The sequence below is a fragment of the Nannobrachium achirus genome (assembly GCF_963921795.1).
Source record: "Nannobrachium achirus genome assembly, chromosome: 19".
Classification (NCBI taxonomy): domain Eukaryota; kingdom Metazoa; phylum Chordata; class Actinopteri; order Myctophiformes; family Myctophidae; genus Nannobrachium; species Nannobrachium achirus.
The window spans coordinates 34,150,652-34,283,151 of NC_137826.1; the positions used below are offsets into that span (position 1 = coordinate 34,150,652).

A 132,500-nucleotide genomic window follows, 5' to 3' on the forward strand; every position below is an offset into this window, starting at 1 on the left:
CACCAAAATACACAATCCCATGCCATGTAGATGCAACAAATATGTATCGTCAATTACCCGGCTTCTTTGGCCTCTGGGCTCCCCCTTGTCTATTCTGGTCTGTGGTGCTTGGCACGCGGGGTCTAGATGGCTTGGCTGCAGGCTTGACTTTTTTGGTGGGCGCGGGTGTGGTGGTGGGAGGCTGAGTAGTGGTGGTGGTGGTGGGAGGACGTTTAGGTTTTATTACCACAGGTTTTGAAGGGCTTGAGCCCACACGGGGTCCTGCCGCGGAGTCAGTGGAAGTGGACCGAGAACCACGTGGGATGCTGTTGTAGCTGACCATGAAGCCATCGGACGTCACACTGAGGTCGGACACGAACTGGACAAGCATCACATTGCCGTTGCTGATAACGGTTCTATGGGTGTCATTGGGAAGAGAGAAAGAGAGAGAGAAAGGGAACAGATGAGGAGGCAAATGTTCAAATGTATTTCTTGAGCACTTAATCACTGTTTGCCAAAAGTAACTAAGGAAACGAGACAACACCCCCTGTCATTAGACCTCAATCAGGTGAGGGGAAAAAACTGTTGATGGGAAAAGAAAAAGAAGAAACCTCTTCCTTCCAGGACGGACAGGTGTGCAATAGGTGACGATGACAGACAATTAAAAAAGCAATCACGATAATACTAGCCATAAAAACAAGAGAGAGAGAAAAAAAAGAAAACAATGATAATAACCTTACAGTACTACTCAGAGGTTCTGAAATTGTGGTCCTTGAGGGGGTCCACAGCTAAATTATTGATAATTAGGAACCAAATGAACCCTCTCAAAGAGGCTACAAAATAATTCTGTACACTCTTGTTATGGGAGTCTGTGGCCCACCTAATGCATAATGCCTGCTGGTCTACTGATCCAGGCGCATACCACTTAGGCATTGCCACATAGGCATGGATGCCTGGTGGCGTCGCCGGTTCAATTCCCGATCCAGACAACCTTGCCGCATGTCACTCCCCGTCTTTCCCCCCATTTCCTGTCAGTCTACTGTCCTATCAATAAATGCATAAAAGCCCAATAACAAATCTTTAAAAAAGAAGAGAACCACTGCTCTATATGGCTACTTACTCCGGGCTCTTATCGCCACAGTATTTTCCAATCAGACGAGAGTCGTCTCTCTCTCCTCCGTTGAAGAACGCCACGTAGTCAAAGCGGCAGTAGGTGTCAGACTCTAAGCCAAACTTGTCAAACTTCACTTCAACGACCTGGTAACGAAACACAGAAAGAAACAGGACTGTGATGTACAGTAGGTGGTTCTCAACCTGTGGGTCAGGACCCCCAGGGGGGTCCCCAAATGATTAACTTAATGTGCAACATTGTTTTCTCGCTCAACACTAAACAAACCAACATAAAGTTAAAGTGTATCTGGGTATCTGCACATTTCTAAAGTGACATTTTAAGGACTTTTTAATACCTCTAAAATGACAAATTAAACATTGGCTAAATTGTCAAATATTAGAGGCGTTGTGAGCATGTACATCTGCTATTTTCACAACAGAACCGGGTTATACAAAATGTAATGCCTCAACTCTTTGTACTCGTCAGGGTGGGGGGGTCCCCAGTTGAGATATGATTATTTTGGGGGTCGTGGCCTGAAAAGGTTGAGAACCACTGATGTACTGTATGGTGACTACACAAAGGAATGTGTAAATGGAACATCAGAAACGTGTGAAAGTGACCATATCGGGTTCCACGGTGACAAGCCAGGAGCATGTGATGCCTGCTGGATATTTCTTGTCTGGCCAGTTGGGTGTAGTGATTTCTCCCTGGGCTTTTGTCATCTTCCCCCCACAGAACGTGTCATCTGAAAAGAAGTTGTATTAGGTAGAGAAATGAATACACCGACCATATTGTGTTAGAAGACTGCTGTTTTTCAACTCAGGACAAATAAATCAGCAGTGCAGGGACAGGGAACAATGGTCAATTATACAGGTCATGCGTAGTGTACCATTTGCATGGGGTGTTCCTCCGCTGAAATAAGCCACAAAGCCTCTGCCTTGGTTCTCAGTGTCAGACACCATTTCCAGCATCATTGTGTTGGTGGTGGACATGAGAGCGCCGGGCCGGAAAGTCCCGCAAAACCGCCCGAGCTTTTGGACCATGTTGGAGTGGCCGTTGTACACGTCCAGGTAGTCATAGCGACAGAGTGCGTCAGCCTCCAGGTCAAAGATGCGGAAGGAGAGCATGACCACGTTGCCCTCGGGGACCTGGATGGAGTCAGACAGAAAGGTCTCATGAAGGCTGTGGGTGAAAATATCAACGGCAGAGTGTGTGGGTGTGAATAGTTGGGGTGCGGTGACTCACGGTGATCCGCCATGTGCATTTGCTGTTGGGTTTGTAGAAGCTTGGAAAGCCCTCGCTGCCAACAAATCCGGAATCTGCAACCAGGTCTCCTCCACAGTGGAAAACGGGCCTGGAACAGTGGAAAGAATAGCACTATAATGACGTAGGGATACAGAATATTATCAATATGATGTGTTATATCAGTGGTTTTCAATCTTTTTCATATCAAGGTCCACTATATTTCAGCATTTGAGCCATGGACCACCATTTGATGAGATTAGCCTCTCAGACCCCAAACTGAAAAGAATATTTTGTTATCGTTGGATAACATTTTGTCCATTTGTCCATGATGCTGTATTGATGTTGGTACCATAGGAGAGATAATAGGAGGCAAACGTTGATCAAAATAACAATTCTTTTACATTCTCTAATTGTGTAGACTTCTTAAAAATTAAGTAATGCAAAATGCATTACTTAATTTATAAGAAGTCTACACAATTATTAAAACAACATTTAATGTTTATATTGTTAAACATTAAATGTTGTTTTAATAATTGTTTAACCCTAACCCTAACCCTTTCATTTTAACTCTTGAGGCCGTAAAATGAAACCAAAGGGACCCATATTTTACACTATAATAAGGGTCTAAAAGGGTCCATTTAGTTACCAACTCTCCCTCATTTAGCTGGAGGAGTGGGGACCACCTGCAACTCACTCAAGGACCACAGGTGGTCCCCAGACCACTGGTTGAAAACCACTGTGTTATATGATACTATCATATTCTATATTAAAACAACCCACTAATACCTCACACATACAGTGAATCATGTCCTGTTGAGCTCTGTAAATCCCTTAAGCCGCGCCAACAAGAATGCCTCCCTCTTGGCTGATGTCCTTGAAAAACCTCCGTAGAGGGTTTTGTTACTCAACAACTATGTTGCGTTTCAATGGATCGTTGCAAGAATTCAACTGTGACTCAACTTGGCTTTCAATATCTCTAACCCTGTACATGGCTATGATCATGGCTTTCCCAAAGATCTTAACAGATGATTGTTTCATCTCATGAATTTGCTTTTGGCTAAAATAGAAAATAAAGAACAAAGAACAAAATGACTATTAATTAAAGTTCTACAGCTGGATGCTTCAATAACACATCTTTGTTTACGTATACAGCACACAGGTTACTATTACCCCAAACTGCAAGTAAATACAGCAAAACCGGCTGACGATAAATAATGAGAGTCGGGTACTAGGGTAGTATTTTGGGTAGTACCCTGTCAGAATAACAAAACAACATACGTAAAATGGCTGTTCTTCTGATATTGTTGAAAACAACTCGAAATGAAAGCTGGAGGTTTTAAAGTTGTGATATAAACTCATGGTCATTTTGTGTAGCCTGCATCAAATCAAGTGTGTTGTTATTCAATTGACTCTGACTCAGTCAGTCCGAATGATTGTTTTCTGCAAAGGAAAATGCCCTTGTCAAAACTATAGCTGACAGAGATACACACAAACCATAATTCAATTTATTTGTTTTAGCCTGCTAGTTGATAGTCTGCTAGTCAGTCTGTTGACTGAGAAGATAATTTGTTTTAAATAGCTAAAATGACAGGCCAGAATATACAGAATAGATATCTAAAACAGATTCCTTGTCAATATAATAACATTTTGATTGGAATCAAGTCCAGGTCTGTGTATACTTTCATTGCAGATACGCCAATCTTCATTTGAGGACAACGAAAGCAAGAGATGTTCACAGCATAGAGCTTTTTCTGAAGTCCTTGACCAATGTATAATGGGAAAGAACTGTGATCAATTTACTTGCATAATAATTTGATTAATACTTTGATGGAGACGGAAAGAAAAGTTAAAAATGCAACAGGAATTAATATATTTGCATTATGAAAATATGATACAAAAACCTACAGACACTTGGGCAGACACAAATATTTCATTTTCTTATCATCTCTCCATGACAGTTTTTCTCTGTAAGACTTCGTCATCGCTGATTAATGCTGAAGAACGACAACAATAACAACAAAAATAGGTCCTCTATAGGACCCATCCCTTCAAAACGTCTCGCCTCAGACACAATGGAAACAGCAGCTACAGTATTTAAGGAACGCAGACAGACTGCAGAACCCCAGTACAGTGAGACAGTCTCAGACAGACTGCAGAACCCCAGTACAGTGAGACAGTCTCAGACAGACTGCAGAACCCCAGTACAGTGAGACAGTCTCAGACAGACTGCAGAACCCCAGTACAGTGAGACACAGACAGACTGCAGAACCCCAGTACAGTGAGACACAGACAGACTGCAGAACCCCAGTACAGTGAGACACAGACAGACTGCAGAACCCCAGTACAGTGAGACACAGACAGACTGCAGAACCCCAGTACAGTGAGACACAGACAGACTGCAGAACCCCAGTACAGTGAGACAGTCTCAGACAGACGCCTGTTGATCAGAGCCAAGCAGTTCTGGAGCCAAAGCATCCTGAACCGACCCCACAGACAGATGCAAAAGTAATAACATCTGGAGCCGCTCAGCCACCGCAGGCGCAGACTCTCAGTTTTGCCTCACATCACGGCTAAGAAAACCAACAGGACACTGAATGAGAGTTAAATGCACTCAGTTATTTAGGCAAAAACCGTCATTGGCACAGAATGAGTTAAGGGCACGGTCACACTGCACTTATATTTTACCTATGAGGGCGGATTCTGTCAATGAACTTCAATGGGAATGGAGTGGTTTGCTGCCATTTGCGTATTTCTGCAAAAAACTACTCCACTCTCATTGAAATGCATTGGCAGAATCCATCCTCATGGGCAGAGACGGGCACAAAATACAAACAAGGATTTGAAATACTATGTGAAATACTTACCAGGATGGTCAGTATTAGACCAAGTACTGACCAAGTATTTGTAATCTTTTTCAAAATCCTTTTTTGTATTTTGTGCCCATCTCTGCTCATAGGTAGAATACAAGTGTGGTGTGACTGTGTCTTAATTTAACACAATGCTCTTTTTTTTTACGAGGAACAGTTACCACTACCAAACCAAATGCAACATAATTTCAATTCGATTCAATTTGATTAAAGTGTCAAATCACAACAAGTTGTCTCAATACACTTTCCATGTAGAGTAGAGACCCGACAGTCCCACCCTCAGCAAGCAGTTTTGCGACAGTGGCTCTTTAAAGAACTACGCCATCCCCTCTTAAGTTGAGAAGGTACTTTCCATTACAAGTAGCCAAAACTTGCACATAAGGAAAACACCAACTCACCTGGTATAGTTGCTCTGTTGTTGTTGTTCTTGTTCTTGTTGTGCTAAACAGAGGGTCAGGAGCAGAGGGAGAGCCCAGATGCAGTCCTCAGGCTTCATGATGCCGTGGTACTGTGCACAAACTTCACAAAGCAACAAACTTCAGCAAAAGAGGGGAGGCGGCGGCGGGAGACAAGAGGTGAAGCACGGGGGAGGGAGACCCTTTGGAGGAGAGGCGGAGAGAATGAATGAGTGGGTTTAAGAATGGTAGGGGGTATTAGAAACAGGAGAAGACAGACAGAGACAAGAGATGCTGAGAGGACAGAAGCGAGAGAGTCACAAGGAGGGATGACGAGAAAGGGTGGGGAGAGAAAGAGAGAGGAGGGCTTTAATTATATCCAGATGTGCTCACTATAATGACATTAAATGTAATGTAGGGGGGGGGGCATCGAGAAAATAGGACACTGAGGAATGAAGACTACATAGCAATGCACAAACGTACTTATTGGCATGGGTCTTTCTCTACACAGACCCATATCCACATGAGGTCAATTTTTACTCTTTCATAGTTAAATTATCACTGTGCATGTGGATTTTATGCCATAGTATCTGGTTTGGTTCAAACCTTTTTTCTTTTTTTTGAGCAAGGCCATTCTTTCATCATGGCACGTTGCACTGTTAGCAGACAGTTTTCTGGGAAACTCTGCAACACTAAAATAGAGTGGATAGTCATTATAGCTTGAACTGTCTGTGGCCGGTCCTTGAGAGACTGGGTGATGATTATGCAGAGTGCACAGGTGGAGGTTGAGCCTCGGGCTGCAGGAGATAAAACACTTTACAAGTAAGCCCATGTCTAAATTCCAGTGCAAGCTGGGGATGAATAATTTGGATAGAGTAGGGATTATCTCTATTATAACCAAATGAATAAATTAAGAAAAATAGGTTGCAAATCAACAATGGTATCATTTTGTAGTCAGACCTCCAAGCAGATTTATTATCAATATCTGTCCCTCGCTATTTCAACAGATCCGAGACAAAAATAACGACTAAAGTATAATTCTACCACTTTCCTTTCAACAACAAAGAGAAGAAAAATTAGTAAATAGTAAAAAGATTCACGGGCGCTGGGGCATTTTGGCCCCAAAAGTTCTCCTCTGCCTACAAAATGATGTCAGACTTAACAGCCCCATACATATCAAAAGTAGGAATTGACACAAAGTCTCCAAGTGTAGCCCCCTGATAGGGACACACAGAAAGTATCTACGGTAGCAGCATAAAATCTGCCAACCTCTTTCCTTCAAACCGAATCTCCCTAGGTCCCCTTGGGGTCCTTTGGCTCCTATATTAGTCAGAAAGTATCTGTCTGCCCTCCACAATCCACAGGAACAACACTCTTGAGGAGGAAGTGGTCTCTCTGTGTCTCATTGTGGAGAATTTCTAGATGAGCCAACCCTTTGGCCTACATTGGTGGGGCCTGTAGAGGGGATGTCGTTTCAATAACCCCATAAAAACCAGCCACATATTATTGGGGAGCAACCAAGCTGCAACACCGTGATCAAAGCCCAACAGGAGGAGGCGACAGGCCCATAGATTCACATACTAAAGCCATGTGGCTTTCAGTCTCCAATTACCAGCTCCACTGGTGTTTTTAACTTACTCAAGTCACCATTAGGTGTCGTACTGTGAAGTAGTATTACACTTCAACAGGTAAAGGGTAGAAAAATGCACTGAAATGCACTAAAACAGCTGCTTCTGCTCGCACAGTGCAAGAGAAGTAAGTGAGCCTCCCCCCCCACCGTCCTGCTGTTTGTGTTAAGTAAGCCAAACCCCTGATAACAGGCAGCGCGACCAGGAATGTGGTGACGTGCTAGATCTGCTGGGGGCGGATGGCGTCTGCGTAAGCACAACTGTATGTATGTGGAGTATGAAGAGGAGGAAGAGGGGGCCTCTGCAGCTATCACTGTAACTCAATTGACCTCTACGCTATGCAGGGATCCATACCAAACATATAGGTTTCTAGGATTCTGCTGCCAGAAACCTCAGAGCTGCTGAGAAAGTTGGAGAAGCATTCCTTTCAGAGAGGAGTGGGTTGAAATGACAGGGGGGAGTATGAGAGTGGGAAGAAGACAGATTAGTGATGAAGGGAGGGCATGGGGGAGTTGTGGAAAGAACAGGAAAATGGGGAGAAAAGTGAAACTAATCTGCTAGTTGGAACATGAAAAACATGGTGTTAAATTCTTTATGGACACTGGCTGATACAGCTTTCCCTGTCAGATTGGCATAAATTATATATTTCGGGCGGAAAAAAAGAAAAAGAAAAGAAAACTAGAAGCAGTGCTCTTCCGAGCACAGGTCTCCACCAGGTCAGGCATGTAATGTGTTTTACATAAGTCGGCCTCCTGATGGCGCTATAAAAGGCTGATGTAAAAAATGCAGGGAAAAGGTTTTACCTTGGCCTCTAAGGAGTGCGCATACAAAGTTTGACACTAATCGGTGGAGTTATAGGTGAAAACATGAATCGGCCTGTTATAGCGCCACCATGAGGCTGATTTGATTTTTCTTAAGTGGCATTTATTCCTCTGCCTATTGGGAATGTGCATGCACAATTTCACCAAAATCGCACACTGCGTTCAGGATTTCAGGCATTTTATTCAAAACTGACCAATCCTGCAAACTTTGAAAGCCAGTTTTAGCCAATCAGGATGGAATATGGAAAATCTGACACATCCATGTCGATCACATGACTGTAGAGATACTGTCTACTGATTTACGTGATTTTTGGACAAAATCTGTAGGAGTACTGGCAAAAGTTAGTTTTGCAAAAGTCGGCCTCCTGGTGGCGCTAGAACAGGCCCATGTGAAATATTTGGGGCAGAGGTTCTGAATTGGTGTCGAGGGAGTGTGTGTGCACAGTTTGGCAGCGACCGGGCCAACGGCGCCGGAGATTAGCTGGTAACGGACAAACGGACGGACGGACGGAGGGGAATGAATGAATGAATGAATGAATATTTTATTTTCGTGTCTGGACAATATTTGACCCATCCCACATGGGATTATCAGACACATCAAATACATACTGTACGTATAACCAACAAAACAACATTCCAGTGTGCATTCCACCAACAGCTTAATACAAATACAGTATCTCACAGGAGTGAGTACCTTACTGAAGTGCCTTACAGGAGTGAGTACACCCCTCCCATCCCTGCAAACACTCGAACGCCTGCAGAGATGAGAGGGGTGCACCCACCCCTGCGATACACTACATCTCCATATGGCCTGCACATAACACAAAAGTCAACATTTAACTTCAACTATAAGTCACCCTTCTCCTCCTACCCCACGCTTTAAATAGAAATTCTGCAAAAGCAAATACATGATCAAAAAGAAATGTAATTAAGGAACCATACTCGTACTCTATTAAATTAATGTCGGGGTTATGAACTTTTTTAAATAAACATACTCTCAAATCATGATATAAAGGACAGAATAAAATAAAATGTATTTCGTTCTTTCTTCCTCTGCTAGGCCCCTGTACCTTCCTGTTTCAATGTGTAGGGGCAGAATGCCACATCTTAATTGCGCACAGAGTGACCTTTGACTCTTGGGTAAATTATACAAGATATATTTTTCACATTTATAATCTTGTTTAAGTAGACAATATGTTCTTAATTTGGGCTTCTGCCAAATTTCTTCTGCCCAAGACTGAATGCATTTCGCACGGATTCTAGTAACAAATTCCACCATATTAACTGATGTTCTCTGGAAATAATGTTCCTCGAGACCACATTCTACCAAGAGATCCGAGACTTCTGAAACCCATTCCCCATTCACAGATAGATCCCAGTAAAATATTTGGCTAGCCATCCTATTGGGTGGCAGACCCATCAACCTGTTCCAAAGATTTACCATGTTGGCCTGCCATCTAATTTTACAGGGGTCCCAGCCCATATCACCATTGAATGCTGGAATTGGTGCGTATTTATGTAAGGGGAAAACATACTCTCCCTCAGCCTTCGGCTGGTGGAGACAATGAAAGACAAAACAAGCATAAGAAGATATCTAGTCTGCCTTCTCAAAGCATGCAACAGCTGTGAGTGCATAATGTGAAGGAGACAAGCCGAAAGTGATGATTTCAGAACAATTAACCTGTCTGTGCTCTGTCATTGTGGTTTCTTCCGGCGGTCACTCTCCAATTCAGGATAAAAAAACAAACATTACTAAAATACACTTCATCGCTCGTTCATGATCCCAGAAGAAGTTAAAAATAAAGGCTTGGCCGTTATGCTGGCCTATATTTTTGAGGGAATTCCCCAAGACAACATCAGAGGTGGAACAAGGCACTACACAATCAAATCCTCAGTGTTAATTTATCCATTTGTATAACTCTCAAGATACAAGAGGGTTTTATATGTCACTCACTCACTCACTCATACAGGTACAAGTAGCGCAATGTTGGTGTGGCATGTTCCGCAAGGCTGTGTAATAACATCAATACGACAATAAGATAGTAACAATGATAATACTGGATGTAATAAATAATTATTTTATGGAAGTTATTTAGGCAATAGTACAGTATAAAACACTTTAGCAGCTGCTGTGTAGAAGGTCTCAAACATGGAAGGGAATGTTGAGTAAATTAGCTGACTATTCTGTCCATTCGTCAGAAAAGGCAGGCCACCACAAGCCTTTTGTGATCCACTGGACTTGCACGGTGGCACTGTTTGAAGTCTACAGACCTCGTAAAGGAATTTTAACATTATTGTCGGATATTATTTACTTTTAATATAACTTAATCACTAATATTGCCACCATGCCTTGATTTATAATTTAGGACGAATTTAGCAAGCACTTTTAATCCAGAGCAATAGCTGAACGGTTAGTGAGACCGCCTAGAACTCTAGAGGTCCCCGGTACGACTGCAGCTTTCAGCAATGTGTCCAAGTGTCCCTGAGCAAGACACTTAACTCCTAATGGCTCCCCCTCTGCATTCCTCTGTGTGTATATATACGTGTATATGTAATATAAAACAATCTGTATTGAAACTATACACACTATATCATACATGGGCAACTGGCGGCCCGGGGGCCACATGCAGCCCCCACCTTCGCTTAATGCGGCCCCCACCTTCGCTTAATGCGGCCCGCATGAGTATATAACTAAATGCGTTTGAAATTAAATCAAAATGTTACATTTCAGGATTCCAATTAAAAAATAACAAAAACTAATTCAAAAGAAGAAAAAATAGCCGATCTACAAGCTCAATTTTTGCTTCTTTTGTATGAGATACTGTAGTACAATGACAAAGTAGGACGTAGCAATATGCATTGTGGCCCTCTGGAGTGAAGGTGGAAATATAGTGGCCCTCACCATCATCAAAGTTGCCCACCCCTGCACTATATGATGCCAGGTCTACAAATGAAGACTAGGGCAAGGGCTAAGGTGGAGTCTGAAGAGGTGAGTCTTCAGATTGGGAGTGACTCTGAAGTTCTAACTGCAACGGGAAGTACCTTCCACAGTTTTCGGGAGCCATACATGTAAGAGTCTGGGACGTGTGGAGCGTTGTCCCGGATGTTTTAGGGAAGGCTCTGACAGCTTGCTGGCAGGCAGGCAAAACTAAAAAGGGCTCTTCTGTGTGGAGTTTGCATGTTCTCAAAAGGCATGTTTAAAAACCATACAATAATCAATGGCTTTGTTTGCCCCCACAGGCAAGGCAACACCTGACCTGCTGAGTGCTCACTGGGTACAAGGATTTGTATGGGACTCATTTTAAACTTTGTCACCAAACAAACGTCTTCACTGCCCCCTGGTGGCCAGGAAATACAAGTGAGACATAGGACAATGTTGGTGGTTGCAGGTTATTAGTTCATAACAGCAGTGAAATCTACCTTATTTTTTTTCCATTTTGACAAATAAGTGATTTAAAAAACAAGTCCCTGGAATCTCCATGGTAATTTAGATCCAGATTTCACAAGACTTTTTTTAAATTTTTATCTCGCTTTGTGTGGTCTGGATGAGGCTGTTGAAATCTACTTCCCTTGCATTTAAATAGTTGTCAAATTTTATAGCCTACTGTAGTGGTAATGATGGCTGTCCAGTTTCTTTTTTTTTGCTTATTCGTCTTTATTTGAAACTGCATGTTCTGCACTCAGTGGTGACAGTATTGTGGATCAATAAAGTAGATCATATTTCATTGCATTGTCAGAGCTTCACATAAAGGGGGACAAAAACCCAGTTGTGTAGTTCTGTTGATACATTTCAGTCTAGTATCATTCATTATCTCTATTACATTGTCAGTAATAGTGAATATATCAGATGTATAAGCTCACAACACACAGCGGTGCAAAGTGTTGTGAGCTTGTAGATCGTTTGTTTCCACTAGCTGTATGTAACACTAGTTCTGATCTAACAAGAAACAAAACAAAATAATATTATGGTTAGTTCATTTCACCTTTAATAAAAAAAGAAAATTCAAATAAAAATCTTAGAAATAAAAAATAAATGGCAAAACAATACACTTTCTTCAATGATTATGAGAATAATCATGGTCACAATGATGATACAATAAAAGTAATAATAGTCATAATAGTAATCATAACTGTTATAATAATTGTTTTTTTTTTCTGTCATACGTTTCCACCAACAGAAACAATTTCCTGTATTATAGACATTATGGCAATCATCGCACAGCTCAGGGGGTGGCACTTTTTAAAATATTTTCACACTTAGCAGAGCTGCTTTACAAAGTACCCCACAAATGCACAAAGAAAAAATTAAACAGAATCACAGCTCGTACAATTCACAGCACCGCTTCAAGGAGGAGGAGAAAAGAGAAAACAAAAACATGCTCCATATTGGATCCGTTGTTCCCTTAAGGGTCGAGTGAAAAAGTGTAAATGAACGTCTGCTGTCGCAGAATAACCATGCAAGTCACGGCAAAATGTGTCGTTTCTCTTACACAAATTTAAAAGTATACGTTTTCATTGATGGAGCGGAATGAGTTCCATGACCTGTTGGGTCTCCGACTGAAACCTATTACAAAATTACGTATTATTTCGAAAATACATGGCTGGTAAATGGAAAAAATAAGCATTCATAGCCTAACTCCAGGAAGTTTATTTTTGCTGCAGATTTTGCAAGCTTTTCTCCCGTCAACAGCAGAATATAGTTTAATAGGCCATGTCATTTTGTCAGTGCAGTTGGGGACGACAACATACACACCTCATGTCAAAGAGGGTAGCAATTACCTTGTTGAAAAATAGCACAAAATCTGTATGGTCCCAAACTATTCTCACATAATGCTGAAAATTATATAGATACATTTTTTTTAAGCAAGCAAAACAAGACCCATGCTCTAACAATGACTTATTACTAAAGTCCTTGACAAAGAGCTGAGCGAACGGAATTAATGTGAGTGAGTGAATGGTGACGAATAAAGAATCCTTTCTTAGAATCAGAATAGCTAAGGTCCAAAGAGATGTTAAGACCTGCATGGGTCAAAACAAGTGGCGCAGTAAATGGCAAATATCAATGTTGTTCACTTTTATGGTTCACTCTCTTCCCTGCATCGTTTATTACGTTCATACGTCTATAAATTGGTTGCCGTAATATTGATGCAACTTCCCATGAAAGGGCGCAAGTCGCTTTCATGCATACCTTAAAAATGGCATTACCAAACCTGCTTTAATGTGTAATTAAAAGCATTATTGATGGTCATGGTCTACTCTACTGTATGCATGGATGAACTATACAGATGGATGTGAGGCAACGTATAACAGATGAAACCCAAAAGAAAAATCGGTATCACTGTTATTTTCCTAATACAAGCTGCTTGGTTAGACTGTAATTTAAACCTGAGGTGGGACCAAGTCAACCTTGCTCGAGTCAAGTTATTTGCCAATAGCAGGGTCCAAGTCAAAAGTCACTAGAATTCAAGTCAAAGTCAAGTCTCAAGTAATTTCTCTATGTGTCAAGCAAGTCTCAAAGTTTCCTGACCCGGAAATCAGAGTCATGTGACTTGACTTGCCATCTCTAGTTTAAAAAGACAATGAGGATTCTAGTTCTGTAAGAGTCAAACAAGATGAGGAATGAACAAAAACGTGGAAATCCTACCCTATTCTCCATCATTGTTACTTGTGTGAAGCTGTATGTCCATCAAGTGTTTTTTTACCCCCACTGAAAACGCAAGGCGCTCTACTAAGGGCTCCCCAACGCCCAGAGTTGAGAATATTTCAACTGTGGGCAGCCTACTGAAAACAATTCAAAACATACTCAGGAAGAAAATGCCTCGATGGACGAAGCTCCTGAGGAGAGAAGGTAGGAACTGGAAGGAGAAACAATGACATGGAGCGAGGACTGATAAATTGTGAATCTCAACTTGTTTTAAAAAAACACACAAGATTTGATTCTTATGAGGTGAAATGTACCCAATATTCACAAATGTATACAGGCGTGAGCCTGCAATCTGCAGTCCTAAAAACACACATCGTAGGGATTTACCGCAGATCACAGGAGCAGGAAACTACAAAACACTTGTGAAGTAAGGACATTTCAAATAGGAGGTGATCAAAGCTTCTTCCTGTAATTTATGTCAGCCCAAATTAATAAAAAAAAAAAATCATTAGAAATATGTACTCTGATCACAAGGTCTGGGTATATTTAAATGTTTTGATAACCTTTCTATGATGAACAATGAACATAACTATATTTTACAAGAGAGCAAGTCATTTCATGTAACAAATATAACATGAAAGGGTGTATTCAGTGTCCAATATTTTTGAAGTATTTTAAGAAAAACCAACCAAAAAAAAAGAAAATCAGCAATGTACAGTATGTGTTATTTTTGCTAATACCCAGTCCTTCTGATCACAAAACATGACATAATATGTACAGAATGGATGACGGGGTACAAGTTCAGAGCATGGTGATGCTGGTGAAAGCCCATAAAATGTCATTAGCAAAAGACTACCGTTTTGTGAGTGTGTATGTGTGTGTTCCTTCTTCATTGCAGGCGTGATGTTATGCATTTCTTGGAGATAGTAATCGATACTTATACAACTTTATATTTTTATATAGCATTGTGACATTTCAAATATATACTTTAACAAGACAGTGATAAATAAATGAAAGAAATGTTTGAATTTCAAAAATACAGCCTGATTGGAAGGAACTCAAAAGATCCAGTGATCTTGACGAATGGCGCCTTTACTTCAGCTTTCAAATCAAGACATTGTTTTCCCTACACATTTCCCATTTCCATAAAAATAAAAATTTCTAGTACTTTCCAGACTTCCACAGGAACCCTGGCCATACCTGAATGTTCTACCCGCAAACAAATTGAAGAAAAGCAGCAGGGATGCACTGAAATTTTGATGGCCTATCTATATCAGTCGAAACTGGCACTTTCAGCCAATGTCCAAAAGCGCAAGAAAGTAAAAGATTCTCACTGATAGTGCAGGCGTTAAAAACAAAAGAAAAATCCCACAGCCTCTCACCTGAATTCCCTGCCACTGCCAACATTAGAAACATTTTGTTCTACCCGCAAACAAATTGAAGAAAAGCAGCAGGGATGCACTGAAATTTTGATGGCCTATCTATATCAGCCGAAACTGGCACTTTCAGCCAATGTCCAAAAGCGCAAGAAAGTAAAAGATTCTCACCGATAGTGCAGGCATTAAAACAAAAAGAAAAATCCCACAGCCTCTCACCTGAATTCCCTGCCACTGCCAACATTAGATACATTTATATTTGTATTAAATAAATCAAAAGGCGCACCAAATAACATACATGAAGGCTGTAGTTAAAGCTGCATTGTGTAATATGGTAGTCTCAAGGCCTGAAATGTTCTGTAGACAAAGTCAGTGAGACAAAGTTAGCAAGTGGCATCAAATATCCAAAATAATATACATTCTGCTTGGTCTATGGTGGCCCATGAAATTTCCACACACACAAAAAAAAGGTGGCATGGCTTAATACAAAGTTCCAATTCAACAGCAACTTTTTACCAGTATGCGATACATCGCTCTGCTTCCTATGATTAAAACCATTTAACACATTAGCCAACAATATCCTGTTATTTAAACTGCTCAGTATGAATGACTGGCAATTTGTTGATAGATTAAGACTACGGTATATTTTTTGGTGGAGCCAAATAAAACAAACAAACTGTTGCCTCCCATTACCTGATAAGTAGTTTATAGCAGAACTGTTGCATAACAGCAATATAACACTCATGGTCATATTATATTATGTTGCATATTATGTTATGTTGCATATGAGCAAGTCAGTCGTTATCTTCAAATTACAGTCTTGCTGATACATAGTAGAGTACTACATTGAATGTGATATTCCTTAATTATTTGCAGGTCTTGTGACTATCACAATATTGCACAATGCAGTGTTGACTAGCAAATGTTATACTCTTACAAACTATTAGGTCAAGTTAACTATTCACAAAATGTTGCGATTGGCTGTACAACTTTTATCTAAATTAGGCTTATAGTAATCGCTCTGGACTCAATTAAATGCTACTGTGGGTAAAGAAGAAAAAAAGTGCTCCTTTTTTTTCTTTTTTCAAAATAGTAATAATATTGGTGTCATAGAAGTTTCATTTTGGTGCTGAACAGAAGTGACACCAAATTCTGTGCTCAGGCAAGGACAGGGCCCCACTTCTGGAAAACCTTTAACAAATACAATCCCACTAACGTTTTCTCTTGTGTTGCCCTACTCCGTCTCCCTGACAGCCTTCCTAAGATCTCAGTAAAGATAAAAATACAAATAGGAGTGGACTGCCCATAAAAAGAAAGAAAATCCTCCAGCATTGCTGCAGCTTAAGCAATAACCGACAGACAGACAAAGATGAGCTTACACACACGCACACAGTGAGAGTAATAGAGAGAGTGCAAGAGAAAGAAAAAGAGAGAGAGGGAGAGAGAGAGAGAGAGAGAGGATGAGACAAGTTAAGAGAAGACGACGAATGGCTGAAGCAAGAGAAGAACACTTCACTATCAGAAATTACTCCAGCAAACCACCAACGCCTTCACAGGCCACTGTATGCATGCCTTTCTCCCCTCCACTGGGGAATGTGTGTGTGTCTGTACGAGTACATTTTCCATCATGTGAGTGTCTGTGCATGAGCGCGATTGTGTGTGTGTGTGTGTGTGTGTGTGTGTGTGTGTGTGTGTGTGTGTGTGTGTGTGTGTGTGTGAGAGAGTGTAATAGCTTGCAAACGTGTTAATAGTTTGAGAGCTCCTAGCAGTCCTCGTCTTTGTCATCCACTGCTCCTTTGAGTCGCAGGCGGGCGAAGTCCTCGAAAACAAAGTCGTCATCCTGGGAGATGCTGCTGTAGGGTGGGCAAGAGGACGGGGAGGGTAGTTGGTGATGGCAACACGGAGAGGAGGGGAGGGGGTTGAAATTGTAAATATATGACATGTACCAAAAACGAAGTAGTCTACCGATCCAATGCGGCGATGTTACATCCAGCTGCTTCTTGATAGTTTGACCACCAAATAGGGGTGGGCGATATGGTGATAAATATCATTGAGACGATACATTGTCTCCACGATATGCCTTTTCAGAGAGATCGTATATATCCTGATACAATGAGGGAGCCTTTTATAAAAAATATCCTGTTGAATTGTTAATAGAGAGATTCATTGCAGAATCCATTTAAACTTGCATTTTGGTCTAAATCTGTATTTCTCAAACTTTAAAATGCCAAGGTCTCCCCTTAACTCTGACAGTATACAAATGAAACCAAATGGACCCGTAATGTCAGAGTTACAGACTTGTAAGGGCCAAAATTAGACCTCCCAAAAGGTATTTTGATGTGATAAGATCATATATCGTGATACAGCTTGGAAGAATATCGTAATATAGTATTTTTCCATATCGCCCACCCCTACCACCAAACAGCTATAGAATGTGTGTTTGAAACGGAAGGCTGAATACTTACTTTGTGTCAAATTCTATCAGGTTGGTGTCAATTGGCGGGTCCAACTCTGGCACGGCTGTAACACACACACACACACACACAAAATGGCACGTCAGATCGTCGTTTCCATGGAAACTGCTCCCTGTGTCTCCATGGCAACTCCTTGCATGATAAGGAAGGGGAAGGGATAGCTATGGCCACAGACTGAAAAAGAGGCCTATAGATCAGGGGGTTTTGCTGGTTGATGTATATGTGTTACAATCATCAGGACCAGTTTGATATGCGGTCAGAACAAAAATATGACATTTGAGAGTGAGGATACTTTGATCATTCCTCACTTTGATAGTAGTCATTTATGTTTAGAGCACTTAAAGATGGGGTGCCATGATTTTTTCTCCCCTCTAAAACATGATTAACTACTATTATAATTATACTAGGAGGAAGATTTTTTCCAAGTGTACATAAAGAGTTAAAATGATGTTTTTATGTGGCCACACCCACCAGTTCATTGGTATGCGTGGTTGTCATGGTGGGTGGTGACCCAGCTGAACTTAGCCACACCCACGTATGTTGGGTGAATGGTAATTAGGGGAGGGGTTGATTCTGTGATGTAATAAGTATCTGTGTTTTTGGACCGGCACGTTTGACCTCACAAGGTGGCAACCTACAGCTAAAACCCAAATAGAAAGGCAATACATAATTGCTCATAACCACACCAGGGGGTCTAATGAAGTACTGTCAACCTCCTAGACACATGAAAACCAGAAAAAGTACAACACTATGGCACCGCCTCTTAAAATAAAAAAAAAGGACCATACCAGCATCAATACATGCCATTGTCTGTTCCCAGTTTCAGCCATATATTGTTGTCAAAGTTATTAAAATATTACCAAACTAATCTGAATAATGGAGTCAATGTTGGACAAACGTAACCATGTGGTTAATAAGTAATGGATATGCTAATTTGATTGAACAATTTAAAAAAAAATTCTTTTCTCCAGAGGCCATTTCTGACAAGAATTATTAAATCAAACCACGTTTTGGATTATCTCTCACAAATCAACAATGGGCTAAACATGCCAGACCACCGGAGCAGTCCTAACTGATCTAGAGGTATGCCATAATCAGAGCAAATTAAGGGTTATGTTTAGCTCGTACGTGTTAAACTCAAGATATGGAAATGTGGTGAAAAGACAAAGCCCAGAGCGAGGTTCCTCAAGGTGTGTACCTGACTGTGGACGAGATACAGGTGGTTCCACCGGTTTGGGATGCATTAAGACGAAGGGAAGCTCCACCGACACATCTCTGAGGGAAAGAGGGAGACGCACACAATGTCAATGGATTGAGACAAAGAATATATAATAAAAAATAAATAGTGCCCCCTTGCCCGTTATGGAAAGTCCTGTGTTTATTTTCCATGCCTACAGTGGTGTTGTTATGACACCTGAATTCCCCACAGGATTAATATGGTCTCTCTCTCTTTATCTTTCTTATCTTAGTCAGCTGGTTGGGTTACTAAGGCTAAAGTTCAGCTATGCAATACCCCACTGATGAAAAGTATGAACGACTTTAAGGTAAGTCCACTTGAACCCAAATTAACCCAACTTAAAACGTAACTCACCTTACCGAGGCTCATAGGCTCGTAATTTATGTTTGTTAAAAAAAACAATACGGTAGAACCTAAAAGCTACACAAATGCTGCATGTAACTCGCCCTCTACAGCTCGTTCAGTTTGTTGGGTTGACCACCTTTAACCCTGGAATCCCTATTTTGGTCATGTCATTGTAAGAGAGAAGAAATAATAATAATTGAAAGAAATTGCTAAATTCTCACAAGAACTTGTAGATCGTGTATTTTCACTATTATTTTTAAAAATAGGGCTTAAGTGGTTAAGAAACAACACTTTTGCTAAAGCATTTTCACTTGTGTACACCCACTCACACGCCACTGAAAGGAGTCCAGTAGCAGTCAGCCAGCCATAGGGGTCCACAGTCACCACTATACTAGGTGACCATCTCAAGGTTAAGATACAGCCATTAAAGGACAACTCCACCCTAAATCACTTCTAGGCTCATTTTCCTACTTATATTGATCCAAAAATACTGTCCATGGGGTCTATTAGGCACAAATGCTCCTGTTGTCCAGTTTCCCCAGCAGAACCCAGCAGCTCTCATAGCATAGAGTGGAGCCTATAAGCCTATCACTTTTACGCTATGTGTTGTGTTCAAAAGTTCTTTTTCATGAATGTTTTACTAGTTGTCATTACAAACACATCCATGCCTTGGTTTTCCCACACAAGCCATCACACTCTCATAAATAATGTTTTGGGGGGAGCATTTGGCACAGGTGCCAATCAACGTGACTGTACTGGCCAATCACAGTGCATCTTTTCCGGGACTTGGCAAAACACATAAGAGAATAACATCTGTTTAGCAGAGTATGATGGCTTATGTGGGACAACGATGACATGGATGTGTTTGTAATGACAACTAGTACCACATTCATGAAAAATAAAATCACTTTTGACCACAACAAATAGTGTAAAAGCGATAGGCTTATAAGCTCCACTCTATGCTATGAGAGCTGCTGCGTTCTGCTGGGGAAACTGGACAACAGGGGCATTTGTGCCTAATAGACCCCATGGACAGTCTTTTGGGATCAATATAAGTAGGAAAATGAGCCTAGAAGTGATTTAGGGCGGAGTTGTCCTTTAATCATTTTAACCCTCTAAGGCCCACGGTTGTAATATTACAACGTTTGTATTTTATCCAAAAAAAGGTTTAAATCATTTTATTTTAGCTCCCCCTACCACCTAAACACCACCATTGGATTCTATTGTTTAGTATTACAATGCCATTGGCCACAATATTTGCATATAAATACCCCCCACAGGGGCTGACATTCACACCCGCCACACCCGCTGAAATTCCAGAGTTTTGACGAACAACATCTCACTTTTTCATGGAAGCTATACCTCACAAAAACATAAGTAAAATGCCTGTACTATTTTTTTTGGTGATCATTAGAATGTCTAGAACATGTACATATGTCATTATTGTGAAAAATATCCCCCATATGTAAATTAGAGCATGATTTATGATTTTTGATTTATGGCTATAAAATCTTACAAAAACATTTTTTTGAAAAAAACATTACATTTTCCTCTTAATATGACTCCTACAACACCATCTGATTTTTTTCAATTTTTTATTTCAAGTATTTCTTAATGCGGGCCTTAGAGGGTTAAAGGTCCGACCAGGGATGCTGAAATAAATATAACACTAATTTACTTGAGTTACAAGTCTATGTCTTAGGAAAAGTACTGTACAAAAAAAAAGATTCCTATTTCTCCCAGTGGGAGATCATAAAACAAGATGGGAAGTCTTTGATGTTTAAAACCTCTGATCATGCTCCATAATAAACATCACATGAACCACTAGCATTCCTATACTGGGGCGAAGATTTTATGAAAATGGCAGATCTGGAAGCCATCACGTTATGAGCTTGAAGATCGTCTTTTTTCGGCAAAGATATTTAGTGTAAAGGGGATATAGGAGGGAGTCTAGTATAGACCAGTGGGGACTCCGGTCATCCAAGGTAATTTTAATGGTTAAAATGTTGTCTTTTTCCTTATTGAAGTCATGTCACACAACAAGCAGTTATGCTTCCCCTTTGGTTCCTCAGTGTTAATTTAACTGTTAGAAAATAGCAGATATACAAGTAAGACACCCTAATCGGGAGATAAGCCACAAACAAACTTTAGAAGGCAGTCGTAGCCAATCAGGAGGGAATATGGGTTTGATTGGATGTTGACACACACACACACACACACACACACACACACACACACACACACACACACACACACACACACACACACACACACACACACACACACACACACACACACACACACACACACACACACACACACACACACACACACAATCTCCGCCTCCTGTGCGTTCTGGCCTGGTGGAGATAAATGATCTTTGTGAAATTCGCTCTCCTGATTAGATTACTTTGTTTTATTTTTATTCACGAAGTAGAATCAGTAGAAGAAGCATATCCTTCTTCATAATTCATTTTAAAATCAAGGGAGCATAATTTTCAAAAATGCATGTTATGCAGTGTGAGAAGACTTTATGAAAAGGTTTTCTAAAGTAATAAAACTAAGTGTAATGTCGAGTCATATTTCATTGGCTTTGACTTGATAAGATATTTTCTGCAAACGCAGGAGACTTGTGCATTAATGAGGGGGGGCACGGTGGCGCAGTCGTTAACACTGTCGCCTCACAGCTAAAAGGGTTCGATTCCCACTGGGGGACGCTGAGGGCGCATTCTTTCTGTGTGGAGTTTGCATGTTCTGCCCGGACTTTTACATTTGATTTTCTTACCTTAATAAACATCGTCATAAAGACTTTATGGTTCCTGTCGCTAGTTTAATGCCCTGTTTCAATCTCCATGATACGCGTTTTGTGAAAATATGGTCCCATTTATGTTATAATTGATGTTAAAGCAGGTTATGCTGTAGGATGGGCTTGTGATCATAGGCTTGTGATGATTCTTCTTCATTTCCAACGATGGAACCTTGTGGGCCGATATAGGCTTGGACCCCCATTCTGCTGGTCTGCTTTGGACTACCGTCTTTTGATCATCCATGAGGAGAAAACTTGCAAGTGGATCCGACAAACCATACCCAACCATTAGCAATATTTCAACAGCATGAATTTGCACAACATGGACACGCTCGTGGTTTCTGTTGGTCTTCAAAATAAGGTACAATCAATGGAAAAAGCCTGGCGCAAGCCATCTAAATAATGATATACCTGGCACTGAATGTGTCAACACCATAAAAAGGCAACCGGAAATAACCAACGTGGAAAAAACATATCTGCAACTTGCTTGCCAAGTGCAGAGTCGCACGACTCGCACCACCATGACAACTTGTACATCGGTTCTGTCTGGAAGCGAGTCACTCTATCTCGCAATGGATCAACTAAGCAATGCTCTCATACTAAGAAATTTACAAAGTTTAACCCCACCAGCATATAATAGGCTAATAAACGTGTAAAGGATTATTGTAGAAGCCTTTACTATTAAACATTGCTAACAATTGACTAAGGTAACATTATGGCGGTGGAATCCTGATCCGATAGATCAGGAGTTCCCAAACCTTTTATACCACAACCCCCTTTTATAAAAGTTCTTATTTTTTTTTGCGACCACACACTATATTTATAGTGCAATTTCAAAGTGGAAATAAAGAACATCCTAAAATAAAAGCATTAGAAAATGAAGTTAAAGCACTGATTCCTGCTGATGGCAGGAATCAGTGGTATATCTTATCAATGAAATGAATGAATATAGTAGGGCCACGAGACTGTATTCTAATAACATCACATGTACACAATGTTTGAGGTATACAAGTCTGTGTTGGAGCCAAAATTCACAGACAAATTTGTTTTGATGAATCATACTCTGAACGCGGAAAGTTGCGGAAATGTGCAGACCCGTGCTTAGTGAATGAGGCCGCCCAATTTCTCATATTGATACTGACTTTAAGGTAAAAAGACAAATGAGTATAGTCCGATATCGGTTCATTCAAATCAATTATGCTCTCTTAGTGCACAATATAAAGTCATTCAACACAGTGTTTTCAAAACGATATCATTTTTTAACTGTCATTGAATTTGAAGCGTCAGACCAGGTATTGAAAGATTTCCACCAATACCAAAGCACTAAACCAATGGTTCCTAAACTTGTGTCTGGGCCTATACTATATACACATCACAAGAAAAAGTCCACCGATAAGCAATTGCCAATCGTATAACACCGATGTAGAACGCTAGTTTGTTGTCACTGTGAAAAATGAGTACCAGCTTATTTATTTGGGAGATTTTAACCCCCAAGTGGACACACCACATCCAAAAGGTTCAAATAACCAAAATTAGCAATATCTTTATGTGCTTTGCCCAGATGCCCAGAGGAACCAAGATTAGGAACTACCGATTTAGACCGGACACATGCACAGAGAGGTAGGTGGTGGCTGGCCAGTCAGATTTACCTCTCCAACACGCCACTCAGCAGGCTGATGCCACCCGGGGAGGGAGAGGGGAGGGCAGATGCACGCATGGAGGGACGCACAAGGGGACAAGAGAGACACAGAAGAAGCCACAGGAGAGGGAAGTTGAAATGCGGAGGAGAAACAAATAACAATCACAGCCCAAAATGGAGGCGGGAGGGGGGTCAACTGAACAGAGACGAATGCAGGGTAAAAATGGGGAACTACGGTATACCAGAGCATGGAAAATGCAGGCCAAAGGAGGGGGTGATAAGATAACATGGCAAACATAAACCAAGAAGGGCATAGGCAAGTGAAACAATGGCATGCCAGCAGAGAGTGGAGGGCAAACAGGGGTGGAGGTGAGATTTTGGGCCAATAGGAAATGTTATGACTGAGTTTAAGCTATTGCAGAGATGGGGGAAAAAGAGTCAACTGGCGCCATTGCTTGTTGCATTCACTTCCTGGGAAGTGAATAAAACAACCATTCCTGTTGCCCTGTTGCAAATCATAGCTCACAAATGATGAATCACATTACAAGTATACACTTGTGTGTGTATGAAAAACTTGTTTTAGTGTTTGTCACATAAAACACAGTATACATTCATAAACAGTTAAGCATGTCCAAATAGTAGGTCAATGAATAAAGGCTAACTATGTGTAGAGCTATACATCTTAAAGGAGCTATAGTCAACTTTTTCTTGAAAAACAGATGCTAAAATAAAAATAATGTTTTGAAAATATTTTATAAAAAATAAGCTTCATATATGTGTTTCTATTAAAAAATGACCACAAAAAGCGTAAAATAATGATAAAATAATCATTTTGGCCATTGTCAGACCGACACTTTGTTTACATTCTAGTCTATAGACTAGGATGTAAACAAAGTGTCGGCCCTACAATGAAAAAGTTGACTATAGCTCCTTTAAGTCAAATGTATTGCATTGCTTGCATTGCCTTTTGGTAAAGTAGAAAATATTTGAAGACAGCGAGAGAGTGCAATGAGTGTAAATGCTGCCAATATATTGATAATACATACATGCACACAGATTACTGGAAGGCGAAATGCTACATACTGTACACTGTAAGATCTGGCTTTTTTATGTTGCTTGCTTCGATAGTGAATATATTTGCGTAGCTTAATACTTTTTTATTTAATGTAACTAGATTTATACAGTACACTAGTAAAGGCTGATTTCTACGGACCATGGAAGGAAGAGTTTTACTTTGATCTGAAAATAATGTTTTCCTATTGCACGAGAAATATTGGAGATCAAAATTATTTAATTGTGTGTCACCACTGTTATTGTGTGTGTGTGTGTGTGTGTGTGTGTGTGTGTGTGTGTGTGTGTGTGTGTGTGTGTGTGTGTGTGTGCAGTATGTTCTTCTATCAGTCTGTCCGTCTTACCCTCCACGCGAGACAACCAGCTTGACTTTGACCCTGTAGGACACCAAGATTCCAAGAACCTCCTTATTGGTGACATCCTTCACACTGGGATGGACACACACACACACACACACACACACACACACACACAGAGAGAGAGAGAGAGTCGTCAAGCATAACTGGTAGTTACAGTTTAGATAAGAATGTTTTACCAAATCCCGCTGTTTACCAAGCATCCAAAGTGTTGCTGTACCGCTGGCGACATGTACAATAAAAATGTACATAAAGCCGTCTGGCTTTATGGATGTTATGCACACTCACTATGTTTTCCAAGCTGACGTAAAGGTAATGGATAGGCCTATTCTGGTGTGTGTGTGTGTGTGTGTGTGTGTGTGTGTGTGTGTGTGTGTGTGTGTGTGTGTGTGTGTGTGTGTGTGTGTGTGTGTGTGTGTGTGTGAGAGAGAGAGAGAGTGAGACAGATAAAGACAGCAAAGTTCCTCGTCTGCCATGATTAATTAAGTCACATTTAAGTGTTTTTTGTGCTCATGTATCAGCATTTCATATTATGTCCATTTTGTCATTTTTGTGAGTTATTATATGTCAACTCATCTATTAATGTAATCAATGTTATATTGCCGTGTGTGTGAGAAAGAGAAAGAGAGAGCCTTTTGATTACTGTTTGTGATCAACGAGACCCACAGTTATAAGTCAAAACATGCAAGTAGTATCTTCGAGTTAGTTTATTATTTAACAACAATTATAAACCGCTGATTACAAAAGTTATCAACTCATTTACTGCCATAACCCGGGGGGTGGTTTGCTCAAGAGCGGACCATGACGTGCGCACGGATCGTGCACACGCTCACGTAAAAAGTAAGAAAATCGGTCAACCTCGAAAGTCGTCAGTTTTATAATGCTAGTAAATGAGTTAACACAGCATTTTACAGTGTATAACCTACATTGTAGAGGAGGCCAAGTTGGTGTCCTCATGTTTGAGTTTTCCGTCCAGTGCCAGGCCTCTCTTCTCCCGGTTCTTGTCCAACGTTGGGGTCAGTGTGTAGACCTTACAGAAAGTCGAGCTGGACGACACCTGGTCACTGGAAGGACAACACAACGTAAAGCACTTACAGTCAAGAGTTGTGGTTCACAGTCAGCGAGTTCCGCTGCAAATCAGTCTTCAAAGGCATCAAGATGAAGAATGAAAACTCTTTCAACATTCTGAGCTCAGAATGACATCCGAGAGCGAAACGGGTGGAATTTGCATTTCGGAAAGCAGATTTGCATAAAAAAAAAAAAAAGAAGAATGCTCCAAGATGAGTGTGTCTATTTGGAAGCGATTGATTTGAAACAGAAATAATCCCAACACTGTTCAGAGGGGGGATTGGATCAGCTTCAGGGACACCATCACACCACAATGCGTAAACAGTTGGCTTGGTGTGGTATATATTCTATTCTATACATAATAAAAAGCAATGCCAGCGGTCAATTGGTCTATAAAAACCACCAGGCTGTATAACAAACCTAGATCATGACTGTGAGAATGACTTACTCTGCTTCCAGCTGAGCCACTGGACACTTATACTGGGCAGTACTGAACAGGCAGATATCTGCATACTGACGGACTACAGAGAGAGAGAGAGAGAGAAGAGGAGGAGGTCATTATTCACTTTTTTACCAGCAGTGCACAGACTGCACACCCATGCTTTTACATAGGCAAATAAAGTGTGTCAAGCTGTGACCAGTTACGGGTTTGACTAAAGGTCGCATAATTCGTTAGCCTCATAGCATAATTGTCTATTTTTTTATTTTTTTTTAGGTTTTCAGGAAAGAATAAAAAGAAAAATCTCTTTCTGCCCAAGTCATTTATGTCACTGGTTCCCAAAAACTGTGTTGGGACACATTTGTGGGTCGTGGGTCCCTTTGTTTTTTGTTTCCTACATTGTTTTTAACTATTATTATTCCAAATAATTTCAAAAAACATTCACGAAATTCTTTTACGAATTAAAAACAAAATCCAATGATTCTTTTCAGTTATTTCGTGAAGAATAAAATCAAAGTCATTCCATAATTAGAAAGTTTGAGAACCACTGATCTAGGTGACTTGGGCAATTACGAGGCAAAAGTCATGATTAACATGCCTAAGTCGTGTTTAACTGCCTTTATAAGTTTACTATGAAAACGGTCACAGCTTGTCTGTGTTTAGCTCCGTCTGTCACGCCTGACACTGTGGTTCTATAGGTTTTTCTGTGGTTTGGTGGGTTTGTCGCTCGGACATCATGCTCTGATGTCACTGTGATGTCAGGGGAACCACTCTTAACAGAATGGGTTTGCCGCTCTGACATCACGCTTTGGCTTGATGTCCCTTTTATGCCCATATATGGAGATCGCTGATGTCATCACGAGTCACACTCACACTTGCAAATTAATTACGTCCTGTCCATTTTATGCCCATATATGGAGATCCCTGTCCCGATGTCATCAATATTAAGCGTCTCACTAGTTTATATCTGCCTAACTCTACTCTCCGAACACTGCAGCTTCATTGTGCCTTATTGCCCATGTCCTCAGCCAATCAGAAAACATTTCTGCCCAAGTCAATAAGTTGACTTAAAATCATTTTCTGCCCAAGTCATTTTTGGAATGTAACAAGCATTCTGATAGGCTGAGGACATAGGCAATAAGGCACAATGATGCAGCAGTATTAGGCGAGTAGAGTTAGCATAATTGCCTAGTTGACAAATTGACATTTCTGCCTATGAGGCTAACGACATGCGAGTTAGGTATATACGAACAGACTGTACAAAATTATGTTTAAAAACGTTTAAATGATAAATACAGATAATTGGTAGGAGTTACACCATGTCTTGGCCATACATTTAAGGTCCATGTTAAAATGTTAGATGACGCGAATACATTTAGATCCATGTTGAACTGTTACATGATGCATACACTCTCAGCCGTATCCTCTCAGCCAATCAGGACACAAGAGATATTCATTAATAGTTCTGTATTGTGGCAGCGCTTGACATTTTCGAACTGACAAAAACAATGACAGACTGACCAACCATCCAACCGTTAACAGTGGCTTATACAGGCTGCTTGGTCGCAGCTAAAAGAAAATCAGGAAACAAACGAGTGCCTGACATGAGGAAAGAAAGGAAGGAATGCAATAGAGAAAGAAAGGAGATACATTCAGGGAGAGAGACAAGACAGAAAGGAAAACCAGACAGAGACTCAACGTCGCCACAAACATTTACCAGAGATTTTGACTCTCTTGACAGTCTTAGTGGAGTTGTTGGTGACATGAACATTCACACTGATAGGCTCTCCATGGTAATACAGCTGCAAAAGAGAAATACTTCAGATTATGTCCTTCTTTCATTATTAAAAGGTTGAGTAAAACATTGTTTTACAAAAGATCATGACATTTAAATGGCCTATAGACATCAAATTTGACCTTTATCAGTTTTTTCTTTTACATTTTTGGGGGTTCTGTGATGCCCCTTCTACAAAACAAAAAAGAAAGAAAGATTTGAAAACTACCAGGGAGAGAACATTTTCTCCCTGTCCACCATGTTTTCATGCACCGCATTAACATCAGTAAGTACTTCCTGCCATTCAATGTTCTATTTAGTTGTTTATCTGTGTATGAAAATAAATGTTTCTAAGGGAATCTCTTAGTTACAACCAGCACTGGTATAAGCAGTTTGTTTATGTTTAATGATGAAACGAAGAAAAATTGCAGCAAACCAGAAGTCACTCATGGGTGAAGCTTTTTTCACACATACTTCAATGAAGGCACAGTGAAGCTTTTCCCAGTGAAGACACAGTGAAGCTTTTTCGACATGCCCATATATGGACATATGGATCGGGTATATGGGTCGGATAGGCAGTTATGGACAACCAAATCTCCATATGGGAGGTGGAATCGGTGGTGGATCAGTGGTTGTCTAGAATCGCAGATTTCACACCGGGCACGCACTCCCTCTGGTCAAAGATGGTTAATATAATTATGAAGAAGATAGACCATCTCAATTGGAGCCACTAGAGGCTAAACGGTACACAAATCCTACAAATGCTCTCCTAAGTGGGCGGCTGGGCGCTGTTGTATGAGGGCTAATCTTCCAAACGTCCCATTTGTGCTAGATCCCGCGAGAGTGTGTTGCTCTGTAAAAAGCCATTTAGTATGAGATTCTTGGGAATATCGTGTGGCTTGTGACGTTGGGTTAACATTTTTAGCTCAGTGACAATAGGGCTAAAGAATCATTCAGAAGCTGTATTCACGTTCACTCTTCCATTGGAATTAATAGACTCCAACCTGCTTCCGGTCTCCTAGAAAGGCGTCTGCCCACTTCACGCAGATGCAGGAAGCTATATTTGCTATTTTTAGTCTTGGCTTTGGTCCTGTGACACGCCACATAAAGGTTTCACCTTTGACATCTGAGCAAAACCCATAATATTTCCAATTACAACAAGAGGTCATGTTTTTCTCTGATACGTAAAAATCACCCACACTGGCATTGTTTTAAGAGAGCGCTGTGCTGTAACGTAATTCCCTCTGTAAAAGACGACAAACCTTCAGAAGTGCGTGTGTGCATGCGATCGTGTACCTCCTTGTCCAGTGAGGCCTCTAGGTGAAGGGATCTATCCGACATGAGGAAGCTGCGGGTAGTCTCCACCATGGGCTGAGGACCTGGCTTCTCTGGAGCATACTGGACCTTACGTATGACCAGACGCACCGAATTCCTGCGCACAAGCACGCACACACATTATTACCTCGATATCAACCATTATGAATGCACACATAATGACCTAAATGCTACAGACTAGTTTAGCATCTTGCAGGGGCTACACACTGCAGTCCTGGAAAAGATCCAAATAATTGTTTTGATACTTTATATCAGTAGTTCTCAAAATGTTTTCATGTCAAAGACCTCATCCAAAAATATGTTATAAATATTTTCATAATCACCCAACTTTTTTATTTTTTTAATTCTAGAAAGAAACTGAGTTCTAGAACTGAGTTGTATGATATATCAACCAATTTAGCTGGAGATCCCTAGAACCCCCTCAAGGACCCCACTTTGGGATTCCAACGTCTATAAAGCAGCGGTCCTTAGGGCTGTCACAATTATTACATCATCGTCTAATAGCAATTATTTGACATAATCGTGATTATTTTTCATAATCGTCATAATTGTGTCGATGTTGAAAAATGTTCATATATATATTTTTAAAGTAAAAAATTGTGGAAATAGCAGATCTACAAGCCAAACAGAAATGTAATTTTCAACTACAAAAACACAATTAAATCGTTAATCGCAATTATTTGAGTGACAATTAATCGTCATGTAAAATGTCATAATCGTGACAGCCATAGTGGTCCTCAGACACGGTTAAAGTGCGGCCTTACCGTTTGTGAATCTTCTCTTCTATCGACTTGGCACAGAAAGCTCTGATCTCAAAATCAACACCACAGGCCTAAAAGGACAGAGCAGAACGTGCGAAGAGAGGAAGGAAAGGGGAAAAACAAGATATGAGGGGACATTTGCATTACAATGGCCTGGAAACTGAAAATGCTGGGTCAGCACCCAAAATGGGTCACAGGCCCTACTGCTGGAGGGTCCCCACATGACATGCTTCTATGACTGACCAGAGACCACGTTTATCATTTTGGTCACAATTTTAGAAAATGTTGAACGATTGACCGATCGATAGATCTATCGATATAGAACTAATGATCGATAGAAACATACACATTGTAATAATTTCTGTGTGTGCTTGTATACCAGTTACTATCAAAACCTCCACTGGCTGTCTGTCAGTCAGTCAGTCAGTCTGTCCGTCACGTCACACTTTTCCCCTACTCCTATCTCCGCCACCGTTGCCCCGATCCATGCCAAACATTGCACACACACTCCACACTCCTTGGCTGCCAAAACACAACCTCATTTCTCACATGGCCCTCTTCTAGCGCCACCATGAGGCTGATTCTTGCAAAACACATTTTTGGACACTGCTCCTACAGATTTTGCCCTAAAATCACACAAAGCGTTACACAGTATCTCTACAGTCATGTAATCAACATGCATCTGTCCCATCTAGCGCAACCATCAGGCCGATTTTAGCAAAACACATTTTTGGACACTGCTGCTACAGATTTTGCCCTAAAATCACGCAAAGTGGTACACAGTATCTCTAACGTCATGTCATCAACATGGATCTGTCCCATTTCCCATATTCCCTCCTGATTGCCTACCATTGCCTTCTAAAGTTTGTGAATGCAACCTGGCGGGCGCTTATCTCCCGATTAGGGAGTCTTGCTGGTAATAATTTCTGTGTGTGCTTGTATACCACTTGATCTATCGACAGAATAAATCAGGGGTAGGCAACCTTAGGCACGGGTGCCAACATTGGCACAGGGAAGGGTGATCACCGGCACACTGGCAGAAGTGCGAGAGAGGATTTTTTTAAATTATTTTATATATATATATATATATATATATATATATATATATATATATATATATATACACACCTGTATATATATACCAGTAAGACTCCCTAATCGGGAGATAAGCGACCGTAGGTCACTTATCTCCACAAATAGGGCAAACATTTTTTATTCCATAAACTTCCTGATCCATGTTGATGACATGAGTGTAGACATACTGTGTAGTGATTTTCGTGCCAAAACTGTAGGAGCAGTGGCCAAAAATGTGTTTTAAAAATCGGCCTGTAGGTGGCGCTAGAAGAGGGCCATGTGAGAAATGAGGGGTGGGCTGTCCGCGTTGCCTTGGCGGACGAATAGGTACTGGCCCCGGCTCTCCCGGACGCTCCTAGCCTGAGTTACGGCATTTTATGTGAGCTGCAGTGGCAGGGGGTCCTCCACTGGGGGCGCCACCACTTTTGCATCCGTTCTGGAGCACCAGGAGTGGGTGGTCCCCAGGAATTCCCCGTGAGCAGCTCCGTTGGGGTGGTCATTTTTGCACATTTGGTATTTTTTTTACACCTGGGGGTCCCCCAGGGACCTGGGGGTCCCCCTGGAACTCCGGGGGTCCTTGGAGGTTGTAGTTTGGCAGGCAAGGAGTTTGTGTGGAAATTTTGGCATGGATCGGGCCAACGGTGGCCGAGATATGAGCAGGGCAAAAGTGTGACGTGTGAGGTGTGACGGACTGACGTGTGACGTGTGACGGACTGACGCACGGACACCTCGAGCAGCTTTCTGTAGTAAGATGCGACCTACGGTCGCAATTATTATTATTTTTTACGTGGTCATTTAAATGAAGTTAGCTAATTTATAGCAAATTACATCTTGCACAAAACTCTACATTCATTAACACTCTGAACTCTGACTGGGGAGGGAGTTGTGGAGATAGGTGGATTATTGCTCTGGGTCTAATGATCGTTATAACAATTTCATGCCAATCAAAAGAATATTTGACATTAAAATGTATGTTGACATGGCACACTAGAAAATAAAAACCCCTAAATTATCGATAGAGACGCACAAATTGTAATAATTTGTGTGTGCATGTATACAACTTCTATGTTGCCAATTTGCCATTCCAGAGGATTTATGCAACCTTTCTTGTTTTCATCACCATAGACACATCAATTCATACATTAATTTATGTAGCAACACTCCATTTCTGTCTTCTTACCTTTCCAGTGTCCTCTGGGCCAGGCTGTAAAGTGACTGAGCAGGGAAGGTTCTGAGGAATCTAAAGCAAGGAGGGTAAAAATAACACTTTTATTTAGAAAATACTATAAACGGAAAGAAATTGGCCAGTGAGAAAATAAATTCCCCCAAGCTTCCAACTTATTTGGGCCGATATCGACTGTGAAGTCAAAAACTCCAGAGAGACGGTTCATTCGTTAAACGACAACAATACAGGGCGGCGCTGAAACCCGGGGGTTTTGTCAGATTTATGAATATAACATTTATAAATATCACCATGCCATCTTGTTTGTGGGGGTGCTGGCAACTGTGACAGGGCACACCTGGACAGATTATCCCAGAGCAGAGATGAAAATCACACCCGTGTGAACTGAGCGGTGGTTTACCCCCCCCCTTCCCCCCTGTGTGTGTGTGTGTGTGTGTGTGTGCCTGGTCTGGCCTGGCCTGAACAACAGCGCCCCTCCCTTAACATGTGTGGTCATAAAAGGTACTGCAGGCCTGCAGGCTACATACAGACACACACACACACGGACGGACGGACGCATACACACACGGCCACGTATAGGAGACGGTGTAACCACCGCTCAAAAAAGAGTGGGTGACAAACAGGACAAACCGAAGCGCAAGTGTAGCGCCCGGAATTCCAACCCCGGTCTCCCGCATGGAAAGCCTACATCGTATCTGCTAGCCTAAAAGGGAATTCCGCCGTGGCTGGGCGAGATATTAATGGCAAGGAATTATATGTATTTGAACGCGGACCCCCATCTCAAATATTTTTGTTCCAAGGACCCTCCAGAAGCAAAGATTTGAGTTAAAAATCACACCCGTGTGAACTGAGCGGTGGTCGTGGAGGCTGCGCAACAGCAAAACAAATATATATATATTGTGTGTGTGTGTGTGTGTGTGTGTGGGTGGGTGGGTGTCTGGCCTGGCCTGGCCTGAACAACAGCGCCCCTCCCTTAACATGTGTGGTCACAAAAGGTACTACATACAGGCTACATACACCATACAGACAGACACGCATACAGACAGACAGACAGACAGACAGACAGACCCACACACACGGCCACGTATAGGAGCGTTGTGACCACCGCTCAAAAACAAGCAGATTTGCCAAGTAACAACTGAGACATGTCCTCCCTATCCAGTTCTGTTTTTTTGCTGACCGACTCAGCCTTATAAACACCCTGAAAAGTATTGATGAAGCTGTCTCACAGGAGTATCTTCTTTCTGCCTTTCCTCACTTGTACAAATAAACCATGATATAAACAAACCAGATCACAAGTATTAGATCAACTCAGGCTGAGACCAACGGTTTCAGAAGAGAGAGAGAGTGTGTGTGTGTGTGTGTGTGTGTGTGTGTGTGTGTGTGTGTGTGTGTGTGTGTGTGTGTGTGTGTGTGTGTGTGTGTGTGTGTGTGTGTATGCACTCACAGTGAAGTAGAAGGGGTGTGCGTGTTGGCCAAGTTTCTTCAGAAGCCTCTCCTGTAGGCGGCTGTTGGGTTTGCGCTCTTCGGGGACGGGAGGAAACGCTTGGAAAGTGGAGATGTACAGGTCCTTTCGGAACGACAGGCCCAGAACATCGAGGTCCTCGCGGCCATAGCGGAATGCACACGTCAGGGTGACGAAGACTACGACAGCGGGGGGAGGATAAAGAGAATGAAGAAACGGAATGTGAAGAAGGAGGGAAACACAGAAAGGAGGGAGGGAGATGACAAAGTAGTTGGGAAGAGAGACAGTAGGAATAATAAGAGGAGGATGAGGAAGATGTTTTAGTTGCACAAGGGAAGAGATTGGGTGGGGGAGGAAGATGAGGTGGAGGACGAACAGGACGAAGATGTAGCACAGTTTGATACGAGGAAAGTCCACTTCATGATTGCTCTCACATCCTGTTTACTTTTAACCAGCGATCACTTGGAAAGCTAATAACTCACTAATTTACCAGGTGGACAGTATGGTACACAGAGCAGCTGTCTAGGCAGTATTACAGAGACATTCCAAAGGACAGTGTTGACTTTATACAGTATTTAAACGGTCATAAAATACGCAGCAGATGCCATAAATATCGGCAAGTTTATAACATAAAGACATAATTACTTTTTTGTAATATTCATTACTTTTTCTCATAGCACATTCAGCAGTGTTTGAGTGAGTTTAGATTTGGTTCAAGTTCCAGATTATTTTTTTCTGGAAAGACTGTCAATACCGTTTTCTTCTGATAAAGATAGTCAATGAGAATTATGTATTTTAGAATATCATGCATATTAATTCATTGTATTAGATTTTTTTTTATTTTTTTGTAGAAGGTTTTCTTCCAAAAAGTGAATGAACAAAATTAAAAACTGAAAATAAGGCCCAACAACAGGCCAATGCAAAGCAGTTTCAGGTTGGGTCAGGTTTTGCTGAAATAAACAGTTAAACAGGCTGACATAAGAGAACTGCGCAGGCAGGCAGACAGCCACAACAAGGAGAATCCACCCTTCATAACAATAGCTCGTAACACGCACAGTCCCTCTGCACCACTACAGTGGAAAAAGTGATTTGCTTACAGTATATGCGTTTTGCACTTACAGTGTGTTGATACACCAGTATTAAGTTTATTATGTTTTAGTTTTTTTAGAGAGTATAAGCATGTACAGTATGTGCAATACTTTCAGCAGACTACCCAACAGTGTAAGCCAATGCAATGAGAAGTTGAGAACCACTGAAAGTTAAGTGTTGCCCAGTGGCCCCTGAAGGCGGTGGCAGCAAAAGGAAGTTGCCCTACCTTTCCTGTCCTTTAGATATTCGGGGTCCACCAAGATCACTCCATCTGTCAGGAGAAAGGGAGGAACAAATACCACAGTGATGTTATGCCCTGGCCGATTTTAACACTGTCAACTCTACCAGTGTGTTTACATGCACACAGTATTCTGGCCTTTGTTTAAATCTTGCATAACAAATGGGCCCATTGAGGACATGGGAGTTGTTTCCTATTCTAAAGATACGTAAAAGCCTGCTTTAGACTTACCTACTGGATCCACTTGGTCCAAATGATCCACAAAGTCTCTCTTTCCCAGGTACACCGTTACCTGCAGACATGGACAAACCATAAAGCAGTGTTACAACTCTTGTGGTACAAACGCAAAAGGCACATGCATTTTGCGCTTGCACATGCATTTTTGTCTTTGGAATACTTCAATACCCTGATGTTCTGTAACTTGTGTGTGTGTGTGTGTGTGTGTGTGTGTGTGTGTGTGTGTGTGTGTGTGCGTGTGCGTGTGTGCGTGTGTGTGTGCGTGTGCGTGTGCGTATGCCTACTCACCTTGCAGTTGGGGCTTGATTTCTTGAAGACTCTGCGAGGGTATGACAAAACAGGGAGGTTGGGGGAGGCGGGTGGGACATAGATTGTGATGTCAGTGAATAGATTTTGATGTCAGAGACTTTTCTGTGGTTTGATTAGCATGGAACCTGGCATATTTCAATGACAAATGTAAAATGATGTCCAGTACTTGTATTACTAATGAGAAGGGGAAATGTTCAGAAGTACTAACAAACATGAGGAGATTGGTCATCAGGCACAAATCCAGTGGGAAATTCCTACTACAGTCATTGCAGATTAAAAAGGAGATTGGTACAGAAACTGTACCATGCCCAAATGGATGTCCCGAGCCGAACATCAAGGCATATTTTAATTGATCAGTATCAGCTATATTAAGCCTGATCATATCATGATTCTTTGTATAGCCTCGCTTACCACACTGCACTCAAGTCTGTGCCAGCTGTCATACAGCTAGGTGTCGTAAACACATATTATCTACAACTAGCAGCAGCGAGGCATGTGTTTTAAAACGTTAACAAGCAGCTAAAATGTCTGCAGTGTAACTATTTTAAGTTGGGAAATGAAAGCAGCCCAACAGCCACTTGTAATGTCTGCAATGCCAGTGTTTTGCGAGGAAGTAGTAACAGAGCTACTTCAACACAACCAATAAATGGCACATAGGGGGAAAAAGAATATCTAAAACATTTGAAATATCACAGACAACTTCAACCAGGCCTCTCAGGCAGATGCAGATACACTGACTGGAGGATATTTTCCTTGAGACACCCGACAATCCCTCCCCTCCCTCCCCCCAAACTAAAGAAAAGAGAAAGAAAAGAAAAAATCACACCCGTGTGAACTGAGCGGTGGTCGGTGAGGCTGTGCAACAGCACTACTGGGTGGGTGCAGCGGGGTTAGTGTGCTTTACAATGCTGTAGTTTCTTCACACACTCTAATTTATTTGACCCTAAAACATTCAGTTTGTTAATAATAATAATAATACTTGACCACACATGCTGACCCACCCTTCTCCCCTGTCTGTGTGTGTGTGTGTGTGTGTGTGTGTGTGTGTGTGTGTGTGTGTGTGTGTGTGTGTGTGTGTGTGTGTGTGTGTGTGTGTGTGTGTGTGTGTGTGTGTGTGTGAGAACAACAGCGCCCCTCCCTTAACATGTGTGGTCAGAAAAGGTTCTGCAGGCTTGAGGCTACATACACGGACGGCCGGCCGGACGGCCGGACGGACGCATACACACACGGCCACGTATAGGAGACGGTGTGACCACCGCTCAAAAAAGAGAAAAGAAAAGTGGGTAATAACTGAAATTATTGCTTTAAAAGACCAACCTGTCTCAGTGGTGCGTAAATGTAGGTTTTCAACATCGTTTTGGTCAGTACTGACAGGAAATTCTCGCAGAGCAATGAAATGTCACTTCCTGTAACAATTGTCACCACCATATACAACAGGAACAAACAACCACAGTGGTCTCATTTCTATACTGAGCAGCAATGGACCGAAAAACCAATGATGCATGTCCTTCTGAGACAAATCTAAATGTTTGCATTTGATCAGTGCGGTCAAAGTGCAGAGTTGCAGTCCCTAGAGCTGAATTGTGCTCAGTCTCACAGCTAAAAGACAAATACATGCATGCACACATACTGTACACACGGGGAACAAACCTTTGACCTTCCATTTGCAGGACACTCTCCATGACTACAAGGCCACCCTGTCATCCCTAACTAAGTGAGTGTGTGTGTGTGTGTGTGTGTGTGTGTGTGTGTGTGTGTGTGTGTGTGTGTGTTGAATGCATGTAAAAGGATAGTCAGTGTGCTGTTTGGTAGTTAGATATCCGTGTCACTCACAAAGACATGACTGTGATGGGAAATGTTGCAGTGTGATGGCGTATGCATGCATGCATGCGTGTCAAAACTGCACTGTCAACCCAACTGTTTCAATCCATCCAAGTTTGATAGAAACTTTAGGTTAGGAGCATTGTAAAGACATACTAAAAATAGTTAATTGGCAAGCAACTTCATTGCTTCTACCAAGTTAGGGGAATAGCCTTACAGTTACCGTATTTTCCGGACTATAAGGCGCACTTAAAAGCCTTTAATTTTCTCAAAAAACTACAGTGCGCCTTATAGTCCAGTGCGCCTTATATATGGATCATTCATTGACATTGACATTCCCTTTAGCACAGCTCCATCTGTTTGATGCATAACGCAACGGTAGCGTCTATTATGTGCGCCTTATAGTCAGGTGCGCCTTATATATGAAAACAGTTTGAAAATAGACCATTCATTGACAGTGCGCCTTATAGTCAGGTGCGCCTTATAGTCCAGAAAATACTGTATATCAAATTCTATTGCAATTTCATTCTTCCCAAATCCCAATACTTTAGTGTGTAGGGGATTTATATCCAACCCAAATAATTTAGTCTTCATCTCTCTGCTGCTTCCCTTTTAACCTGTACTATTCAGGGGTCTGTTTTCAGACATAAAACATGGACACCGACTTACTGTTGAATTGTAAGATAATAGAAAATGGGATAATAATATTAAAGTGACATGTCTTTGACTCCATATTGTGATACAACTCTCATTGTTTCTAGAATAGATCATCTTTGCACCATGAAGGACACAGATTTTCTCTGGAATTTATGTAATTTAATGTATAATGTAATTTATGTATACACACTTTTCTTGCCGTCTGTGTTAAGTCACTTTCATTGGTAATATTCAGTATGTGCAATTATCATGCATTATTACAGTGCATATTGACGACAGGACAATGACGTTATCCAGTTCATCCTCACCCCACAGTTCAGATAATCATCTAGCTCAAGGGAACAAGGTTTTGTCCAGTCGTGCCTCGACAAAGTATTTTCAGGTTGTGTCAACATATTCACATGAGTAAACAGCTCAACGGGTTCACCTTAGATTAACCTGAGAGAAATGGTTCCACGCTTCAAATTGCACATGAGGTACATGTTATCCAGAGCCACAACAAGGCATAATTAACAACCTTATTCTTATGCACAATTACTAGCTATGAGCAACGTTAACGCCAAGTGGCGTTCTTATCAAACGGGTAGATGTTCTCGACATTTCACACCAAATACATGGAATAGTTTTACTCCAAGTCACTGGTGACAGACTCACCTAACCAAACTCCTCAGCTGCAAACTAACAGAACATTCGACGCTCTGCACGAACCAAACTATACACTGGCGCACAACTATAAACTAGTAAGACACCTCAGGGAGACAATTCTTGGCCATCTGGCCAGTGATGTATATCGGACCAGTTACCCAATACCATATATGGAGACCCCTGGTACCCATATATGGAGATCCATGTAGTGTATATGGTACATCCCTTTTATGCCCATACATGGAGATCCCTGTCTGAACCAGCCACACAGATATGGGCTGTCTTCCTCCATATATGGGCATTTCCATATGAAGTCTTGTTAGATATGGGCTTAATATTGATGCATCAGGGATCTCCATATATGGGCATAAAAGGGATTCTGTTAGAGTGGTTCCCATGACATCACAACATACAATCCCTTTTATGCCGATACATGGAGATCCCTATCTGAACCAGCCACACAGATATGGGCCATGTCTTGGCCATCTGGCTAGTGATTTATATCGATGACATCAGGGATCTTCATATATGGGCATAAAAGGGATTCTGGGGAATAGCCATACATAGGTGATATCACCTGTGATGTCACAGTGATGTGTCAGGCGAACCACAGTGTCAGGCGTGACCTACAGACAGAGATACGCGGACAAGATGTGTCAGTTTTCATAGTAAACTTGCGACCTACGGTCGCAATTAATCATAACAAGCGGCTTATACAGACATGCACACATACACATAGAAGATAGAATATACACTATATAGAATATGTCTCCAGTTACAGAATACTGTATGTCTACTGTTACATCTTGTACTGACCCTGTTGCACAGTATGAAAGAATGCACCGCTGCCCTTGGACCATATCTGCCAGTATGTAGGGTATGAAATGAATACAAGTCACCAGATAAATCTGCTGCAGGTAAAGTTTGGCTGTGGTGGGCAAGCTCATCCTCTGGTCCAGGGGTCTTCAACAGGGGGGTCCCGGACCCCCTGTTAGGGGGTCCTCAGAGTTACTACAGGGGGGCCACCAAATCTTTGTGTGATAGAAACCTTTATTCTTTTTTTTACATTAACCTTAGCATCCCTATTCATTAACTTTAGCATTCCTATTCGGAGGAGAACTTTAGCCAAAAATAGAAGTTCTACAAGCTCACAACGCCTCGCAGCTGGTATTTTCGGTGCCATCGCATTAGTCCGAAGGTTCATTAGTCCGAATTTGTTAAGAATACTATGCCTAACTCTAACCCTAACCCTAACCTTAATCTCAGTAACCCTAACTAAATTCGGACTAATGAACCTTCGGACTAATGAACCTTCGGACTTATGGGCAGTCCCCGTATTTTCGGCAAAGAGGTTTGGTGTAGAGGGAAAAAAAAGACCAAACTAATTAAAGAGTGAAAGATCAAGTTTACTAATTTTAGACGGTTTGGCTAAATATCTGAAAATACACATCAACATGAATACAAAATGATGGTGTTGTCAAACAAGTCTATGAAACTATCTATGTAAAAGTTTAATCAGCAAAACAATTTTATACAGTAGAGTGGGGGTCCCTGCTTCATCTCTCTGTCAGCTTAGGGGTCCTTGGCCGAAAAACGTTGAAGACCCCTGCTCGTTGAAGATCCCAGGCCTACAATCATTAATTCTACAGTCTTTTTTTGCTTTCGCATTTTGTTATGCTGATACTTGCTGCAGCTTTTGCTCTTTAAAAATTTTATTTTTTATTTTTAATACACAGTATATTATTGTCAGTGTTTTTTTTTTTTTTTTTTTTTTAGGACCTCACATACTTGCATTTAGCTTCTTGTACCTGTATGTGTAAACCTTGATTCTTCATCCCATCCCATTATATAAATATAGTTGGCAGCTCGACATGTGGATGCTGTATTTTTGTAAGAACATACTACTGTGGCTGGTGGAACAAAACAAAACAGAAAGTTCTTTCCTGCTCTGTAAGTGAAACTGTAAATATCTTTATTTTAAAGCATCTGCATTCCTTTGTCATTTATTTGTTTAACAAATAAAGTACAGGAAATTCTGATTCTAACACACAGTGGTTTTCAGTGGTTGCGCAATTTATGTTCATTCCTCTCTCGTGGAGACAGCGTGGCTTGCATGCACTGACCTTTATAGTAGCGATGCTCAAATTGATCAGCCACATATTATAAATCAGCAGATTTTTTATTCCAAAGGACTTGATCGGTGATCGGTCAAATTACAAGATTGCAAATTCAGATCTTTTGATTTCTTGTTTTAAGTGGTTAAACAATTCTAAATGTGATTCAATATGATTTCTCTGATATACTGTATACTGAAGTATAACGCTGTTATGTACTGAATATTTGGAAGGCCTATTCAAAAGTTTGTTTTATAAAAGGACAAACTTAATCAAACATTAGTTTATACAAACTAATGCAAAAGTATCATAATGGGTACAATAATGTGTAAGAGCTAAGAACAGACAGCCAGTACAGATACAGTAACTCTAGTAGCAAAGAATAAACATGAATCCTGATCACCCCTACTGCGCTTGTTCTGTAAATGTGTCAGGATGTCTTTACACCATCGTCCCCAAAACAAATCCCTGTGCATTCATAGATCTTGATTAAAGAAACTGAACGTATGAGTCCAAAGCAAATGGCTAAATTAGGTGCAACAATAACAGAGTATACGGAAATGTTATGCAGCAAACAACAATACAAGTGCATAATTGTCTACCTGGAAAAACCTCTATAGGCTGCCTATTCCAATTCGATATCTGTAGTGCATGCATCGTGCACTGTCCCTTTTAAGTGGTAAGCCTAATTTATGACAAAGTAGGCCTATAAATTAGGTTTATGTCTCTGCACCAAGGTCATAAACACATCCCTTGATGGCACTTTGAGATTCTGGCATGTGTGTTTTGACAGAGTCGTTTGCCACAGAAAACAAAAGGGGGGCGCGTTGAGAGGTACATGTTTTACATGTCCTGCCCTTGGACTATATTCCATGTAAAACACGTACTGTGTGCAAGCAAAGCACAAGTTAGAAAGTAAAACAGTGCAAAGGGCTTCATATTTGTTTACATTTTGCATGTTTATGCTTCTCATCCAAATGATCCCCTCTGGACTCTGGTGGAGAGATGATGCTTTAAAGCGGGCGTCATAACAACGTCACTGTGATGTATGAAGGAGACACCCGAAGGAATGAACTATAATAAATGAATATGTTTCCTCACATTGTATTATGTTGTATACATGTGTCATCCCGTAGTGTCACAACAAGCAGAGAAAGCTCTGTTCTAAGTAAATGGATTTAACCATCTTTATAGCGAAAAGAATTATAGTGCAGTTTGTCGTGCTTTAGTTTAAATGACCCATCATCATAAGTCCGATAGGGAAGCAGTGGAGTTCTTCAGCAAAAAATGTCAACGGGAAGATACTGCGTTGTTAACGAAAAACGTTTAAATACTGGGAAAATAAATCACATATCGGCACAAAACATCACATGTCAACAACAACGCGCATTTCCTTGCCTTACATAAGATTAATGCCACCAATAAAACAGAACTGGAGTGGAGAGATGAGGGCATCTTTTGTGATCAAACTAACATGTAGCTCGTCGTTCACCAAATCACGAATAAACAGTTTTATATGAGACCGTTTCCACCAAATCAACCCAGATAGTCATAATCACAACATCCCATAAAGCTAACTAACATTAGCAGCAGGGCAGCAGCTACATTTACTTGGAGCAAAGCTAACCCCACCCAGCTGTGCTAAAAGGCTAGTGGTGGAAAAAAAGTACTCACATTCTTTACTCAAGTATAGGTATCAATACTGCAAGTATAAGTTCGGAATTAAAAATGTACTGGAGTAAAAAGTACGAAAGTGATGGCATCAAAATACTTAAAGTAGTCTACCAAAAGTAGAACGTACTCATTTATGCAGAATGTCCTAATTGAAGTTATCTAATGTATAAAATATATATATATATTTTGAAAATAGCAGATCTACAAGCTCACAATGCACTTGTAGATCTGCTATTTTCAAATGGCCAACATGTAGTCTATATAGGGCTGAAGTGGTTAATGTATGTTCTGTAATAATCAAAATCTAAAATTACCTAAGTTTTCAAATAAACGCAGTGGAGTAAAAGTACAAATATTATGGATCCGAAATGTAGTGAAAGTACAGAACATTGGAAACACTCCAGTAAAGTACAAATACCTAAAAACTGTCCTTAGGTACAGTACTGAAGTAAATCTACTTAGTTACTTCACACCACTGGCTAAACTGGCTGCCTGTTTAAAGCAAGCAGCGTATATTATCATCAGCATTGGTTTGCGAGGCACAAACAGCGAACACAAGCTGTGTGTTTTCCCACTGCGACAATAATACAATATAATATTCATAATCATTTCTCCTGTGTTGGTTTCTCCCGCTCGTGATGGAGGGGCGCAAAACGTTACGATCATCACCACCAGCCCACTCCAGCCAGCAGCAGCTCGGCTAACATTATTAGCAGAGTGCGTGAGAACAGAGATAGAATAGAAGCCCCATCCCGGACGAAACGAGGGGTGATCCATCCTACCTGGTGCCCGCCTTGTCCCCCATCTCCTCGGCAGGCGTGTTGCTGGAAGGAATCCCAACAGATGAGCCTAGATATCAACTGGATCTACGTCTTTGAGAAACTGTTTTTTTCCCCCTTTCCGACCCGCGGTTCTTCCTGCACAGTTCAGTTCAGTCACACACGCACGGCACGCACACATAAAACTAGCTAGTATGCTAATTTGATGTGGTACCGCCTCGTCCTCCTCTTTCGCTTCCGCAAAGAGACAGGAACTCTGTTCTGTTCTTCTTGTGCACATCTATGGTGCACGGTGCACCACACGCGCACACACACGTACAGTGGTGTGTCTTTTGCGTTGCGCAATTGCAGGTTTGCGAGTGCCGGACTATTGGACGGTGATCAAATGATATGTCGACACAATGTCTAAAACAAACATTCTCTAAAGATATTAGGTCATTTTGACGTTTGGTACTTTGCATTCAGTTTCACGTACGTCATGATGACTGTCACAGCATCAACCTTTTACAGTGTATTAATATGAATTACTATTAATCACCGTCATTGTCGTCCTCCTCACATTTATTCATGCAGACCACCACTCTGTCTTCTGACTGAGACCTCTGGGCCCCATAATACACATGAATAATTATACGAATAGCCTATATATCATTATGATACAATAAAATGAAAAATATATAAAAATACAGCAAAGGTCAGTGTTCACATCAATTTATAAATTCCAATCCAAATTCTATTCAATTGATTGATTTGTGTGTTCATGCTAAAGCAGTAGCCTATATGGCTTATAATAATTATGGTTGCTGTGGACCAAGTAATCCAGCTGTTCCAGTGATATGAAACAATGGCACATTTCTATAAATATCTGTGACAATGCGCCACCAAAATAAGTTCAGTAGGCCTACATTTATTGTTCTTTGTTTAGACTTCACATTGTGTTTCAGTAATGTCCTTGTGGAGTTGCACAGCATACAGACGTGTTTAACATGAAATCATTTATTGGGAAAAATGTATTATCATATTAATATTGAGAAGATTAGCTTACAAAAAAGAGATCTGAAGAAGCAGGGGTTTGCAATAATACTGGTTGACACAGTCCTAGGAGGGCTGAAAGTGGTGGACATGTAAAGCCCAATCCACACCAATGATTTGCGGTGCAACGAGTTGCAACTTGTGACCACTTGCAACAGAATCCCAAAACAGCACTGACCTGCAACTGGGGGCAATTCAGGCCGCTGCAAATTCTCTCTACAAACGTATTGTAATGGTTTTGTCGCATAGCGAATCATCGGATATTGAAAAATAGCAGATCTACAAGCTCCAGCTTGTAGATCTGCTATTTTTTAAAATGTGTGGAAATCTTTGAATATATATATATATTTTATATGGTGGATATTTTTATCTAAAATTTGCTTCTGGGTGGTCCCTGGAACAAAATATTTTGAGATGGGGGTTGGTGGCCAATTTTGGGAGTCCTTGACGTGAAAGTGTTGTTGCACCACTATTATAGAAACATGTGTTTTTCATAAAACTGTCTCATTTAGAAGGTATTTGTAGAGTGGGCGTCGGGTCTCAATGGGTTCAGGCTGTGGTGGGTCATATGCGGATGGTGTAAGAATCAGAGTGGGTCACGTAGCGGACCCAGCGCTGAGAGGGGCTCGGCTGTATGGGTGACAGGCGGAGGAATCGGATTTGTAGTCCTGTGCATGTGTACTTGGGCAGCTCAAAGCTCAGACTGACTGGACCCACTTCCAGCATAGAAGCGGAGCTGAGACCAGGGACTTCCAGCTGAAAGAAAGCAGAGAGGAAGGAAGGAAGAGAAAGACGCAGAGAGAGAGAGAGAGAGAGAGAGAGAGAGAGAGAGAGGGGAATGATTTGCATAGCAATTAATTATTGTACAAATTATCAATATGTCATCACAGACCTCGCTCCTCTGTGGTTGATGTGTGAACAGTTTGATCTGTGAACAGTTTGATACGTTCTGCAAGCATTTCGACACATCAAATGTCCACATGAAAGCAGAGCAGGAGGGAGAGGGGGAGAGAGTGTGAGAGAGAGGAGTGACCTGCATATTAATTAATTATCACAGTTGTGGATCGTCTCTTCAAAGTTGATGTTATCTGCGGTTTGCTTCATGTAATATGACCCTTTGAACCATGACAGTTGGATCTTTAACTGAATGTTTAGTAATGTTCAAGATTAACCAACATATTAATTAATTATTGTAGTAATTACTTCATTGTCCACAGTAGTGTGCTAAAACTATAGCTCTATCTCATATAGTCAGGGGCTGACACTAAGGTCTCAGAGGCACTTGCTCTCCGGGGAAGTACAGGTCATGTTCTAGTTCTACTTGCCAAAGTCATGCCCACTTGCCCCAAAACTAAATCGTCCATTATAAAATGAAAGGTAAAATTTGAATTACCGTTCAATTTAACACTTATTTTTGAACTTACTGTGCAATAGAAAATTGTTATGCCAAATACCTAAATAGCTATGAATGAGTTATGAATGAGTTCACACTTTTCACACTTTTTTTTTAAGTGTAGCAACAGTGAAAACAGCACATTATAGGTCAACAGTGCTCTTATTTTACATTCCACAAACCAGAAGAGCACTCCGGCCACATTTAGGTGTTTAGACAGATATCTTGTGTTTAGTTTATAGACGGTTGAGTCTCCTCTCAAACGAGCACTTGCCCAGTTGGGCAACCTGATAGCAAACTGCACCTGCCCAAAAGTTACCTGCCAGGGGCAGGTGGGCAACCCTTGGCGTCAACGTCTGAAATAGGAACTGTGTTCTGCTAAAAGACGGCTGCGGCAATAGCAACAAAATTATTAGTCATTGGAAAAATTTCACAGTATGTGTTTTTAATGAAGTGTCTCTGACGCTAAGTGGCTTGGTACTGCACGTTAGTCAGAATTGGTGACTTGGCATGCCTACGAGCTATGGCTGAGAGATAAATGTTGTGATGCTGTGATATTAACTCATACAGTGCCATCCGGCCACAAGGGGTGCTAGAGTGCCAGAAATTTCTCCATAGACCTTCTTTATAGCTTTCGTCGACCCTCTCCCAACTGCCTTGTGTTTTCACTCCAGTCAATGCTATGGGTGTCGAGAGGAGGAAGCTAGCTGACACGTAGCCAAAATGCTAACCCCTTTAGAAGCCCGATCTAAAGCTATTTCAGCCGCGAAAAACTTTCTCTTTGGGTCTGGGGACACAATCCGGAGAAAATCCTGTCTAAAGATGTGATTTATTATTGGAGTGGGCGGCGCGATTTGGCCGTTAGCGCGAATACGGCCCGTGGATGGCCGAGTCTAAGTCCCGGCCAAGGATGGACGTCTAGACCGGGGCTTCATTGAGGCCTCCGATAAAATAATTCATTTTATTAAATATCCCGGACATGTTCGGGATAGGCACCCTGGAATACGTCGCGCCGCCTACAATGAACATTGGGTGAACATTGGGGGGGTCTAAACTTTATTTTAAACCATTTTCAATGGAATAAATCGCCGGAGCATCTAGCGTCTCTCGTTGGTGAGCGCTGGGCGAGCCGGGACCACCCACGTTGCTCCAAGCAGCTCGGGGTAAGTAAAATAGCAAATAAAAAATTGTTTTTGATCCCGAATATCCCGAACATGTTCGGGATAGGCACTTAAAGGGTTAAAGATACTAGAATAATGTTGCATTTAAGATACCGGTAAGTCCACTATTATGTAGTTACATTTGTGTCTTTTAACATCATCGCTCCAAGCACATACATACTTTTAAAAGCAAGCTGTTGTTTTAATAGGGGACACATTATAAATAATCAATAGTTTTAATGTTTAATCTTTTGCATCTCGTGGTAAATCTCAAATACAAGACGATATGTTTTTCTCTAACAGTAAAGCCAGCCATGCTGGCATTTCATTTCACAGAGTTCCGTGCTGTGGTGGGCTATTTACTCCAATAATAACTCCTAAGTTGCAATTTCGCAATCGCGATCATGCCTAATACATTTTTTGAGGTCCAAAAAACTTTTTTTTTCTTCAAAAACGGCCCAAACTCGGGAAACTCTGGGTTGGCACAGGGCGGGTACCTATACAAACTCGGGAAACTCGGGGTTGGCAACAGAAGTGTTAATAGTAGGCATATCTTACATTTAACATTATTCTAGTATCTTTAATATCACAATCCAATTCATATCCATAACGTTGACTAAACTCTTCATTGTTGCACAGAGTAGATCCAAGGATACACAGATAGCAACATTATTGTCTCTGAGCCACAGCTTGTAGGCATGCCAAGGGGGATGTCGGCAATTCTGACTAACGCGCGGTACCACGGACTCAGTGTCTCTGAGTGTCCAGTCACCTTAAAAAGAGCAGAAAGCTGGGCTCCTCCAGGAAAACGAGCGATCTCCCAGTGGATCGCCTTGCTCTGAGGCCTCAGCTCAGCACTCTGGTCTGGACTGCTCAGCTCCTGAGAGAGACTGCAGAACAGCGGGTGATGACGTGCATGAGACGTACAAGAGGCTACAGTCAGTGTCACATGGGGTAAAAACTCCCAAGGTTCCTCATTCTATTTTATGATGCTATTATTTTTGAGAGGCTAGCCTTCCGCTTTACCACTGACATAAAACAATAACACAATTACTACAATAACAGAGAGAACACTGACAGTGTGGCAATGATTACTGTAGGCAAACAACAAATAATAATGTACAGTATATATGAATATAAACACACCACGTTACACACCACTAAGAGACCAGCTCCTTGTGCGTGCGTGCGTGCGTGCGTGCGTGCGTGCGTGAGAGAGACAGAGACAGACAGACACAGATAGATACAGAGCGATTGATATACATAGATGGAAGACAGAGAACTGGGCTTTTTTAAACAGGATATTAGTATGACACCATTCCTGTAGCCTTTCCTCACATATGGTCTCACGTTCTCATATAGTTGCTAAACAAATTCGTTTGTGGTTAAAGTGGGAAGTGGTCAGAAGGCATGCGTGTCTCATAATGTGAATAAGCAGAAGAGATTTAGAAATGTGTAGGATCCAAGGCGAAGGAAAGAGGTGGCTTTCTCACCTTAATGACCCTTTGGGAACTGGGATGGTCACAGAGACATTGATTGCAGCGCTGCAACACAAATTAGTTTTCATATGTTTCAGTATGTTATCACATTTTTTACATAATTTATTGTGATGTTCTTCTTTTCATCTGGAATTCATTTTTTCTACTAAGTTAGTTTTTAATCATATTTTTTATCTGTACCTCTCTTACTTGTCCCATGTTCAGTACCATGTAACTTGGTTTTTAAATGTGCTACAAATTAAGATTTGTAGCACATTCTGGTTGTGAAAATCAAAAGGTGCTCTTCAGTGCAAGACAAAAAATAAAAATAAAAAAGCGACCAAGGCTTTTTAATATTTTCCACAAGAGTGCTTTCCTTGGTCTCCTTTTTTTCTTTTTTTTTTAAGCCAAGTAATGCATTGGTGTGCAACACTGACCTCTTTGGTGGGAGGTCACAGCGCAGCTTCAGATACATCAGCAATCTATAGAAAGTTGAAAAACAGCTTAGCAACTGTAGGAGTTCATGTTTGAAATGGTATAACAACCAATTATAATAAATATTAATAAATATAATATTTATTTGGTGATTTTAAATAGACTGTGCGTTTGATGGTAATCCTTTGCATCCACATCTTTGAACAAAATAACTCGAGAATGGATGGGCAGATTTTCACAAAACTTGGGTGGAGAGTAGGCTGCCCGAAGGTAAAAGGTAAAGGTAACAGTCACATTACAAACTAGAAGCAGTGCTCTTCCGAGCACAGGTCTCCACCAGGCCGTGCGTCCTGGTGGTGCTACTGTATAATAGGCCAATGTAAAAAGGGTGGCATATGTTCTTCACCTTATATCTTTCATGGCAATCGGACGCTGCATGCATGATTTCAAGCATTGTGTTCCAAAAATGTGTTTTGCTAAAGTCTACCTGCTGGTGGCGCTATAACAGGACAATGTTAAAAAGGTAGCATTTGTTCCTTGACCTAGTGGGAATATGTGTGGCAAATGTCACGGTAATCGCAAGCTGCGTTGATGATTTGAGGCATTTTGTTCAAAAACGGAGCAATCCTGCAAACTTTGGAAGCTAATATTAGCCAATCAGGATGGAATGTGAAATATCAGACGGATCGGACTTGATCACATGACTATAGAGATACTGTGTACCGATTTGCATGATTTTTGGATAAAATCTCAAGGAGTAATATCCAAAAATGTGTTTTACATAAGTCGGCCCAAAGGTGGCGCTATAAAAGGCTGATGTGAAAAATGCAGGGCAAAGGTTTATCCTTAGCCTCTAGGGAGTGTGCTTACAAAGTTTGAAACTGATCGGTGGAGTTATAGGTAAAACCACAAATCGGGCTGTTATAGCGCCACCATGAGGCTGATTAAAAAAAAATTAAGTGGCATTTCTTCCTCTGCCTAGTGGGAACGTGTGTGCGCGATTTCATGATAATTGCACTTTGCGTTTGTGATTTGAGGCATTTTGTTCAAAACGGCTCAATCCCACAAACTTTGGAAGCCAATCTTAGCCAATCAGGATGGAATATGCAAAATCGGACAGATCCGTGTCGATCACATGACTGTTGAGATATTGCCTACCGATTTGTAGGATTTTTGGACAAAATCTGTAAGAGTAGTGCACAGAAATGTGTTTAGCAAACATCGGCCACTAGTTGGCGCTAGAAAAGGCCCATTTGAAAAATTTAGGGCAGAGGTTCTAGATTGGCATCCAGGGAATGTGTGTGCTCACTTTGGCAGCGACCGGGCCAACGGCGACTGAGATTAGCTGCACACCAACTGCGAGGACACACGGACGGACACACGGACGGACTGACGCACGGACGGACGGACGCACGGACGGACGGACGGAGGGGAAAACATACTCTCCCCTCAGCCTTCGGCTGGTGGAGACAATTATCCCATTCAGAATGGGTACACATATTGTGTATCATTATTTTATGCTATAACTAATGAAAAATAGCAGATATACAAGCTCACAGCGCGGCACCGAGTGCCGCGCTGCGAGCTTGTAGATCTGCTATTTTTGAAAAATCGTGAAAATTAGAATTTTGACCCAATTCTATGAGCGTCTTCTGAATCATTTTGAAAAACCTATGTTTCTATGTCAGCAATCTGGCCAGCCATCGTCAAAGAAAAGGTCCTTTTCACTTAAATGGAGCTCAGTTAGTCTGTTCTTGAGAGACTACTGTGTCAGTGGATCTCAAACCTTTTCATGTAAAGGACCCCCAAACTGATATTTATTTGGCCACGGACCCCCATCTCAAAATATTTAGTTCCAGCGACCACCCAGAAGCAAAATTTGAGTTACAAACGTTTGCTTTGAAAATACATATATTCAAAGATTTGCACACATTTTCACAACTTTTTCCAAAAATAGCAGATCTACAAGCTCGCAGCGCGGCAGATCTACAAGCTCGCAGCGCGGCACTCGGTGCCGCGCTGTGAGTATGTCCTCCATGTTAAAGAGCTTGTACCTGCCACCGTTGTCCCTCTCTATAGTGGGGAAGAGGCGGAAGGGAGGAGCTGAGGGCATGTCATCACATAGCTGGTACTGCATCACAGTTTGCTGTGTAGAGAGAGCCATGACGGAGAGACGTAGACAGAAACAGGGAGGGCATGTGCACAAAGAGACTGAGTGAGTCAGACAGACAAACAGAACGAGTGGCCAACAGTGTAAATACACACTTATATACAAACAAATATTATTATCAATAATTATGGAGAAAGTGTGGGTGGAGAGAGGCATAGAAAGGTGTAATTACTGCAAGTGTTTTTGTGACACCAAGAAGCAATAGCAACATGACAAACCAGAGAGAGACAGAGTAGCTGGGGTAATGGAACGATTTGGGAGGGGAAAGAGGACAAGATGATGACAGACAGACAGACAGACAGACAGACAGACAGACAGACAGACAGACAGACAGACAGACAGACAGACAATCTTTCAGAAGAATGTGAGAGAGAGAATTAACTTGGAAACCACCTCTCCTTGGCTGGGACAGATTTTGAGGATCCTGTATGTGTCAAACTCGTCCAGTTTGACAGCCTGGTGGAAACTACACTCATCCACCCGCACTGCTGCCCCATAGCCTGAGGAATGGAGGTGGAGGAGAAAGAAGAGAATAGTAAGGAGACAAAGGAAAGGGAAGGAAAACAAAAGAGAAGACATGGGGGAGAGCAGAGAAGAAATTAGAAAAGGTTTTAAAGTAATTGCGACCGTAGGTCGCATTTACTACCAAAACCTCCCCTGGCTGTCTGTCAGTCAGTCAGTCAGTCAGTCCGTCACACTGTTGCCCTGCTCATATCTCCACAACCGTTGCCCCCATCCATGCCAAATTTTGCACACACACTCCTTGACTGCCAAACTACAACCTCCAAGGACCCCCGGAGCCCCAGGGACCCCCAGGTCCCTGGGGGACCCCCAGATGTAAAAAATGACCAAATGTGCTCACATGTCACACGTCACACTTTTTCCCTGCTTATATCTCTGCACCCGTTGACCCGATCCATGCCAGATTTTACACACACACTCCTTGCCTGCCAAACTACAACCTCCAAGGACCCCCGGAGCCCCAGGGACCCCCAGGTCCCTGGGGGACCCCCAGATGTAAAAAATGACCAAATGTGCAAAAATGACCAAATGACCACCCCTACGGGGCTGCTCGCGGGGAATTCCCGGGGACCACCGACTCCTGGTGCTCCAGAACAGATGTAAAAGTGGTGGCGCCCCCAGTGGAGGACCCCCTGCCACTGCAGCGCACATAAAATGCCGTAACTCGGGCTAGGAGCGTCCGGGAGAGCCGGGGCCGGTACCTATTCGTCCGCCAAGGCAACGCGGAGACCCCACCCCTCATTTCTCACATGGCCCTATTCTAGCGCCACCTTCAGGCCGATTTTTAAAACACATTTTTGGACACTGCTCCTACAGTTTTTGCCCTAAAATCACGAATATCACTACACAGCATGTCTACACTCATGTCATCAACATGGATCAGGAAGATTTTGGAAAAACAAATTTTTGCCCTATTTGTGGAGATAAGCCACCTAAGGTCGCTTATCTCCCGATTAGGGAGTCTTACTGGTGATATACCTGTGACTTCATAGAAACCAACTTATAGCACACAACTGAATGAAATTGAAGAATGATAGTCCTTTGTTGAAAAGATAATCATGACAAATCATTTATTGTCCTTGATCAAACTGCATTCTATGAGATTATAGTATTATTATTCCTTTTATATACATTTTTCCCTTGCTGTTGTATATTATTATTATTATCATTATTGAGCTGTGCTAAACGCTCCTACATCTGGATTTGTCTGTTTGTACATATATATCGGCCCATACATCCGTCTGTACGTATGTCCTGCCCCACTCACATTGGAAACTTAATGAAATTAACTCATAAATAGCACCGCTCACTTCACACTGGGTGTGAATTTTTATTATTATTACTACTGTTACAATTGCTGTTACTAAACATAAAAGAACAGAAATCCTTCTGTTCTGTCTTGTTTTTTCCACTTTCCAGTAACATCAGCTGGTTCTAGTTCCACTTTATATGATGCAGAAAGCATGATGTGTGTGTGACAGTGAGTTTCTTTGTGTGAGAGTTTTATGTTTCTACTCACCTCTGAGCTGAGACTTGCCTATGCTGAACTCCTCGTTCAAACCAATACGCATCTCTGTCAACACAAGGCAACACGTGAGAGAAATGAATTACACTGTGTCTGTTTGCACAGATGTGAGGACTATTTACAAGTATGAAGCCATTTTGTTCAGACCTTGCAATGTTATGATTACTAGTAGGCAGTCAGTTTGAGTTCAAAGTATGGTTTGGGTTGAATTTAAGGTGAGGTTTATGGCTACATGCTGCGATGAGCACAGAAATTAGGGCAAATTACTGTATGTAGTCAAAGGACAGTCCTCGCTAACAGGGAGAGAACCATCAGGACAAGCTAAATCACAGACTTACCAGAACAGCTTGGCATGTAACACTTGACTCTGATTTCACCCTCAATGTCAGACTTCATTAGAACACCCTACAAAATGAGAACACTTCATTAGCCAAGTACAGGCTGAAAGTAAAGGCTGGATTGCATGAGTTTGCTGTGCACCGTCCTGCATGCTCCCTGGAGGATGAACCGTAACGATTTTGGTGACAATATAGTCTTTCCTCTGGCACCACCCACTTGCACACAAGATATCTCCAAATAAAATGGCCAGATTTCCAGACACTCGCCCAGCACTACGGGCTGCTAGCAAGACTCTAATCATGTGCCATGTTCAAACTGTTAGTGTTAGGGGGAGACTACTCACATTGGAGCCGATGACAACAGACATCCTCTCAATCACATCAACAAATATCTCGCTCTTCCCTCCCTGAAAACAAAGCAGGGCAAACAGATTAGATTGGTAGAATAAGAAAATCTGGAAAAAGGTAGCATCTAATAACTAAAGACAACAACATTCCTTCAGTGGGGGGTATTTGGGCTTGGGTCGTGTCACATGTACCAGCAAAATGCTGGTCTACTCTAATGAAATCCAAGCACCAGCAAAACAGCTTGGCACAATAGTACGCTACATGTATATTATACTATGTAGTATAGATAACATGATATTATTAAATGACACCATAAAATGTGACATAACAAAAAGGATCAATTGCACACATTAAAGGTGAATTTGAACAGGTCTAGTATTAGTTCTTGCTAATGTATTGGCATCTTTTTGTTGTTGTTTTTTGGGGGGTTGTTTTTCTCTTTTTTTGTGTACATTGTACATTTGTTTTAACACTTAGATGCAATTGCATTTTCAAAAACATCCTTTTCATAAACAGAATTACAGAGATCTTGAGATAACTGGAATGGATGAAAGAGTGATTTGTGACAGGAGAGTACCCAGCAAGAGTGAGAGGGAAGATGTATAGACGGTAGTGAGACCAGCCATGCTGTGCGGCTTGGAAACGGTGGCACTGACGAAAAGACAGGAGGCGGAGCAAGAGATGGCAGAACTGAGGATGTTAAGATTCTCATTAGGAGTGACAAGGAGGGGCAAGATCAGACATGATTACATTAAATGATTAGCCCAGGTTAGAAGGTTTGGGGATAAAGCAAGATTGAATGGTTTGGACATGTGCAGAGGAGGGATGAGGGGTACATTGGGAGAAGGATGCTGAAGATGGAGCTGCCAGGCAAGAAGAGAAGTGGATGGCCAAAGAGGAGGTTTATGGATGCAGTGAGAGAGGACATGCAGGTTGCTGGAGTGACAGAAGATGATGCAGAGAACAGAAGCAGATGGAAACAGATGATCCGCTGATAGGAATTAGCAGAAAGAAGAAGAGTTCTTTCCACCACAAGGAAGATCTTCAAAGAAGTTGAATGAGGCCTACAGTACCTGCTCTCCTCGACTGGACATGATTGGCCTAGTGGCTGCAGCACTGGGAGCCACTTTACTCTGCTGGGTTTCCGCTCCAAACTGAATATGGAAAACAAAACCATTTTCTACCAAAATATCTTCAAATTGTTTAGATTCACTATTGTGTTTCATGGTTGTCACTAAGAGCTTACCAATCCAACATTACTGAGATCAAATAGGCTGAAGGGTTTTGAGGAGACAGCCTCAGTTTGGATGAAATTCTTCAGGATGTCAGTGGAAGTGGTCTGAATATAGCCGTAGTCCTAGTTGAGAGAAATAATAATCAATAGAATATACAGAACAGGAGAGAGACAGGAAAATACAGAGTTGGAGACAGAGAAATAAACAGACAAAGATAGAGCTATATAGAGAAATGCCAAGCGATCATTATCTGTTAGAAAGTTGATTATGCTTTTATCTCAAACTAAATTTGGTGTAGAAACATTATCATGGAAATCTTAATTTAATAAAAAACTGGTGGACCAGCAATGTTCAGAATTCACTCAATTCAGTCATTGTAGAAGTTGAGGGATTAATGTTGATGAAGTTATTGCACAGACATGCAAACTTTAGATGGCAATCTTAACCAATCAGGATGGAATAATATCATACAGATCTATTTTGATTACATGACAATAGAGATGATGTGTACCGATTTCACGATTTGCGTGTTTTGTCAAATTCTGTAGGATAATATAAAAAATTGGGCTCTTAGTAGCACTATCACAGGACAATGTGAAAAGGGTGGCATTTCTTGCCTAGTGGGAATGTGCGTGCAAAGTTTCACGGCAATCGCATGCTGAGTACATGATTTGAGGCACTTTGTTCAAAATGGACCACTCCAGCAAACATTTGAAGCCAATCAGGATGGAATATGAAACACATGGATGGACAGGGCCTTTAGCCTGGCAGAGACAACAAATAAACTAAACAAGAATCGACACACAGTCAATTTAAAATCTGGTGTATTGGTGTGTTGAAGTTAGTGTTGGTGTTCTTTCTCATGTATATTTCATAATATTCTAACTTACTGTAGGCTATATGTCTAGGGATGGCCAAATGGAGATTTTTTCTTAACCGATAACCGTCAGGCCTTATCAGTTAATTAACCGTTAACCGTTAAGGAAATGTGTTCAAAAATGCGCTATTTTAGCGATTTAAAAAAGGAAAATAGGCCTACACACGTTTTTCCCCATAATAAAGTGCTATATTTACACATTAAAAACCATAACACTGGGAGAAACAAGAATACAAATGTTTTCTAAAAGAAATGTGTTTTTGCAAAGAAACGGATTGAAATTATAAGTCTGTAATGTGATGCGCTGGTCGCCAGGCACGTGCGCACATACAGCAAAAGGGGCTTGAGCCCTTAACTTTTATCCGTATGAAAAGGCCCTTTTAGAAATGTCAGCCCATGCCTCTCTAAAATTCTGTGCACTCCCTGGACCCTGGCTGTTGCCTAACAAAACCAGCATGAGACGCATGTAGCCGCATGTAGCAATAACTTCCAATCGTATGACTTTTGGAATCGTTGAATCGGCTAAACGTGATGTCCATTTCATTCATTTACTTCTCTCACGCCCGTGTTTTGTGTGTGCTGATGCAGCGATCATTGAATTTGCGACTCTGAGCTTTGTTATTTTCGCATAGCCTACTATGTAACCAAGACGACTTTAGCGTTCCTCACGTCATCAATGTAACATTAGAAAGTTGTGTTTTAAGCTCTTCTTAAACAGGATTCAATGTGACGACGCGGGTCTGTTTTGTAAAATCCAATCGACGAGGGAGCATGTTTCCTGATGAACAAGTCAGCGTGTACAGCCAAATCAAGCACGCAGCGGCAGACTCGCAGTTTTATGAATGCATGTATGTTACACAGACATTGGTGTCCAGAAATGTGTGACCACAGGGCCTGTGAAGTGTGAAGGAATGGTGCTCCCTGCTGGACAAAATATTTCATTACCAGTCCAGGATTCCATAGTCTGGAGGAGAGGTAAAGTCCCCTGCTATTGGCCCTAATGCAGTAATGTCCACCCATCGTCTGGAGGGCCGCTCCCAATCGTGAAACTAGCTCGGTTACCATGTGACATGGACAGCCAATCGGCAAATAGGTCGCCTGAAAGTCTCCTGAAAGTCTCGCCAGAAAATCATCTCTTTAAAGATCTGGTTTACACCAGATAAAAATAAAACAAGACATTACTCCACAGGATGAAGTGCTGATTTATACTTTGTGTACTGTCATGTATCGAATATAGCCGATCAACAAGCTCACAACACATTGCAGAGAGCCACGTTGTGAGCTTGTAAATCGGCCCTTTTCAGTGCGTGACATCCACACACAACTCAGGCTTTAATATAACAACCACATAGATTTTTCAGCAAACCAGCACATCTGGCCAGTGTATAGCTCATTATATCAAAAAAGGAATATTGTAAGATGTGTTTGCAAGGTTAGAGGTGGGACTACTCACCACAACCTCATCCAACAGCTCATAGATGAGGGCAAAGTTCATCCGCACTGACTTCTCCGATATGTTGCCACAGTAGTCTTTTATCAGGGCAGTTAATCTGAAGGAAAACGATGACATGATGCAACAGTCAACTTTACAGACTACACTTCCTTTGCACATTTACAAAGTTTAGGTGTTTCCGCTTGATACTGGTTTACGTTGCAGTAATCAAGCTGTTCTATTTCATAATTTTGTTTAAGGAAAGTACAATAGAATAGGCAATAGGGGATAACATTGTTGCACTTTGATGAAGTATTGCATCACACCTGTTAAGGAACTCAATGATGGTGAACGGGGAGGATTCAACTGTGGTGGTGGCAACCCAGTAGAGGCCTCCCTGTCTTATGTGCACAAAGTGTAAATTCTTATGATTCTGTTGAATAGACCAGAATAGATATTAGGAATTCAAGAAAACCACTTCATAATTTTGATACATTAAGTACAACTCTGTAGCAGATTCATCCATGGTAAATTATGTCTCTCTCTCTCTCTCTCTCTCTCTCTCTCTCTCTCTCTCTCTCTCTCTCTCTCTCTCTCTCTCTCTATATATATATATATATATATATATATATATATCCACGAGTTTCCAACGCCCCATAGTGCATTGCGCAGCCGCTGTACCGAGCTTCCGGCGTCGCAGCCGAGTGTGATTTACAAGCTCACAACAGGCTGCATCTGCGACGCGACGTGAGCTTGTATGTCTGCTGTTAAACCGGAAGTGTGGTGCAAACAGGTCCAAATAATCTCCAGTAAACTCCCGCGGAAACAGGTGGATATATATATATATATATATATATATATATAATTCCAATATTTTTTTTAAAAATATATACACACTCAGAAAGCCAAGAGAAAGCCATAGCACATAAAAAGGCACAAACATTTACCATTACTACTGGAGGTTGGTCACCACTCAAGGCAGTGACCTTCTCATAGAAAATATTAACAGCATCTTTGCCAGCTTCTCCGCGGACTGGTGGTTCAGATTAAGGACAATTACAACAGCACCTCGTCATCAATCACTATTGATTAGTGTGATATAATAGCTACCACAATAACAAAACCAAAAGATCCACTGGCTAGTGCATATGGTGTATTTCAAAATGTGATCACAAGGATATCCATTGTGTTCACTACCACAATGACAAATTGCATTAACACTGAGTTACAAGACTTCCCTTTTTTATTTATCTTGATAACTATTCTATATAATGTGTTATATAATGCATAGTCCACTGTCAAAATGTAGGTCCAGCATTCTCTCCTTGGTTCTACATACATACATATGGTTCAATTTGGCCTGTACGGTACAAGTTGTCCCACTCGTTGGCTGGTTAGTATCACAGAATCTTGTTACTTGCTACAGTACTAAAGTCATGTAACAAGTTCCTTGGGTACATGAAAGGGGAAATAGATGGACATCAGAAACATTGCAAAGACAAATTAAAGGGGAACTTCACTGGTATTTCACATTAATCTAAGCATTCTATTGTAAAGATGACGTGGGCAAATACTTCCTACTTCCCAGCAAGGTATATAAAAAGAAACTATGCACATCTATGTCACGTGGAATATGATGATATGCTAATACGACAAATATGCCTTAATACATATAATAATAATAAATTATATAAATTATAATAATAATAATTAATAAATATATAATTGTCCTCTATAACTACAATGTAAAATTAAAAACACCTTAAATATTTTATTTCTTCTAGAAATAGCTACTTTCACTCAATAGGGGAAATGCCCGTCACAAGTTGATGATGTCATAAATGTAATTTGTGATCAATCCCTATGGAATTGATGGCATGCATGTGCAAATAAAAACAAACATAATACTTCCTATGGTTAATATGAGCATCAAATCAATATTTCAAATGTGTTTGTATTTTGTTTTTTTGCACACAATTACACATAACATTTATGACATCATCAACTTGCGACAGGCATTTCCCCTATTGAGTGAAAGATGAGCTATTTCTAGAAGAAATACAATATTTAAGGTGTTTTTAATTTTACATTGTAGTTATAGAGGACAATTATAATGTATTAAGGCATATTTGTCGTATTGGCCAGGGATCCTTTTAAAGACTATTAATGGGATCAAATTTGACAACAAATACAAAATAAATGCACAAAATGTACCCAAAATGTGTCCATAATTTAATATGGATAAGACTGGCGTCTGACATCATAGATGTTTGATGTCATAGACTAACACAATATGTCCATATATGGGCATTCCCAGATATGGGTTTAATATTGATGACATCAGGGATCTCCGTATACTGTATGGGCATAAAAGGGACAAGGACGGAATTCATATGCAACATCATTGTGATCGATGTCATAACAAGTCAGCTATATCCTTCTGCTGAGCTGAGCTGGGATGGGGTGGTGTCAGAACAGGTCAGCTATATCCTTCTGCTAAGCTGGGATGAGGTGTCATTGTGATGTCAGAAGGGTGACGGACAGACGGACAGACAGACATGAACTGGAGGGTTTCATACTACATAGTGACCTAAGGTCACAATAAACATTTGATTCTGTGTCAAAAAAAATATATTTAAAAACTGCAGTGGTGGCCACAAAATGTTTTTTTGTTTTTGTTTTGTTTGTACAATTGTCTGCAATTTTCCAGTGTGAACACTCAAACACAGAATGCAATGCGAAGTGCAATATCAGAATTTCACCAGCAAAATTCCCTTTAAACATGGTGAGGTGCAGACAGTAGCAAGGATACAGTCTTTGTAGATGAGGTGGTCCCCCTTGGAAGACAAGATGAACACCTGTGAGATCATCCTCCTGAGTGATAGAGGGGTGGGAGGGTACAATAACTTACTTTTAGCTGAGCCCAATGCTGTTCTCAAAAGCATCGTATTAACTGATTGATTGATTGAATACTTTATTAGCAGTTCGCATAAGAAAAGCACGAGACGGTACAGAGATATCCAACTCTCACTACTTACCTGCTTATTAGATCCGTACAGTGCTGAATAACTGGCTGATGAGATTGACTGAATGAATGAAGAGGGTCACGTCTGATTTCAAACTGTTTACTGCATGTCAGCAATAAGCACTAAACTCAGCATTATATCAATTGTTGTGGCTTAAAGAACTCCATCATGACAGTCGTGATCCAAGGCGCAAACTGCTGTAACTCATCTATTCCCAGATGATGATGACTTGTAATATAATGTCCCAATGGTAAATTAGCATCGTTCATCGTTACTCGTCTGAGCCTTTGTTATGAACATAATGATGATCTGCCAGCTACATCTATTATATTATAAAATACATTTAAAAACAAATCCATGACGATTAAAATGTTAGTAAGCATCAAAAACTCATGTTAGCTCCATGGAGCAATGGTTAGCTCAGCAAACTTTGTTTACAAATAGACTCTTTGGTACTGAAATACATTGATGATGATGGGAGCAGAACCACAGCGCCACCCAGAGTAATGGCACGGGAATTCAATACACGTGATAGACCGATACCCTGTTAAAATGTTTGCATTGTCTACGAAAGAAATATGTTTTTCTTTTCTTTTTTTCATTTATTTAAGAAAATTATTTAATTAAAGATAATCTGCTGCGTAAAGGTATTATTTTACTGAAACGGAAAACAAGCTGCAGTTAGACCTCCAAGCAGATGGCGGCAGCAGCACATCACATGAATTCATCCCGGAAGTGTTTTGGAAGAGACGAAGGAAGTAGTTTTGTTGAGGCGTTGTCGTCAAACTGTCCACAATGAAGTAAGTAAACGCATTAATAACGTCTTCGTATGATTTTAGACCTTATCCTGCGTAGTGCGTACATGTTTTCTTACATTTGTTCCACAGCCAAGTTGTTACAAAACCTATGTGTGCTAAAAAAACGCTTGCTGGTTACAGTTTAAGCTTGCATCAGTTATACCATAGTCATAACCATACAGTGATAAAATATATACATCAAAGTTACCACAGCCATAGTTACTTGAAATATTATAAATCTATAGCCTAGATTTACTTAATTACTTAATTTAGCACAATATTTCTCAATCTCTCAAGTTAACAACAATAATCCTGCACCAGTCAAAATTGAAGTGGATATCACAATAATTTAGTATTATGGCCAGTTGAGTCTCTCTGCTCTGCACTCTACATTGAAAGCTACACAAACGTCCTACACACAGGGATGAGGGAAAAGGCAGGCAACATTTTTGATGTATTATTGTTTATTGATGATACCTTGATCCTCTCTTATACTTATGTAAAACACACATGAAGAAAGCTGATACAAGTTTCTCTTGATTTTTTTTCTTAGTCCCTTAACCAAGGTGAAATTGATTAACGAGCTGAATGAGAGAGAGGCAAAACTTGGAATAAAGGAGACGGTGTCCTGGCATTCAGAGTACAAGGACAGCGCCTGGATATTCGTTGGTAACTACAGTCATAAGAGGGGTTCTATTGTTCTAATGATGATGCTTCAATACCAACTCTAGGCTGTCAGATAATTACCTCAGTATAGGGTACACTTTGCCAATCAGGTCCAGGCTTGCAGGTTATTACAGCTTACTTCAAAGTCACTAGTGCAGTCAACCTTATCCCTTCACACTGTGCTTCGTTGGGACCTCAGCAATACACCCTCCAAGTATGAACTGTGTAGACTATCGGTGGATATCCGTGGGAGTGGGACAGATATACATACAGAGATTCCTATAATTTTTGGAGCTGTGTGAAACACAGGCTCCCTATACGTGGCTGTGTGGGTCTGTGTGTGTGTCTGTCTGTCTGTCTGTGTGTGTGTGTGTCTGTGTGTATGTAGCCTGAACTTCCTAAACTTCGGCACGCCACTAGTCCCACAGTTTTGCCACCAAACACTCGCGCCATATGTCAAATCGACCGGCTTACTCGGGAATCGTGGGCTATTACTTTTCTAAGAGAAAGGTTCTATAGTTTAATTGATATTAATTTATTAGTGAATTAATTTTCCCCATTGACTTAGAATGGGAATCGCAAAAACTCACATTCAATTATTTCAAATATTTTCTTCAAATGTCACAAAAATCGGTACACATGATCCACACACACACACACACACACACACACACACACACACACACACACACACACACACAGCTCCACTTCACACGGGTGTGATTTTTAGATGCATGCTGGTACCGCTGAACTGTCTTTGCTTTTGGTGCCACTTTTTCAATTACTCAGAGGAATGTTACAGTAGATTGAATACTAAATTGAAAAGTACAGAGGTACAGTTATACAATAATGCAACGCAAAAAGCGCAGAGGGCTTGTTTCTATTTTGGTCCTATGTATTCAATTCATCAAGACATACAATACTAGGAGCAATACATGTATATTTACAGAAAATAGGTAATTTATTTTGGCAAGCTAGAAGAGGTCCACTTGCAATCCCTGTAATGGAGAAAACTAGATCATGTGTCATTTGGTTTAGTGGCCCCAAACTGCCAGTTTTAGTTTAACACAAAGGATCGATTAGTACTCCGTGGTTGTTTTGTAAATAGAATCATTGATATTGGTGCATCATCACTTAAAGTTAGATGTATGTATATATGTATGTGTGAATGCATACATGATTCATGATGCACATCACCTCTGATGAATTTGTTCTTTTTTTCAGGAGGGTTTCCATATGAGCTGACAGAGGGTGACATCATCTGTGTCTTTTCTCAGTAAGTGTCTCAAAAATGTTCTCATAATCCACTGTTGATTGTTTGTTTTCTTCATGCTTGTCTGCCTATGTACTGTACTGTATGTTGAGTAATGTTGTGAATATCCTCACATATCAACCCTTTTGCTCACTCTCTTCAGCTGATCACATTTAACGAAGTTGAAGTCAGATACAACATCTCTAATACTGTCATTTGTGTGCTTAAAGAGCACATTTTAAAATCACACCAATTTCTAAGGTGGCTGTGTATAGTGTATTATGCATTGCTGCATGGGCTCACTGGTTCAAGACTGGCAATGAAAGTTATGTGACTAGCATGAGTCATGCTGGTCCTAGCTAGCATTAGTGAATAAGTACTGTGATTGGGATTGGGTGTAAAACCCAGTTCCCCAGCTAGGTGCGCTGTAAAGATTTGTTTTAAAACGGACTCTCATATGGGACTCTCACACCAATACCATTCATTTCATCTTCTGTTTATCCCAGGTATGGAGAGGTTGTCAACATCAACCTTGTGCGTGACAAGAAGACAGGGAAATCTAAGGGTTTCTGTTTCATCTGCTATGAAGACCAGCGCAGCACCATCCTGGCTGTGGACAACTTCAATGGGATTAAGGTTATTATAATTTTTTTCCTGTGGTTGCAAAAAAGGTTTATGTGGTAACATCACTGAAACATTCTGTTGGTTTGAGATTCTTTTTAACGTTTTGTGTGTTCATGCGTGACACACTCTCTTCCCTCTGTAAACAACAGTTTTATCACATTATTGCCTTCCAGATTTATTCTTCAAATAAATTACCTGTTGAAAAGTGGTACGACCGATATCGCCTGCTAAATGTTTTCAAATCTTTACAAAGTTGAATCATGAGGATCTGGGGATCCACATGGGACAGCATGGCTCTATGTGGCCTACTGGCAGTGTGCACAAGAAATTACACTGATGGGTCTCTCACACACAGACAGACACACACACTCACAGATCAGATTTTACCCCGTAAAAATGGTGCGATCCTTTTGTGCTTATAAGCACAAATATAAAAAGCTAGATACCTCCTCCGGTGTGGGGCATTGGTCAAAGAGAGCTGGCAAGCCTCCCAATAACTCTATGCAATCCTCCAGAATTCTGAGGCGGGGCTCTTGGGAATTCTGAAGGATGCTTCCTTGTGCGTCACAGAATGGGAAGCTCGGTAGGCCAATCAGATGCAGGACTGGCAGGACTCCCTCTTTCCCATTGGAGGGGGCAGAGTGCCTTCCGCAGTTCCACAGTTACACACTTCCGCCAGCAGTGTTTGACTAGTCGCGCCAATGAACTGCAGCGGCGGGGGAGGTATCTAGCTTTTGGAGCTGTGTGAAGCACAGGCTCCCTATACGTGGCCGTGTGGGTCTGTCTGTCTGTGTGTATGTAGCCTGAACTTCCTAAACTTCGGCACGCTACTAGTCCCACAGTTTTGCCACCACACACTCGCGCCATATGTCAAATCGACAGGCTTACTCGGGAATCGTGGGCTAGTAACTTGCTAAGAGAAAGGTTCAATAGTTTAATTGATATTAATTTATTAGTGAATTAATTTCCCCCATTGACTTATAATGGGAATCGCAAAAACTCACATTCAATTATTTGTCTCTCGCAAACCATAGGGGCTAGAGTTTCAAGACTTGGAGAGGAGGTTCATAATGATTTCAAGGATTAAATAAAAAATAATTGTGTCATTTGGCCGCATGGTGGCGCCATAACACCCCACTTTACGTTTTGGCCTGTAACTCTTGAACCGTAGGTCGGAAAATTAAAAATATTTTTTCCCTGGATTCCTTGGGTCATGACGCATCTCCCCATATAGGCCACGCCCATTTGCGCCATGATAGATTTTCCGCCATCTTGAATTTTTTCCAAAACACACTTTTTGCTCCTTTTCCTACATATTTTCTTCAAATGTCACAAAAATCGGTACACATGATCCACACACACACACACACACACACACACACACACACACAGCTCCACTTCACACGGGTGTGATACTTTATATCTGTGCTTATAAGCCTTGCTATGCTACCCTGGTTGTAGATGTTTGTGTATCCTGTATATTGGTTGTGTTGTGTGACTGTCCTGTATGATGTCACAGATAAAAGGGCGGACCATACGAGTGGACCATGTGAAGGACTACAAGCCACCGAAAGACTCTGAAGACATCGATGACATCACCAAACAGCTAAGGGAGCAGGGCTGCGCCCCCAAAGTGGCCGAGCCCGCCTCCTCTGAATCAGAGGATGATCAGTATGTCATCCCTGTGAAGAAGGCAAAAAAAGGTGACATGAACTTGAGTGTATTATTAGTTTACGGTGTACACTAACTAGTACACACAGATTTACACTCAATTATTGCAGTAATCAGATTAAGATGGTGGATCCAGTGTGGCCTTGGAGTGTTATTGTAAGATTGCTGTAAATATGATGGGTTTTCTTTGTTCTCTGCCCCAGACAAAAAAGAGAAGAAGAAAAAGAAGAAAGAGAAGAAGGAGAAAAAGAAAGCGTCAAGGGAGGAGAGGGAGCAGGCTAGTAGGTCACAGCAGTCCTCCTCATCGTCCTCTACTCCGCCCCCTGCTGTGAAAGTAAAGCAAGAAAAGGAGGACCGTGGCTATGACAAATACAACCAGAGGGGGGCGCCAGAGGACAGGCGAACAGGCCGGGGTGAAATGGACAGAATGGAGGACGACAGAGGGCAACATGCTCGCCGTGGAGACCAAGGAAATGTTGAACGATCGAGAGAGGTAGAAAAGCCCCGGGAGGATGAGAGGAGGAGAGACAGAGTGGGGGAGAGGAGAGAGGGAGGCAACGGACAACAACAAGAAAGCAAAAGAGCTGGCAGGGAGGAGAGAGAAAGCCTAGAGCGCAGAGATAGAGCGAGAGAAAGTGATGAAATAAGGGAGAGAGATAGGGATGGTGATGGGGGAAAGGAGAGACAGAGGGACAAACCGAGGGAAAAAGACAGAGAGACAGCATATGATAGACACTGGGAGAGAGAGACGTACAGTGAGAAGACCAGAGAGAGAGACGGAGAAAGGGGCAGAGATCGAGAGTGGGAGAGAAGTCGAGAGAGGGAGCGAGGGAGAGACAGAAGTAGAGAGAGAGACGGGGAAAGGAGCAAAGATTGGGAAAGGGAAAGCAATAGAAACAGAGAGCGGGAAGGAGACAGAGAGAGGGAACGTCCCGGTAAACACAGAGAGCACAGTGGAGAGCGAGAGTACAGGCGAACCTGAAGACAAGAGGACATGCAAGACTTAACACCACCATGATCGTCAACAACTCATATGTTCACTCGTCTTAGACCCAGAGATGGTTGTTCAAGGCAAGGCACAATGCATGTGTGGCTTGCCTTGTTATAAATGTAACCTGAAACATTGTAAACCTGTCTCCACCTCACAGAGAGTTTAAATACAAACCTCAATGTCACCTCAGAGACTAACTAAATCTTAATTTTTTGTTTTAAGACATACTGTAGAATATAATTTCTGAATAGTCTTATATTTCTGAATGTGGCTTCATGTAGGCAGAGTTTCTCTCCCCTTGCATTGCAATATTCTATCAATCCCTTCAGAATGCAGGGTCATCTGCACAGCAGTGGTTCTCCAAGTGGATTCCAGGGACTTTGTGGGTTCTTTTATGGGGGTTTAAATTGACCCATACAAGTCTGTAACTCTTAACAGTATGCAAATGGAGCCCAACGGTTCCATTTGTATTCTGTCAGAGTTCCGAGACCTTGAAATGTAAAGGTTTGAGAACCAATGATCTACAGAGCCTCCTGCAGCTAGCTGGGGATTCATACTGTGTTCAAACAGCAGAGGGCATCACTGTACCTATGGCTGTCAGGTCTGGTTCATGCAAGTTATGGACTGATGTGAATGGACTCTTTACAATTAAGTTACTAAAATGAACAAAATACTGACAGTTGAGTGTGTACTCAAATGCTGTTTTCTCTTTCTTTTAGTGATGGATATCAAGGCAGTTTGTGATCCTTGTCATATTGTACATACATATTTGTAAGAATTTTTAAAAAAATAGAGAAAAATCCATTTGGCATATAAATATTTTTATTTAAATTGAGTTTCAAGTGATACGGAGACCAAAAGAGTAATAAACTGATTTAACACAAGGTAGGAGGAACTAGCTCTGCACTCCAAAATTAAAGAGGTAATAATTTTGGAAGAAAAAATTTGGGACAAGACATCTGTATTCTGTCCCAAATAAACATTAGTTGTACTAAACCATAGCATTTTGAATCAACTGAAGAGCCAAAAGATGGAAACAAAAATACCAAATATATTTACATCACCATGACTAGTTTGTGGACCTCAACTTATTTCTGTTGCCAATGTTTAAAATCATAAATATAAAAACTACATTAACATTAACAATCACATCGCAAAGAGAGAAAAACATTCCTTGTCTTAACATAACCTTGCAGCTCCAATTTTAGTTGGTGTTCTAGCTTTGCCACTGGATCACAGAATATTACCCAACATGTCCACCACGGTTGGTGATCAATCCTTAGCTCATTTTCAATTTGTGACTCAGAATTCCATTTGTGCCAAAGCATGAAGGAGCACGTCAATCTCTTGCCATTTAAAACAATTAAATGTCCTTCCTCATCAGCAGATGCTAATGTGTGTTAATGTCATGGATAACTGAGGCATGAAAGGTCTGATAAATTACTCAAGAGAGCCGGCTCTGAGGCAAGGGGGAAGGAAGGAGAACAAAGCTGTGAATGAGATGAGAAGAGAGTATAAGGTTATGATGGGGAGAGAGAGTGCGTGAGTAAAAGTGTTTTTTTTTTAGATTCCAATGGAGACGTGGTGACAGTGTGCTGATGTTTGGCATTTAAACATTAAATGTCACCAGCTTTGTTCATCTCCATCACGGTGAGAAACGCTGACAGTGTCGTCCTGTGTTATAACACCACAGGCACTGTTTTGTCTTCAGCAGCCGATATGAACTAATCTCTTGGGGGGGGGAATATAGGGTATTTTGGAAATCCAAAATTAGAATTTGTGTAATCATTTTGCACATGATCAGTGATCACTTGGCAGTTTTCCAGGGCTGGCATGATCACCCAGTGTCAGTGAAAAACACCTTTTACATCTTACTATACGTTGCTAATTAGAATAAAACAAGTCAATTTTATAATACAGCCTAACAAAGATTGTTTTATGCACAACTATTTTAATTGGTCGTTTTGTAATCTGATCACCTGGTAGATACCGTGGTACGTGAACGTGAAATAAGATGTGATTTATTTAGTGACATTTGTTTTTATAACCTTTAAGGTTTTTAACATCAAATTTGTGTTTACTTTATGTATTTATTTATTTTTTTAAATTTGATGTGGCTTAAATTGCCAGTTCAAGGGTTAGGTTTAAGCTTAAGAGTGAGTAGGTCTCTTGTCAAAGAACATTATGAAAGGACAATGCTGTGGATGGAAACATTGGCTTCTTTTAGAAATGATTCCAAAACTAACTTTTTTTAAATGACAAAATGTCCCACACCATATAAATATTAAGGGATGACTTTTGTTTTATGCACTGCAGTTTTCATTTACATGCTCCTCCACACTTTCAATACAAACATGTCAAGAAAAAGTCAATACTACACCAAACAAGATCAAACTAAAATCTTTAAGTCAAGACATTGATAAAAAAAAAGACATTCCTATGGTTCTGCCCAATACCATTATCAACACTGATAATATCGATCACAATCATCTGCTCAGCTCTTTACAGAAAATGAAAAACGTCAGTTTATATGAAAAAAAATAAAGAATCCTGTAATGTCACATCTGGCTCCATAATCTGACTTGAGAAAAAGCCTTGTTTTGGCATTATGGCTTACTGCAGTTGAAGAAAACCATAGGATAAAACTGTATATCTGGTATGTATATATACGGTATATATATATATATAAAAAGATATTTAAATAGTTGGTGATGTGTATATATAACTTAGTAGATTGAGACTCAAGGATCCCATGGTTTCAAAGAGCAATGCAAACAATTTTGACAAACCAAATTAATTTTAGACAAATCGATTTCCTATATACCGTATTGTGTCGAGTACATAAAATAAAGCTACAAAATAAATACAAGGTAGGGGGAAAATATGGTTATTGTGCAACCGACTAATGGAGCCTTGAGTGCTTATGAAACATTGTAAAAATATTATATGCTATATAGTTTTATCCTTTTGACAAACAAGGGTTTTTTGTTGTGTGTGGGTCGTCAGATTATGGTTATGTGAAACAGATAAAAACAGTGAAAGCCAATTTCATGCGTGTTTCTGAATGAAAAAAACACACTGGCCTCAGCACATCTGCATCAAAAAATTACTTCCAATTATTTAAAGACAACTTGGGGCAAGAGCTGGCAAAACCACACTATTAAAATAATCAGTAATCATCTTCAGACTTTAGCTTCTTGAAAAGTGGCATTTGGAAGGATATCATCTGTTGAGACTTTAAAATGGGAATTTAAGGAAATTAAAAATGACAGATCTCATGCCATTAACAAAGATCCACTGAAAGCCCCCATAACATTTTATGATCATCTTCTGCCTTGCGTCTCAAGCACCTGGATAGCTGTAGGGATTACTGTCTGAATTCTGTGTCGTCTCCTTGAGACATTTTCCATAACAGAGCTTGCAGAGGCCAAACTGACGGTTCCATCACCGTTTCTAGGCTGACACACAAACTAGAACAGCAGAGTAAAGAATATCAACAGATAAGCAATTTACAAAATTACCTACAAATCTCTGTACAACTGCGTAACCATGAACATTAATACATTTCAATTCAAATGATCACAACAGAATAAATCTCCAATGAGGTTCTCTTTTCTTTTAGAAAATATATCATTACATTATCATTTGCAATATTTCAACATTTCTTAGAAAGTCAGTGAGCAGTATAGTAGAGGTGATTAGTAGAACGCAATGTTTCCTCCAATTGTATGCAGCAGCAGTAGTGCTTAAGGTGGGATATTTATCAGTTTTAGTTCCGCATTTGATCCATTTTGGTCCCCGTTACAGTTCTAGTGCAAGCTGCGCACTACAAGGCTTTTCTTTGAACCTTCATATTTTAAATATAATGATTACACTTTATATTCAGGATGGAAAATTAGGCTACAATTATACTTGTTTTATACATTATTTTCTCAGAGATGGCGGTAAAGTCTTGCTCTAGCAACACACCACTGCTGAATGAACATAGAGGGAACACTGGAGGTTTGTGAGCGAGGCCAAGTTCAGGCCAAAGATTCAAAGTGACAACACGTTTTTTGAACCTCAAATTATACTTCCTTGTATGACGCCGGTGTCGCACGCAGAAAATAGCAGATCTACTAGTTCACAATGCATTGCAGATGTAGATCCACTATTTTAGGGGTGCGACACAGCACCAGTATGATGGAGTATAAATTAAGTAGAACGTTGTGGGCAAAAATTGCTTGGTGAGGTTACAGACATGTCCATGGTCACTGTCAGAGGTATCTAGTGCAGAGATGGGTTCCATCCTGACCCATGTGGTTGCTGACTGCTTGCTACGAGAGTTACATAGACATACAGTATGGGGATAATAGCAAATCATTCTTATCCCACAGTAGCACATAAGCTTTGAAAGAAATGAGGCCTCACGTGAGCGACTTGTTGTCAGTTCTCAAGAGATTGGTTTTTATTCCAATCCAGTAGGGGCCTTTGTAGAGCACTAACTAGTAGGTTGACATATTTCCTCATCAAGCCATTATGGATTTTTAAAATGGCATAGAACAGTATTTTGTTTTCATATAAAAGTTCTTTAAAAAGAATAACGAAGTTCCACTTCCCCGTGTAGGGTTTCCATTAAAAACTTAAAAAAAGAAATGCAGGAGGGGGTCATCAGTAGAAAAGTAAGGCCTTGGTGGGTAAACAAACCACAAGAGGGAATCCGAGTGTTGCTTTTAACTGAGATTAAAAAGGCTGAGGATTAACAGGGTTCCGCAGCACAGTCTATATGAACAGAGGTGTTGCAGAGTGAAACAAATAATCTCCTAAAAATATTGTATATTCGTCACTGTTGGGCAGAAACCTTGAATTGCAGTTTCAAATCTTTACGTTTTCTTTCGTAAAGTTAAAGCCCTGCTTCATCGCGCAAGACTGTCTCACAAAACTAGAGAAAATAGGTCTCGCGGTCACGAGACGTTGTGTGCTTGTAGATCGGCTATTTTCATTAGTTTTAAATAATCTTTAAAATGATGAATACAAAACAGACATACAAGGTTTCCACCAAACAATGACGATTTGCAAACCAAAGGATATTGTCACACAGTCACAGGTAGGCCCATTAGGTAGAATGCATTCATAAATGGGAGTAGAGCAGGTCTACTGAACCAGTTACACTGAACACCTCGCTGAAGAGCACCCTGACAGTAGCCGTTAATGGATGGAAGTTTGTTCCCTTATCATGACTTTCTGGGCTGGGCCAGAGATTCAAACAAGCCCCTTTAGGTCCAGAGCATGCTAGCTTGACTTTGTTGCAGCCTTTTACAGCGCAACTATGCATCTATAATGCTAGCTCAAGCATGACATGACATCTGCCTTGCATTTTGTGACATTTACTCAAGCATCCAACCACTGTACAAAACTTGCCTGATTTCCGAGCAGTGCAGAACTGACAAACAGAAATAAACACAGAATCAGAGTCCCTACATCTCCCCCCCCCCTCTCCTCCTCTCTGGATTTGATTAATTTGCTCATTTGAGTAATTATTCTGACAGTGGCTGGGTCATAATTTAATGAGTTAATTATTGTATTAGTTATTGTACAAGAATACTTTTTATCATAACAAATATCACAATATGTGACAAGACAGTGGGTCAACAACTACATCAAACTTGTTTTCCAAATTTGTGACATCTTTCTAAAATCATAAGATGAAGACATTTTTCTGAAGTCATGGGTTCTTCTAAACCCCTTAATTATCGTATTTCTTGCATTTACCTTACGTATACCTTAGTGCACTTGTGTTTTCTGTTTTAGTTTTCGCTATGGTTAATTGGCAAATACGAATTCATAACCACCGACTTGTGCACCCAACTTATGGAATCACTACAGTTGTAGTACACCATCATCCCTGGTGGCTACTGTCTTTTAGACAACTGCTGCAGACCTGCAGATAGCAGGGCACTCTTCTCGTAAGCATGTTTCAACCACATTCACCATGGAATCCCTAATTTGGGAGTAGATGGGAGGGGGGAAAAAATTGCAGATCTGCAAGCTCACAATGTGTCGCACCACAAGCTTGTAAATGAGCCACTCATATTTTTTTCCTTCAGAATCGGGCTTAAAATGGTTAACCTTTTGCGTGTTGCTTTTAGTGACATCCACACAAACCTCTTAGGACTGTCAGAGATGCCCAACAACCGTTGAAAATATTGTGGTAAATAGGAGGTAGTAATCCAGCATTGTACAAGGTGGTTTCTGGTGCTCACACGGACACACTTGACTATTTGACCACCAATGTCTGGAACCGCAACTCATGGATCTCACTGGTTGAATGGGTGACATGGTATAGCTGATTTTTCTTTCCTCTTTATGTGAGCAGAATGGTTTCCGCATGGAAAAACAAAACAAAAGAAGCAGTTAAGGGGGGGGCTTCAAGTGGCCCGTCCCAGTCACCTGTGGAACTGGTAAGCAGCAGAGCCCTAATGAATCTGGACTCGATGGCTGGGTGGAAGAGTGGGGGACATGAGGAAGGATGTGAGTTCATGTCTAGTTTGAGATTCCCACTGAGGGCATTAGGGTGTGGATGGAGGGGGAGTGATCTCGCCTGGGGTACAGATAGAGGGCCTGAGTGGGTTCTTGGCCAAGCCCACCATATGAAGCAGCAGACAAAGGCATCACTCTCTCTCTGCATCGGTCCTGGACAAAGCAGTAAGAAGACAACAGGCCCCTTTTGTCCTATGTCAACAAGGCGAGGACGTCCACTGAAAAATAATTATTTTTACCATCCTATCATTCAAGGAAACGAACAGGCCTCAGGTAGCAAATATGGAGCACACACGAATAAAAAGGGAGCAAAAGGTACAGTCTCACTTTGTGGTACGTGGGAACACTCCACACTGCACTGTTGTGACAGCTGTAGTGGTGACTGGAGTTTGGTAAATTCACTTGAGTCTTGTTGTAAATGACACGGCACTCAACATTATGCACGCGACCGCTAAAAAGGGAAAACATTCTCTTTCAAATCAGCCATGTTCCACATGCTTTCCACTCAAATGACTCGTGGCATTTTCACGGGTCGTTGTACGGGAAAAGGCTGCCAACATAATGAGCCAGTCATATAGAACAGCACCGCAGCCGCACCGCACAGGAATGTCTATTCCCTCATGTCTCTGTGGTCTGCTCAGGGAAACGCCAACAAGCCCCCCCCCCCTCCCCGCATGTACAACAACTCCTTTGTCCCTACCAGCATGTATCAATACTACAGCTGTGTGTGTTTGTGTGTGTGTGTGTGTGTGTGTGTGTGTGTGTGTATAGTCTCGCTCCCTGCACACCCTCTCAGCACATGGAGATGGTGACGTTGATCCCCAGGTTGCCGTTGTCAGCGAAAAGGTGGGCGATAGACGTGTCAAACACCAGGCAGTCACTGTTCATGATGGCCGCCGCCACGCCGTCGTGGATGGAGCGCGGCGTGGCCTCCCAAGTCAGCCGCCGCCGGTTACCGTTCAGTTCCAGGCGGTAGGCGAAGTTCTCTGCCTGCTTGCGCGTGCCGATGAGCAGGACCACGGCGAAGAACTGCTGGTGGCCCTCGTACTTCTCCTGCTTCTCCAGGACCAGCATGAAGTGGTGGTTGAAGCACGACTGCATCATCACCCAGTCCACAGCGCCTGGCAGGTTGATGTCTGTGGCCAGGAAGACAATGTCCTCCCCCTGGTGCGAGAGAGAGAGAGAGAATAAGAGACGGAGAACGAAGGAGGAGGGAAACAGGCCAATACAGATACCAAGATTTATAGGTAGAGTAAAGAAAGATGTAATTTATATGTCATGGATTAAAGCTACAATCTCGACATATTTTAATACAATAAAGCAGTACATGCGATTTGAATTCCAGGCTGGACATACAGTACAAGAACATACATTGCTACATACATTGCCGCTTGAAGTGCCAATTTCCACTTTTTAATTTAAAATGTCAACGTTAGTTGACATTCTCGATTCTCTCTGAATGCTGTTCCTATTGTATATTCTACTTTTTTGTGAGCTCAATCCAGCTCTTTTTGCTGCTTTTCTGGCATTGGACTGTTTTAACCGCTTCACAAAGTGAACTGGCTGATTGACCAATCCAATCTTGGCTCGTTTCACGGCATACTTTGTTTTGAAAACGCTGAGACGAAAATAAACACGGGCAGAGTCCCTGATTTTAGAACGCAAGAATTTGATTGTATAAACAACATTATGTGCCCACTGCTGGATTTCTCTCACAGAGCTCTTTCTATGGTTCCGTTAACGTCTTCCAAAAGAATGGTCCATTTAATTCCATTTTGTACACTGTCAAGAGTTAAATACACTCAGGATTTTCCAGTGTACCGACCCGGTTGGTGAGGCAGAACATGTTCCCTCTCATGGAGCGGTGGAATCTCTCACACACTGAAATGTGATACTGCAGAGCACTGTATAATGTACCTGTAGAGTGGTAATGGACTTGTGTGCGTGCATGAGGTGAGGCATGACAGCCTCCAGGGAGCCATGCCACTTGCAGGTGGCCCCCGGACAGGGACAGGTGTAGGGTCGGTACTCGCACACCTCCTCGTGCTCGGGCTTCTCAGTGTGGTGGAGGGACAGCCCGCAGCCCGCCGACGAGTACTGGAGAGGGAAAAGAGAGAGAATTTGAATTGGCTTACATAGTAAATTATTTGCTCCGAGTAACATGAGTGAGTGTCTCACCGTAGGAAAGCAAAGCTTAGTGAGACACGACGAAACTGATGCCAAGAAAGAGAACTTTGGGTTACGAGTGTAACCCTGGTTATATGAGTAGCATGACTAAGTGTCTCACTATGAATTATAACTTAAACTTATAACGAATGAACACTAAGGACTTTATGGTGCAAAAAATACATTTCCATTTTTGAAAAGGAAAAAAAAGAAAGAAAACAGAATTGCACAGCGTTGCTACCACTCATTACCCACTAGGTTAGATAAAGTGAAAGGGACAGGAAAATAAAAGGAATGCAATAAACAGTATACAAAAGAGGTGAAATAAAGCCAAGTTTAAAGGGATAGAGGGAACCAGAGAGACCAGAGATAGGGGATGGGGGGGCAGATAGAGGCATCAAATGAGTGCAATATAGAGAGAGAACAAAGACATGGTGGGAGAGAGACTGAGGGTGGAGGAGGCGAGTGGGAGGACATGTGAAGGGTAGGGAGAAGAGCAGAAAATAGAACAAGAGAGGATGGGAGGAGCAGAGGAGAGGAATTGAGGAAAGATGATAAAAAGCAAATACTAATCATAAAAACCCCAGGAGGTTTGTAATGTCACCAGTTAAACCAGGCTGAAGATTGATGCCCTCTAACCAATGTCAGGAATCACAACTCTAGGCTGATGTGATGCACTGTAACGTCACCATGTAAAACATTGTTTTGCCCATTACTTACACAATTTAGCATTATATTACTCTGAATGATTAATTGCCACCACCACCACTTATCAAGCCTTATTGAAAGGAGAAAAGTCACGTGCAAGATACCCCAATAATTTAGACTAATTGTTGGCAAGAATTATCTGAAAACTAAGTATTTGTTTTAAATTTGTGTGAACACAGAGTAGTTGTCAGTTTTTTCCAGGGCATGAAGCTCACATTTAATGTTATAACACTTCCATATGCTTGTGGAAGGAGGCATGAAAGTACTATGCTACCACATCCAATAATACTAAAGAAACTAAGAGAATAAAGATAAGTCTTCAGCAGTATCCACGTCATCAGCATAATAACATAACATGGGCATGCTGCCATGAAAATACAGCATAATAAATGTATTTATAAATGTAAATGTTGTGGTATAAAAAAATTATTTTATATCTTGTAGTCCAAGTCCAAGGTAGGCTACTGTTCTCCTTGTGCCAGTCGCTATGTGCTGTGTTGCCAAGCATGTTATCACTGAAACAAATTGCAGTGTTTTTATTGGACATGGATTTTAATTATGGCATGGTTTGTGTGTGTGTGTGTGTGTGTGTGTGTGTGTGTGTGTGTGTGTGTGTGTGTGTGTGTGTGTGTGTGTGTGTGTGTGTGTGTGTGTGTGTGTGTGCGCTTGCAAATCGGCGTGCGCCTGTAGAGGAGCCACTATAAAGCACAAGCTGCTAAGGTCAATCAGGAGCTGATAAATTGCATGGCTCTTGCCTGTCCAAGCACAAGCTTTCTCCTTGATTATCCTAGACAGGGAATAGCAACAAAGGTCACGGCGGAATCCCCTCTCTCTCCATTTCTAGTCGTCCCCCTTCGTCTCTGTCGCCTTCCCCTCTCTTACTCCTCTCTCATCGCCCTCCTCCCCTACCTGTTTTTCTCTCCATGCTCAATTGAACAATACAGCACAGTATAGATAGGAACCTTGTGGCAGAACCGCCCCCCAGCCTCACTACTGCTAATCCCAGTACACACAGGGAAGAGACGGGCCGTAGGATGCGAATGGTTAATGAAGTATGAAGACAACGTGAGATGATGCCATTATGCCGTTCAGCAGCACAGGGACCCAGGGGAGTCACAAAGCACCAGGCCCCATTAGCCATGCAGTTTGAACATAGCCCTGTGCAAGGGGCTCTGTACTGGAAAGTGCCTTCATTCGCCTTGCACATCTACCACTCTGATATGTACAGTATAGAATATAGATATGGACACGCATAGTCATAGAATAGCCGTACTGTAGATGTAGCAGCGGAGAACAGTGGTAGAGATGAGAGAGACTGAACAAGTGATTAAGACCAATTGAGATATAGAAGGGCTTCATATGCATGCATGTCTGCATGAATGCTTTGCTCACTGTGTTACCTGGTCCCATGCTTGGATTATGTTCAATATTTCTATATTATGATTTAAAATGACTCTTAGCATATGGAGAAAACAGCGTTTCTGTTTGGTTGGGTCCTGCTAGGAGTTCCTCCAGTGGTTTGGTATGGTTTCATGTTTTCCCATGCTAACTTGCAACTATGCACGATAGATCATTTATGACAAATAAGTGCATTTTGTCAAATATGAGTCAAATTCCTTCTGTGAAAATACCTTACAAAGAGTTTAAGCTCCTCTTGACATGGTATTTAGCTAAAAGCAACACTACACCCAATGTGAATCAGCCATGAGAATCGACCTGCAGCCGTTGTTAAGTACGATTTCAAGGACAAGTGAAATAGTAGCTGCATGCTCATAGCTCTGATAGAAAAAAAAAAAGAAAAAAAAAAAAGAATATTTCAACAGCATTGGCCTCAACAGGCCGGTATACATTTCATGCATACCGGTAATTTCAAACTAAAAATGTGCTGGAGGGATATTAAATAAATATTTCATTAATAATGTATAAATCTTTTTCTTTGAGTAAAACATGGATGGTATCCTATTTGGGATGAGTTTTCTATAGGTGCTAGGCTGACTGGACAAGCAACTGAATATTATCCATATGCTCTGTGCATATCTATGAATTTGTCATGATGCTCATCATTATTATTATGGCTTTCAGGCTTGTTCCAAATCTCAGCCCACTGCTCAGTATACTTGCATGTTTTGCCTTGTGTGTTTTCTTGTTGTGTCTCTTGGGCAGCTCAGCTCAAAGGGGAAAAAAATAAAAATAAAGTGCACTGGGAAATGAATGTTTAACAATTGAGCTGTCTGAATATTTGCACTATGAATAAACACAGAGAAGCTCAGGCAGTAGCTTCACTAGATGGACCCCTCTGTTCCATAGGAGTGCTGGCTGTCATGCCCTGTGCAATATTGAATGATTAGTGCAATAAGTGGATTATGTTCTGAAAGGTGCATTGCGGGGGCGGATTTAGATGTTTGGCCTGGATAAACTGGGGAGGGAGAGATGCAACCAGGACAAAAAAAAAATGAATTAAGAGATGAACCACAGAAGGAAAATGACAAGAGCATATTGGGGGAGAAGAGAAGGAATGAGGCTACTCTGCTGTCTATAGAGTGGCTTTGACCCCAGATAAAAACAGAGCTCGTCATCAGTCAATGCAGCAGCCAAGCCGGATAACACCTATCTGAGGAAGGAAGGTAGAGGCTGATAGAGTGATGACCGGGTAGATGGATGAATTGTTAGATGAGTGGATATGGATGCTGCACACGGTGGATGGATAGATGGATGTATAGGTGGCAGCCAGGGGGGATGGATGCATGGGTGGGTTGCATGCGTGATTCTAGCTATTTTTAACCATGCAAATTGGCCATAAATTCATTCTTAATTACAGCAGCAGCCTTGGGGGGGTGTTGATTCCACTTGTTCACACCGAGCCGTCTGGTTGTCAACACCACACCAATACAGCCTTCTAACACAATCAAAATGTAACAGTACATTTTATTCCTGGTTATCTTTTGTAACAGTACATGGTTCAGTATCATTTTACTTCATGGCACAGGTGCGTGCGTGTGCAAGGGAGGGGGGTGGATTATTTTGATATTATGATGTGATAGGTGAGCCTTGTTTTTTCTGCCCTGGTCAACAAACCCCCCGGATATTGCAATCGCTTTCAATATTTTCCCTATTAAGAATTAATCCACGCCGCAAGTCAGAGGCTTCCCAGAGAAATCGATGTCCCCCAGTGGTTCCAGTGGCACTTAAGGCATGCGTGGCTGGATAGAAACTAGGGCTGCGAATCTTTGGGTATCCCACGATTCAATTCAGAATCAATTCTTGGGGTCACGATTCACCATTTTTTCCATTCTTTCAAATCCAAACGAGTCGAATTCAGAAACGATTATTTTCCGATTTAAAAACGATTCTCTATTCAAAACGATTCTCTATTCAAAACAATTCTCTATTCAATTCATATATCAGGATCTGCTCCAGTCTGCTGGCATGAAAGCAGAGTACATTTACGTAGCTTTTATAATTGTAAAGGTTTTATCAACTTATTGCAATAATGATTGCAATAAATACAACACACAAAGGTAAATCCAAGACAACATGTCTGATTTATCCATGCTTGAACACATTATTTTAACTTGTACAAACACAACATAATATCTAATACATTATTGTAATGAAAAAATCATAATAAAAATCGATTTTTGGAAAATGAGAATCGATTCTGAATCTTACCATGTTAGAAACACGATTCGAATTCAAATCGTTTTTTTTTTCTGCACCCCTAATAGAAACCATGAGCTACTGAAAAGAGCTACACTGCACACAAAAAAATAAAAGAATAAACTCAAACATGAGCTCAGATCTATTGAACTCAAGGTCCTTGAAGGAAAATAATCTTTCCTTGCCTGCAGCTAGCTAATGGACCTTTTTCACAGTAGATATGTTAACGTGTCATGGTGGGTAAATGCAGCTTAAGGCAGGAACATAAAATATGGTTATGTTTCATTTAGGTGTTACTGTGCATGAGCAAGGACAACTCCTGCACAGCTTTGCTGGCACACAGAAACATCTACAAGATCCCCAAATAATGTTAGTGGCTGTTTGTTTAAGGCAAGAGATTTTCTTATTTTTTGCTACACTTTGTCATATAAATCAATCCACATTTCTTTTCCAGGCATATGGCATGCCTCAAAATATGTTTAACAAAAATAAATGTATTGGTGTCTGAAAATTAAGATGCTAAGGTTTAGACAGAATACTGTTAACTTGAAATCAAATCTGTAAAGAAAAACAGATTAAAAAGGACTTTGCTGGGCCCATGCTTTCTCCAAGTGCAGGGGTTAGGTTTAAGATGTCAGGGGGAGGTACAGACAATATTCTCCTCCGATTCTCCTCAAACAGGGTTTCAACTGGATCGATCTGTCCATCAAATAGCCCAGCAAGAAACTAACCAATGAGATCTGTGAAGCTGCGACCAGCAATTGCCTCGTGGTTCAACATTTTGTATAGAGACCAACCAGCATTTTCTAGACCAACCAGCCGACTGAGTGGCTTTATAGCTGGCTTAAAAAAAAATAATAATACAAAGAAAACATGTTATTATTCCATTCCATCTAGGGCTGTCACGATTATGACATTTTACATGACGATTATTTGTCACTCAAATAATTGTCTCTGTCGTTGACAATGACATTTATGTTTGGCTTTTAGGCTTTGAAGTTGCACATGGTAGATATGACACATAACCTAAATATACAAAGAAATTACTGACATATTTGACAACTTTATACTTAAAAAAGAACATTGATGGAGGAAATAGCCGATCTACAAGCTCACAATCTGCTATTTCCACTATTCTTTACATAAAAAAAATATATATGAAAATTTTTCAACATGGAAACGATTATGACGATTATGAAAAATAATCGTGATTATGTCAAATAATCGCGATTAGACGATTATGTAATAATTGTGACAGCCCTAATTCCATCTTATTAAAGTGTCCGTGTTCAACACTGACTACATTTTTATCAACATACTAAATGGCTTGGTTGTAGAAAATATGCATCAAGTTAGAAATGTGTGTCACAGACATCTCCTGTACCCCTGGCCATGTTACCGAGAGGCAGTGCAGGGTTCCCGTGAACAAGGTTGTGTGTGCGCACGAGTGTGTGTGGGTGGTCTCTTCTCCTTGAAGTTAAACCACTGTTAGGTGGGGGCTGATAAGACAGACACAAGATGATTAGCATGGCTAATTAAATGGAATTTAACCCATAATGTATCAGAGGTGGCTGGAAGATGACATGGTATTGCACAGTCTTTCTAAAACATTCCTCCCTAGTCCCCACTGAACATCAGAAATGCTAAATTATATAATATATATATATATATATATATATATATATATATATATATATATATATATATATATATATATATATTCTTCATTTTGGAATTGAGATTTGAATCCAATTTATTTGATAACTCTTGCATTGTTTTTCATTATTTTTTCATTTTTGCAAAGGGATCTACCTTGAGCCCTGTTCACCCCCATTTGAAAAAACAGACCTCGTTAGTGACCAATTGAGGACAATTCTATCTTCAACCTACCCTCCTTGTCCTGATTGCAATCCTAATCACATCCCACCTCCCTCTTCCCCTCCTCTGCATGTCAGCCTCCCCTAGCCCGTCTTCCACAGCGCACAGCCTCAGGGTCTGTATCCACAGCTGGGAGTCCCAGAGGAACAATATGGCCAACATCATCACACATGTCAGCCACACTTCTCTGCACTCGGCTGCAGAATCAAACAGGCCCTCAGGGCAAAATGCACACAAATGGTGCATGAAAATGTCGCTAAAATGGGCTTGAGCATGCAAATAAATATTCCCTGGAATCAAAGCAGACAAATGGAACATTATTTCCTCTTGCCACGTGTAATACAGTGGCGGGGTCGTAGTTCTCACATTAAGTGTGAGAGACGGCCACCGTGGCGTGTACACTGAAAAACAATGACTCCACTTTAATTGCTCCATAAACACTCAAATTTCCAGCGTAGTCTAGTATGCAGCCCTACGGGTGGGGTAACACATAATGAACTCACTGTTCATGCATAAGTCATGAACATACAAATGCACACAGATGCAGGCAAACATTCCCAGCCCTCACAATTTAAACCAAAAAATCAATTTAGCTCTCTGAGCACCAAGCATTAAGAACCAACCTGGTTTTGTCAAGCTAATCCCATAACGCCAACAAAAAGCTTCCAGATTCACCGCCAGCACTAAATGGTTCACCCCCCCCCCCCTCGCTCATTTTAATTAAAACCTTCTAATCTAGGCTGGGGCTCTGGAGGCCTCCTGTTACTAAAACTAAACCAATCCTTTCCTAGTGCAATCTCTACATCTGTTGATGGGCCACTCTGGTTATGTGGGCAACTGGGACTGCTTGACTAGTTGGGAATAAGACTGAGGCTGACCCATTACTGACTGACTAAAACCTGAAAAGAAACTAATCACATTGTTAATATTTTTTGCACAGCCGTTTTCATGCAATTTTCAAGCTAACAAGGCGCCATGATGCATCCGTGAAAGTTTTTTCGGCGAAGTATTTAGGCTTAACTAAACCAGTGGTTCTCAACCTGTGGGTTGGGAAGTCCCCAGATGGTTAACTTAATGTGCAACATTTGTTTTTCTCACTCAACAGTAAACAAACCAACACAAAGTTTAAGTGTATAGAGGGTATCTGCTATTTTCTAAGGTGACAATTTAAGGTCTTTTTTAATACCTCTAAAATGACAAATTAAACATTGGTCAAATTGTCAAATATTGGAGGCAGAAATTAGAGGCGTTGCGAGGCGCTGTAAGCATGTAGATCGGCTATTTTCACAACAGAAAGAACCGTGTTATACAAAATGCAAATCCTCAACTCTTAGTGCTCGTCAAGTGTGGGGGGGGTCCCCAGTTAAAATATGATTATTTTGGGTGTCGCGGCCTGAAAAGGTTGAGAACCACTGGACTAAACTGCCTGCCTGGGCATCACACTCTGCCAGCTGCCAGCCCCAGCCTGCTCCTTTCTCTCCCCAGCCCTGTGGGACGCCACCAAGAGAAGCCTAGGCACTCTCTTTTCAATTATTAAACAACTTCCTTCTTATGCTATTTAGGCAGCATCATCATCTCACTAATGTAGAACGGTGTGAGTCCATGAACAATGGAAGGCAGCTGATTATGTCTTCCATCAGGGAACGTCCTGTCTGTAGAGCCTTCGACAACATATATAATTTCATAAAAAAAAAAACCTCGGTTCGAAGTGAAGCGGTGAATCTTTATTCTGTGTGTTCTAGAGCTATGAAATCTGTGTTCTAGATCTATACATTTTGTGTTCTAGATCTATACTTTCTATGTGTTTTAGTTCTATATTTTTATGAATTCTTAATGAATGAATGATTTTGTCTGGAGGGCCAAATTGTCATGTGAAGCTTCACCAATCCTCAATACTGCATGCACGGGACATGACACGGACACGGGACTCCTTGGAAGCCTATGGGACAGACTGTACGTGACAGACAAAGCCACTCCTTGGAACTGGCTTTCACCACTTCAAAAAAACACTAATAACTTGTATTATAGTCTTGCGGCTGGAGATGAAGCTTTGTCTGCTTGTGGTGAGGGGCCCACTCATCATAAATAATCAACAATAATAACCTTACAAAAGGCTATTGTTGGTCAACATAACAGTAAATGGATTTAAAATAAATACCTCAATTTGACGTCATTAAACGGCATTGAAGTTCCGCTACAAATGGCATCTTCTTTTATTTCTTTAATGGCATAGCTCCTATAGGGGTGGATCTTGAGTGTAACCTTGAAAACCACTGGACCGATCGGTGCCAATTTTTCCATGCATGCTACCAATAGGACAATAAAGTACATTTTATTTTCAGAATTCACATGTTGGGGTTCATAATCTCAGATTCACCGTCCACCCATAGGCATAGGTTTTTTGAATAATCTACATCAGAAACAATTTACGTTCCAGGTGGTAGAAGTTTATCATTCCACAATGCTGATCAATCTGTCTAGCAGAAACACATTGATAAATTACTGTCTCATCTGAGAGAAAGAACATCAAAAGAAAGAATACTATGCAGATCTCTATACTTTCAGAGAAGGACATCCAGGTCAGTTCTAAATATTCCAAGTAGTTTCTGGTGAATGAATTATTCAACACACACACACACACACACACACACAAGTGTGTGTGTGTGTGTGTGACAATTCTCTTTCTCTCGCTCTCTCCAAACATACAGTACTATTCCAAAACACGAGATTTAACTAACCCTTGTCAAAGAGGATAGGAGGATAGCTATTATTTTTTTCAACAACAAAGGAATCGCTTGAGAGAAACGGTGTAGATAATTAAACCCACCGACGCCGTAAACTCAAGAGTGTTGACGATCAGGGCATCGGTAAATCTCTCAATCTGTACAACACTTGCCAATCAAATGCATTATTTTGGCTTAAAAAATGCATTTCAGAGAAGCAGGGGGTGGGGGAAGAGAACAAGAAGAAACATCTGTGTATTCCCTAATAAAGAAATATACATTAGAGAGAATGCAATGACCATAACAACAAGCGAAATGGAATTTAGAGCCAGGGGTAGAAGAAAATCAACAGAGGAAGAGAGAGAGAGAGAGAGCACTAATGAGGTAGAAAAAATTATATAGGGAGACAGAACAGGTGTGCTGCCTGCCATCATCACTTTGCCTCAGGCTTCTTCTCTGCAGATGCGATCTTTTAAAAGCTCACTCCTACAGAATGGCTTTTAACTATTAAATTTAGCTCACTTCATTGTCTTGTTTACCATTCACTTTGGTTTTTTTCATTCACTCTCACACAAGCACAACCATTCTCTGCTGGGATGGATTGTGAATGGTAGTAAAGCTCTTTTGAAACATTTGGGTTTGGAGTGCTCTATAAATACACAAGCTAGATTCCTGTAAACCAGCGGACCCGTTTGTCCCCATGGTGCGTTGAGGTCATTATGGAACAGAGTGAGGTCATGATGAGAGAATGAGATCATAACGGGGAGCCGCCTGGGGAGGATCGTATATCCATACTGGCTGACTGACTGACGGGTTGAACAGTGAACACATAGCTAGTTCCACCACCTTAAGCTTTGTTAAAAATGTTCTCATGGTTTATATCATTGTCGGGTGGAATGAAACCGTGTTTGTCCAAAACCGTCTGTTTTGTATTTATCATTTTAAAAATGACTTAAAATAGTGAAGATAGCAGTGCGAGGCGTTGTGTGCTTGTAGATCTGCTATTTTCGCTAGTTTTGTGCCACAGTCTTGTATGATGAAGCAGGGCTTTACTTTACGAAAAGACGTACAAATTTGAGATACAAGGTTTCTGCCTGACAGTGACGATATGTAAATGCACCTATAGAGAAACACATTACACACAATCAAACTCCAGCTAAATTTAATCGAAACAAATAGGAGCTTTGCTTGTGTCTCTAGGTAACCAGATGGTCCTTCGCTGTTGGTATGGCGCTCAATCATGGCAGGGAAGCCCATGCTGACAGCCCTCTCCTCTGTGGTGTGCACTTATCAACTAACAACTTGCAGGGTGTTACACAAACTCACATCAACCACAGGTTCAAGTTCTCTCATTTACGGCTTTGAAAGAAAGACAGTTGTGCTCAAATATTGACTGGGATGTCTCCAGAGCCCAAACGAAGCATTTCTCAAGTGTGCAGCATTTCCCGTTAATTGGAGAGTGCACAAGGTATACATTACATCCATCTTAAAAATGAGCAGAGATGGCACACAAAATGAAAAGATGCACCCCCCCCCCCCAGCACGCAAACACACACACAGTATGCCACTGACACAACCTCACAACCCCTACACCCTTTCACTCCACTTCGCGATCGATACCAATCAGGCTAAAAGTTGCACAGATGAGACAGATTGCTCAGTAGTGAGAGTGAGAGACTGTGGTAAATGGCTTAGCATTGGGGATCAAATCTCTCTTCCAGAGGAACACTTGTGCACTCCCCCCTCCCCCAATCATCTTGTTTTAGCTGCAGAGCAGGGCATGTAACAAACGATGAATCACAGTCATGAACAGGTATTGATGTAAAAAGGTGATATAATGAAATGAGGTGGCTTCCCGGAACTCAAAAGGGTTTACAAATTCAACCGTCAAGCAAAATCTGGTTACACACACACACACACACACACACACACACACACACACACACACACACACACACACACACACACACACACACACACACACACACACACACACACACACACACACACACACACACACACACACACACACACACACACACACACACACACACACACACACACACACACACACACACACAGCACACACACAGCACTAAGTCATTACTAATATGCAATCAAAAATAATTACATACAAAAGAGGGCCTCCCTTGCAATCAGTGACGTGCATCAATGATTTTATAGCATGGAAATGGAAACGATTAAACAAGACCTAGAGACATTTCCTATTGAGAGTGAAGTACAAATCTCACAATGCAGTGTTCAGTGGTGAAGCCGTACTAGTACAGGCTGGCTGCTTGTGTGTGTGGCTTTGTTATGGCGACGTTTTGTGCTTTGTTCGTCCAACTGGTTAACTGTGATCTTTGTAGGATAAACACTTCACAACAAATGTGTTCATAAGACCAAGAAATGTGCCTGACAAGAACAATAGACTTTCAACTATGATCCACCTTTCATGCTCTTTCACTTTTATTTAAGGCATTTCAGGCCATTCATTTGGGATGTTATGCACATGCTACATAGCGGCGTTGAGCCGTTTTTAGGGTACAAACAAACAAATAAACATACATACATACATACAACACATACTGACAAACTATGTTCTAGGAAAAAATGGATTTGGTTCAAATGTATTAACAACCACCGATGGAGTCTGATGGTATTGTCCATTCGAAGTGGATGGAAATCATGTGCCCAAACAATCCATCTCCAAACAGAAAATAATAATAATAAAAAGGACATGGAAGAAAATCAATCACCCTGCTTAGCAGCAGCAAGCCATTCAAACAGAGTTCAATACTGTTGCATTGAACACAAGGATATTCTTAGCAGGGTGCACTGCACACTGGACTAGGTCTGACAATGTGTATTCAGCATACTACTGGATCACCGATACTGTAAATAAAATAAAAAACACACATAGCACTGTGTGACCAACAAAAAATAGAAAATAGATTATTTTTATGATGCCCTTAAGGAGATATATGAAAATGGAAAGGGATTGAGTTACCAAGTGTTCAAACAATCAAATGTAGTAAGATCCAGTGGGCAATATAATGTTCAGTTTTTTTGTTTGTTTTTCAATTGACTTTAAATAAAGGCTTTTCATTATATTAATTAGCTTTCCTTCCATTAGACCGTGGGCCAGGACCCCAGATTAGGGGTCATCGGTACCATCTGAGGGCAATAATTCTCATAGTGATTTTTGGGAAGGTATATATCCCTAGTACTTAGAAACATGTGATAGCATTGCAGTGGTGGTAGCTGTCTGTGTGTTATCACTCCTTTTATAACAACATGCTAAAAAACAGTTTTCAAAATCCGAATGGAACAGTGTACTTCAAACTGATGGTTCTCTCTTATTATTGATCCAATCTCTTTATTACAGGCAGTGACAACATAGTGACTATATAATTATGACAATACTCTGTGAGCAAGGGCCCCAAATTTGGGGTCATCTGTACCTTCTGGTTGCAATGATTCTCATAGTGATTTTTGGGAAGGTATACATCCCTAGTACTAGGAAATATGTGATAGCCTTGCATCTGTGGTAGCTTTCTGTGTGTTATCACTCCATTTATAACCATGTGCCAAAACACAGTTTTCAAAATCCGAATGAAGAATTCAACTTCAAACTGATGGTTCTCTCTTAATATTGATTCTCTCTCTTTCAAAAATGGTTGAGATACAGCTTAGACTATATATTTTTCTAAAAAGTTGTTTCCATCTCCAGAAATGTTACAGCAGTGACAACATAATGACTACTAGTACATGAGAGTTACTTTGCATTTTTTAGAAAGATGTAACACAAAAGTTTCCCAAAGATTTAAAAACATCCAAGGCAATGTTTGATGAAATTCAATAAACTAAATATAGTGTAGGTGTGTAACTAATGCATACGATAACATTCTGTTTACCATTACATACATGAATATCACCTTTTAATCCATCCATTTAACGCCTCTATCTGTTCAACCTAGATTTTTTTTTCCTATGATGTTTTTGTTGTTGATTTGTATTCATATGGGGACCTAGCCTGACATTAGCCAGACAGATAACATGGATTCACTCACACGTTATCAGTCTGGACTTCGGCCCATAGGCAGCAATTATGAGAAATCAGAAAATGACCGGGCCAATATCTGCATATATTCCAACTCATAATGGAGATTAGAAAGTCCACCCACATCCTCCTGGACCTTCCCCTCCTGATTTACACACACACAATTATCTTACCCTGGTCTACCTCATCCTCAAAAGTAACCTCCATATCGACATCACTCCTCATCTGTATCTTGAACATCGCCTCAGCCACGATCTTCACCAGAGAAATTACAGTAGCTCAACAACAACAACAACAGTGATACACTTCTTTCTCTGTGCCCTAAAGTGATACTGGACCACTATAATGGACCACATCACACCAGGTCATCATTAGCAAAAATGTTATCTCCCATCCAAAGTTGACATCAGTGAGCATGGCGGTCTGCCACTTTCCACAACTTCACTTGTATATGAGCCCTCAACACATGGTGCAACATGGCAACTGGCTGTTGTTAACTTGTGGCACCTACTTCACCCAGCACATCAGGGTAGCCTGGAACGTTCCCTGTCAGCAAATGTTTTAATGCTCTCATCTTGCCTTTGCATACAAATATGAGGTTGCACAGGTCTGTTCCATCCCAATACTCCATCTGTACTTTACACTGTACTGTAGGTCCACCTGATACACCCAATACACCAACAGGACAGTTTCATCCCTGAGCATGTGTATCACACCCTTTCCAGAGATGACAGCAGTATCCATCGTTGACACTTAAGGTGTACAACTTGCTCACCAGCCTTTGCTAATTGTTATTGCTCATCAGGATGACATCTCATTTGGGTAAAGAACATTACTATTCACAGCATTCACAACAGAGTGGGTACAATTGATGGTATTGTTGAGATGATGGTGTGATCTTTCAGTGGGTGATGATACACCCCAATCTTTTACAACCAAGACACACTAGTCCTTCAACTTCCCCTGTTTCTGCACATTTTGGGGAAGGTATCCATTCACACACAAGCTCAGCAGACTTTTCTGATCTTCTGCTCTTCTGCTCCCCAACTCGTCATCAGAGACAATGTTGCAGAATCCATCATAGTGCTGGCAGACCAGGTCTGGCTTACCCTCTATGCTGGCATGGAGCACAATGCACATGTATCTTCAGCAGGTACTGGGTTAGATCTCTAGCATACTGTAGTCTACATGGCCAGCAAGGAAGTAGTACTTCATCAAGTGCTCCATGAGAGAGAAGCTCACCTTGTCACCAATGGTAGATGTGAAGTGTATGGAAAATTAAGTTGTCTACCCACTGTCAGCCAGTAGGATGGAGATGATGTGCAGTCCAGGTACTGCTCTATCTGTTCAAATATCTTTGGCCCAGTTGACAGAAACCACTTTAAGAGTCCTGCGGATAAGCTACAAAAGGCCATCTTTCATTCAGGACCTATCTGAAGTTGCCTGTCAGCCCCTCATATGCTGCAACCACATGTATTTGATCCTTGCATCAGTTTTGCACAATTACTGTACATTATTGAAAGTCACCATGTTTCCAGCATACTTGCTACACTGTAGATTACCACAAATAACTACATGTCAATGGTGAGGTGAATACTGTACATGTCATTCCCATGTCAACCAGTCAGATCTGCTGCCTGCTTGGATGAGAAGGAATGAGATAGACCTTGACCTGAAGCAACTAAGATTGACCTGATTCTATGTGACAATGTTGGTCATTTTCAATCAAAATAGGCTAATTTGTTGTTTTTACCTAATTTAGTACAATGGAACATAACCTTGTGATGAACGCCATCTTGGATTTGGCAATACATAATTAATTGCAGGTAATTTCACTGATTCAGGCACATTTCTTGAGCCCTAAAACCTAGGGTTAGATACCAAAAGCACCTTTATAGGTTGAGAAGTATTAGTATTAGTATTATATAGCCATTTTAAGCTCCTGACAGCCAACTTGGACGCCATCTTGCCATATATACATATACTCCCCCAGATTTTCAGTATGTTTTTCAGCATGCCTAGATGTACCAGAACCAATTGGAAAAACCTTCTGTAATTTTAGGAAGTGTTAAGAAGTATGTTTTAACTCATTGAGTGCCTATCCCGAATTAGTTCGGGATATATTATCGCATCCCAGAGTGCCTATCCCGAACTAGTTCGGGATATTATTAAAAAAAAAAAAAAAAAAAATTGAAACATTTTTTTTTGAATTTTTTTTTTTGGACCCCATCAAATCTAGTGAACATGATTTCAATCGCGATTTTGCATGTTCCACCCCCATACAACCCCATCTAACATACAGGGCAGCCATGTTTGTTTACATAACATGTTAAAACATAATGGCGATTATCTCAAGAATGCCTGAACGGATTTCCAATCGGATTTTTTTGTTTGAAAGCTGTGAACAAACTGCACAAATCCACTCCAATGCAATCCAGGATTGCATTGGATTTTTTAGAGCTCATTCTTCTCTGTTTTTTTCCCATGCATGAGGTGTGCAAGGTTTAATCATGGCTAAGTTGACGAAAATAAGGCTTCTAAAATGCTTGGTAGCCAATAGCTAACTTCAAGCTAACTTCATCCTCTTCCTGTACATGCACAAAGGAAAGTGTTCAGGCAAGTCATGGCTGCAGGGCTTCTGCATATACCAGCATATCTCTATGGGATTTTCTATGGCCACTGGGCGCCCTCTAGTGGTGACTAGGGTGGCACTAAATGAGTTAATATATTGACCCATCTAATTTTCGCCTAGTGTTATATAAGTAAATTGCATGATAGCACCTATACAGCTACCACTGGTGCAATGCTATCACATATTTTCTAACTCTAGACATGTATACCTTGACAAAAATCACTATGAGAATTATTGCCCTCAGATGGTACCGACCAACCCCAGTGGCTCACGGTCTACATGGATGCATACAATAATATTTTAGTAACACTTGCATTTTGTGTTTGTCGGGTTTAAAAGACAAACATCAAAAAGCCTCAAAATAAAAAGGTACATGTATTTTGCTGCCATGTACCGTCCTCGACTAAGCCCAGGTTTCAGCCGCAGGTGAAAAAAAAAAAGAATATCCATAATCTATGTAAATCATGATGCAAGTCATGCAACTAAAGCAAGCGAGGGAGCAGACTTTGCCATCAGACACTGTCGAAAATAAGGAAGCATGTCATCCAATCGAACCCCAGCATCGCTATGCTGGAGAGAATATTTGCCATAATTAGCAGATCTACTCGTGTTTTAGATGGGCTATTTTTGGCAGAGAGATTTGATGTAGAGGGGGAGTACAGTACAACTCCGGTCCATTTTACCAAGTATAGAGGGTTTAAGTTGTTATCCAACCGCCTCAGAACTCACCTGACTGCCAGGCTGTGGTCTGGCGTGGCAGACGGGCCGAGCGCCTCCGCCGCCACCCTCTGACCCTTGCTGCTGCTGTTGTTGAGGTTGTCCGCCGTTAGTGCAGGCCACCCCTGTGGCAGTAGCTGAACCGACCCCGCGATGCCGATGCCAGCCCAGCAGGCAGCGCCACTGAGCCAACTCCCTCAGGAGGGGCAGGCAGGAGGCCGGACAGAGCATCGCGCCCACTAGTTAAAACCCTCCTACACATACAGTATGGTACACACACACACGCGCGAGGAGTGAATTTGAGGCGGATTGTTGTAAAAGGTTCACGCCCCTCGCGGCTTGGGAACTTTTGGCTGGTGGAGACGACGGAGGCGCGCATTCTCAAGCGGACTTGATCCACGTGAGACACCGCCGAGCGAGCTAAAGCGAGCAAGTCACCGTGTCGAGCGTTGCGAAGTCCACTTGAGCCGACTTAGCGAAATTTATGTCCCGATAGGGACAGAATCGTAAATCTTCATTCCCCCAACTTTATGCACCTCCGTGCGGGTGAATAGCCAAAAGCTCCCAAGCCGCGAGGGGTGCAAACCTTTTACAAAACCCGCCTCGAATTCACTCCTCGGCACACATACAACCGTTTAGCGCTGCGGCTATCGATTATCTTCTTAGCGATCGTTCAATCAATTGGAATTTTTCCAATTGATTGAATAATCGAGGAGTGTTAAAATCAATAGTTAAAAACAATGTATTAACAAATCGATTAACCACTTCATTACTTTATGCTTCATCGTACAGTGATGTGCAAAAATTGTGAAAATAGCCAATCCACCAGATCATAATGTGTCGCGTGCATTGTGTGTTCACAATAAACACACAACACATGATTTGATTTGTACTTTTTTTTTGCCAAACTGACATACCCAAAATAGGGATTGATAATTAATAGTTTTTTTTTTTAGTTTATTGGTTATCAAATATTTTTTTATAATAAATCAAATTGATTAGTTCAATAACTATTCCACACAAACAACTCTCGTTGAACGTGCATTACACATTCTCTATGATAAACACATACAAAGTTGTTTCCATCCGAATGTCATGTACATAGTGTTCGATAATATCGATACTCAGTTTCTACCTCTCTCCGCGTGTATTTTTTTTTATTTTTATGAAAATACAGATTGCACAGCCTTATTTGTACTTAGAATGTGAAAACCTCAAAGGCAAGCTTTTGAAAAGTGCACTACCATCTACCTCAAAAAGTTCTGTATTTTTCTTTCAATTAAAATAAACATGTTTGCACTTAAAATCGCTGTGGTTACGTGGTATCGAATAGCGATATTTTTTCTAAATATCGTATCAAAGTTAGAAATCCAGTATCGTGACAACACTAAATGTACATTTTAAGCTCTTCAGTAAATAATTGTTTACTCATCATTATTTAGATTAGAACTAATGTATTTTTGGCATAGCTTTTTGCTTAGCTTTTCATAAAAAAAAAAAAGGGAAAAAAAAGAAATTTAAATAATAATCATTCTGCTTTTCGAGCGCAATACAGTACATCATCATTAACATAACACTTGGATGGAAGCATTGGCTGTACACACACACTAACTGAAACATACAAACAAACACACACAAACCCACACCATCTTGCTGTAACACACACACTTGCTTCCCTCAATCAATTTCACGCACCACTGAGTCTTTACTATATCCCCCAAGAGACCTATCAATGGCCTTACGCCGTTTGTGACTTCACAAAGCGGATCCAATCTCCATCTCAACGGCTGTCTTGTGAGGGTCCCACTGTATTCACACAGTCAGACCCCAACACACCGCCTGTCTGTCTGACGTACACCCTGTCTGACCGCCACGGAAAAGGAAACCTGCTCACCGCTTGAAGCTAAATATTTGTCGACGTGCCAGTTCACGCAGGAACAGCGATATTTCAGCATATATATTCTTACTCCTGCCCCTAAAGACCTGGAAACCCAACATACTGACACACTGCACCTTCCACAGTCCACATGGTAACAGATGCTAAATATACCAAATATTACCCTAGATTTCAGCACACTGTACCACCGTCCCCATATTTGTCTCTCTTTGCGCTCCCTATGCTGCGAGAGATAGATCAACTTGACAATGAGCCAGGTAACAAGAGCTAGTCAACAGCTGCACTACTCTGGTAGCTATTCATAAAACAGACTGCTATGGAGGCTGGGGCAGATCGAATGGCATACAGACAGACAGAGAAGAGGGGGGGGGGGGGGGGGGGGTAAAGAGACAGCGGCAGGGAGGGACAGAGAGAGAGAGAACAAGAGAGTGCAGCTGCAAGACCAAGACAGCAACAGTATGAGAGAGAGAACATGGGAGAAAGAGAGATTACCAGCAGAGCCTGTAAAGCAGCAGAACACACTAACAAGTGTGACAAATGGTTAAGATTCCTTAACACTCTGCCAGTGACACAGTTCTGGGAAAGTGCCATCGCCACTGAATCCAATTAGAAACATTGAAAAACATTAACATTTGTTAGAGGAAAAGAATTGCCCTGAAGCATCGTTGTCGATGAGATGATGCAAGTGATGGAAATCTATAAACTAGGAAGCATCAATTATTTTCTTAGCCATTATGCATTATTCATCAATTACTTTTTCGATCATTGAATAATCGAGACTTGTAATATACTGTACACCACCACGAAATTACCGTAAGTAATATTTTTATTTTCTAAATCAAATATTCGGATTGATGACTCAAACCTGGTGTTGAAAACTCTGCAGAAATTCTGTGTATTGGGCTCAATTACATTTTTGTCCAATTCAAGTGGATTTCTATGTTAAAATCCAACAAGGAAATCAGAATAAGAAATCAGTGTAGCATAATGTACAAACCAAAAAATATATATATAAAAGAAATGTAAAAAATGTTAGGAGTGGGACACATTTTCTAAAATTACAGTGTTAGTGTGAGGGAAAGAAGAGGACCCTAGTAACCAACTGTTGGTTGATAGCAGCAAATGTAGTTTTAATTTAAACATGCTGGCTTAGCTTCACACAACAGCTACCTCTTGGCTTTACTCTCCCAGATCTGCACAGTGCATCTGCATCATGACAACAAGCAAAAAGAAGAAGAAGAAGAAGAAGAAGAAGAAGAAGAAAAGAATGAAAGCCCAGCTGTTTTCTCACTAACCAAAACAAAGCTACCTGGAGCTAGGGAGCTCTGCGTCTGGGCGTAAAGGAATTCAGCGATTCCCACTCTGCTTTCTCACGTAAACACATGACTAGCTTGCATGCCAGCAGTCAGACCTGGTAAAGAGAGGGACACTTTGTGTGGTTTTGGAATATGTTTCATGATGATTTCTCGTGCCAGGAGTATTTCAGCAACCTAAAAGACTTCTTGTATCCCTCTGGTGAAGTCTGAGGAACCAAGCTCTTCCTGTATGTACCAGTATTCAGAATTCAGCTGTGATAATGAGCCATGTTGATCAGTTGAAAATGAGAAAGAATGGCCATAAATTGAAGTTGCATTCTATTCAAAAAATTTAAGTTATGTACTTTCTACTACTACACCCAATACTAATAATTATTCCATCATTTTCCATTTCCATTCTGATGACCCACTGTTTTTCTCAGGCTGGCATACAACATCTATCTACAATCTTGGCATGTTGAACACTCAGTAGCCAGCTGGGCTACTGGCAGCGCCTGGACCTGCTGGAAATCACAAACGCAGACACAAACAATAGAATAATCGCTTCACTGTCCAGTTACTATGAAGTCACTGACACTGACTCATAATTTAGTTGTGTGCACGTGCACACACACACACACACACACACACACACACACACACACACACACACACACACACACACACACAGGCACTCGGTCAGGTATGGACGTACCAAAGGGAAAACCAAAAAGCTCCAAAAAGGCTCAAGCAACAGAAGCAGTACTAATGCAATGGAACAGCTGTCTCAGTGTTTCCCTCTCTCTCACAATCCCTGCCTCTCCCCAGGTCTCTGTCCATCTCTGCTGCTGCGGCAGCCAAATCCCCAAAAGTGTGTGTCAGCAGGCAACAGCAGCTATTCCTAGTCCTCACTGATTTGGAAATAAATGTGCCCGACTACCACACGGATCCAAGAAAAGCCACACAAACTCTCACAAATCAAATCCCCATCTCGGCTACTTCGAGCAAAATTGACACGCAAGTCTTATTCCCATACCAAAACAGCAACACTGACCTGATGCCAGGCAGAAATTCCAACACACACACACCAACATAAAGACCAATTCATTTCACTTTCACTCCCAGTGTTGAATCACAGCCATGTCTCAAACACTCTAGAAAGGGAATTGCAATATGTGCACAGCACACACACACACACACACACACACAATGCCAAACCACATTCACAGCTAGAAAGACAAGCACATACACCGATACACGCAAGGAAAGTTCTTCCGAATCAAATCCACATGTTAGCCGTTCCACGGAGGAATTTTCGACAACCCTGTTCGCACGGCGGACAGACAGATACAGAACACACACTGCCTTTCGTTCCCTCTTGCGCGCTCAGCGTGGTGAATCCCAGCATTAACGCACGCACTCACTTCCCTCTCTCTCTCCCAGTCTCTCTCTCGCTCTCTCTCGCTCCCAGTGCAGCGACAGACAGAGCCAGAAAAACATTCCCCAACCAACCAACCACCATCCACCTCTGCCGTCACTGCAGCAGTGGCAGCACAACACACACACGCCACAGGGGGCGGGGAAAGACCAGCTGTGTGTGTGCATGTGTGTGTTTGCTCGAGAGAGGGAATAAGGATCATTTGTATGTGTACGTGTGCTTGAGTGAAAGAGAGAGTGAGCGCCGACGGTGCCGGGGGAAGAAGAGGAGGAGGAACGGAGGATGGGGGGGAGGGATTCGCTCAGTCTCTCCGTCAAGAGCAATCCCTCATCCCCCCTTCTTCACTCCTCTTTTCTCCCTCCTTCTGTTTAGCTTTACCCCTCATCATCGCTGCACTGCTGGCATTTGTTGAAGCCCTCCACCCCCCACCCCCACGACAGGATAGACCATCATCATCACACACACACCTTCCTTTCCGTCCTCATGTGTTTATGTCTCTGGTCTGCTTGTCTTTGAACTGTGCAGAGTTTGCGTGCAAGCATATGTAAATATATATATCTCCATGATTTTGGTGTATAATTGCATGTGACAGAGACGTGTGTATTCTTATATACCTGGTGTGTGTGTCTGTGCCTGCATCTGCGTGCGTGCTGTGTGTGTGTGTGTGTGTGTGTGTGTGTGTGTGTGTGTGTGTGTGTGTGTGTGTGTGTGTGTGTGTGTGTGTGTGTGTGTGTGTGTGTGTGTGTGTGTGTGTGTGTTAGGGCTGCAAGCGAACCTTCGGAGGTTCGAACGTTCGTTCGTTACGTTGGCAATCGAAGTTCGAAATTAATGGGTTCAGGTTTTTTTCTTTTTTCTTTTCTTTTTTTACACGAAAAATAATTATCAGAATGTGATTGGCCTATTCAGAATATCACAGTAGTAGAGATAGCCAGATACGAAATAAGTTAGGCCTACCGGTAAACACTAACAGTTAATGGTGACCGTTATAGTAGTTATAAAATGCACCAGAACAGCTTGGAGCGATCAAGGACCGTCCTCCGCTCCAATTGCGCTCCTATTTGGGGCCGCGAACCGGGTGGCGAATCAGCCTCGCTGACACACGCTTGTTGACAGTGAGTGAGAGCAGCTCAGAGAGACGTGTGTGCTTTGAACAGCGAACACCCAGCCATCCACGCACCAAAAGATTAAACATCCCTTTCTCCTAAGCATGAGCAAAGATGGATTTCATTGCAACCCCCTAAAGGATCTATAATCAATGCGATGTATGGGGTTGTTACATCGAGACCAGTTTAGCCCGAACGCGACGAGCTCCGATGCAGTCACCAAGTCTAATCATCATCATCCGTGCAACTCCGCTATACATTGAGCCTGTTCGTCAACAAACTGTGCGACATTTTCTCCGATTGGGTTGGATTTTCCAAGTGTTAGCCTAGGTGTTAATGCGGCCACGCATCCACGCGTTTTCAATGGATAAAACAGCGCATTTAAAACATTTCCTAGTTTCCTACACTGTTTAAAGGTACAGTACGTTCGATGGTTCGAACGTCCGAACGTTCGGTTTTTATTCAATTGAACGAACCATCGAAGGTTCGATGGTTCGTTCCGAAAATCCCCCCGAAGTTCGAATCCCTAAAACAGGGCTAGATTACAGCCCTAGTGTGTGTGTGTGTGTGTGTGTGCGCGCGTGCAAGATGCGGGTGTATGTTTACCTGAATATCTGCCTGTAGGTGTATCTATGTGTAGGAGTTATCTATATGCACGTGTGTGTGTGTGTGTGTGTGTGTGTGTGTGTGTGTGTGTGTGTGTGTGTGTGTGTGTGTGTGTGTGTGTGTGTACGAGACATGTGTGAGAGAGATAATGAGCAAGGTAGTGTTCACAACAGTTCTGCTGACTGACAGCTCGTGAAATAGAAACAGCTGCTTTAAGTCCAAAACCTTGCCTCTTTTCTTTTGTCTTCAGTCTTCGAATATTTTTTTGTTTGTTTGTTTCTTACTCTCTCATTGCCTGTCATTGAAAGCCCTTGAAGTGGAATATTAGGTTTCTTTTCTTTCATGAATGCCTGCCATAGTAACAGTGTTTTTTTAGAGCTTGACTGACAAGGGCTGGTCTAGTGGAGAACCCTGAACGGAAACTTCGCCAACGAAATGATGTTGTGATACATTTGTGGTCCATGGGAATCAAGTCTTTGGGACCGACTTTGCCAACCAATCAGAGCAGCGTAATCCCCAAAACCGGAGGACAGGGAGGGACACCAGTGGTTAAAAGTCTGCGTTTCATTAACCAATGAAAAGTATTAACAACAGCTTGGTTTGCATTTGTTTGGTGTTATTGCGGTGCACTTCTGAAGCTATGCAGAGAATAAATAAAGATTACTTGTGCCATTAAATTACATGCCACTTTTTGCAACAAAAGAAAAGGAAAAAAAGGCATTCAGTATTCTGCCAGTCATTTTCATTTCTGTGCTTCACTAGAAACGAGCGAGGTACGGGTGCGATTGGCTGTCCTTTTAAAAATCGAACCTCTGTTCGAAGTGGAGCTGTGTGTGTGTGTGTGTGTAGCACCTCTCTGGTCACCCAGGATCATGTGTACCGATTTTTGTGACATTTGAAGAAAATATGTAGGAAAAGGTGCAAAAAGTGTGTTTTGGAGAAAATTCAAGATGGCGGAAAATCTATCCTGGCGCAAATGGGCGTGGCCTATATGGGGAGATGCGTCTTGACCCAAGGAATCCAGGGAAAAAATAATTTTAATTTTCCGATCTACGGTTCAAGAGTTACGGGGCAAAACGCAAAGTGGGCCGTTATAGCGCCACCATGAGGCCGAGTGATGTAATTATTTTTGGATTCATTCTTAAAATCATTATGAATCTCCTCTCCGAGGTTTGAAACTGTAGCTCCTATGGTTTACGAGAGAAAGATACTTGAATGTGAGTTTTTGCAATTCCCATTATAAGTCAATGAGGAAAATTAATTCACTAATAAATTAATATCAATTAAACTATAGAACCTTTCTCTTAGCAAGTTACTAGCACACGATTCCCGAGTAAGCCGGTCGATTTGACATATGGCGCGAGTGTGTGGTGCAAAAACTGTGGGAGGAGTAGCGTGCCAAACTTTGAGGCTACATACAGACAGACAGACAGACACGGACGGACGGCCACACACACGGCCACGTATAGGGAGCTTGTGTTCCACACAGCTCCAAAAAATGCTGCAATTCAATTAAGTGCTGACGGATGGAGAATTTACTGGGCACTCAGGGGTGACCAGGCAGCAACGGGGTCCTACTCCTCAGATTAATGACCACACACACACACACACGCGATAAGGGGGAAGGAAAAGGTAGAAAAACCAGGGGCAAACAGGTAACCAAGGGAAGACTGGAGCGTTGAGGTGGAAAAGGAAGGAAAATTAGCTAGGGCAAAAGGAGAGGTTGGACGAGAGGAAACAACAGCGGAAAGGGGAGAGAGAGGGAAGGAAGGGTGTTCAGGTTTCCTTATCCTGCTGACCTGCTCAAACAGTTCTAGTTTGGGGGCACGGTGGCACAGTTCTAGTTAAAGAAATCCATAACAAAAGGATGGATGAGGAACGCACAAACGGACACCTGAATCAAGGCTAGCAATTTTAAAAAATATATGTTTGAATTGACCATGTAATGCCTAAACTCAATCGTTTTTGGCTGTTCACCCAATGCATCATTGGTATTGCCCTGATTACTACTGTATATGACACGTTCATTCGTTCAACATAGCCTCCAATGTGACTGCCACACACACACACACACACACACACACACACACACACACACACACACACACACACACACACACACACACACACACACACACACACACACACACACACACACACACACACACACACACACACACACACACACACACACACACACACACACACACACACACACACACACAAATTGAAGAATGTCAATAACAGGACCGAACATCCCACCCTGTCACAAACTCCCACGCACGTGTGTGTGTGTGTGTGTGTGTGTGTGTGTGTGTGTGTGTGTGTGTGTGTGTGTGTGTGTGTCGTGCACCAAGCATGAGGGAAGTGATTGGCAGTCTGCCAACGTCAGTGTGCACCCCGCATAGACACAAACACACACACCTGCAGGTAGGAGGAGAAGTCTGCATCTGAATGTAGATGAGGAGATTTTCAGGTCGACTGAGTTTGAAATGTTAGATAGGAGAGGATAGAGAAATACTGGAGAGGACAGGAGGAGACAAAGAGAATCACTGTTGAACAGACTGCATGTGGAGAGTTCAAACAGCTCCTTTCTATAAGGCCCTCTTCGTCTATAAACATGAATAAAACATGAATGTCTTCATTCATTCGCCTTCCCCCGTACCCAGTGTGGGGAGAATAACCACTCCAATCAAGGTAACACAAACAAGGCTTTCAATTGAATTTACCTTTTCAAATATCCCCTCACTCACACACCAACCTTAAGCACATTTTCTGTAGAGGGGTCATAGTCTCCAGGTCACATGCAGTGTCCCCTAGAGATATTTGGTGTTCAGTGCCTTCCTTGCCTTACTCGAGGCCATCTCCTCGTGTTGTGTGGTTTAGCGTGTGCGAGTGTCATTTTAACCTCAGAGACATCCAAAGAGTTTTATCAAGGTTCCCAGGCCTGCACTGCAGTAGAAATAACGCAACCCTCTGGAGTGGAATTAACTCAGCGGGGTTTCGTTCAGTCCAAATTAATTACCCACAATTCCCCAAGAGCTCATTGTGTTCCTCGATAAACAACAGTGCCTCCTCCCCTACTCTACAGTGTGTGTCAGTGTGTGTCAGTGTGTGTGTGTGTGTGTGTGTGTGTGTGGTACACGCAGACACCACCACTTCATCATATGAATACCAAGGGCATGTGCACTGCCATCATCTCCTCCGTGAAGTCACCCATAGCGACAGAGGTCACATCCTCCTCACTCTGCCAGTCTTTTAGCTCCACCTCTGGTCTGTCATTATACCATTATTGATGGAAAAAAAAGAAAGAGAATGTTGTTTTTGTGTTCACTCCGGTCTGTGTGTGTGTGTGTGTGTGTGTGTGTGTGTGTGTGTGTGTGTGTGTGTGTGTGTGTGTGTTGTTCGTCTCCAAGCTCAGCTGGAGCATGAAATGCTGCTTAATTTCTCATTAGGCTGGGCTACATCTTCACAATATTAATGATCAAAGTGTGAGAGAGAGGGAGTTCATCACGAGAGAGAGAGAGAGAGAGAGAGAGAGAGAGAGAGAGAGAGAGAGAGAGAGAGAGAGAGAGAGAGAGAGAGAGAGAGAGGGGGGGGGGGTGTGTGTAACAACTGTGAAAATCATGGAAGAGCAGAGCTTTTCAAGGCAATGCTGTCAAGAAATGAAACCATTTTTCTCAATGTCACTTGTCACATCATGCCTGTTGGATATCCTGCAATAACCACCCCCAGTGCCCATGGAGCCCGACTCAGTTTAGAGCAAATGATTGAATTATGTAAATGTGATGAATGACCCCTTCTGGCCATCACAGTACATGGCAAGCAAGCACAGTTAGAAATAATGCTGGCCTACAGCAAGCCATCAACATGCCTATTGCATTTAGGGTGTTGACCTGGTCCATAGTTACCCCGGTCCCCGCGTAAACGACGGTGCAGACAGAGGTTGGTAGGTTTCAGTGTAACTTGCCAAAGGATATTTTCCCACCAATACATCAACATTAAATGTGTAGTGAAGCTGCAATTTGTGAATTCGCTGTAGAAAAAACATTTACTTCCTCTCCAAATGAATGTTCTGAATGGTTTGTGCAGTGGGAAGAAATGTAGCAAATGCTGACATTTTCATCAATAACACATTTAATATTTAATATAATAACAACTATAACATTTAGCAGATATATTGCACAAAGATTTACTTGTTACTCCCCAAACAAGTCTCTAGGGTGGTATATGGGCTGTTCGATTTGGCCTAAAAATAAAATCCAGATAGATTTATGTCTCAGAAAAGTCCATTTTCGATTTAGATTTTTTGGTAAAAAGAATACACACATTTTTTGTCGGACTCTGGCTTATTATATTGCAGAACCTTGTCGTGTCTTAGGAGGACCGGGCTGTGGACTTTTTGCCCCATGCAGTGGTCTGACTAAATTAAAGTGAAAATCTATTCATTTTTATTTTTTTATCTTCCAAACAAGAAACAAAAAAAAAAGATTTCGATTAAAAAAATCGATTAATCGCCCAGCCCTAATATGAACCCATACTCCAAAAGAAACTAATATCTTAATCAATTATCGCAGTCCACTTTGAAAAACTAAGTTGCTACAGGGATGGGGAGATTATCACTGAGACAAAAGTAATTACCTGCGAGTTTGTAGGTTTATACAATGGCTGCAATCAATCTGATGTCACTTTTGCCAAAACAGCACTGTGTCATTTGGGAAATACAAAAACAGGAGAATTAGTTGGAGGAGGAGCAAAGGGCCCTTGCCAAAATAAACAAATCAACTCTTGGCTTGGAGCTCAAGTCTGACTGCCTAAGCAGAATATGCCTAACATACTGTACTACTACTGCCTAACAGGAGTAATCTGATTATAGCAAATCGACTGGCCAGAGGCCCTGGTTGGAAACCACGCATTTTTGGAGACATCATTGTAACGAATCATGAGGCACTGACTGGTGATTTTATCTGCTTGCTGAGAGCTGAAATATTTCAACTGGAAACTCCTACGTTTTTAGGAGAGCGCCTTGGCATTTTGAGCCTGGGAAAATAACGCAGGTGGACTGGACACGCACAGGCTATGCATTTTCTACATCATTCAGGTTGAGTCGTACTAACCATCACCAAGGAGAGGGGGTATGACTCCAGGAGAACCTTCTACATCTACACTGTAAAATGTATTAATTGATTAATTAAAGGGATATTTCACTTTCAAAAAAACTTTTGGTAATTTTATCATCTAATCAGGCTTTTATGAACACCATGAACAGTTTTTAATTAGCTTGATTGAATATTTAGATATTTGATGTAAATGTTACCAGGCCCTCCAGGCCCAGGGCCTCTCCCCACACACACCCAACTAACTTCAAACTTCATTTTAACCATGATAGATTCCTTAAAAACACCCATTATTTTTTCAGGTGACCTCCTAATATGTGAGCAGGCCGTTTTTTAATAATTATTTTTTTGTATTTAATTTTTTCCATTTTCCCAAATTATTATTAAAAATAAATGAAAAAAAAAAGTTATCGAAAAAATACGGCCTGCTCACGTATTAGGAAGGTAAAATGAGTCACCAGAAAAAATAATGGGTGTTTTTAAGGAATCTATCATGGTTAAAATGGACTTTGAAGTTACAATGGGTTTGTATGTGAAGAGAGGCCCTACCACTGCTCCCCGTTGAAAGTGGAATATCCCTTTAAGTCAACTCCATTTGAGTCCATGTTTGCACTTTCCAGTGTGAATGAACCTAGCCTGCATCTTTGACTAAAGGCCACTCTTAACCGCACAGATTCGTCGACGATTCGGCGGCGGAAGGCTGCGGATAGCGTCGGTTGCCGAACGGGAGCTCATCGTCAGGTTTTCGGCAGCGGGTCGGGAGCGTTATCGACCGAGAACTGGGAAACTGGACTTGCTCGGTTTTGTTGAGTCGGTCCCTTGGCCGTCGGCAGTGAAATGAGCCAACGAGAGCGGATAAAAGACAACACACAATCCGCTGGTAGCTATCTGTTTGGCATACATACTGTTTCCACACAGTCACAGAGGACACCGAGACAACACACTACACACAACTGAACTGAATAAAGTGGGCGCGAGTGAACTGCGAGAAAGGTGCTTGATTGTATAATATCCACGTCCACGTTTCAACTGGGTCCAGTTTGGTTACAGTTGGCATACATACTGTTTCCACACAGTCACAGAGGACACCGAGACAACACACTAAACACAGCAGAATAAAGTGGGCTAGTAATAGTGCAGCAGCTGCCCGTGTTGTTGTTTTTTTTCTTCTCCTCTGCACGGAGAACAGTCACGTACAGAGTGCCTCCGTGCCTACTAGTGGTTAGATTACCTCCTCTTTCAGCTGTGAAAGGCTGGATGTGTGCTTCAGCGTATGACGGTGCGTGTCGAGCATAGCAGACATACAAGCTCACAACGCTTCAAGTTCCGACATGTTGTGAGCTTGTAGCTCTGATATTTTCAATGCGCGACGTCACACCATCGTATCGTATGACAAAATAATACAACTGCACACAGCAGCGGAGGCAGAACGCTGAAGCAGCAACAAGCTGTTGTGAAAGTGTCAGATCATGATACAATTTTAAAGGATTATGATTGGTTTTAAAGGTTGTACTACTTTATCCAAATAATAATATAAATAATAGGCTTAATAACAGCATTTTCCGACAGCGACGGCATGCAGGGACGATCAACTATGGAGTGAAAATAGCCTTTCAGACTACTGCCACCTCCTGGTTTGGAATGGTATTTCATGCGATCTCCCCGCGCATGCGCACAATTGCGTACAGTAAGTACAGTCGGCATACAGTCGGCAGACAAAGTTCTGTGCAGTTCTTTGCAGTCCTTTGCAAGTTCTTTGCAGTTCTTTGCAGTCCTTTGCAAGTTCTTTGCAGACTTTTTGGTGTGGAGACGAGAGGCCTTAAGCCATTCTTCCTTGACCTCGGTCCCTCTCATCACTTCTCTTGTTTTTGGACAGGTCTTGGATCAGCTTTAATCAGGGTGTGACAGGGCATAGTCTGGATAAAAGCCCATCTCTCTCCCTCTCATCCAACTATCTTCTTTTATTTCCCCTCCCTTAACACTTCTCTCTCTTTCTCTCCCCCTTGTCCATTTACTAACAGTCATATGACAAAATAAGAACGGCCCATTAAACCCAATCCCTCTTCTAATCCTTTCAATTACAACAACCTCTTGTTCTATATTATAAAATAATATTTTTTTGAATAAAATAAACAATTTTGGGGTACCCATATTATGCAATTGAATATGCAGCTCACAACAAGTCATGATGCAGTGCATTGAATTTGTGAGCTTGTATATCTGCCATTTGCACGACACATTTGTACAAAGCATACAATTATTTGATTAATAGATCAACAAAATAAAATAATCGTAATACTTGCATCCCTATTCTCTGTAATCACATACCACATCTGACCACCACTACCGTCTCTAGCTGTGCACAGACAGAGTAGAGGACAGATCAAGGATCAGGGATCAGCTTACACTGCGCTCCAACACCACGGAGCCTGGATACAACTTTAATGCTGCTGAAATGCAATCAGAGTCCCATTACGGTGCAGAAGGCTGTCAGCGAGCCGCCTTCAGAGGGAAAGCATCACTCACTAAACTATGTGGAGCTGCAGGGACGCCTCTCCACAGCTCTGAATGACGACACAGTCTGTCACCCTGTGTTGTTTCTTTGTGCGATGACATGTGTGTGTGTGAGTGGGTGTGGAGAGCGAGAGTGGGACACAGAGAGTGTAATAGCTAGAGCACTGTTTCCCTAACACTGGGTCGGTACCCATTTGTGGGTCACGGACACATTTTCATGGGGCGGCGCCTCGCTGTGAGTTTGTAGATCTAGACCCATAGTTAGCCAACCCCCGATTTTGGAGAGTCCGAGACCATCGATAATTGTTTTCAGACCCATATCTTCTCAAAACACTTAATCACTACAACAGTTATCACAAAGAAAGTTAAGATCTGCTACTTTAAAATGTTTCAAAATGTACATACATGCCAAAAATAGGCAAGTCAGGTTAAAGTGGTTAGAAATGGATAGAAAGGCCTTTATCAAAATTCAGCTTGGTCATATCTCCGCAGATGAGAACCTCTCAAAATAACTATATAAAGATGCAAAAGTTAAGAAACAATATCAATAAAATCATCATCCAACACTCAGGAATAAACACCATTTCTATCGCCAGATTGTATAGTAACAGTCCCAGTGAATATGTATTATGTTAGAAATGAATAATAGAGAAATTCCTTTTATTCACCTGCATTTATCCACAGATGGTTTGCTGGTCATGCACGCTTTTACAGCAGTGAGTGGCGTGCCTTGCTTCACAACCACACAGTTACAGCCAATCACACACCTGGGAGGAGATCACACCACTGTGTCTACTTACTAGTGATATGGATACTTGAGTTGTGGAAACGGAATGTAACCTAGGTACCTAACATTTCCCCTCTGTTACAAATAACTTCGGGGGGGGGGGGGGTTAGATCAATGTGTTAGATCAGTGGTTCTCAACATGTGGGTCGGGACCTCAGGGGGGGTCCCCAAATTATTTTGGGGGGTCCCCAGATATGAAGTTTAAGTGTCTAGAGGGTATCTGCACATTTTCCAAAGTGAAATTTAACTAGGACTTTTTAATACCTCTGAAATGACAAATTAAACTTTGGCTAAATTGTCAAATATTAGAGGCAGAAATTGTGAAAATAGCCGATCTACATGCTCACAACGCCTCGCAAATGAGCATGTAGATCGGCTATTTTCACAATAGAACCATGTTGTACAAAATGTTATGCCTCAACTCTTAGTGCTCGTAGGGTGGGGGGTCCCCAGTTAAAATATTATTTTGGCGGTCCCGGCCTGAAAGGGTTGAGAACCACCGAGTTAGATGGACTGATCCCCTCTGGGAAAATCGGTAGGACAAGCGCAATTAACACAACTGTAACGTACATTTAGCTATTAGTCGACTAGAGAATGATGTGGGCTTTTGTGGTCTGGTCTGAACGACTGCAGTAGCACAAACAAACAAAAACCTTGGCAAGCAGCAGACAGCGTGCAATTACAATTTAGGCAATGCATTTAGCAGACACTCTTATCCAGAGACTTACAGGTGCTTAATCGAATTAAGTGTACACAATGACACATTAATTGAAACGGCGTGCAATAGAATACATTTTCTTATCGAGCACTCAAACATAAATTAATAGCTAAAAAAAAACACCATATCCATTGTGTGGTGATTATTACTATACTGAATATGTCTACTACGGTGTTATGGAAGCCCAATCAACGTATTATCATCATAAATGACACAGTTCTTCTTGGGTCTTGGGTCTCCTAGTTTAACAGAGTTGTGTCACAAACCAAGAGACATGAGACACATACTTGTTCTCTACATACTGAGAACAAATTCCAAAAAGATGCATGTAACAGAGTATCATTTATGAGTGACTATCAGACCTGGATTTCAGTTTAAAGCCAAACACCTGAGAACTAACAGTAAGACACTTGACAGTGTAATTCCATTAACACATGAACATAAGTCACCTAGGTTAGGCTTTAAATATAAAAATCAAGCTGTTTTGAAAAATATCATTCCTCATGATCTGATTTCAGCTATCCATTTTTTTTTCACAGATTAATATTATTGTTCAGCTATGTTAACAAAAATCCAATACAGTGTAACAACACCATAGTTGAGCAGACATCATAACAACCATCACTATACCCTCAATTTGGCCTCCGATATTTATTTATAGATATGTATATGAAATAAAGATCCAGAGAACATGATCCTTTAAGGCAGTGTCTGTCTGCTTAGCAACCGAGCTCAAGCAACAATGTGTCTACTGCTTGCTCTTAGGCTGCATGTGTGTGCATATTTGAACACCACCTTTAGCCGTAATCAAGTCTGACTGTACCACGTGCTGTTTACACGCCTGTAAACCTGAAAATGTATAAATACATTTGTAAAAAACTACTATAAGAAGAATAGTGAGTTGACCAAGTGCAATAACGGTAATCTCTTCAAGTTGGAAGTGCTTTTCTGTCACTATATGAAGCTTGTTTGATGCAACCAAACAAGGGGATAAAAAGGGAATATTTTTCATCAATAGGCCATTGGTTCTCAACGTTGGGTCTGGGGACCCCCAGGGCAGGGTCCTTGGGGGAGTTCCAGGAGGTCCCCTACTAAATGATAGATAGTTAATAGGAACCAAATGGACTCTTATGGGTCAGGGTCAATTTGGTTCTATGTGTACACTCTCCGAGTTAAATGAACATAGATTTTACAATAGTGGGGTTCCAGAGATGCAAATGCCATTAAATGAGGGTCCGTAGCCTAATGCATGTCAAACTGGGGGTCCTTGAAATTAAAATGGTTCAGAATCACTACTAGAGCCATAAAACATCTCTTATGGGGGTCACTGGCATATCTTTTCAAATGGGGGTCAGCGGAATAATAAGTGTCAATTTAAGGGTCCTTGGCTTGACATGAAAACGTTTGAGAAGAACCACTGTAATAATATCTCACTAAAACGTCTCACCTATCTTAGAGCATAACGATAAAGAGTTGTTAAAGTGGGAGAAAAGTAAAAGAAAGACACAGTTGACAAACATACTGTCACCAAACCATCAGTTTGTTTTGATCCCTGAAGGGACGTCACGACACACACACACACACACACACACACACACACACACACACACACACACACACACACACACACACACACACACACACACACACACACACACACACACACACACACACACACACACACACACACACACACACACACACACACACACACCTGTCAGCACTGGTTAGCCCAATTAGCATTAGCTTTCAATGAGGAAGTTCTTAGAAAGTGCAATAAAACACTGCCAACACAACACTTTTCCTGGTCGACTTGTAGCTGGGTGATGTGGAGTAACGTAAAGCCAGTGGTGTAAAGTAACTAAGTACAATGTTGACGTATTTGTACTTTACTTGAGTATGTACAAATCAAGTATGTACAATACTTTTACTTCCTACTCCACTACAGTACATCTCAGACTGAGGCAAATATTGTACTTTCACTCCACTACTTTTACTTTTTGTAGACCTACTTTTGATGCCAATACTTTTGTGCTTTTACTGATAACCGGACTTTAACAAATTGTAAATGTTTCCAGATTGCAGTATTGATGCTAACTTTGACTTATAAGTAAAACATTGGAGTACTTTTTCCACCACTGACAGAAAGTGCACTAAACACACTAAGCACTTTTCATGGCCAACTTGTAGCTGGAGATGCGGAGTAACGTGAAGCCCAAGCGCTCCTCTGTTTACCTTGCAGGGGAACGGGAGAGTGGAGGCCACCTTCTCCATGGCCAGGTTCCTGATGCTCGGGGTGAGAGGGCCTCGGCAGGTCGGACAGCAGCTGAGCTTCTGGCGACACTGGTTGCAGACCAGATGACCGGCCTGGCACTGCAGGATGGGCGGCAGCACGTAGTCGAAGCACACCGGGCACTCGAACAGCGCCGTGAGCTCCGACGACTGGCCGGGAAGGCTGGCCGCCGAGCCGGGCAGAGACACCGGGGCAGCGCCGGCCCCCGACCCGGCCACGGATCCTCCTACCCCGGCGGCTGCTGCCACGGCGGCCGCCGCGGCCGCGGCTGCCGCTGCGCCTCCACCCGACGCTCCTCCGTGCTTTCCTCCACCCGCTGCTTTCCCGGCCCCTAGTCCTCCTCCGCCTCCACCTCCGGCTGAGGATGGACGGCTCATCGCGATCACCGGCTCGAACCCCGGCTTGCTGGCGCCTCTGAACTGCCGAGTGTAGTGTACGCACTCCGGCGGTGGCATTTACAACCGCACTCCGTAGCCTTCCCCTGGTTCCCCAGCCCCCGGGGACACAACATGGCGACGGCCCTGTTTGTTACGCTTGCGTGAGGCGCTGATTGGACGCTACGTCAGAGACTGACACGATGCCTCGCCAATCAGAACAGGAGTAGTGTTATTATATAATCATGTACAGTGAATACAACATTGTATGCAAAACATACCACACAGGAGGATATTGTCACAACTGAGAATATGGGGGGGAAATGATTTTTAAATTAATCAGAAGTAGCCTACTTTTGTCTTTGTGTGAAACATTGTTTCACTTTATTATACAGACAGGAAATGTTTGATTAAAAAAATCTTCATAATGTGTTACAATTTTAACTCATTTTAGACCTGCTCATGAAAGACAGTATAGGCTAACGCCCTAGCATCAAAGGGTTAAATTACACATAATTTTGCCAAGGGAAGGGAGGGAATTATAAAGCAATTACAAATTAGTTCTAAACTAATTAACTTTGTACCTTGAACATAATACAAAATGTGTCTGCACTCTGTAACTTTTGGCAACATTTTATCTAACTGAATTGTCTTAGCCAGGTTCCCTTGAAAAGTAGATTTTTATTTATTTATTTTTATCTCAGGGGACTTCCTGTTTAATTAATGACACATAACATATGAGTCCTGTGCATACTCTATGGTCCTGTGTGTTTCACAGATTTGTATGATGAGTGGAGTCTAGCTCTGTCTGGTCCATTAGGTCCAATAAGTGGAGAGTTGACACAGAGAGTAGAGATAGATACCACCAGGTGACTGATTAAGTATCAACACCTTGGCCAAGCCCAGAGAAAAGGGTGTGACAGACTGACTGACCATGTTTGTGGTTTCATCTCAGCCCAGATACCAAGTGCCCACAAAAGATGGACACAATTGTGACACTAATGGTTGGGTCTATCAGTCTCTGTCTCTGATGAAACACTTCAGGATCTGTTGTTTTCAAGGACTGAGACGATACTTGAAATAACATTTTAGCAACATGTCTGTGACTGTGACCTCCAGTCCACACCAATGCAACTCCTTGCAACATGCAACTATACCTGCATTTTGCAACAGGGGTTGGCTTGCATTTAGTCCACACCAATGCAACTCCTTGATGCAAGGTGTGGACTGGCCTTAAAACAGTTTGTTGCAAGGATTTGCGACTAATGTAGTTGCATTGGTGTGGACTGGCTTTTAGGGATAGGGTGAAAACTAAGTTAAGTCACCTGGGAGAGACTGTCCCAGGTGACCCAGAACGTGCCTGTCTGGTCCAGGTGCCCAAAGGCCCAAAAGGGGACCATCTATAAAATGTGCCTGAAGCTTTAACTCTATAAGCGGATAAATATGGATGGATGGAAATTAACTATGGATTATTTTCTTATTTCTTGTTTAATCTTTCCATTAATCGAAAATTATTTTATTGTTCATCAACGACTCAACCAATGCAAAATGGTGTCATGCAAAAATAGTGGAAATGGCCAATAATGAATATCCATAGGCCTACATAAGTAAGCAAGCAGTGAAGCACCACCAAAACACTTTCGACAGGCTTCTATTTCTGCAGTCACTTGCAGGCTGGTGACTGATAAGATAACGACCAAGCAATAATATTTCGTTCCGAGACGGCTATAAGTATTAGTTTTAGAGCTAATTTAAATTGGATTGCTAGTTAGTGTAGTTGCCTACGCAGGGTAACATACTACAGGGGAGCGCTCAGGAAAACACCCAACCCCAAACCCCTTTACAGAGTAAACACCATCAAGTCCACTGAGTTGAATGGAGGAGTGGTGCAAACTTGAGTAGGCCTACTATAAATAGGCAACAACACATTTCTAGTTTGTTGGTTTTGTGAGAATCTTTAGTCCAGTTTGTCATTCAATGTTCAATTACAGTGTCCATTTGGTGTCAGATGCCGAGTGTTGCGGATTAACCCAAAAGATTACAAAGGGTAATATGAACAGACAAATTACATCTGAAGAATATTTAATATAATGCATCTTCAATCTTGACCTGCGCATGGCAAAATTCAGACAATAGCAAACCTTAGACAGCTGAGCCGCCAACTACCGTTTTGTGGTATTCACAGACCACTTTAACACGGGGGTACAGTCACAGAAAATAGATCTACAAGTTCACTACACATTGCTGACAAAAAAAACGAGAGCGGACCAAGTACACCACCCAGTCAAGCTTACAGAGGTTCACATCTTCCTTTGCCTCAGATTCCTGTAATCTATGAGGTTTGATAATTACCAATTCTGACAAAAAAAAGTTAGTTGGAGTGTACAAAGAACTTTTTTAATTTTATTTTCAAAAAACTATTAGCAAACAAGACACTACCGTAGATTACAGAGTTTAACAAAAAAGATCATGGAAATTGAGCTTCACCGCAATATTTTCATTATATACACAGTACAATTATTAGTAACACTTTACTCCAGTCATAGGACATGGTAAGCACATTACATACAATGTGATACGTTTATGATGAACACATCGTTTAGAAAACCTTTTCATTACAAAGTGTAGCTAGCTAATATGCATCTAATATGCATCAATATTAATACCTTGTTGAAAGTTGAATACTTCCTCAGGGCAAGTGTAATGGCTTCCAATTACATTGCACCACCTGCCTAACAATCTTCTAATGGTAGTTCCACTGGTCTCTTGGTTGGCTGGACAAGCAGGATTGCGTGAGACATGTTTGTGCTGGTCACAGACTTGGAACTTTCATCCTTTGAGTGTCCAACCGAGTATAATTTGTAAATATCGTAAACCTTTTCAAAGGCAGCAACAGCCTCTAGCACATACCAGATATTCACAACGCGCCAAATTTCCTGTCACATCTTCTAATTTTAGATGGTACACACACGCCTATAATAAGAAATCTAAAGGTTTGAGAAAGCACGTGGCCTTCAACTTATCCTGTGGAACTACCATTAGAAGATTGTGAGGCGTGGTGCAATGTGAGGCAAAATATGTGCAACTGTGTGAATTTGAAACACGGTTTACTGACTAACGTGCAAGCATGTATTCTCTGGTTAAATAAAAATCGAACTTTTAAAATATCTGTATGTAATAATAGCCACATCACAGGCATATAAGATAATATGCATATTAACAAACCACATTTCCCGTTTTTAATAATGCAAAAATAGTTTACACAAAATTAAGCACATGTAATGTGCTTATGATGTGTCAATGCACTTCAAGCAAAGTGTTACACTTTTCCATTGTTTCCTTTTAAAAAGGACACCTTATCGCAATTACGATGTCATAAATTATCATAGTCATCGTCGTCTTCATGCTTCCTCTTCAGTGATTCGCTGGCGGAGTTCTGTGACACCATGTTAGCGGTGATGAGGATATTCTTGGAACCAATGAGGACATTCTGTACCGTTGGAGTGGAGGGTGTGGCTGTGAAAAAAAAAAACATTATTTGAATCAACATTTGGCTGAAAATGATATCTTAAATGTAATTTGATCAGATGACATCTTACAGGCTTTGGACACGGTTGTCTGTGAGCTGGGGATCTGAACGGTAAACCGCTGGTTCGCCAGAGAGACTGGAGTCCCAACTTTGGTTGTGACGGACTGCATAGAAGGGGTGCCTGAAAACAAAACAAGAAGGTCGGGCAGTCAATACATCAGCAAAGTAAAGGCCTAGTTCTAATGTCCCCCATTCAGACTCACTGACTTAGACGTGCATTAACAACCTTGGTTCCAAACACGAGTTTACCGAGTTGGCTGTTAAAAAAAAGAAATTAACTAAACTGTTCCATTTTAAATCTAACTAAACAGAATAACCTAAATAGAACACACAGTGGGTGAAAAAATAACTATAGCTATAACTCATTTAACAGGAACAGGCCAGATTATGTCAAATGTGACTTCATGCAGGACCTGTTGTGTAATGTGTACAACAACGTACTTAGCTGTTTGCCCATATCTATATCTTTGTGGTCACTGATCACTGCCCCCAGACACTGATGGGGTATGTAACCATACCCCATCAGTGTCTAAACAGTGGAAGGGTGTTTCTGCTTCAGCAGGACAAATCACTGCCTATGTTTGTACAATGTGACTTAAGTCAGGGGTAGGGTTGCAACGGTACTTTACCTTCACACCGATAACACCGTTAAATAAAAATAAAACGTATCCGCTGCTCCGCTCTGCCTCGAGGCAGGCTGCAGGCAGCGCAGTAGAGATGTAACGTTCGCGAACGATTCTGCTCTTTTGAACGGCTCTTTTAAATGAACGATGGGATTTGGTTCTCAATCGCGGGAGCTGTTCCTTGAGTGAGAACGTCGAGAACAGATTCAGAATCAACGGATCATCCACAGGGGAGGCACAGCCCATCAGGACTGATGCCTCGTCCCCACTCGCAGGGCACGTTCCAGACGGCTACTTGTGGCTTTATAATGGCACAGCACGCAGTAGGTGGAAAAACATCTTCAATATGGTAGGGTGGTTGTTGTTGTAGCTTGAGGTAGCATTGAGTGCTCACAAGACACTCAATGGTGGTTGAAACAGTGTTACCGATAACCGCGGTGCTGACACAGACTATATTTTCGGTGTTAAAAATCTCATACCGTTGCAACCCTAGTCAGGGGTCTTCAACATGGGGTCCAGGACCTCAGAGTTACTACAGGGGGTCCTCCAAATCTTTGTGTGATAGAAACTACCCTATTTTATATTAACCACTTGAACCCTAAACACTTGATCCTACAGCACAAGGCGTTGTGAGCTTGTAGATCGGCTATTTTCGGCAAAGAGGTTTGGTGTAGAGGGGGAAAAGAGCAGACTAAGTACAGAGTGAAATGTCAAGTTAAGTATTGACGGTATTTAAGTGGTTAAATACGTATCTGAAAACACAAATTGACATGATTCCAAAATACACTGATAATTGTGCTGTCAAACGATAAAACTATATAGAATCTATGAAAAGGTTGTGGGGGTCCCTGCTTCATCTCTTTCTGAACAAAGGGGTCCTTGGCCTGAAAACGTTGAAGACCCCTCATTTAAGTGGTTCCAGTAGTGTGCTGAGCTAACTCACCAAGGGTAGGTGTGCTGGGTCTACTAGAGACTGCTCCCACACTGAGGCGTGGTACCGTTATCCTGCCTGCCGAGGAGGATACCTGCAACCACAAAACAACTATCAGCACAATGTTGAGAAATGAGACTGGATAGGGATATCAGAAATTTTACAGGTAAAAGAAACATAATAAACAATGATGAGATTGTAACTGCAAAAAACTGATCTATCACATTCAAATTAACTCATATCTTAGATTGAAAATGTCTTCAATGGAAAGGGCAAAACGTATCCTTCTCATCGGGGTATCCTGGTAGTACATCAACCACATAATCACAAAGTCACTAGTTGCGACTGTCAGGTTGCACAGTTACTATGAAAACCTCCACCGGCTGTCTGTCAATCCCTCCGTCTGTCCATCACGTCACACTTAAGTTTTGGCCCTACTCTCATCTCCGGCACCGTTGCCCCAATCCATGCCAAACTCTGCACATACACTCCTTCCCCTGATTCCTCACATGCCCCTCTTCTAGCGCCACCATGAGTTTGCTTTTTGCAGTGTGTATACATGCGACCTGACAGTGACTTATCTCCCGATTAGGGAGTCTTTATGGGTTTGTTTCTACCAGGTCCAAATAAATAAAACACCTAGTATTCTTAATGCTGACATTACCTTTTTCTGAATGGACTTGAGCCTGTAGTTAGGAGCAGTCAGACAGTAACGGTCTGGAGGCAGCCGAGGGCCGGTGTAAGGCTTTATCAATGGAAGCGGGGTCTGGTTCTTCTGTCGGGCCACCTCCAGAAGGAACTGCAGAGAGAAAAGTCAGGGTTATTGGTATTATACATTTATACCACCATAGCAACCCAAATAATCACCGACTGCGGAAACTTCACTCAAGCAACTCTGACTTCATTAAGGTCGACATTTCTGTATTATAAATCCTTGTTTTGAGTGGTCAAGGTCAAGGTAAACTTTATTATCCCGTACAGGGAAATTCATTTGGTCCAAGGTGTGAGTACAAAAAACCAAAGCATAACAACATCCAACAATAAATACAAAACTATACAATACAATATTATGTACTTAAAAGTGCTTAAAACATGTTCCTACAGGCTACATGTAACTATCTGCTGACTTTTTTTATTTAAAAGTCTGATTGTACAGGGTACAAAGGATTTACTGAACCTAGTGGTTGTAATTTTCCTTTGCAGCATCCTTCCGTTGCCACGGCGACTGCATTCGAATTTGCTGTGTAAGGGGTGAGCAGGGTCATTAAGGATGTGCTCAGCCTTGCTCGCAATTAGGTCTTCACATAACTGCGCAGCAGACGTTTGATCACATCCAATGACCCTACTCGCCATCCTAATCATGCGCTGCAAGAACATTCTCTGCTGCATTTTTTTTACCTAAGCTTTAGCGCACTCGTCAAACTTCAGCTTAATATTTTGTAACTGTAATATTTTGAGATATGGATTTTTGATATTCATGAGCTGTATGCCATAAAGATTAAAACAAAAAAGGTTTTGAATATTTCACTGCATTTGCAATGTATCTATATATTAATTATATTGCAGAAGAAAATGAACTTTTACACAATATTCAATTTTAGTTTTAGATGCTTCTGTATACTGTAGGCTATGTTAGAGACAAAAGTGTTTCAAAAGTATTTTTTTCTGTATCCAATACTATGAAGACTTACATCTCGAGGTGGCGGGGAGGTGAATGATTGGTCCATTCGACACTGAATGGCCAACCGGATGTCATCAGCATCCACACTGGACTTCTTAGCATGTGTTGCATACATCTTGGCATCTTCAATAATAGTAGTCACATATCCTACAAGTGAAGAAGCAAGAGATAATGTTTTTTAGCAGGCTTACTGTATTTAATTTAATTTTATACATGTGAATCAATGATATAGCATCACATAACGATATAACTGAAGCAAAAAACAAAACGTTTTATATTATGAATTATTTGTAAGAAATATAATATATATACACATTGAAATTGATCACACAAAAGCTATGAAATATGGTAAGTATGTTTATGAAATATAGACACATTTTACTCATTTGTAAACCTGCCTTTTTAAATGGATTTATCCAATCAGGAGAGGAGAGACCAAATGCAGGATTGACAAGTCAAAGTGTAGTTCTCTATCATCTCTTGATTGGATAAAATCGGCATCCCGATCTTAAAAAGTATTATCTGTTAGCTAAAGAGCTGGTGAGACCCCTGTTGCTGAACCCCCTTAAAACAGACTGCTGGAAACTTACTGTAGGTGAATTCCAACATCTGATTTATCACTCTAGGCTCGTACTCTGTGATCCCCATGTCCTTTAGGATTTGCATCATGACCTGAAAAAAGAGAAACACCCATCACCTCATTAGATTAAGACACTATTTGTTCAATCTCCGCAGAATAACTGTCTGTTCAACAGAACAGGACTATTCACCACACACACAGAACGCGGCTAAAGCCAACTCAACTTTCCACCATAAAACCTTTTGAACACATAAACGCTGACAAACCAAAAGACGCATGAATATCCAGTTTGTAATTATAATAAATAAACACAATAACATATCAATAACTTGCGCTTGAGAGATATCTAAACGTGTCTACCAGTGTGTCTCTTATCAACCGTGCGCTAAAACTAGCCAACGAGCTAGCATGTTTGCAAGCAACAAACGCGCACAACAGACGTCAGACGAGCTACTTGGCAATAACACCGTTATTAAACAACGCAACGCAGCATTAATCTACACTGCAGATGACAAACAGCTGCATATTCATGAATACCTGTGCATCTTTAGGAATGGTTTTCTGAGTAGCAGCCATTTTCAGTGCACCGTCGTCGGAGCTTGTTTGTGACAGACTTTTTTTGTGCTCTTCAGTTCACTCCTTCTTCTTCTCTTCTTCTTTTTGGTTTCCGGCAGTGTGGACGCCGCAAGGCGTATTACTGCCCTCCACAGGTCGGGAGTTTTCACAATTTTCTCGTGTCCCATTTCAAGTTTAAAATAATGTCCACCCGTGTTCCCATTCCCCACATCTTCTCTTAAGTCATTCACCCTGAACCACTCGTCTGAATAGACGAGAATCCTTCCCTCAATGTGTAGTCTAAATCCTCCCCCGTCACGTCCACCACATTGAGAAATCTCTTGGCTGCATCAAGCACCATTTTAATTCTCTCCGATTTAGTTTTTATCTCTGCAGCGCAGTTGATTACCATGGCAATAAATGCTAGGAACTGCCTCTTCTCCATGGTTACGTTCATAATCTTTTCATCTGTCTTTCCTTCTGTTTTCTCCTTTTCTGCTGGTACTGTTGTTGTCCTCGTGCTCTCCTCCACTCTCCTTACCGCTTCTGAATAAGACATTTGTCCCCTCGCTTCCTCTCTTACTTGATTTACCTTTATCTCCTGCATTTTCCTTGTGCATTCTGCTGCCCCAGCATGATGCTCGCCGCTACAGTGTAAACACCTAGCTTGTTCTTGTCCTTTACACTTCTCCTCCTCACAACTGTCTTTCCCGCACCTCCCACATCTCCTGTCTCTCCCACATACGGCTGCAACATGTCCATATTCCTGACACCTGTAGCACCTTAGCGGTGCTCTCACGAACGGCCTGACCCTGTAACATACATACTCATGGTATACTCTTTCTGGTAACACACTCCCTTTAAAGGTCAGGCGTACAGACTTTGTTTTTTCTCGCTCTCCGTTTCTGTAGCGTGTTAGCCTTCTCGCTTCAGTAACTCCGCACACGTCAAGGAATTGGTCTTCCCTCGTTGTCAGAGGCACTCCACTTATAACTCCCCTTCTCTTTTCTCTTCCCTCAAGTTGGAAACAGGTTACTGGGCACTCTCCAAATAGTCTTATTCGCACTGCTTTCTTCTCCTGCTCCTCGTCTTTACACTGAATAATAACCATTCCAGTCCTTGTGATCCTCACCAGTTCTACCTTCCCAAGCTTCAGTTCACTCCACTGCAGCTCTGAATCTTTTGGTTCAAAATACACGGTGGGCCGCGGCGCTCATGTCATTGAACGGCGGCCATACCGCCACCTATTGGACCGGAGTAAGAATATGTCGTGACGTTGTGATGCATTGTCCCGTCTATTAATAAATACATTTATTTTAAGGTAAAGTAAAGTACGCAAAATCTATTTACTGCAGTGGTTTTCAACCCCTTTCACATCAATTATTTATTCGGCATTTGAGCCACGGACGGACCACCATTTGACGAGATTTATTAGCCCCTCAGACCATAGCCTATTTTGTCCACAATTCCATGCTGTATAATTTATTGATACCATAGAGATAACAGGCACACGTTCAAAATGACTTATTACTCTACATTTTCTAATCTAATTGTGTACACTTGTGTAGGCTACAATTGTGTAAAATTAAGTAATGCAGATGACTTTAAGTTTAACTATAATGTAACTCTTGAGAGTGTAAACGGTCAATTTGGTTTCATGTTACGCTAAAGAGTTACAGATCTATAACTATAAGGGTCAATTTGGGTCAGGGTACTAAAGTATCGTTAGATTTTCAATAGGAATTCAATTTTAAAAAATCATTTTTCTCTCAATTTTCTAATTTTCTAGCTCCCCATAAAATCAAATATTGGTTCATTTTTCCAATTTTCTAGCTTGCAAAAAAATCAGGAAAATGCTTCAATTTTTTAAATGTGTGATTCATATTTGTCATTATTTGATTTGGAACCGACAAAGGAAAAACATCTTTAAAAAAGTTATTTTTCATTTTTTTACCACATTACGAATATCAAAAAATTGACCAATTTTCCAAATTTCTAGCTTGCAAAAAAATCAGGAAAATGCTTCAATTTTTTAAATGTGTGATTCGTCTTTGTCATTATTTGATTTGGAACCGACAAAGGAAAAACATCTTGAAAAAGGTATTTCTTAATTTCTTACCCCATTACAACAATCAAAAAATGGGCCCATTTCTCCAATTTTCTAGCCCACAAAAAAATCAGGAAAATGCTTAAAATTTGCTCAATTTTTTGAATGTGTGATTCATATTTTGGCATTATTTGATTTGGAACCGACAAACAAAAAATAGGCCCATTATTCAATTTTCAAGTCCAGGAAAGAAATCGTCATCATGAATGTCACGTGACCACGTGTCAAGTCACATGGTACACAACTTCAAAATAAAAGCTGTAGGCTAGTCTAACATCCAACAAGTAATAGGATCAACATGCAGGCAGGCAGGGGGTCCATGAGGGGTTTACAAGGGGGTCCATGGCTGGTTCCCAAAGTGTGGTTTGGGGACCCCCAGGGTTTCTATGGCTGGTTCACAACAGCCTGGTACACGTACAGCCATGGCTGGTTCCCAAAGTGTGGTTCGGGGACCTCTGGAGGTCCATGACGGATTTCCAAGGGGGTCCATGGCTGGTTCTCAAAGTGTGGTTCGGGGACCTCTGGGGGTCCCTGAGGGGTTTCCAAGGGGGTCCATGGCTGGTTAGCAATAAGTGTGTTTAATTGCAACCGTAGTAGGTCGCAGTTACTTTTACACTCTCTACTATCCAAACCTCCACCAGCCGTCAGCCTGTCCTTCCCTCCGTCACGTCACTCGTCACACGTCACACGTCACACTTTCCCCCTACTCATATCTCCGCCACCGTTGCCCCGATCCATGCCAAAATTTCCATACAAACTCCTTGCCTGCCAAACTACAACCTCGAAGGACCCCCAGAGCTCCAGGGACCCCCAGGTCCCTGGGGGACCCCCAGGTGTAAAAAATGACCAAATGTGCAAAAAAGACCACCCCAACGGGGCTGCTCACGGGGAATTCCCGGGGACCACCGACTCCTGGTGCTCCAGAACGGATGCAAAAGTGGTGGCGCCCCCAGTGGAGGACCCCCTCCACTGCAGCTCACATAAAATGCCTTAACTCGGGCTAGGAGCGACCGGGAGAGCCGGGGCCGGTACCTATTCGTCCGCCTCGGCGGCGCGGAGACCCCACCTCTCATTTCTCATATGGCCCTCTTCTAGCGCCACCATGAGGCCGATTCTGCAAAACACATTTTTGGACACTGCTCCTAAAATGTTTGCCCTAAAATCACACAAATCGGTACACAGTATGTCTACACTCATGTCATCAACTTGGATCTGTCCCATATAGCGCCACCTTCAGGCCGATTTTTTAAAACACATTTTTGGACACTGCTCCTACAATCTTTGCCCTAAAATCACGCAAATCGCTACACAGTATGTCTACACTCATCTCATCAACATGGATCTGTCCCATATAGCGCCACCTTCAGGCCGATTTTTTAAAACACATTTTTGGACACTGCTCCAACAGATTTTGCCCTAAAATCACGCAAATCGCTACACAGAGACACTGCTCCTACATATTTTGCCCTAAAATCACGCAAATCGGTACACAGTATGTCTACACTCATCTCATCAACATGGATCTGTCCCATTTAGCGCCACCTTCAGGCCGATTTTTTTAAACACATTTTTGGACACTGCTCCTACAGATTTTGCCCTAAAATCACACAAATCGCACAGTCATGTAATCAAAACGCATCTGTCCCATCCAGCGCCACCATCAGGACGATTTTGGTAAAACGGTCGCTTATCTCCCGATTAGGGAGTCTTACTGGTAGTGTAATAGGTGAAATAGTGTAATAGTGCATTCTTATCAAAACCTCCACCAGCTGTCAGTCTGTCAGTCAGTCTGTCAGTCAGACTTTCAGTCACACTTTTGCCCTTCTCATAGTGGTTTTGGCTGCCAAACCACTACCCCATTTCTCCCTCTTCTAGCGCCACCATGAGGCCGCTTCTTGCAAAACACATAATTTTTTGGACACTGCTCCTACAAATTCTGCCCTAAAATCACGTAAAGCGGTACACATTATGTCTACACTCATGTCATCAGCATGGATCTGTCCGAGATAGCGCCACCATCAGGGCATCCTAAAATCATGCTTTGCAGAGTCCAAAAATGTGTTTGAAAAATCGCCCTGATGGTGGCGCTATCTTGGACAGTGTAGACATACTGTGTACCGCTTTGCGTGATTTTAGGGCAAAATTTGTAGGAGCAGTGTCCAAAAATTTGTTTTGCAAGAAGCGGCCTCATGGTGGCGCTAGAAGAGGGAGAAATGGGGGTAGTGGTTTGGCAGCCAAAATCACTATGAGAAGGGAAAAAGTGTGACTGAAAGTCTGACTGACAGACTGACTGACAGACTGACAGCTGGTGGAGGTTTTGATAGTAACTGCGACCTGACGGTCGCAATTACACTATTACACTATTATATTATTACACTTATTACAATATTACACTATTACCCTTATTGCGCTATTACACTACCAGTAAGACTCCCTAATAGGGTGATTTTAGGGCAGTGTCCAAAAATGTGTTTTCAAAAATCGGCCTGAAGGTGGCGCTATATGGGACAGATCCATGTTGATGACATGAGTGTAGACATACTGTGTACCGATTTGCGTGATTTTAGGACAAAAAATGTAGGAGCTGTGTCCAAAAATTTGTTTTGCAAGAATCGGCCTCATGGTGGCGCTAGAAGAGGGTCATGTGTGAATTGATGGGTGGAGGTTGTGGTTTGGCAGGCAAGGAGTATGTGTGCAAAATTTGGCATGGATCTGGGCAACGGTTGCAGAGATATGAGCAGGGCAAAAGTGTGACGTGTGACAGACAGACAGACAGACAGACTGACTGACTGACGGACGGACGGACGGACGGACAGACGGACTCACAGCTGGTCGAGGTTTTGATAGTAACTGCGACCTAACGGTCGCAATAACATTTATGCTATTTCAATATTACAAGTAATGCACTATTACACTATTTCACCTATTACACTACCAGTAAGACTCCCTAATCGGGAGATAAGCGACCGTAGGTCACATGTATACACAAAGAGGGCTGTAACTGCCATTGGTTCCTAGTTGTGTGGGCAATGTGTAGACATACTGTGTACCGATGTGCGTGATTTTAGGGCAAAATCTGTAGGAGCAGTGTCCAAAAATGTGTTTTGCAAGAATCGGCCTCATGGTGGCGCTAGAAGAGGGCCATGTGAGAAATGAGGGGTGGGGTCTCCGCGTTGCCTTGGCGGACGAATAGGTACCGGCCCCGGCTCTCCCGGACGCTCCTAGCCCGAGTTACGGCATTTTATGTGAGCTGCAGTGGAGGGGGTCCTCCACTGGGGGCGCACCACTTTGGCATCCGTTCTGGAGCAGCAGGAGTCGGTGGTCCCCGGGAATTCCCCGTGAGCAGCCCCGTTGGGGTGGTCATTTGGTCATTTTTGCATATTTGGTCATTTTTTACATCTGGGGGTCCCCCAGGGACCCGGAGATATGAGCAGGGCAATAGTGTGACGTGTGAGGTGTGACAGACAGAGGGACAGACAGACAGACAGACGGACAGTTTGTGCAGGCTGTGATAGTAAGTAGCGACCTACGGTCGCAATTACACTTATTGCTAACCAGCCATGGACCCCTTTGGAAACCCCTCAGGGACCCCCAGAGGTCCCCGAACCACATTTATTGCTAACCAGCCATGGACCCCCTTGGAAATCCGTCATGGACCTCAAGAGGTCCCCGAACCACACTTTGGGAACCAGCCATGGCTGTACGTGTACCAGGCTGTTGTGAACCAGCCATAGAAACCCTGGGGGTCCGCAAACCACACTTTGGGAACCAGCCATGGACCCCCTTGTAAACCCCTCATGGACCCCCTGCCTGCCTGCATGTTGATCCTATTACTTGGATGTTAGACTAGCCTACAGCTTTTATTTTGAAGTTGTGTACCATGTGACTTGACACGTGGTCACGTGACATTCATGATGACGATTTCTTTCCTGGACTTGAAAATTGAATAATGGGCCTATTTTTTGTTTGTCGGTTCCAAATCAAATAATGTCAAAATATGAATCACACATTCAAAAAATTGAGCAAATTTTAAGCATTTTCCTGATTTTTTTGTGGGCTAGAAAATTGGAAAAATGGGCCCATTTTTTGATTGTTGTAATGGGGTAAGAAATTAAGAAATACCTTTTTCAAGATGTTTTTCCTTTGTCGGTTCCAAATCAAATAATGACAAAGACGAATCACACATTTAAAAAATTTAAGCATTTTCCTGATTTTTTTGCAAGCTAGAAAATTGGAAAAATTGGTCCATTTTTTGATATTCGTAATGTGGTAAAAAAATGAAAAATACCTTTTTTAAAGATGTTTTTCCTTTGTCGGTTCCAAATCAAATAATGACAAATATGAATCACACATTTAAAAAATTGAAGCATTTTCCTGATTTTTTTGCAAGCTAGAAAATTGGAAAAATGAACCAATATTTGATTTTATGGGGAGCTAGAAAATTTGAAAATTGAGAGAAAAATGATTTTTTAAAATTGAATTCCTATTGAAAATCTAACGATACTTTAGTACCCTGACCAATTTGGTTACCAACTCTCCTTCCTTTTAGCTGGGGACCAACTGGAACAGTTGAACCCCCTCAAGGACCACTGGTTGAAAACCACTGTTTTAATGAGACACCAAAAGCCAGCAGATGGCGCAAACGTCTAGGTTTAGCTGCAGTAGCAGCAGCAGCAGCAGCAGCCTAGTAATTTCTTTTTGATTGATTGATTGAAGACTTTATTAGAAGTTTGCATAGGAAAAGGTACAGTTTCATGACGGTACAGTTCACTGGTACAAGGTCTACTAAAAGGAGATCCATGAAAAGACTAAGCTTATTTCCACTGGAAACCATTGAAGTATCTCATATAACATTGAATGACAGACAAATAGAACACAGTACTATGCAGTAGATATGTAAAGAAAAACAAAATAGAAGACAGTAAGTCAAAACAAACAGTATATACAAAGAAGGGGCAGGGGAGGGTAGGGTTGGGCTAGATTCTTTTTTACCAGTTGCGAACGGCTGCTGCCTGTAAGTGGTTTTTCAGGGCAATTTTAAAGGATGCTAGTGATCCACACTCCTTTGTGGCCTTCGGTAAGGCTTTCCACATTTTGGTGGTATAGCAGAAAAAAGAGTTTGACCCTTTGTTGGTTTTGACTCTGGGTTGAAAGTGATCTGTGGCGCTGCCTCTGGTGTTGTAATTATGGACATCCTTAATGTTTATAAAGTATTTTGACAGGTACTTGGGTATCATAGTGGTGTAGTGTATCTTGTACACCAGGCCCATTGCAAGTTGCTGTACTCTGTCAACTACTCTGAGCCACCCCACTCTTAACTGGTGAGTAGCGGTGAGGTGAGTCTGATAGGGAAGTCTAAGCAGGACCCTAATTAGTTTATTTTGGGCTGTTTGTAGTTTAGTTTTCAGGGCTTGTGGGGCGTCACAATACCATACGTGGACTCCGTAGTCAAAGAGGGGCTGGATTATTGCACCAGCTATGGTCTTCAGTGTGTTGGAATTGACCATCGGGGCGATCCTCTGTAGGAAACGAGTTCGTTGGTTGATTTTATTTATTACTTTAGAAGTCATCTTTTCACTGGAAAGATTAGCTTCAAGGATACATCCTAAGTAAGAGATTTCGTTTTTTCGTGTTATGACCTTGTCACCCACTTTGATTGTGAAGTTATCAACTTTTTTGAGGTTATGATTTGATCCAAAGAGGATGGACTCTGTTTTACCCAGGTGAATTGATAATTTGTTGTCGTTAAGCCATGTGCAGATCTTACTTAGTTCAGAGTTAAGTGTCTTCTCAACCTGCAAGTGGTCCTTGCCCGAGACTAGGAGAGCCGAGTCATCCGCGAACAGGAACAGGTTGCAGTCACAAGCAGATGCCATGTCGTTCACGTATATTAGGAACAACAGAGGTCCCAGTATGCTACCTTGAGGAACACCACAGTTTACCGGGAGGGGGGGGGACAGGGTACCGTTAATCTCCACCACCTGTTCCCTCCCCACCAGGTAAGACTGCATCCACCTCACTGCTGCGCTGTCAAGACCGATGGCTTTTAGTTTCTCAATCAGAATAGAATGATTTACGGTGTCAAATGCCTTCTGGAGGTCCATCATGACCATGCCGCTATATTTGCCGTCATCCGCTTCGCGTTTGATTTGGTCAGTCAAATAGAGAAGGCATGTGTCAGTGGAATGAGATTTTCTGAATCCAGATTGGAACTCGTAAATCAGATTATTCTCATCGAGATATCTTGCTATCTGTTCGTAGACTATTTTCTCCATGACTTTGGATATGGAGCTAAGAATGGAAACGGGACGGTAGTTTCCAGGGTCTAGTTTGCTACCTTTTTTATGCAGGGGGGTTACTTTTGCTAGTTTGAAGTCCTGTGGGACATGACCCTGTTCGATGGAAAGGTTAATTATGTGGGTAATTATTGGAGCAATGGTGGCGGCTGAATCTCTGAGAAATCTAGCTGGAATTTTATCAAGGCCAGTGGCCTTGTGTTGAGGTAGGGCACTCAGTTTTTTAAACACTTCATCAGTTGTCACTGTGGCAAGTTTAAAACTGTCTTTTCTGACGCCCAGTTTATTGTAGAATTTCTTAACAAATTTTACACCATACCGCCCAGATGGGGCGACCAGTTTTTCAACCAGCGAACGGGCCACGGTGGTAAAGGTTTCGTTAAGATGGGTAGCCACTTCACATTTGTCAGAAATGAGAGCGGTGTCCGTTTTGATGTTTATGCTGTGGCCTATGGTTTTAGGTTTTAAGCCTAATGTGTTGTTAAGCAACTTCCATAGGTCTCGTGGTTTGTTTTTGAATTCGTCGATTTTTTCATCAATGTAGTTTTTTTGGGCGGCTCTAATATAGGCAGTTGTCTGGTTTCTAAGCTTCTTGCACTGAGCAGTAAGATGCTTGATTTGGATATTGAGGTCAGGGTTGAATTTTTTTTTAAGTTTTTTGCAGCACTTACGTTTTTCATCGTACTTTTTGTCTCTGAGTTTAGCTGATTCAGCAATATCTGAGTTATACCATGGCTCTTGGCGGGCTTTAACCCTGGTGGTATTCAACGGGGCCACGATGTCTAGAGCATCGGTCAATTTGGTTTTAAAACCACACCATGCTCCTTCGACATTTGTACACTGCAGTTCAGAGGAAAAGTCTGTATTCGCTAGAGTGTTATTTAAAGCCTCACTGGAGTAGTTTTTGAGGCTTCTAGCTACAACTGTTTTGTGGCCACTAGCCTTGGGTTTGTGTATTTTACGCGTACAGTAGATCATGTAATGATCACTAAGACCGCATACAATAGCCCCGCTAGCGGTGACTTTTGATTTGTCTGTGGTTACGATGAGATCTATGAGGGTTTGGGAGTGCTCCGTCACCCTAGTGGGCACAGTAACAAGCTGAGTGAGGCCATATTGATCACATAACCCATTAAAGGACTTGAACAGGGGTGCTTCTTTACGTAAAGCATCACAATTAAAGTCGCCCAGAGCGTAGTACTCAATACCGTCCACCTTAGCTAAGCTCTCATCAAACAGCTCAAAGAAATCATTCTGGTCAGGGGGTCTATAGACAGCACATATTAGTATATTTTTAGCATGTTCAAAAATTATCTCGACCCATACAGTTTCAAGAGAGCTGTGGTGTAGGTCTGGGCGAATTTCTTTCTTTCTTTCTTTCTTTCTTTCTTTCTTTCTTTCTTTCGTTTATCCTACCTACCTCCCCTTGACCTCTCTACTGTAAGTAGGCTACCATATGTTTTTGGTGACATTTTCTGCATAGGCTACTGTGTTCTGTTTGTCATTCAATGTAATATGAGTAAAAAAAAAAGAAAAAAAAAGGAGGCTTTCTTGCTGTGTTTGTGCTTTTAGTTGACATTGCACCAGCGAACTATGAAACTATACCTTTTCCTATGCAAACTTATAATAAAGTCCTCAACCAATCAATCAATCAATCAATCAATCAATCAATCCTTCTTTTACCCCTGTAGATAGTTTATTTGAACTTTTTTTGAAAGTGTAACATTTTTAGAAAAATGTGTGTTGGAAAAGTGGAACCTTATTTTCTTATGGGATATAGCTCATGAAAATCAAAAATCCATATCTCAAAATATGACATAGGCCTACCTAAAAAAATATATTTCACTGTATGCGCAATTAATCTAGAATAGGAAAGTGTCACTTTTAAATTATATTACAGAAGAAAATGTACTTTTCCACAATATTCAATCTTTTTTTATACTTTTTAAATATTTTGTTTTGTCATTTTATGCTTTATTTCAGACAGTGAACAGAGAGACAGGAAAGGTGGGGTGGAGTGGAGTGGGGGTGATATGCACATCTGATTAGAACTGGTGTCAGCTGCAGTTGTGGACAGTAAATAAATACATTTACATTTACTTTCACTCCACTACATTTCAAAGAAAAATATTGTGAATACTTTTTACTTCTAGGAAGCAGGGAAAAGACATAATCAATTAACCACTTAAAGGGGAATGCCACTCATTTTCAACATTGAACTTTTAATATACCTTGGAGAAGTACACTTTGATGATGTCATCAAGGTGTACTTTCCAAGCCAAACCCCACACTCAATCCTCCAGTTCTATCCACCTCTTTCCGCGGGAATTTACTGGAGAATTTTTTGCACCACACTTCCGGTTAACAACAGACATACAAGCTCACGTCGCGTCGCAGAAGCAACCGTTGTGAGCTTGTAGATCACACTCGGCTGCGGCGCCGGAAGCTCTGTGCAACTTCTGCGCAATGCACGATGGGATGTTGGAAAGTTGTGGATAAGCAACACAGACACAGTTCAATGTTATTTTTAATTTAGTGAAAATAGCCAAAGCCAAAATTAACACTGGAGATTTAACGGTGTAGGTACGGTAGGATTATCTATGGAGGTTGTGTGTGTGTGTGTGTGTGTGTGTGTGTGTGTGTGTGTGTGTGTGTGTGTGTGTGCGTGCGTGCGTGCGTGCGTGCGTGCATGTGTGTGTGTGTGTGTGTGTGTGTGTGTACAGTGTAGTACTGTTTTATGGGGCATGGACGCTCACAGCACAGCAGGAAAGGGCCCTAGATGCTACACAAGAATGCTACAAATGACACATGGGAGCCATTGGGAGGACCACATCAGGAACTTGGACCTCTATGAGGACCTATCGGGTCACAGACTATCAGGGAGAGAAGGATGAGGCTGGCTGGGCACTGCATCGGACGGGCACCTGAAACTGGTGGCAAGAAAACTGACACTGTGGGAGAGGAGGCACACCACCTACACAGTATGTAGACACACTGCGGCTGGACAGCGGAGTTACCACACAGCAGACCCTGATAATAGACCATTATATGTGGAGGGCAGCGATTCATTCAGGAGCCCCGAGTTGGTGTTAGGTATTATTACTGATCTTTTCTTTCCAGGATGAAAATATCTAAATTTTAATACAGAAATAATGCATTGATATTAAAAAGAAAATAGTTTTTGATTTCTACTTTTGAATACTAAACCTCATGAGTCCCAAGATTTTCCTACACATGCTCATGTCCAATGAGCAGCTCAAATAAGTGACCTGAACACTCTGGGCACGGCCAAACACAAACACACATGCGCACGCTCGCACGTGCACACGTATGCACACACGCACATATCAATATTGCAATGAAGCAGAGACAAAGGGTTATAGGTGAGGACAGGTGCAAATATTATTAGCATTAAGTCAATTTGACTTCTACTAATAATTTTGACCTCTAATATCAGCCACGTTGTGTCCTGTCCAGAGGGTGGTGGGCTATCTTGAAGGTCACAGTCTTGACCTCACAACAACTTTTTACCAGGATTACTGCATGTTTTTGTGAGGGTATCTACCTAGGAGACATGGGGAGAACATGCAAACTCCACACAGAAAGGCCCTTTCGCCAACCCCACCTAGGGAATCGAACCCAGGACCTTCTAGCTGTTAGGCGACATCGCCATAACGTCACGGTGCCCCATGTGTAGTTGTTCACCAATTAATATGATATTAAACTAATTTAACTATTTTACAGTTTTTGCAGTTGTTTGCAATTGATTAAAATATTACGTATTAGCAGAAAACTAAACTTGTGAATTATGTTGCACATTTCTATTGGTAATGGAGAAGTACAAAAGATGAATAAAATGTATCCATGATAGCAAAATAATCTACAAATCACTTGAATAATAAACATCATTCCAATTAATCTTTCAGGATGCGCATTCAAAAAGGTTCAAAACAGAACTCTATTGACCAATATGGAATCATAATGCATGCCAAATTAAAAATGTGTTTTAATTACCTAAAGGTCACTGAGGTTTGGTTTAAGTTAGTTTGACTTTGCTCAGATCTTTGCTTGTGGCACACTGCATCCTTTAGACCAGGGATTCTCTCTTTCTCTCAATTTAAATTCAATTCAATTCAATTCAAAGGGCTTTATTGGCACTGAGAAAACATACGTTTACATTGCCAAAGCAAAAGTGAAACAATACAATCAAAACAAAATAATGTATGTCTCTCTCTCTCTGTCTCTGTCTCTGTCTGCCTCTGTCTCTCCCTGTCTCTCTGTCTCCCCCCTCACTCTCTCTGTCTGTCAGAGTCACAGAGACAGAGGAAGTTCTTTGATGTTTGCATTAAAGAGGAGCCATAGTTCTCTTGGGGAAGTCACACAGGAACTTCACAATGGAGATCTGGCCAGGTTGCCACGGGAACTGTAGAAACTGTAACTTTTACTGTACCGGCAAACTATAGGATAGCATTTCTCAAAGACGAGGTCGTGGGAAAGTCAAAATCTGGCCCCACATGAACACAATTACCAATGTTCACCTTAAATGAAAGATAACACATTTATTTTTATGATGAGGGATAGATAGATAGATAGATAGATAGATAGATAGATAGATAGATAGATAGATAGATAGATAGATAGAAAGATAGATAGATAGATAGATAGATAGATAGATAGATAGATAGATAGACAGACTCAAAGTCGTATGTAGTACTATACAAAACTGATCAGAATATATTTTATAATTGTATTCAAGATTAAAAAGACAACAACAATGTTATTGTCCATCATATAGTGATAAACATGTTCTGTCACCATGTGTTGGTATGTAGTATATATTATATAAGTAATGGTATATATAAGTATTTGTAATGTGCTATGACCTTTAACGTATTAAACAAATATGTCTTTCCACAGAAAGTTTCATAATAAAAGTGTAATAATTGCAAATGAGAAAGACAGGAAGCTTTTTCTTCTTTCTATGCACCTGCCTGGCTACAGGTTTGCTCTACTGTTTGTAAATTAGAATGACAAAATACTGTATCAAGTTGACCATAGCCATAGCTGAATGACGTCTCACTGCTCCTAGTTCTTAAAGGATGGGTAAAATGCAGAGTATACATTTAACCTATGTGCAAATATACAGTGAGTCAAAGACAACCTAAGGAGTGTGGAAGATATTAACATGATATAATTGTTATTAGGTCTATATAAGTTGATGGCATTACAGTTTTTTTCACAAGCTGCTTCAGATTCAGAACAATCCTCTTTGGACGAAAAATGTATTGTATCAGCCTGTGTTACACACATTGATGGGCTGCAATTGGACATTATGTGTTTTGTTTTCTTTTTCCCACAGGCAAAGTCCTCTTAGTTTACCAAATGTATTTAAAAAACTATTCATCAACCCATCCTGCATGTCCTCATATTTACCTCTTGGTTTTTATAGGGACGTTGTCACACATCTATGCAATAAACCATGAGAACCATGCACACATGACGAAGCTTATCCAAACTGTACTACACTTTGAAAAGCTCAGTGTTCATTGAACTCTGAGAGTGTACAAATGTAATCGAATAGACCCAGAAGAAGGTTCCATTCGTACATTTTTACTCTGTCAGAGTCAAAAATGAACAAATTAACAACTGAGGATTTCATTGTGTGGGATTGAGTGTGTGCAGGTTTAGTGTGTGTGCGTGTGTGCGTGCCCCTCTCACCAACATTTAGTAGCTTCTCTGTGGAGTTTTATGATTAACCAGTTTACAGCCTTGTCACCTTCTCCAGGTATGCCCTTATCACATGTGTCATAAACACATCCACAGACCTGAGGCTAGTCTCTTTCTCTCTCTCTCTCTCTCTCTCTCTGCTGTCGGATCAAACCCTCATATCTCCTCCATCTTCAGCAGACAAAACCACTTGATATTTCACACGTATTCCATATAAAGATGTATCATAATCCCATATGTTTTCATGCTGCCTATCTCATTGGAGCCTTAGTCCCGTCCCTCCCCTTCAATCTCAGTTTTCCTTCTGTTTCATCCTTAATTAATGAAGGAAATACACGAAAGGCTCCTAAACCTAACTGAGGATTTTAAGCTTTTCCCCTGGCATGTGATTCAAAGTGTATGTCCGGCCTCATCCCACATTGGCCAAGTTTCGCAGGATGCTTCATGAAATTAACTCATATAAGTCACTGCTCACTTTTTTTTTTGTTTTGGAGCCAGAACAGGAACTATTCTACTTTGAATGGGTCACATGAGTTCCCAGAGTCATGGTGTGTTTTCAGATCATAAAACACCAGGGT

At 41.5% G+C, this 132,500-nt stretch overlaps 6 protein-coding genes across 7 annotated transcripts in view; 1 reads left to right on the plus strand and 5 right to left on the minus strand.

Annotated features, from left to right (window-relative positions):
- pcolcea (procollagen C-endopeptidase enhancer a) overlaps positions 1-5,888 on the minus strand; it is a 7,804-nt gene extending 1,916 nt beyond the window's left edge. Inside the window, exons 1-6 of the mRNA XM_080749069.1 lie at positions 5,601-5,888; positions 2,336-2,444; positions 1,980-2,238; positions 1,711-1,835; positions 1,100-1,236; positions 58-395 (exon numbers count right to left, since the gene is read on the minus strand). Of these exons, the coding sequence (XP_080605195.1) occupies positions 58-395; positions 1,100-1,236; positions 1,711-1,835; positions 1,980-2,238; positions 2,336-2,444; positions 5,601-5,698 (1,066 nt within the window). The 5' untranslated portion in view covers positions 5,699-5,888. The remainder of the gene's footprint in view (positions 1-57; positions 396-1,099; positions 1,237-1,710; positions 1,836-1,979; positions 2,239-2,335; positions 2,445-5,600) is intronic.
- Positions 5,889-12,019: 6,131 nt separating this feature from the next.
- Positions 12,020-43,871, minus strand: arrb2a (arrestin, beta 2a). Of its 2 annotated transcripts, XM_080749160.1 has the most exons (16): positions 43,660-43,871; positions 35,946-35,976; positions 35,652-35,712; positions 35,409-35,453; positions 34,076-34,272; positions 32,626-32,685; positions 30,375-30,442; positions 29,572-29,707; positions 28,219-28,303; positions 26,511-26,583; positions 25,921-26,058; positions 24,983-25,066; positions 23,578-23,601; positions 18,739-18,815; positions 17,532-17,586; positions 12,020-16,919 (listed from the first exon to the last, which is right to left on the minus strand). In XM_080749160.1, exons 1-16 carry the CDS (start codon positions 43,680-43,682, stop codon positions 16,829-16,831), a joined length of 1,248 nt encoding a protein of 415 aa, XP_080605286.1. In that variant the 5' UTR covers positions 43,683-43,871; the 3' UTR covers positions 12,020-16,828. The 2 variants fall into 2 exon arrangements, with proteins under 2 accessions (XP_080605286.1, XP_080605287.1); XM_080749161.1 differs by lacking the exon at positions 23,578-23,601.
- Positions 43,872-44,665: 794 nt separating this feature from the next.
- ap4m1 (adaptor related protein complex 4 subunit mu 1) lies at positions 44,666-61,034 on the minus strand. The gene is made up of 16 exons (XM_080748840.1): positions 60,640-61,034; positions 60,414-60,475; positions 58,549-58,634; positions 57,928-58,034; positions 57,623-57,719; positions 55,304-55,414; positions 55,131-55,211; positions 54,054-54,116; positions 53,710-53,776; positions 53,366-53,419; positions 51,718-51,824; positions 51,209-51,300; positions 49,157-49,201; positions 48,735-48,785; positions 48,014-48,131; positions 44,666-45,444 (listed from the first exon to the last, which is right to left on the minus strand). The coding sequence occupies exons 2-16, from the start codon at positions 60,469-60,471 to the stop codon at positions 45,253-45,255; spliced, it is 1,329 nt and encodes a 442-aa protein (XP_080604966.1). The 5' UTR covers positions 60,472-60,475; positions 60,640-61,034; the 3' UTR covers positions 44,666-45,252.
- Positions 61,035-61,366: 332 nt separating this feature from the next.
- On the plus strand, positions 61,367-67,303 carry rbmx2 (RNA binding motif protein X-linked 2). Its single transcript, XM_080748947.1, has 6 exons — positions 61,367-61,427; positions 61,978-62,093; positions 63,315-63,366; positions 63,849-63,978; positions 65,486-65,669; positions 65,841-67,303. The coding sequence occupies exons 1-6, from the start codon at positions 61,423-61,425 to the stop codon at positions 66,617-66,619; spliced, it is 1,266 nt and encodes a 421-aa protein (XP_080605073.1). The 5' UTR covers positions 61,367-61,422; the 3' UTR covers positions 66,620-67,303.
- Positions 67,304-67,522: 219 nt separating this feature from the next.
- On the minus strand, positions 67,523-109,934 carry siah2l (seven in absentia homolog 2-like). The gene is made up of 3 exons (XM_080749863.1): positions 109,402-109,934; positions 75,065-75,244; positions 67,523-74,311 (listed from the first exon to the last, which is right to left on the minus strand). The coding sequence occupies exons 1-3, from the start codon at positions 109,912-109,914 to the stop codon at positions 73,940-73,942; spliced, it is 1,065 nt and encodes a 354-aa protein (XP_080605989.1). The 5' UTR covers positions 109,915-109,934; the 3' UTR covers positions 67,523-73,939.
- A 2,307-nt stretch (positions 109,935-112,241) lies between these two features.
- On the minus strand, positions 112,242-117,866 carry taf9 (TAF9 RNA polymerase II, TATA box binding protein (TBP)-associated factor). Its single transcript, XM_080749113.1, has 7 exons — positions 117,775-117,866; positions 117,248-117,329; positions 116,668-116,804; positions 115,641-115,775; positions 114,989-115,070; positions 113,433-113,543; positions 112,242-113,349 (listed from the first exon to the last, which is right to left on the minus strand). Exons 1-7 carry the CDS (start codon positions 117,811-117,813, stop codon positions 113,207-113,209), a joined length of 729 nt encoding a protein of 242 aa, XP_080605239.1. The 5' UTR covers positions 117,814-117,866; the 3' UTR covers positions 112,242-113,206.
- Positions 117,867-132,500: the final 14,634 nt, after the last annotated feature.

What these genes read in the sequence shown, in the direction of transcription:
- arrb2a (XM_080749160.1), bottom strand. Translation starts at nt 43,682, where the DNA reads ATGGGGGACAAGGCGGGCACCAG. An exon ending in CTGGTTGTCTCGCGTGGAGG is followed by an intron (nt 23,602 to 24,982) that starts GTAAGACGGACA and finishes GGGTGGCATCAG; the next exon opens with CCTGCTGAGTGGCGTGTTGG. An exon ending in CTGATAGAATTTGACACAAA is followed by an intron (nt 16,920 to 17,531) that starts GTAAGTATTCAG and finishes CCCACCCTACAG; the next exon opens with CAGCATCTCCCAGGATGACG.
- ap4m1 (XM_080748840.1), bottom strand. Translation starts at nt 60,471, where the DNA reads ATGATCTCACAGGTGTTCATCTTGTCTTCCAAGGGGGACCACCTCATC. An exon ending in ACCAACCTCCAGTAGTAATG is followed by an intron (nt 58,035 to 58,548) that starts GTAAATGTTTGT and finishes TCTATTCAACAG; the next exon opens with AATCATAAGAATTTACACTT. An exon ending in GTTCCCAAAGGGTCATTAAG is followed by an intron (nt 48,132 to 48,734) that starts GTGAGAAAGCCA and finishes GCTGTTCTGCAG; the next exon opens with TCTCTCTCAGGAGCTGAGCA.
- rbmx2 (XM_080748947.1), top strand. An exon ending in ATCATCTGTGTCTTTTCTCA is followed by an intron (nt 63,367 to 63,848) that starts GTAAGTGTCTCA and finishes TGTTTATCCCAG; the next exon opens with GTATGGAGAGGTTGTCAACA. An exon ending in TGTGAAGAAGGCAAAAAAAG is followed by an intron (nt 65,670 to 65,840) that starts GTGACATGAACT and finishes TCTCTGCCCCAG; the next exon opens with ACAAAAAAGAGAAGAAGAAA.
- siah2l (XM_080749863.1), bottom strand. Translation starts at nt 109,914, where the DNA reads ATGCCACCGCCGGAGTGCGTACACTACACTCGGCAGTTCAGAGGCGCC. An exon ending in CTCTCCCGTTCCCCTGCAAG is followed by an intron (nt 75,245 to 109,401) that starts GTAAACAGAGGA and finishes TTCCCTCTCCAG; the next exon opens with TACTCGTCGGCGGGCTGCGG. An exon ending in AGTCCATTACCACTCTACAG is followed by an intron (nt 74,312 to 75,064) that starts GTACATTATACA and finishes CTCTCGCACCAG; the next exon opens with GGGGAGGACATTGTCTTCCT.
- taf9 (XM_080749113.1), bottom strand. Translation starts at nt 117,813, where the DNA reads ATGGCTGCTACTCAGAAAACCATTCCTAAAGATGCACAG. An exon ending in CCTCCCCGCCACCTCGAGAT is followed by an intron (nt 115,776 to 116,667) that starts GTAAGTCTTCAT and finishes TTCTCTCTGCAG; the next exon opens with TTCCTTCTGGAGGTGGCCCG. An exon ending in TCAAGTCCATTCAGAAAAAG is followed by an intron (nt 115,071 to 115,640) that starts GTAATGTCAGCA and finishes TTGTGGTTGCAG; the next exon opens with GTATCCTCCTCGGCAGGCAG.